The following is a 121896-nucleotide window of genomic DNA, read 5'->3' on the forward strand; positions in this document are numbered from 1 at the left end:
GGTACTGTATATAAATTCGCCATTTTCCTTTAGATATAAATTCTTTGATTTTACGCTTGACAAATCTGCACTCTCGAACTTGTATCCCTACGTGAACGCCCTGCTTTTGAGCCAGCAATCTTCAAGTCGCTTTTTGCTAACGTCTACCACATATTCATTCACATTTCCTACCTTATCTCTAAACCATAGCGCTTCAGGGAAAGTGTCTGCTCCTGTGTGGACATCTTAATGATACTGTGACATCCTAATAACGCATGCTTTATTGTTTCTACTCGAGTACTCGATGAATGCCTAAAGGAAGGGTAACTGCTCGCTATATACGGCGCTCTCCTACAGGTGGAAAACTTTATGGCCGGTAATCCACTGCTACAAACTGACATGTCGCGCAAAATGGGAATACTCTCTGATCCACATAAAGCCGTACATGAGCTCCATAACACATTCTCGACGCACCCAATTGCACAGAAAATTACTTCTATAATCAGAGCCCTCTCAACGCGCAACGGGCGCATCCGCCTCGCGTAGATCCCTGGACACATGGGTGATGACGACGGGAGCCAGTCCGCTCCTCGGCAGAGTATCTCGTTCCTTTCCCCGCTAGCATACCCAGCCGTTACCGACGACCCTACTGATATGTCCAACAATTTGGCTGCACTAACGTGCATACTAGAGTGTGTCAAACAGAGAAGCCGTGCTCGTCTTAAGGTCGTTACCCCACCGGGTTACGTTGCTACCTCAACTGCTCTCACATGACATGAGTCTTCATTAATAAGATCATTGCTGATGCCGCCAACATGTCAAACATCATCCGTAAATGGCTACCGGCCCTCGCTGGCATCATGGGGTGAATGTAGAGGTCATGAAGTGCCCGTACTGCGGCTGTATGTGCCGTGCTGGTCTGTACCATCTAGTGTGGTATTGCTCAGAGTTCCGCATGAGACGCGATTTTGCCAAGAATGGTTTTCCCACCGATTGCGAGGAATTTTGTGCATTGACCAGAGCCGGAACGAACGGCATCTGAGAATATATTGGCAAATATGCTAAGGTAAGTGGCCTGTACAAAGCAGTGTAAAGTGTGGCTCGACCAACCAAGCCGCCCCCCTCCCCCCTATATCATAGGTCCCTGCTTTGCCCTTCCTTAAAGGGAGACTGAAGCACTTTTTCTGAAAATCGGGCTGGCAGCGGCATCCTATAGTTTTTCATGCTGTATACTGGAATATCGCATCCAAATAAGGCAAAAACAAGCGCGAATTGCCTTTTTTAGCCGAAATATGCGGCCTGTGCCGCGGAGCACGCCGCGCGGCGCGCCGCCGCCCGTGATTGGTCAAGAGAGGTCGTGACGTCACTTTGAGGACCGGAGAAGCTGCCGATGCGGATCCGGCGCTGCGTTGAGTGCAGATCGCAGCTTTCCGTGTCGTTGTAAAAGCGAATACGGCGACTATTTTTTTTTACTGACTACCGAAGAAAAGGATACTACAGTTTGCTCATTCCACGTATCGCCTGAAACCAAAAAAGATACAAGCAAAAACATCTATGCCTAGCACAAGCATACGCCAGCGTCAAAGACGCGATGCAGACCATGCGTAAAAGGTGCCAGCACAACCTCGGCTCGTATCCTCGGAAAGGAGGGGGTGCGAACAATACTCAAGTCAATTACACACCACCGGACGCCTCCTGGCTCGCCCGGAAGAGCGTCATCCTAAAGAAAAGGCCCAAAGCACTGTGTACAAAAAAATCCTGTTCTCAGTATCCGGCTTTGCGGGTTGGGGCAAGAAAGTATTTCAAGGAAACGATGAAGGAGCACAAAGTTAGTGTCAAAATTAGCGAAGCGCAGTGACCAAGCACTGCGAGGCATGTGACCACAAGATAGTGACGCAATCATGGTGCGCTGGAAACCAAGCCAAATACGCGCACAAATACGCTTCACTCCTGGCGCGTTCAGCAGATGCCAGAAAATATTAATCGAAGCCTCGGAAACGTTCGCCCTTCCTAGATTTGCAGTTTAGGTTCAGTGAAGTAGTTGCCAACTATATGTGTGTTTAAAAGCCAAGCTAGCTGCAACTCGCCCCCTGCCACAACTTGATGAAGAAACCGAGTAAGGTTGCGGTGTTTTTTTGCAAAAACTCGGTTGGCATTCATTTCTCTCATAAATTTGCATCCGAAATCAACGTCGAACGCTTTCATTTTAATTGCTTAGCTAGGATTAAACGAGATGCCGCATATGAAGAGCTTCGATGCTTGCTTGCTTTGCTTTATTGTGCTTTGCTCTGCTGCTTGCTTGCTTGCTTGCTTGCTTGCTTGCTTGCTTGCTTGCTTGCTTGCTTGCTTGCTTGCTTGCTTGCTTGCTTGCTTGCTTGCTTGCTTGCTTGCTTGCTTGCTTGCTTGCTTGCTTGCTTGCTTGCTTGCTTGCTTGCTTGCTTGCTTGCTTGCTTGCTTGCTTGCTTGCTTGCTTGCTTGCTTGCTTGCTTGCTTGCTTGCTTGCTTGCTTGCTTGCTTGCTTGCTTGCTTGCTTGCTTGCTTGCTTGCTTGCTTGCTTGCTTGCTTGCTTGCTTGCTTGCTTGCTTGCTTGCTTGCTTGCTTGCTTGCTTGCTTGCTTGCTTGCTTGCTTGCTTGCTTGCTTGCTTGCTTGCTTGCTTGCTTGCTTGCTTGCTTGCTTGCTTGCTTGCTTGCTTGCTTGCTTGCTTGCTTGCTTGCTTGCTTGCTTGCTTGCTTGCTTGCTTGCTTGCTTGCTTGCTTGCTTGCTTGCTTGCTTGCTTGCTTGCTTGCTTGCTTGCTTGCTTGCTTGCTTGCTTGCTTGCTTGCTTGCTTGCTTGCTTGCTTGCTTGCTTGCTTGCTTGCTTGCTTGCTTGCTTGCTTGCTTGCTTGCTTGCTTGCTTGCTTGCTTGCTTGCTTGCTTGCTTGCTTGCTTGCTTGCTTGCTTGCTTGCTTGCTTGCTTGCTTGCTTGCTTGCTTGCTTGCTTGCTTGCTTGCTTGCTTGCTTGCTTGCTTGCTTGCTTGCTTGCTTGCTTGCTTGCTTGCTTGCTTGCTTGCTTGCTTGCTTGCTTGCTTGCTTGCTTGCTTGCTTGCTTGCTTGCTTGCTTGCTTGCTTGCTTGCTTGCTTGCTTGCTTGCTTGCTTGCTTGCTTGCTTGCTTGCTTGCTTGCTTGCTTGCTTGCTTGCTTGCTTGCTTGCTTGCTTGCTTGCTTGCTTGCTTGCTTGCTTGCTTGCTTGCTTGCTTGCTTGCTTGCTTGCTTGCTTGCTTGCTTGCTTGCTTGCTTGCTTGCTTGCTTGCTTGCTTGCTTGCTTGCTTGCTTGCTTGCTTGCTTGCTTGCTTGCTTGCTTGCTTGCTTGCTTGCTTGCTTGCTTGCTTGCTTGCTTGCTTGCTTGCTTGCTTGCTTGCTTGCTTGCTTGCTTGCTTGCTTGCTTGCTTGCTTGCTTGCTTGCTTGCTTGCTTGCTTGCTTGCTTGCTTGCTTGCTTGCTTGCTTGCTTGCTTGCTTGCTTGCTTGCTTGCTTGCTTGCTTGCTTGCTTGCTTGCTTGCTTGCTTGCTTGCTTGCTTGCTTGCTTGCTTGCTTGCTTGCTTGCTTGCTTGCTTGCTTGCTTGCTTGCTTGCTTGCTTGCTTGCTTGCTTGTACACGTCGAACCGAGTATAAAATCACTAACCGAGCCTTGCTGAGCACGTCTCAGGTGGTCTGGCCGCACCTAAGCTGAGGAGAGTGACACATGCTTAAGCCTCTATAAGGTTTCTTCAGGGGCTAAGTGAGCATGGTTCTACTTTTAAAAGAGGCGCTTCTTCGGAATGGTGACACGCCTCTTATGCGCGAGGAAATCGATGGAACTGTGTCATGGTTCAGCCGCGCCTTTTCGACAAAAATATCCAGAGATCACACTAGGACAAGCTCTGCCTGTAGCCGCTCTTACGAAAGTGTTTCGAGCAGAGTAAGCTTGCTTTAGTCGGCTTTAATTCTTCGTCACAGCAGCGAGCGGTTGCGCTGCGAGCTTGTGATCTTGCGGAAAACAGTGGAAGACGACACAGTCTCGGCCGTAGTTTTCGTGGACACGAACGCAGAGTAGTACCTGTTGAATCTGATTCTCAAGGTCGGCTGACACGCTTTGTACGTCACAACGCACGCAGTACGAGGAACAACGCATGCAGCATGAGAAACAACGCGCGCTGAAAGCGCGCTCGGGTGCGCCGAAGCATCCCCGGCTCCTCAACATGACGTCACGCTGGCCGACATGGACGAGGTTTCCCTCTCCGCTGTTCCCCTCTCCTGCGCTCGCGCGGGGCGCGGGAAATTTAAACATCGCGTTTTTAATAGGTGATTGCGCCCCTATTTTAGCCAAAATCGAAAAAATAATTTCACAGACGTGATCAGCAATGACACTACTTCAAAACCCTAGAAGGTTAGCTGATTCAAAAACCGCCTCAGTATCCCTTTAACAACCCAGTTCCCCAACAAACAGCATCGAGCCTCCCTTCCTAAATAAACAGCTCATTCATTCATTCATTCATTCATTCATTCATTCATTCATTCATTCATTCATTCATTCATTCATTCATTCATTCATTGTTTCTACGGATTTACCACACAGTGCACATGTCTCATCCTCATGGTTAAATTTCTTTTTGCGCTGCCTCTTGAGCTATTGTCGGCCCATTCTTTCCTTATTTGCGTTTTTGATTTTCGATATAGATTTAGAGTCTGCTTTTTCTTCCTCGAATTAATCCAGTTCTCAACCTCTGCGTTTGTTATCTGTTGTTTAAAGCTCTTTATTTCTCCGTCCTGGTTTCCTGCATGCTTACTATTTGTTTTGTCCTTTTCTCCGCGACTGTGAGTCGACGATCTTTCTGTATAAGTTTTTAAACGCCATAGCCGCCCCCCTGTTATTGACCTGTATTGTTTCCTCAGGCGTTCTTCATATAACATTTTACCCTGAGCTTCCCGTGCTCGGACGACGCACAGCCTATGTCTCCCTGAGCCGCCTCATTTGTGGTTTTGCAGTGGGCGCTTAGTGCTAATCTGCCAATAGCTCTCTGACAGCACCGGCTGAACTTCAGACGTAAGGTACAAAACCGCGCTCCATAAAGTAAGCCCCAGCACCATTATTCCTTTCCAAACCGTGTCCAATAATCTTGGACAAAAATTTTGAATGTTGGAGAACTGTTAAATACTGGTATGAAAATATTGAAGGAAATGGTCCATTCTTCGGATATGTGGCAAAATCTTTCTTTTATAGCGTTTCCATCGCTCGCATCGCGCAGTTACGACTGCCATAGAAAACCATTTGGGAACGCATTTGACGACAGCAAAATCGTTAATAGCAAAAAAAAAAAAAACTGAAAGCCTGCCGACGGGAGACCTGTGAATAGATTTGTTGTCATAGTGAAATCTTTCAATATATGAAAAAATTGCTCTCATGAACTTTTTCCCGTTCAGAAATGTCTTTGTCCAGAATTGTTCGGTATCACCTATCAGTACTGCATACCTGTTGCACCCCCCTAATGAGCTATGCTTCATTATCGCGGCATCTCTTAGCCCCTTTTCCCTAGCAACTTTTCGCGGTTTTCCATGTATGTCTGTCCTTCATTTACTCATACCTCGAGATATTTGTACTCTGCCAGTATGGGTATCTCATTTCCTTGTACTGTAAGCACCTGATCGGTGCAATCGTTAAATGTCATCAAACCTGACTTGACTCCCTTAAAAGTAAAGCCTAGAACGCCTCCTTCTTATCCACAAGTCTTAACCAGCGTGTAAATCTCCCTGATTTGAAGAAAAGCTGAGCCCATCCTAGAACAGAATGTGAAAGTACGAAACTCATTCCAAATGGGATGTATTTTTAAAGCACCGCGATACGTGCTTGCTGGACCCACCCCCGGCTTGATGTACAGGGCGGAAACGCGGCCCATAGAAACGTAAATAAAACTTTCTGAATTTTTTTTTTTTACGATTTCACACAGTACCCAAGGAGGCGGCTGTTCATTAGAAGTTGGCAGGTACTTTGAAGAAGAGTTTGACAACGCATGCTGCATAATTTTGATGTTATCTTTTTAAACTACATCGATAAATGAGCGTTGTGAAGCCAGACATGCTCCAAAGAGGCGCTCTATCCGCTCGGTGTTCCCCCGAATCGCACAACCTTCTCATGGAGTCCGTCATGCTGCCACGTGCGCTACATTTGCTCACTAGTACAGTCGCTCAAACTAGACATCCCAGACAGCTCTACGTGGAAAGCAGTTTTAAAAAGGCCTGATAAGCGAACCGCCCACCGTTGCAGACGACGGCGCGGTTGGGGGTATCGTCTGCGCTGTCGTCTGCAGCGGAGCGCGGTTCGCTTATCAGTACGTTTGAAAAATGTTTTCCACGTTGAGCTGTCTAGAGTGTATAGTTTGAGCGACTGTATTACTTAGCAAATGTAGCGCACGTGGCAGCGTGACGGACTCCATGAGGAGTTTGTGCGATTCGGAAAAACACTAAGCATAGAGCGCCTGTTGGGGGTATGTCCGGCTTCATAACTCTCATTCATCGTGGCCTTCAAAAAAAGGATAGCTTCGAAATGACATTGCGTACTTTGTCACACTCTTCTTCAAAGCACTCGCCAGCTGCTAACGAACGGCCGCCTCCATGGTATATTCATACTCTGCAGAAGCGCATTTTTTCAACGAGAAGTTGTCAATGAACGCAGTTTTTTGCATATCTTAATATTGCACCATAAGAATCATTATACCCGCATATCTCTCCTCGGGACGCTTGTAGTTTACTGCCATTTATTGTCAAAACCGCGCTCCGCTGGTTTTTTATGGCAGTCATAACTACTCGGTGCGAGAGCCGGACAAATTTTAAAAGAAAGATTTTGCTTCGCATTCTAAGATTAGACCACTCCCATCGATATATTCATAACAATATCTTACAATATTCTACTGTTACCTCACAATTAAAAGTGGTGTCCCAGAAAGACGAACCTGTTAAAGGGGTACAGACACAAAATTTCGAACGCTAACAAAGTATGGGATTTGTTCCATGGGCGTAAGGAGCAAGTTTCAGTCGCGGGCGTTGAGTATAACATAATTTAAAGCTTTACAGACACGAAATTTTCAGGCGTCCCTTTCTTTGCCTTGAAGGAGATCTATGGGCGTATTTATTACGAATATGAACTCAGAACACCAGTGTGTAGCGTTAATAATTCCTTTAAATAATATGTTTTTGAATGCCGTCCGAGGGGCCGCTCGGCATTTCCACCCGCATCGAGTGATGTCAAGGTGCACTTGCTTCAATTTTTGCGGCGTCATCGAACCCAGTGGTTGTTCACAAGAACAACCAGCGCTTGCTGCGACGCCGACGTCATCAGGACTGTGGTAGTCCAGGTTGGCCGGTCGACCGTGACGTCAAAGTGCACCTCAGAGCTGGCGCCGATCGAGACCGAAAATGCCGGTACGAAATCCTTTGTAATTGATAATTACCGCTGCACACTGGTGTTTCGAGTTAATATTGATGATCCTAGGCCCGTAGGCCTCGTTCAAGAAAAAAAAAAACGAGCGCCCAAGAACTTTGCGTCTTTTGCCCCTTTAAACGAGAGAAATATTTCGGAAAGTTTTGTTTACATGTGTTTCTAAGGGGCACGCACCGCCCAGTACCCCAAGCCAGGGATGACTCCCACGCGCACGTATCGCGGCTTTTAAAAATACACCGCCTTCGAAATGATTCGAAATGATTCGAATACACCGCCTTCGAAATGAAACACCGCGCTGGTGTTTCCCAATCATGCTTTCCGTGTACACACAGTCAAGGCCGGATATATCGAACCTGGAGATTTCAAATTATTGGCTATATTGAACACACAGATTATCCCCTTGAAATTAAAAGTGCAGGAAAATCGCGCGGTGTATAGAACTCAATTTCGCGGGTCGTTCGATATATCGAACAGCGCGCCGCGATTGACGTGTCTGCTAACGGCGCTTTTCGATCACTTTTCGCGCAGAGGTGGCTAGGACGCGTGGCCCTGGGCACCTACTGGCAGCGCGTACTAGCGCTGGGAAACCGCGTGACGAGATGAACGCGGGACGGGCTTGAAGGTGGCCTTCGGTCTCTTGTACTCATTTTCCACGCCACATCTCTGTCATGCGGTGAAGCCAACCTAGCTAGCTAAAGCCTAGCGGCGACCCTCGCCAGGCATGCTTCGCTGCCGAAGGCGTTGCGGAAACCACGTGCACCTTAATATAAATTAGTCATTATTCTATTCATAGTGTACTCATAACAGGATTCGACATCTCGTACAGCCAGTGGCTAGTTGCAAAGCCCCGTCTACTGCGGCTTTGATGCGAAGCAGGCTAAGCGTTTATACTGCAAATTCTTATATATCGTATTATCGATATATAGAACTATTTCACAACCTCCTTCGAGTTCGGTATATCCGGGTTGGACTGCAATGTTTTTTGCCTCTTCCGAGAAACATCCGATGACGCTAGGAACCTTAACCAACACAGGGGCTGACTAGGTGGGAACGGGAGCACCGTTGGCTCCTAAGTGGTGACCAATGTGACTTCAGTGTGCTTCCACGCAATTTTTGTGTATTCTTTCTTATTGTGTCGACGCACCGCATTCTGAGACTTTAGTGGACTAAAGGAGCGCATGCGTAGTTGGTTCTGAATAGGTTATGTGCTCTCTGCGGTCCCTTTTCGTGAAGCTTATCGCGCTTCATGAAATTGATTCGAGAGAGCCGTTTTATGGAGAAAGATTGAGCTTAATCTACAATAGAAAAACTGGGCCATCCCTGTGTTCTTAAGTTCTTGCCATGCTAAGCGTACAACCTCTCGTGGTAGTTTGCCGTTCGTGCACGTGTCTTTGTCAAGCGTCCAAAGTGGTGAAGTTGCCACTTTTGATATTTATTACGATTATTTTTACGTTGACAGTGACGCCTTTTATTGTCGAGGCAGTGTGATTCCTTTGAACAGTTTATAAAAATGAGTTTGCCTTTCGGTTGGAAACAGCTTGATTAAGTCTTGTTTCTTTTGCAGAGCAGCTGAATTGTGATTGCATGGTGTCAAGTGGCTTCTATCCCTACACTCTCCGCAAGTTCTACGACTGCGGTTTTTGGCTTTATTTTACAACCACTTTTACTCATGAGAGATTGGCATGCAGACAAAAGATATACCTTTTGTCTATCTGTAATGTTGTGCACAAATTCCAAAACGAACTATAGACGCTGTAAATTTCCCTGTCTTTAATCTAAACACTGCAATAAAAGAGTGGAATCGAAATTTACTTTTCTTTGTGTGCTTATAATTAGCTGGCTTTTCGTGCTCAACTATGGATAGCCATAAAGTAAATGCCATTTCCTGGAGTCTAAATAAAAAATAAGGTTATTCTTCGATCACTTGAAAGTAATGAGCGGTTGCCTATCCTGTCGTTTTTCCTCCTCCCTTGTGTCGTCGTGTTGCGCTTTTATTCTTTCCAGCCATTATTATTTTTCGTAAGGAATTCGTCATATACAGACTAGCACACAAATTTTGTAGGTTCACATCTTGTAACACGTTCGCTGCGTCGGGGGGGTCAACGTGGGTCACACCGTTCATTCATGCTGTATGGCCACGAATACTGGGTCAGACGATGAAGTTGTGGGATAGCTGAGACTTTTCACAGGGCCCTGTTGCCATTGTTGCGTATAGGTCGCTATCGTCATCTGTACGCGACTCGAAGCAGCTGGCTTCGCTTGTAGCTAACTGGTGGTTCAAGCCGCACCCAGAAAGTTTAAACCGATGGACCACCAAGCACAGGGATTAGGGCACCTAAAATCTCTTCCGCAGTGAACGGGTTAAGGTATAGGAAAGTAGCATTACATGAGGTGTCTGTGCCTGCTACTGCCTGAAGTTTTACGCAGATGCGTGATGGTAAACCGTGACTCTGAGCCGGCAATCTTGCGAGAAATGGCCAACAGATAGAGCCGAGATCGTTTGCGCCATGTGTTTAGGCACGTTTCTCAAATGTAGGAGCCTTTACTTAGCCCAAGGTTTCATAGCCCAGCATCGCTGTTTAGAAGGCACGCGGGACTCGAGTGGTTCAGTGTCACGCCACGTTAATGCCATGTCCTAGGTGCTGATGCCGCGACATCTTCAACTTGGCCACGCACGCAGGCACACAGATAATGACACGCTGCTGTGCCCAGTTTTTCCGTTTTTTCGTGGTCAATAATGCCTAAGTGTATTAGAGGGGTGAGAAAATGATTCGATTGAAAATTTAAATGAGATTTTAGGTGTTTATAACCGCTTCGACTTGTACACGTTATGGTTTTGACATCCGTGGGAAGAAGCGGGTTTAACAAAGGCTTTTTGTGCTTTTTTTCGTCGCAGGACGGCGTCGCTATTTTTAATAGTGGACGACGGTCCAAGAGACCTGCCTATGTTTCGTAATATCTGAATTTACCAAAGCCTCAGAAAACTTTTTTACGCGGTTAATTGCGGCGTCAGTGAGCCTAATGACACTGAAACCTCTCCAGTGGTGTTTTTTTCTTCAAAGTTCAACTAGGTTTACTGCGTTGCGTACTGTGGTCAAGAATATGATGTCAGCAAATCGCTTGGAGCGCTCCCAAAGGCATGCAGTAATGTCCCTTCTTACGTTAGTGTTAACAGTAATGAAACGTCGTGTCTACGTAGAATTGACAACGCAGACAGCCCGCGTACACAATGTGTATGCGGCCATGACGATGAGGATGCAGCCCATCTTTTATTGGAATGCCCAGGACACGACAATTACAGGACGCGACTGAAGAGGGACCTCACAGCTCTTGACAAAAGGTATTTTAGTCCCAAAGCTATTATGACCATATGGCCGACGCGTGAGCTAAAAAGGCTAACAAATATGGCGCTGGAATCATTCAAGAACAACGGCGTATTACTGGAATTGCCAGATGTTACAGGCATTACCTCTCTTTGCTCGTATCTCGCGAATGCCTTCTTTGTCTTTACGGTGTAGCTTTCCTGTGCTAACACTGCCAGTTCATAAGTGCAATGGTTGTCTGGCAACCAGTTTTGAGTTCAAACTTCATGTGTCTGTTATTGTGACCTTACTCTACTATTCTCATCCTGCCTGCGCATCGATCCCACAACATGAGGCGGCTTAACAGGCAAGCTGTCTCAATGCAACTTGAGGCCCTTGTGCCGAACGAAATTAAAGACGTTCGCGTGAACTCGCGCAAAAACGTTGTTGCTGTTGACGTCCATCATGCGCCAGCACTCGAATCACTGCGGGCCATCACTGAACTCGGAGGCATGTCGGTCCGTACAGTTATCCCGCTCAGCGAGGACGTTTCTTCTGGCGTCATCTATGACGTCGATGAGACGATCACGCAAGAAGATCTGCCCATACTTGTGAAGCCAGGAAACGAAGGCACCGTGATTCTCCGAGTCTCACGTCTTGGGAAATCTCGCTGTGTCAAGATTGTCTTCAAAGGTGACAGCCTTCCGTCACATGTAAAGGTAGGCCTTTTTCGTCACGCTGTACGGCCATTCATACCAAAGCCCCTACAATGCACCAATTGTATGAAACTGGGCCATGTTAGCGGAGTCTGCGGCAACGCGAGTGTGTGTTCCCGGTGTGCCGAGCCTCATGATTCTGAGACATGCACAGCACAAATTCTCAGGTGTTCAAACTGGAACGGTCCCCATGACGCCTCATCTAGAGACTGCCCGCGGCTAAAAGAAGAGCGTGCTGTTCTAAGACAAATGGTCCGAGACAACTCGACGCACCGCGAAGCCGCCGCGATCGTTCGCAAGAGACGTGCCCGACGCAAGAGGAAATCCAGACAGGCTACTGCCAATGACAGCCGCAACGACGCGCTGTTGGCGCCTCCTGCTCACCCTCCTCCACCTCCTGTTCCTCCTCGCCCCAGTGTGCTCCGTCCGCCCTCTGTGGACAAGGGTGGCCAGATGTCATCAGGTTCCGATCCTTGGCCAGCGCTTCCGCCATTATGTCCTCCTGAGGCCCCTCCACGTAAGCTCCCATCGCTGAGCACGTCGGCCGCTGCAGACGGGCTCCCGGAGCAAGACCGCCAAACCCTTGTGATTTTAAAGACCGTGGTCAACGCAATTCGGCCTCTCCTACAGGCTCTGCAATCCCCAACTGCTCGAAGCGTTTTACTAGTGCTGGACTCCCTGGGTTCAGCACTTCAAGGACTTTAATCCATAATGGCTGGCCACCTCCCCACCTTTCGTGAGGAAGTCAGAGGCGCCACGATCTTCCAATGGAACGCAAGAGGTCTGAGGTCGCGAATGTCAAGTCTTCGTCCTTACGTATTCACTAACTACTTCCCGATATTGGTAATCTGCGAGCCCAAATTATCAGAAGCAATCAGGCTCTCCGGGTACGAATCTTTTTTCGCCCCTACATGCGGGGAGCGCAGCCAAGTCTTGGTATACCTCCGCACTGACATGACGTATGTTTGCTCCCCAGTTCCACCTCACAATGACAATCAATACGCGTGTTTCTTAATCAAGACAAAAACGCTAGAATTCACACTGATTGCAGCATATGTGTCACCCTCCTCTCAATTAGACTGCGAAAGGCTGAAGGCCATCATGGAAGACACCCGTGCTCCTTGGATCATTACTGGCGATTTTAACGCCCACCATTTGCTATGGGGAAGCACCAGGATTAACGCCAAAGGAAGGCATCTGGCGTTATTTGCTTCCGACAATGATCTGTATGTTATGAATGACGGCAGTCCTACATACCTGCGCGGCTGTCACTACAGCAGCTGCCTGGACCTGACATTAGTTTCAAGGTCGTTGCACCGGAGTGTTCGCTGGTTTTGTGATGTGGAGACCCATGGAAGTGACCACATTCCTACCTACCTCAAAATAAACGGCCTTGGTGCGTCCACCCCAGCCCAACTCGCGCGAATCGACTGGGCAGTATTTCGAAAACATATGGAGGAGACGAGCAAAGAAGCCCTCACTGGCAGGCTGGAGCACACTATAGCTAATGCTATGAACGTTGCGAGAAGTCACATCACGTCCTCAAGAATACGCAGTGATTTCGATATTGAACTAGAACGTCTGCGTGCTCTTCGGCGGCGAGCAGAAAAGCGATACAGACGAACCAAGTCCTTAAATGATCTACGGGAGGCGAGACGTACGCAGAAAAAAATCAAACGAAGATTGGATCAGCTGGCGAACAAGCGCTGGAGGTCCTTTTGTCAGCACTTGGATCCTCGCAAGCCCATGTCCCTCATATGGCGTACTGTGCGGGGCCTCCGTACGCTTCCGCAACAAAGACAACCATTCAATGCGTTGGCTGTCTATCAAGATCGACAGCAGTCTGAGGTAGCAACGGACTACTGCAGGAAAATTGCTGGTGTACCAACTGCTTCGAGTTCCCGGCGTGTTCCTCCTGCCTCACGGGTCTCAGCCATGGATGTCCTTTTTTCTCGCGAGGAACTCGACGCTGCTCTTGCAGGATGTCGGCGTTCGTCTTCACCAGGGCCAGATGGAATCACATATGCTGCGCTGTCCCACCTTGGCCACGACGCGCGAGAAGAGCTCCTCAAACGTTACAACGACTCTTGGCTCGACGGTGCTGTTCCTCAAGAATGGAAATCGAGTCGATTGATACCCCTACTAAAACCAGGGAAATCTCCACTCGAGCTCTCATCGTATAGGCCAATAGCTTTGGCCAGTTGCGTAGGAAAGGTCATGGAGAAAATGATTTTGTCGCGCCTTGAGTGGTACCTCGAACACTACAAAATATACCCCGACGCTATGGCCGGCTTCAGGCGGGGTCGCTCTTCTATTGACAACGTCGTTGACCTCGTATCCACGCTTCAACAACAGAAGCACTTGAAACGTTTGTCAGTGGCACTCTTTCTGGATGTAAAAAGTGCCTACGACAACGTGACCCATGAGGCCATCCTTGATGCGCTGGAAACTGTGGGCATCGGTGGTCGGATGTTTGCATGGATAGAGAGCTATCTGTCCAAAAGATCATTTTTTATCCAATGTGATGATGGCCCGACGCCTGCGCATTACACCTACCGTGGCGTGCCCCAGGGCGGTGTCCTTAGACCTACATTGTTTAATCTGACTCTCATCGCCCTCCCTGAGAACCTCCCCAACACCGTCCAGGTGTGTATGTACGCCGATGATATCTGCATTTGGGCCTCCTCTGTGACGCGTCCCCAGGTGCGGGCAAGACTTCAGCGGGCAGCATCAATCACTTCTTCCTATCTCCAGAAGAAAGGACTCAGCGTTTCACCGGAAAAGTGCGCGCTAGTGGCATTTACACGTAAATGTATGACTCCATATCCGGTACGCATAGACGGTCAAGTCATTTCTTACAGCAAATCTCATCGTTTCCTAGGAATCCTGATCGACCGCAATTTATCATGGAGCCCGCATTGCACTCTACTGAAAAAAAAGCTAACATCTATCGCTCATTTACTTCGATTTCTGGGAGGAAAATCATGGGGCTCGTCGGTCCAGTCAATGCTGGAGTTGTACAGAGCTCTATTTGTGGGATGCTTGCGGTACAGTACACCTGTACTCTCAAACACGTGCAAAACTAACATGCGCGCCCTCCAGTCAGTGCAGGGTCAGGCCCTTCGCACATGCCTAGGTCTCCCTCGGAGCGCATCAACACTGGGTAGCATTGCACTCGCCAAAGACCATCCGATCTCTACCTATATTGTCCTAGACTGCTTGCGAATGCACATACGTCATATCTCAAGGATTCCACAGCATCACCTTGCGCCCTTGCCACTGCAGAGACCACATTCTGCATTTGCGAAGGTGATAACGACGCAACAGTCGTCGATCCCACAACAGTTCACCCCGGCAGCACTACCTCCCTCTCCTCTGTGGTGTACGCGGCTCCCATGTGTGCGCCTTGCTATTCCGGGGATAGCGAAGAAGTCAAATTTATCGACGCCAGCCATTAAGCAACTGACACTGTCCATGCTCCACTTCGAATACTGGGACCGTACTCACGTCTATACGGATGGATCAGTAACCTCTACTAGTTCTGCTTGCGCTGTGGTCGTTCCTGCGCGACAGACTCAAATTCACCAACAAATTTCGCATCGGACTACCTCTACTGGAGCAGAGTTGGCCGCACTTCTTGCGGCGATACAGTATATCTCACAACAATCACCTCAAAAATGGGCTGTTTTCTGTGATTCAAAAGCTGCCCTACAATGTCTTCAATCTGCCTTGAGACATAGCGACCATGAGCAACTTATAGCGGAGATACGATATCTGCATCACCAGGCAATCGAACAAGACCATGAAATCATCTTCCAGTGGGTACCAGGCCATAGCGGCATTGTTGGTAACGCCTTAGCTGACGATGCTGCTCGATCGGCTCACGAGACAACCAACACTGTCCGCATACCACTGACAAGAGCTGACGCAGCAAGGCACCTTCAACTGCTCGCCCGAAACCTGACTGTAACATCGTGGTCTGCCCCTGGAGGTTGGACACCCCGCTCGCATCACTTCAACCTCTTGCTCCAACATCATATACCATTCGGCCTCCCCCGCAGTGATACTACGCTGTTGTGCCGCCTGTGGCTGGGAGTGGCGTTCACAAACGCCTATTCCCATCTCATCTCAATGGCTGACTCTCCTGCGTGTGGCCAGTGTGGTTGTGACGAGACGATCAGCCACCTCCTCTGTGACTGCCCTCGTTTTGAGCGAGAGCGCGGTTGCCTAGTTGCTTCTCTGCTCCGCTTGGACTCGCGTCCTTTAACAGAGTCTAACGTTCTGGGGCCTTGGACGCAACCTTCCAGACAACGGAAAGCGGTGAAAGCGCTCCTGAATTTCCTAAGGGACTCAGGGTTGCATTCCCGCCTATAATCTAAGTTTTCTGTGCGCGCCCTCTGTCCCTGTGACATAGTGGTCGATGGACACTTGACAGACTCATTTCTTTGCCGCTCTTTTTCCTTTTTTCCCCTTTGTTCCCCTCCCCAAGTGTAGGGTAGCCAACTGGGCATCGCCTGGTTAACCTCCCTGCCTTTCCGTCCTTTTCTCTCTCTCTACTCTTAGGTCCTTAGGTCCTTAAGTCCTTTCTTATTGCACCGCTCTAATGTCCTTGCTTTTGTTACGTTCTAATGTTCCTGCGTAATTATTAATTTACTGCGTTGATGGGTTACTCAGCCCTCATTGTAATTATGCGTTCTCATTGTTTCGTGCTCCTTTGACACTTTCCATTGCTGTTAGCATTCCTGACGTACGCATTTTGTTCTCTATGTTGTGTATTGTGTGGTGAAGTTGTGTTTTTTTTAGTTTTTTTTAGCCGTGAGTAGTTAGTTCTGGGGATTTCTTCCTTTGTGTGAAAACGAGCAGCCGGCGACGCTGTCAGTATGAGCCTGTCCTTTTATCTCTATGTAAATAAAAATAATAAAATGCTGTTGTTTAAAGTGTCAGAGCAGTCTTTCGCGAAGGAAGAGAGAATCTACCTTCGTCTTTCCCGCTCCTCCGAAATATACAGATATGTAAACGCTACCGGGTTCCGAGTTTGGAGATTGAGTTCAGAGTGGTAACCAATGTTTTAACAGCTGCTTACCACTTCCCACAAGTGTTACAAATGGGGTCTGGGTTTTTGAGGTTATGTTAGTTTATTTCCCAATCTACATTTTTCGTTGAAACACTGTCAACCAATGCTTCCCATGCCTGTAGGCCAGTTTTATTCTGATTAACTTAGCTCATATTGTGTTTCTCCGTTTTATGGTTCTTAGCAGTGGATTAAGAGCAGTACAAATGTAATTCTGGCTTCCAAGTGTTATTCGTATATACAGTATGTTTGCCGTACAGAATGCCAATCATATATATTGTCATGCATATGCACAGTTATTCCATAGCCTCTTCAGACAGGATTCTGACGAACTCTTGACTACTGAGATTTTATGCCAGAAGATACCATCGGGTTTTAACACCGGGTTTGCCAACACTATAATTTGACCGAGGAAGCGTCATTTGACGGACAGAGTTGCTGTAACTTATTTGAGCCGTTCCCAAGAGTGTTGGAATAATAGAGCCCAGAACGTCGCAAACATGATATATATACTGTAATCCGCGAGAGTGGTACGGCATGCCCTCCGAGCAGCGACGCAGGGCAGTTCTTTTTTGAAAGGCCTGCTTACAGGCTCAACCCCTGCAAGCTGGCCCTACCTGGGACGCGGTTACACATAATCTTCAGAATATAATTGCACGATTGCTCCAGATGTGCGCATATAAAACACTGTTCCACCGAAAAATTCTTAGTTTAACTGAAATCTTGTTTCACGTATTTAATTATTCTTTACTCCATCTAAAACACGGTTCCATTTATTTAAGTTGAACTTTTTCAAGCAGTTTCGCTTACTAGCTGAAACTTAGACGAAACCAGATTAAGATTGTACCTTCACTCGGCTTTTAACCGTCTTCATTTTAATGCAGAAATGCATTCTAGGCCTTCGCCCCGCAATTCTCAGGCACGCAAAAGTCCTGATATCAACCAGAGCTGTAGCTCTGACTGATAACGCTGGCACCGGTTGGAAACACAGTGAGCTATCAATCAAGCGATACAACAGGTTCCAAAAACTTTTAAAGCACAAAGTTATGTGATTTCTCTCACTATGAGTCAATTTGATAGGGGTTACGGAAAGACAGGGGAGGTTCTGCATTCTATCTTTCCGCTTTTGATAGGTGCTATGGACGATGTTCCGCGTCCGGTTTACTCTGACGTGACAGCTTGCCGTCACTCAGTCGCTCGTCAACGCAACAGAAAAGGCTGGTCGCCTGAAAGTCAGATGGACGTCGCGAATGTCTCCGTGACTGCGAGCGCAGGCGATGTCTATGTGAAGATCCGGAATTGAGTATCTTTGAAGCGAAGCGAAAGCGTCAACGGTGAGAGGATCCTGACGTACGAGCTCGCGACGACGAGTCGATAAAGCAACGGCGCCACAGGATCAGGAAGTGCGCATCCGTTTAGCTGAAGCCGCCAGACGCAAGAGACAGGCGAACCACGACGGTGCTACTCGAACCTTTGAGCGTCAGTTCAACGCCAGCCCGTTGGGCACTGCGTGTTTTGTTTGCAACAGATTCTCGAAGGTGCCCCGAATTTAATATGGAATGTGGGATTTGACGGTGCAAAGCTGCACATGGCCTATGAGAGACGCCGTAGCGGAGGGCTCCGGATTGATTTGTACCGGCTGTCACTCACATCGCACAGCACACGGGCGTCCTTTGCATTTCGCCTCCGTTGAAAAGCGGCCGCCGCCTCCGAGACTCGATCCTGTGGCCTCGTCCTCTCCAAGCCCAACGCCGTAGTCACTCGAGCCACCATAGCGGGTGATGCTGCGAAATTCAGTGGATCGAGCAACCTGCTGGCGCTGAAATTCACATCATATTTGATGGCTGCGCCAATATAATTCTTTTCACTCACTTTTTCACCCGCCCATCACGGCCGTACTTTTGTCTGCACTGCAGGGCTCACCTGAATAACTGTCCAGGTTCAAGCTCACCTAAGTAAGAACAAAGAGCGCCCACGCCTTTAAAAGTGGGCAGGTACAGCGTACACTCCACGCTGGGTGCAGCGTGAGTAGGATGATAGATTCTCCATGTAAGTTTCGAAGAATAGCAAAATGAAGAAAAACTGAAGGGGACACTTAAGCTCTGCCTAGCGTGCATGCGTTGATGCCCATATATACCGAATTGGTCATTCTCTACTTTACATTCACAGATCCCCGGGAGTCCTCATACCACTCCTGGCGCAGTGACGCAGCGGTTAAGCGATGCACCACTGCCCTGCGATGGCATGTGCTGTCACCGGTGGGGCTTGTGAGACTCAGGTTGCTCTTCCCAAGCAACCTCTGGCTACCATTCATTAATTGGACTGTCACGTACGGTGGAGAGGTTGTGATTCTCTGGAGATTTTTCGTTTAAAATGAGGCCAACTTTAGGCATAGCTGTTGTTTGCAACATGTTTCGACCACACTCTGCGTTTCAATTCACTTGGGACGTTCATGTTCAACGAGCTCCGGGAACATGCTTTTCAAGCGCTGCTCAGAGTAACGGGAACTTTTTCAAGGCTTAGGAAACATTGCCCAGCGCGTGGGTTGCTGAGCCCTAATCAACGTGATTGTTGTGTGGGCACCTGCGCAGCCTCCCGATGCTAGCAGACCTCCCGTTGCAGTTGATTCTACTTACTACATGAGTAAAATGGCTGAGCGAAGGTTGCCATCATTTGTAACGGTTAAATTATTCACCCTAAAGAGAAGGACAAGCTTTGTAAACCTCGGACAGTCCCTCTTCCTTATGATTGTGTTTTTATATGCGACGTCTGTGAAACTTTTTTATTGCTTTATCCTCGTGTCGCGTCAACAGTGCAAGACAAGGAAGCAAAATTTTATGTATTAGTAAAACAGTACCCTCGGCGAACGAGTTCGTAAAAACTGGGCCAGTCGACATCCGGTTATAGCCCTTGGCGAAAAGAAAGAAATGAATGAACGTTTCTGCGGGAGCCCATACCGACTGAGGCAAAAATAATGGTTTTCCTTAACGAATCATGAGCAGCTTTCGACTAGATACCGCGAAAGAGTTATCTTGCGACCAGACAGCGAAAAAAGTGTACAGATAATTTGGTTAAATATTGTGAGCAGTGCAACAAATGCGTATTACATCTATGTGGTCGTCCAGTACGTAGTGACGGAGGAGAATTAATTAAAGTTGGGTGGAGGACAGAGAGAGGAAGATAATGAAAACTGAAAACGGATGATGTCGTAATCCAATGCGCTCAGCCCACTGTGACGCTGTCCAAGAGCATAATACACGTGGCACATGCGAATTTCCCACCCAGCCTTCCTACACGCTTCATAGATGGGAGTTCTGGCTGACTACCGCACACACTACTCTGCCCGATGCCATGTGCGCCCCGTTCGTGCTCGACGTAGCAGCTGTAGTGGCAGCGCTACACACTGGGTCTAGTCACATACATATCGCAGACCTGCTTTATCGACCCCGTTTCAAGGTGAGCAAAAGAAAAACTTCTTAAACAGCTGTGTTTTCGCTGCAGCACGTTTCGCCCAGCCGAGCCACTTGAACAGGGATCGGACTCACTCTGTCTTAGTTCACATCCCATGCGTTCGCGCTGGCGCTTTGATCTAAGCTTTTTTTTCTTCTTTATTGTCATGCAATAGGTAGGCAAGAAACGACCCTCTCTTTCCGTCAACCTCTTCTTTTCTTAGTTAGCTTTACATAAACCAGCGTCCATATGCTGAGTATAGGAACAGTGCGATAGGGATTTTGAGCGCCGTATTGCGTCCGTCACTTATGAACGAGAGTAGCGCTGGTGAACACTCTCATGGTGAGGTCACACGTAAACCTAAATACCCCCGAAATCAAATGATTTGACAGCCGTCGCCGTAGCTCAGAGCAATAAAGAAAAAAAGTTGCCGTAGCTCAGTTGGGAGAGCACCGGACGCGTAATTCGGAGGTCGTAGGTTCGGTTTCCACCGGCGGCATGGGGTTGTTTTTTCCCTGCCTTTCTAATCAATAATAGCGCTCGTGAACGTCTCTGTGTCTCTTACCTCGTCCCTTGTCTGTTTTTTGAGCTGAATTCTATTTAACTATAATCAATTACATTTAAGCGATAAAATATTCACTACTAATCTGCATTGAACAACACCACAAATGTAAAAAAAGCTCTTATGTTCCTTGGTTTCTGTGGCTGCTGGCTTCTCTAAAGCAGGGTGTTCCACCTAAGACTTTACACAGTTTTTAAAAGTAGGCTTTTTGAGCTAGAAGAGCGCTTTTTTCGACATAGCACTGTCAGCGGCGTAGTACATCAGAATACATCCAAGACATGCTAACTAGCATGATGGTTAACTAATACTGAATAGTTAATTTCTTAACTATTACTGATAGGCTCCTTAATTACCGATAGGCGTGTAACCCACCGTAAGCAATATCCATAACAGTTTTTAGAATTTCGAAAATGAGGTTACCCTAGGCGCTATTTCGATGAGTTACGTGCACTGGAGTGGTTGCTTTGCCTGCAGGCTCCTCGATAGCGCATGTATTTTAGCGCTATGTAGCCAAAATTTGCTGGGCCACAGCGCCAAGCGTAACCGAATTTTCGAAATTCTAAAAGCTGATACGGATATTAATTACGGTGGGCAACGCGCTTCTCAATAATTAATGAACTTAACAGTAATAATTCAGAAGTTAAATATTCAATATTGGTTAACCAACCGTCTAGTTAGCACATCTTAGCTCTCTCTGTATATATATATATATATATATATATATATATATATATATATATATATATATATATATATATATATATATATATATATATATATATATATATATATACAAGGGAAAGGGAATGAGGAGCTCGTTATAAATATGAGAGAAGCCAACAGCCACAGAAACCAAGGGAACAGGGGATTTTTAATTAATTTATTTATTTTGTGCTGTTCGGTTTAGAATATTACTGAATACGTAATCACTTAAAGATAATTGATTAGAAAAGCAGAAGAAAACACAACCACATGCCGCCGGTGGGATCCGAACCCACGACCTCCGAATTACGCGTCCGGTGCTCTACCGCTGAGCTACGGCGACGGCTGTCAAATCTTCTGCTTTCGGGGGTATTTATGTTTACAAATAACCTAACTTTGAGAGTGTTCATGAGCGCCACCCACGTTCTTAAGCGGCGGACGTAGCACGCCCTGAGTTACCGCTGATGTGACGTAGAACGTCATCGAACGGCGAGGGTGGAAGCTGTGTGAGAACCCTCTTATGCTTCCTATGGCATCAAGGCTGCCAGAACCGAGGCCCTCGCTAAGCAATTAAGCAAACAAGGGAAGGGGAATGAGGGGCTCGTTATAAATATGAGAGAAGCCAACAGCCACAGAAACCAAGGGAAACAGGGGATTTTTAATTTATTGATAAAATAAATTTGATAAATTAAAGGCTACATGGAATCAGGATTTAGATCACACCACGACCGAGAAATCAAGGAATCGTTCCTAATTCATAAATTTAAAGCTGCCTCGTCAGGCATTAATGAAACCGTTGGAAAATTAACCTGCCTGTCGTAATTCGTCCCGTTAGATGACGTTGCAAATGTCAATGGTGTCGTGACTAGTGTCCTATTTTTAAACCACGTAAACGTGCAAACATGTGATACGCGCGTTTTTATTTGTATTGATTAATTTCCCAGTAATATCATAATTTGTAACAGTAACATAATTTGTTCCCAGTAACATCATTCTCGTACACGCATTTTTTGCCTTTTATATAAGCACCGCGTACTCTGTATCGCATTCTGCTATGTTCGCATTTCGCCACATGCGTTTCGCCTTCACTAATTACTTTCTTTAAGCGCCCCTGACCTGGAATCACGATATGTAATCACAGGAGGCCCTATTTGCAGTTTCGACTTTTGGACCTCCTGATGTATATATAGCCCATAACCATGTACTGTAGTGTAACTATGAAATAAACTTGATTTGATCTTGTTTACGCCATTACAGTTTCATGTTACTGCTTCGCCACGTGCCTTTTTCGGACTACATATTTCTGTTTTTTTTTTTTTCATTTTATTTAGTTTTCTTATCGTCCTTTTTCTCTTTTGCGCCTCTACCATTCAAACCTCTCTCCTTTTTTCTTTCCCTTTTTTCAATCTTTTAACACGTGCGCGTCGCCTGCACTCGTCGGTTTTGGGGAAGGCCAGCTTCTGGCCGAAACACAATTTCTCTGCTTACGTTAGAAGGGGGACACGACAGAACAGCAAACGACATAAGAGCATGTACGTGAGCCCTCATCCCGCTAACTTTTGTCCATGACTGTACGGTTCTGTTGGCATCTGTGTGTGTGTGTGTGCGTGTGTGCGTGTGTGTGTGTGCGTGTGTGTGTGTGTGCGTGTGCGCGTGTGCGCGCGTGCGTGTGTGTGTGTGCGCGTGTGTGTGTGCGTGTGCGTGCGTGTGCGTGCGTGTGCGTGTGCGTGTGTGTGTGTGTGTGTGTGTGCGTGTGCGTGCGTGCGTGCGTGCGTGCGTGCGTGCGTGCGTGCGTGCGTGCGTGCGTGCGTGCGTGCGCGCGCGCGCGTGCAGGCGTGTGCTAGTGAAAGTAATGACAACACTGTACTTCTAAGAGCGAGCACTGTGGAGCTCAGAAAGCGGCTGAGAGGTCGTTTATTTATAGCTATTCCGCGCATTCGAATTCGTCGGCGCCCACTCACCATGCTACTAACTTCGCAATAGGTAATACGCCTGAACGCGTCGGTGCCCGCCGCTTCAGCGCATCTCTATCTTCTGGTGACGTTAGGAGAAGCGTTCCTAAGTTGCTTCTTCCCACTGGCATGACCACTGTCTGCAGCAACCTTGCTAGATTACTAATTTGCTGATTTGTCGCTACTTCTAATCTTGGAGTCACATCTAGCCCTTCTTTGAAAAGCGGCGCCGAAAAGACAATGGGAAAAGACAACAAAACTTTTAAGTGTTCGCATCAGGCACGTGCTGCAGAGTAGCGAGGTCGAACGACCTATTTATGCGCTGAAGGCGCGTGACGGAGGTCCATTCGTGCGTAGCGCATACTCTCCACCTCAGAATGCAGTCCAAGCGAGCGTCCTGCGCTCGATGCGAATCGATGCGCGACACCGAAACTTAAAGTATATCATTTAATTTATTTTAATTTCATTTTACTTATTATTCCATCAGCTTTTTTAGATTTTTTTTTTAAGATGGAAACGTTCTCGCGTAAGCTAACTCTACGGCGATGATCGCCCACTGAGCACCACTGATAATACGTAAAAACTGCCTCACGATGTGAGGTCCTGACATATCTGGAAAGGCTCGCGTTTGTTCTCTTTAATTTGTTTCACGCATACTGTACTTTCTATTTCGGCGTAATAATTAACATTCCCGAAGGTATTTAGCAGATATTTATGCTATGTCAGATTTTTTCTTGCTTGAAACATTAGTGAAAATTTCACGTTCTTGTAACGCTAACAGCGGCTCTGTCAGGTCCAGTATACCAGCGAAGAGTTCGCTATCATTGCCTCATCTTTTTCGCGCGATGCCAGAAAGCAAATCCACAGCTGTTGATGCATGCACGCGAGAGAGGTGGTCCAGCAAGTCAGTTTCCAAGGCACTCCCGGGAAGAAGGCAAGAGCTGAAGCGAAAAAAACGAAGAGAAAACTAAAAAAAGGAGGCTCAGAAGTGAACATGCGGTGAGTCGCGTTAGTGCAAGATACGGATCCTTACCACGAATAGCCAGAGTGGTTCGTGGCTGCCGAAATGGCGCTTTGCCAGAGTAGATCGAATCGCATAGCAGGCGGAGCTGCAAGCGGTAGTAAGGGAGCAAACATTTTCGTTCATTATTTTCTTTCTTTCTTTCTTTCGAGAGAAGCAATTTTCCTTTTGGGCACATGTGCGTATCTCTACTTTCTGAGAAAACGCAGACGCACATGCATGCAATGCACACGCGTTGTACGAGGCTCATCGAGGGGCTCATTTTGAGTTGTGCGTTGTCGATGCAGACTTTCTATCCCTGGCTATTATGTAACAGAGTGTAACTTCACCTGTACTCACAGAATGCCCATTGCGAGCACAGCGAGATTTGATATGAGAGTTCTGATGAGTTGGTTTTTATGGCGCATAAGCGGCAAAGGCTATCATACGCCGTACACAGGGATGGGATGTGAAAGAAGAGCGCAGGCAGTTGAAAAAGAAAAAAGAAAAGATTTGTTGCACAGAATAAACTTCCATCGTCTTGCCCATAACAACATTTTATTTCGCCTGTGGATGGCAGTGGGAGTTTCCGGTCATGACATACTGCACCGATGGCGCAGTCGTTCGCGAGGGTTCCGCTGCGGGCTAGTTGGTGTAACATGACAAAAAGATCAACAGCGTATATACAGGATGAGGAGGAGACGAACGACACTGGCGATATCCAGAGAAACGCACACGAGAGATTCATGAAACATGCCTGATCCTAAACCGCGACGCCACGTGTGTCAGCAGTCCGTCCATTGATCTACTAACCAAAGAGACAGCCTATCTAAAAAAGAAGTAATCTTTCAATGTGTAGGCACTATTCACTATCAGATTTGGTTTGCGGCAGGAAGCTCCTGCGTGGAAACCCTTTGCCCTGTGCTCAGGGTGGCCTGTTTTCTGATTTTACCACGTCTGGTATGCCAAAAGAGCAAATATTTTCCGCAGCTGTGGTAGAACTTGCGTAGAGGATGTTGACTAGATCTGCAATACTGTAAATCGTGGGTGCTCATCGGTGACAGCGAGCATATACTTTCCTGACTAAAGGGCGCCATGGAGGCCAACAGCTACTTCTGACCAGGGTGATGTTATAGGACAGGGGTCATAATTAGTGGCTTTTGACGTGTATTTTCTTAACATGACAGAGGTGGTCCATTTGTGGAGACCATAATTTTGTGCAGACAAGTTGCCTGGTCTTCACTAGGACTTGGTATCAGGATTCTTGAGCCTCGTAGGATGATGTTGTCTTGCTTGCACAGTTCCTCTTTAACCTTTGAAGCTGCATTGATTTCGTCTTTGTCATTGACGAACTCAACTTTGTAGTTGATGCCAGGTGTCGCCGGTGATGGCCTCAGAAACAGCTTTGCATAATCCATCTGCACAGGTCTCAATTTCCATCAGAGAAAGTGCTTTGGGCTTGGCTGGCTACACAATAAAACAGACGAACTCTTCGGTGGAGTGCTCAAGGTCTTCTCTTGGGGCCACAACCGGGTGTCGGGAGAAGTAGACTGCAGGGTTCAGGGTTCCAGGTTGATAATGTACCTCAGAGTCATACAGCTGGACACGAAGGCACCATATGGCTTTTAATTCTTGGAGCGTGTTGGCCGCTTTAGCAGAGAATATGGAGGAATTAGCGGTCGTGATTTGTGGTCTGTCACCACCACAAATGATGCTTCGTCAGCATACAGATGAAAGTGTTCACATGCCCACACATGCCCACACTTCACGCTCAGTTTGCATCTTTGCTCGTTTGGAGAGAGAGAGAAAGGAATTTTAATGAGGGAAAGGTGGAGAGGTCGGCCGGTGGTAACATGGCCCTGGCCCGCTACTCCACACAGGGGAAAGGGAAGAGGAGGAAAAGGAAAGTGCGAATGAAGGCTGATGATGGCATAATACAATGAGTTTCACGGGTGATGTCCACACACACACACACACCACACTGGCTGGCACTCGCATCGCGGTTAGTAGACGCACATAAAACTCATAAAACTGGTGTCTGCAACACAAACACCGACACATGTCATTAACCATGTAGGTTGTGCACAGGCGGTCACAGACGAGTATCCAGGCCTGTTTCACACAAAAAGTTGAGCAGGGCCTTTATCACACGCCACCAATCAGAACATCTCGTCCTGGCGCTCAAAAGAGTTTCCTCAGAGAGAGGGCGAGAGTCCAGTTGTTTCACGGTCGCCTCCAATGTTCTTCTTTCAGCAGTATAGTTCGGGCACTCACAAAGAAGGTGTCCAATAGACTCTGGAGTGTGGCACTGTGCGCAATTTGGGTTACTTTCGATGCCGATCTTGTGAACATAGTGTTTGGTGTAGGCAACGCCAAGCCGTAACCGGTGGAGTAAAGTCCCATGACGTCGCACAACCATAGATGGCAAATATAATCGTGAGCCAGCGTCAAGCTTACAGACGCGGTCCTGTTGATGACTCGAATCATGCCAGTGCGACTGCATTGCCGCTTGCATTAAATGCGCCAACAAGGCTCCAATGTCTGATCTAGAAAAGGCTATCTCAATGAAAGCACCATCACTATGTGCCATCCGAGCCTCGGCGTCAGCACGCTTGTGTCCCGCTATGCCGCAATGGCTCGGTATCCATTGAAACTTTATGATATGGCCGCGGTGGAAAGCTTCGGCTAACAAAAGCACAATCTGTTGAACCAGCTGCTCGCATGCCCTTGGTTTTAGATAAGTTTGTACGACCTGCAATGCCGATCTCGAGTCGCAGAATATAGTCCATTGCTGCGCTGGCTGGTGACCAATATAAAGGACGGCTTCTCGTATGGCTGCCAATTCGGTTGCTGTAGAGGACGTTTTGTGCATGAGCCTGAAACGGTGACATGAGGCATTTCCTGGCACTATCACCGCTGCAGCTGAAGAAGTGGTCGTCACGGATCCGTCCACTAAAACATGCTGGGTGTTAGTATACATAGATGTAATGTATGACAGCGCCAGCTGTTTCAGTCCGATTGTTGGAATGTGCGTCTTCTTTGGTATCCCTGGGATTGTTGTCCGTATAGATGGTTTTGGTACTGCCCAAAGTGGCACCTCCGCAATCTGGTGTGGCGCGTAGTTCGAAGGCACCGCATTGCGCTGCATCCAAAGGGCTCTGGAAAAGGCTGCATCTGGACGCACCGCACTAATGTTGGTCAGGGGGTGATGACGATGCCTGGTCAGATGCCGCAAATGCACACGAAGTGGCTCCAGTTGAAAATAAATTCGTGCTGGGCAGGCGCGGGCCTCATAAAATGTGCCCCATGTAGAAGTTTTACATGGCAAACCCAAGCATACTCTTAAAGCACGAGCCTGCGCGCTTTCAAGCACATGCAGGCCTGATAGTCTGACTCCCGAGAGAACGGGTGCACTGTATCTGAGAAGACCGACTACCAGCGCCTGGTACACGTGTAGTAAAGATCGCTCAGAGGGACCCCAACATTTTCCTGCCATACACCGCACAATGCTTGCAAAGCTGTCGAGCTTTTTCTTGAGCACATAAATGTGCTTCGTCCAGGACAGGTCACGGTCTATCGTAACACCTAAGAATTTGTGATGAGTTACGTATGGAACAATTTGCCCGTCGATTGTGACCGGATACCACGCCATTAACTTGCGTGTGAAAGCCAATGTTACGCTTTTTGTTGGCGAAAGTTCAAGCCCCTGACGGCGCAAGTACGCAGACGTAATGGAAACCGAACGCTGCAATCTTGCTTGCACTTGGGGACGCGTGACACTTGATGTCCATATGCAAATGTCGTCTGCGTAGGCGGTTATCGAAACAGTCTTCGGTAGTTGTTTGAAAAGGCCAATGAGCACGAGATTGAACAACGTTGGACTAAGCACTCCTCCCTGAGGAACACCATTGCTCGTTTGGGGTGAGTAAGCGGTTGGCGTGCCACATGGTGAGCGGTCATGTTCAGTGTGCTGGGTCAGAACTGCACCCAGGCCAATTGAACTTGCTTCCACTGTGAGGGTAGTTTGTGCGGCTGGGTTAAAGTGCGCAAGTGTTGTTACCTGTACAACAGCTTCCTTGATACGGTTGAAGGTATGTTTCTCATCTGGACCCCAGTTCCACTCGACATTCTCCCTAAGCAGTTGCCGAAGAGTTACTGAGATAGAACTGAAATTGGGAATGAAAGTGGAGCAGCAGGTAGCAAAGTCAAGGAAACTTGAGTTCCTTCGCAGAATTAGGGGCGGGTGCCAACTGGAGGGCTGTGTTAAGAGTGGACAACGTGGTCCTGGGAGCCGGGTGTGACTCATCGCAAAGCAAGGGATATGACGAGGCCTGGCGCCGGCGGCAGAAGCATAGACGACGACGGCCGGGGCTGTTGCACTCCAAATCACCGAACCTCCGAACCGATCGAAGGAGGCTGTCTCCCACGGGCCTGAGAGAAATTACTGTCAGACGAGTGTCGTCGTTAGGCAAAGATGCGGCGAGAGCTTGCGACAGCAGCAGCACGGCGGAAGCAGCGGTATACGTTGGCCGAGTCGGCCTTCGGGTCACCGGACTGGATGATGCTACGCAAGGTCACGCTGAGCGAGGCTGCTAATTGAAAGACGCTGTGTCGAAGGGGTCTCGTGCTTCGGCCATCCGGCGGGGGAGTTCGAGGAGGTTCAACCACCTGCGAGAAGACTGCGGGATTCTGCTTTCCCACGGAGGCAACGCACAGAAAACTTGCGGCAGTGGTCAAGGTGACGCATCTGTGTTTGATGACTTTCTTCCCCTTCTCATCCCCCGAGCTGTGAGAGAGCGAGAGGGCATCAGCACCGCCCTGCCGTGGGTGGTACCGCCAGCATCATCAACTGACCATCCGATTGGACAACATTCTTCAAACTAAATTCCCCAGTCAGGGATCTGGGGAATACGAACCGTATATAACGGGACGTTGTTTGTGATCGGAGCATTCGATTCCATTCTCCTCTGTAAATATGTAGAATAAACCCTCTTGTACAGTTTCCTCGATAGCGCAGTCCGACAACGTCATTCGGAGCCGGTACCTGTGGGGCTAAACGAGTTAGTCATCTCCAGGACCCCTCCGTCTTCAACAGCTGTCACATTGCTCGGGGATACTATAAGTTCCACTTCGACGAAAGTAAAGCCGAAGAACTCAAGCTTGGTTTGATGAAAGCAGCATTTGCAGGATTCACAGTTAAGCTACTATTTATTTATTTATTTATTTACATATACTGCAGCCCCGATGGGGCTATTGCAGGAGTGGGGGGAAGAAAAAAAAAAGGCAGAGAGGGACAACATATTCAGAAGTGAACACCATTAAAATACAGAACAGAAATAGAACAGACTAATCACAGATTTGCAACAACATTGAAAAATAGGTTTGGTTCCAGGGAGCGTATATCACCGGGTAAAGAATTCCATCGTTCGATAACACGAGGAAAAAAACTAAATTTGTACATATCAGTGCGCGCGTGAATGGGTGTTACATTCAAAGGGTGGTAGCTCCTTGTAGATGAAGATGCTGAAAAATGCAAATACTCAGACAGTGAAGCAAAGCGGGATGAATTAACAATACCATGAAAATATTTTAAACACTCATTGTCGCGGCGGGTACAAAGGAGGGAAAGGCCTATGGCAGGAAGAGTGGATGAAGGTGAAAAATGTCTGTCATACCGTCGGCAAATAAACCGTACTGCTTTCCTTTGGACGGATTCCAGCTTACTGATATCGGACTGTTTATGAGGATTCCAGATTATTGACCCATACTCCAAAAGTGGACGAATTAAAGCTTTGTATGTTACCAGTTTAGTTTCTTGTGGGGCAACACTTAGTGTACGTTTTAGATAACCGAGCCTCCGCATTGCATTATTGGATATTGTGTTAATATGCTTTGACCAGGACAAGTTAGAAGAAAAAAGAAGACCTAAATATTTGTACTCGGACACTTGATTCAGAGAGTTATCTTTGAATGAGTAGGTGTAAGAAGATGGTATTGTGCGATTACAGAATGACATGTATACAGATTTACGAAAGTTTATTTGCATTTGCCATGTTTCACACCATGAGCAGAATGACACGAATGACTGATTTAGTTGCGCGTGATCCTCAGGGGTGTTAATTGAACTGTATATGACACAATCCTCTGCGTACAACCGAATTTTAGAAATAATATTTTCTGGCAAATCATTAATGTATAATAAGAACAACAGTGGCCCGAGCACGGATCCTTGCGGTACACCGGATGATACATTAACAGTTTCAGATGAACAGGAGTTGAAAGAAACATACTGTGTACGATTAGAAAGAAAGCTTGATATCCAGTCTACCAGTAACGGGTTTTTGAGTATTGCATTAAGTTTACAAAGAAGCTTGCTGTGGAGAACGGTGTCGAAAGCTTTAGAAAGGTCTTGAGTCGTTCAAATATGGCGTGCAGTGCTCAGTCATGCTCTTCTCTGGTAGCACAGTGGATAAGAATGCCGTCACTTGTGTTGATGGTGCCAGGTATGTCGGCTATGACATGCGAAATAGCTCGTTGGAACACTTTAGTTGTTCAGCATATGCCAAAAAAGGCGTTTGTACACGTAATAGGCCAGAGGGCGTTGTGGAGATAGGGATCACACGACAATCTTTATCTAGTTCAGGTGCTGGTAGCCATGTCTTGAATAAATCTTGAAAAATACTCTGGAGTGTGTCAATTCTGCAGCTATCTCATGGAGGGCGAGTGCTGGGTGTAGTTCTCTCTCAGTAGCCATGTTGGCTTCGCGCATGTCGACACATATGCAAATATGACTTGGATCAGAGGATTTCGGAACCAGTACGATTAGAGTGATTCATGGTGTCGGCCCTTCAACAGACTCGATAATGTCAGCAGCCAAGGGAGCTTTGATTTCAGCTTCGACCTTCGGCTAGATATGGAAAGGCACTCGGCGAGGTTTCTGGGCTACAGGGGGCACATCAGGCTTGATGTGTAGATAATGCACTAGGGTTCCTTTGAGTTTTCCAATTATCTTTGTCATCTGTGGATACATGCTGAAGAGTTCAGCTATGCTGAGCAAGTATGTTATGTGCAGCAGTCCATGGGCAGTAGCTGCTCCGCGGCTTAGCAATGTCGCTAGCGGGCAGCTGTACGTACTCCTTAATGGCATGCTGGGTGACGTGCTGTTGGCTTCGTGTGTCATATTTACTGGGAATTCATCAAGGATGCACAGTGATTGTACAGATCCATATGAATATATCTGATCTGACGAGTAATACAAGTCAGGTTTCTTTGCCAGAGAGTTGTATGCATGTTCTCTCATTATTTTGACTATCGCTCCAGAATCGATGATAGCGCTTGCAGAGTCATAGGGACCGTAAGTGATCATGGCTTGGAGTAGCTTCTTGCCTTGGCCGGTAGTGTGTAACACTGAAACTGAAGACGCACTTCGTACGGTGGCATTGGTCTGGTCTTTTTGCCGCTTAGATTGTCGCTGGGATTTACACACACGTGTGAAATAGTTCGGCTTTTCACACTTGTGGCAGGTTCGCCCTCGCGCGGGGCATAGTGAGGACTGGTGCTTGTATGGACCACCACAAGGTCAACCTACACGGTCTTTCTGCTGGCTGGATGAACGGACGCAATTTTCGTGCGTTTGTCCTTTGAACGCGGCGGTCGGTGCGTGTCGATGTGAAGGGTGTCAGGCTGCAGGCACGAATGTGCGTGCGGATGTGCACGAATGTTCAGGAGGCAAAGAAACGAAAACGAACCACGGGCGCGCCACGGGGTATTGGTTTCTTTACCTACTGTCGTCGTCCTTTTGCGCAGTTTCTAACCATCCTGAAAATGAACTAGCTTGCCCGTAAGACCGTCTTACTAAAGATGTCCTTAAGTCTTGTGCTTGGTTTGGTTTGGTTTATTGAAGTTTAACGTCCCGAAGCAACTCAGGCTATGAGGGACGCCGTAGTGAAGGGCTCCGGAAATTTCGACCACCTGGGGTTCTTTAACGTGCACTGACATCGCACAGCACACGGGCCTCTATAATTTCGCCTTCATCGAAATTCAGCCGCTGCGGCCGGGATTGAACCCGCGTCTTTCGGGTCAGCAGCCGAGCACCGTAACCATTGAGCCACCGCGGCGGGGCCAAGTCTTGTGCTTCCAAGAATCAACCACTAATCAAAACCGAAACTACAGCCCATACAGAACGCTACACAGGGAGCTGCCTACCCCGCTTCTCTAGTAGGTGTTTAGAAGAGCGCTGATAAAAGTCTCCTTCACCACGCCTTGATAATTTGCCGGACAGCAGGATTGTCTCGCTCATGTGGCCGCGACGCGATGCGATCGCCCTCTCGTTGCACGGCATGGTTGCCTGCATATGCGCGCCGTGCAATTGATGTCGCATAAATAAGCTCGACGACGGCGTCGGCAGTAGGTGGATTGTCCGCAGCTGTCGCTGACGCACCGATCAGCCATAGTGGCAACGACACCAGCACGACTAACAGCCGCATATCATTGTAGTGCGACATGTTTTTCAGGGCAACGACACCGACAAATCCCGTCGGCGGATAGTCGCCTGACCTGTTCTCTGAAGATCGATTGGCTGAGGGGACGGCGTCAATAGCTGCGCTGGTCTCTACATTATCCGTGGTCTCTACATTATCCGTGGTCTCTACATTATCATTAGAAATTAGCGAAACGAGCGGCTACATTTCACATGGGTACTATTTAACACTCACCAGCGATAAACGCTTGCGGAGTTCTCAAATTTTAAAAGACGACAGCCTGCTACCGCGTCGAGAAGACCTAGCGAGTCCGCGGGCTTCGAGTGTACGATTTTGGTGATTGCGGAGAGCGAATTCACAGATACTAGCGAATGCAAATCGCCATTTGAATGTAATGTTGACAACAGTGACCTGAAATCGGCGATAGATTACATCGCAGGACGCGTACATAAAAGCGGGAGGCGCCAGTGTGACACTGCGGAGCAAAAGAGCAATGCTTTAGCAGCCAGCAGAAGTCGTCACCGTCGCTTGTGGATAATAAATTAGGCCATTTCAGTTAATGCGAGCGGTCACGGAGCATACTTATAAAATTATTTAAAATCCAGTATTCGTCAAACTGTAGAAATCAGAAACAATTGGGGAGAAACGTTGGTCATACGCGGTGTCAGCAACCCAGTTATCAAGTGTTTACCGGGCGGGTGATCGCATAAGCGCTTCCTACATAGTCGTCACACTGGGCAAACAAATACGTATACAACCTGTGCAAAACAGGGGAGATTATTTAACATAGGTAAAACCCATATAGTATTTGTACAGAGATGCAAACAAGTGTACTGGTGTGCAGACGTCGTCATCGGCACATTATTGGAGAAATGTCGCTCTCACGCGGTAAATGCTCAGTGCTGTACTATTACCTTCAAGCACTCACTTAGCAAGTATACGAGCTATTTGCTAAACAAGCAACAAACGTCGAAATCAACAGCCACAGAGCTGAAGCAATCACGTGACGCGACTGTGGGCGGGACGGGCGGTGTTCGCGTTTCGAAGGCACTCGAAAATCTCGAATGTCTCTGCCGTGCTCTGCTGACTCGACTAGCACCTTAACCGGATGCCATTTGAAAACACCGAGCCGTAGCCCAAGTTTGGCAGTCGTGTCGAATCACATTTGAAGCGCCCAAGTATAGCAAGGGTATAGAGTACGACGGATCATAGTGTTTCAATAACAGTTGTGAAGCACTATTTCACTCGCTTCAATGGTCAAATCCGATAAAGACCATTTGATAAGTTACAGTTAGCTGGCAGGAATTAATTTAATTTTGTATCGTAAGAGAGCTGATACGAGAAGATACGAACGGGTCCTGTACAGTACTCAGTGGCATCTTTCTTCGCTTTTTCGAGCTTCTCATTCCAAGAAATAACTGAAACTGGCTCAGGACACTGAGTACAGATTTTTTTTTTTTTCTGAAAGACATGCCATGACGTCATGAAGCTGGGGAATTTCTGCTGTTAGCCGTGTACCGTGAATGGAGATTGGAGTGGAAAGATCAACTCACTTTATAGAGAATGAAGAACTTGGCGTGCTGGTGTGCGTTTATGGTTCATAGTACAAATAACAACAGAAAGATAAGAAGCACACAAGGGAAGGGAAAAGAGGGGCTCATTACGACTTAAATGACGTAAGCCAACAGTCACCGAAACCAAGGAGCATAGGGGATGTTTTTTCTAAATAATTTGTGGTGCTCATCAATGGGATATTAAAAGGGTAATTATTTTTTACGGATAACTGACCAGAAAGCAGAAGAAAGGCAACAAAATGCCGCCTGTGGCATCCGAATCCACGACCTTCGAATTTCGCGTCCGATGTTCTACCAACTGAGCAACGCGACGTCAGTCCAATCTTCTGCTTTCTGTGTAGTGTAAGCGAACCTTGAGAGTGTTCATCAGCGCCACCCACGTTCATAAGCGGCGGACGTAGTACGTCCTGAGTCCCCGCTGGCGTGACGTGGAACGTCATCGAACGACGAGGGTGGAAGATGTGCGAGAACCCTATTATGCTACCTATGGCATCAAGGCTGCCAGATTCGAGGCCCTCATTAGCAAACGAGGGCCTGGCTCAGGCTTTGGGCGGGCGTGAGCCCATTCAGTGCACTAATCCTCATCTTTGCATCTTTTTTATGCATCCCACAGGAATTCCTAACAGTACCTCGTTACTAAATAAAATAAATGAAACATAATTTGACGCCGACATTAAAATAGTAGTTCATATCATAAATTGCTTTTCCTTGGCATACTCTGGTGTGAACTGGTTAGCGAGAAGGCGCGCAGAGAGGATTGTGCGGTTTGCGGGATTCTCCTTCAGCGGATTCGGGAAGAAAAAGCTGACCACTAATTTTTTTTTGTTCCTTCAAAGCAAGACGGTATGTTTTTAAGTATGCCCGCGAAGATTCGTGCTGCTTTCTCAGGCTGCTTTTCCAAACAACACGTCTCTGTTAAGGGGACCCTGAATAGCCAAATATTCCATCCCCCATCCATTTTTTTTTTACCATACTGCAAAGAAGCCCATTTGTTGTGTGCTGTCAGCGCACATTAAAGTACCTTAGGCGGTCGAAATTAATCCGCAACCCTACACTACAGCGCCTCCTTCTTTGTTTTCACCTCTTGCGTCACGGCGCAGTTTAGCTGTCCACCTAGAATGCGACTACGACGCATTTCGGAAATATTTCCATTTTTGAGCAACATCTAGACTTTGCCGTTTCCCTCAGCTCAATTTCTCTCCTCCTCTCTCCCTCAGCTTGCACCTCTCACATCACCAATCGCGATCTAAGCTGTTCGTACAATGCTTTCCGTCCAGCAGCCAGCTCTCGCGTCTTTCCCTTCTATCTTTTATCCCAGCCTAACGCAGTTGCGCAGATACCAACTTGGCTCGGCGAACAGTTACATGCCCCACGCAGCTTTTCTTTTCCTCAAGAACCGCATTGGCTGTTTTTCACTAACCAAGGGCAGAGGGTGTCGTTGCCCATAGCAACACGACCCCCCACTACGACAGACGCGACGCAAAATCCCGCACGCATAACAGCGCTGAGGGCACTGCGCTGAACCCCCACAACGCCCGCTGCAGTACTACGTCATGATGAAGACATTATGCGCTTTTTGTTGTGGGCGCAAGGCGTTGCATAGGACGTCGTAACTAGTCTATGATGTCCACGGCGCCGAGCAGTGTACCAGTTGCATGTGATAACTCTGTGGGGGTTGCGGTGCTCGTGGGGGAGTTCAGGACACTTTTTCAAGTCAAACAAGGTCAAGGTCTAGAAAGAGCGTGTTTATTTTGTCAGCTGCCGACATGATCACTAACTCTGGCGCTTCTTTGTGTGTCATAGCCGTGGGCGGCAACGAATTTGAAGCCTGTATGAAGACCTTGCTAGCTGCCGACTGTTGGTGGAAAGTGCGCGAGAGTGATGGTGGACTAATGTGGGACCGCGAAGGCAATGCTCTAGCGCCGGCGGACGCGCCCTTCCGACCGTCGCTGCGTGTCGTGCGGCGAAAAGTGACGGTGTCCACGGGCTTTCCCTTCGTCAACATGGTTGAGAGCGCCGTCTTCTACGGTGTTTCCCCTTGTACATAGAAAATATGTAAATATAGCAGTAGCGCTGTTGGCACTTAGTCTTGCAAAGAATCGAGCCTAAAGGAACAAGAATTAAACATTGAAAAATCTAAGAAAACACAAAAATTCCTGCTTTCATGCTGTTCAGAGTAACCAAGCAGGAAATGGAGGCAAGAAACGGGCGGGTCCATGCACAACGCTGCTCAGTGAGTCACGTAGAGGAGAGAAAGAGAAGTGAAGGTCGACTCTGGCGCTACTACGGGTGCTAACGAGCATTGAGGCGCTTTTAAAATGCGTCGAGTCATTTAGTGGGTGATCAAGTGCTCAAGAAGTAGCAGGCAGAGGGAGCAGAGAAATGCGTTTTCTGAGCAGGTTTGGTGACGCCGGTGTCGCAACACTTATCTCGCCGGCATTCCATCCACTCGAAAAGTTTTTGTTGCCTGTTGGGAAAAGGCGAACTTCATTGATGGAACCCAGTCACATCGACAGCTTCGCCATGCCCGTACCTCGTGACATTGAAGTGATAACATTTACCGAAAAATACCCCTGTCACAACGGAATATTTACTGTCATTCTATGAATGACATTACAATCTAATGTCATTAACCCACTGATACAGAAAATATTTAATGTCATTAGGTTTGGATGACATTCGCCATCGAATGAGGTTGGGGAGCTCATTCGAATTCAGCCTTGAACCGAGTGTACATTCTTGACACAAGGTAAGCAGCAGAAACAATGAACGAGAAAAAATGACCTGTGCATCACCTGAGTTAAAGGTTTTATTTCTAGAGTTCTGAAAAAAAAAAAAGTGTTGATTTTCTCGCGAAACTATTTGCGCGCATGCTGAGGTGGGCAGCTATTACTCTTTGCCTCAGCTGCGCCCGAGCGTGCAGCACCGCTCTGGGCGAGGCCGTCGTTCATTTTGGGTTTGTTTCTTGTTGATTGGAGTTCCACGTGCGTTTAGCTCGAAAGTATTTGAAGCTGAAACTGATCGCTTCACGCTTTGGATGTCATTTCCACGCTTCACAGTTCTCCACGCTCCATCGTGTCAGCCATATAGTTCGTTTACATTTATCATATTTGTGGTTGACTTTATACTTGACTTGGCTTTTAATGACCTAAGTGCTGCAACATGGCGGCAAACAATATTTGACGCTTATAATATAGCGCATAAACGCTTTCAACCGCTTTACAAGTATACACAACAATTTCAAACACCTTTTGGGCGCACTGATGCCCCTTAATTGTACTAATTTTTTTCTTTTTCACTGATCGTCACCGCTATTATTTGTGAATGGCATTATTTTTTTCTGTGCAGCACCGAAAGAGAACGAATGATCGTGTATGCATTGAATTCCGTTCGAATGGAATGGCATTAAAACTTCCAGTGCGATAGGGGTAACAGTCTGCGTCAAAGTTTTGAAGCAAGTGAGACAGCGAGCAAACCTCGAATCTCAATAGATAAGAACACAACCTAAAAATTTGCAGTGGAGACCTCTAGCACATGGAGGTGAAGGTCAGTTCATTTCGACGCGGAAATTAATAACATGTGGTGTCTATCTCTTTCGCCAAGGTATGATTATCGTTGGAAACGAAGGCGGTCTTTTATTTTTTTCTTAAGTAACCGAGAGAGATCAACGGTGCATCGGGACGAGGTATAGAAGCTTAGGAAGAAGGTGGCGCAAAGCATGACCGCCGGTACCATAGCTAGAGAAGGTGTTTTTATTATATTATATGATAAAATTCGCTCTATACTTTAGCACAGCTTTATTGACAACCTCAGGTATGAACATGATTCGCTGTAGAATCAATTTTTTTTTTCTGAAGCTTCTCTCAGATTTTTTCTTTAAAATATAGCAAAAATCGTAATTAATGCATTTTGAACGAGGGAGCATGTAGGCAAGCGGGAATGTTACCTTTTTCAAGAAATCTGAGGCACAACATTTCGCGAAAAGCTAGCCTTTCTGGAGCTTCAGGGGAATTTAACAGCCGAAATTTGCTTTCCAGCAGCATGCGGGCAAAGCAACCCCTCCAGTGAACGTAATTAGTCAAAATAGACCAATTTTGTCGAGCCACAGCGCCGAAGGTGATCGCGTTTTTGCAATTCTAAAAACTGATATGGTAATTACTAACGGCCGGCTACCAATCTCTAATTGCGAAAAGGTGCCTATGGGTAATAGTTGAAAAGTTAAGTATTAGAATTTAGTTAATCACTTTGTTAACACTATTTACCTGTTTTTATAACGTTCGCCAATACTTGTATTACTATGCCGCAAAAAGTTTCTCTTTGCCTCAGAAACCCTCTTTTTTAAAAATTAGTGATTAGGTTCCCTGAAATACCTGATATAATTTCCTGCGGCATCGCACGAGACCTCTAGAACTCATGTGTTCAATCCCCTGCGATCCCTTGCTGTGTTGCTTTCTGTATCAAGTGACGAGCTGTATTTGCGCCTGCGCTCTCGATATTGGTCTCGTAACGTTATATAGAGCTGTCCTTGAGTTTCGCTCCAGCTGTGATCAAATAATTCTTTTGCACTTTTCTAGGAGTCAGTGATTGTTCCTCTTTTCTGTTTATGTACCAAAACAACGGAAACCCGAAGGGCGTATCGCGGCTTTGGAAAGCTTGTAAAAAAAGAGCAAGATAAAAAGATCTTGCATATAGAACGACTCGGCGCCCAGTCACCGAGAGCAACGAGAGAGGGAGTGCGCATTTGAGCAGTGTCTGTCCTTTCCATGAGAGCACTGCTACGGGAGGCCCAAGCGGACGCAGAAAAGAAATGAACAGCACGCTAGCAATCGGAACATCTCGAAAGGCGCAAGGCCGCGAACGGCAAGACTGCCCATATCGTAGAGGCAAATCGACAAATCAAGGCTGTGCCCTCCTGCTCCTCTCCGGAACACCTTCACGCGGAAGCCGTATCGCTGCCCAGATTTTAGCCTCGAGATTAGCGGCTATTTCTGAAATCGCACGCCGGCTTTATTAACAGACTTATGGGACTCCGGCTCGGTCTTGCGCGTTCTTAGGCAGAGCAAAAGCAATCTGCCTAAGTACCCGGTTTTGCAACGCGGCCTCCACGGCGGCAATCTGTACCGCTCTCTCGAAAAAGGTGACCAGCCCGACATTCCCGCGTGAACGTGCTTCGCCACGGCGGTCGGTTCGCGCAACGTTGTGTCATCATGTACAGAAGAAAAAAAATGCTCCCTGATTTTATGCTACACAATGCGAAGAGGTGACAGGAATTGCTCCTCCGCCACGCAGGACGCCATGCGATGAATACACGCATTGAAATGCACGCTTTCCAAGCTTTCTTTTTCGTGAAACGCACATGCATTCAGATATTCGTGTTTCGTGAGAAGTATAGCTTGAGGCAGCAGGGTATCCAGTTGGCTACAAACGCCGAATGGCTGGAGAGAAACGTATTGTCATTGGTGAAAAGCTGGTCACGTGATGTCAAGACCTCATAAGTTTTTGGGTGAGTAGCAATGACGACTCCCCAGAAAACGTCCCTTTATAGTTATCGTTGCGAATGCAATGAGAAAAAGCAGCATGCTTAGATTCATATTGTACTGCATGAGAATACGATTGCAGTACAAGAAGCCTTTGCGCACTGTCCGGCAAGTCCTTCGCTGCAACTCGTAAATTAGAACCATTACTGTTCGGTCAGAAGGCCGATTAAGCATGTGACAGTGCGGGGCTTGATTTGTATGATATCAATAATTTCTGAAGTACTATGCCAGTGCGGCCCAAGTTTATGAAGATAGCAGCCACTCAGAAGGCCCAGAAGGGTTCAGGTAAAAAATCACGTGATTCTGACATACAATCCCCGCACGTTACATTCTATCTTGACGGAGCAGGCGCGACCTTTTGCAGGTTTCACTGACGAACAGTAATGTTCCATTCAGGGAATTTCACGGGGAAGTCGGGGAAAGTCACGCTTGCATAACTAGCGTGAAGTCACGATGCGGTCTACTGCTGCAGTGCCACGTGTCTGCCACAAGGTTTTCAGCGCTAACGCATGCAGCCCACATCTCTCTCTCACCACCGCCACGTACCCCCTTTCGGCAAAAGTAACCGAGCAACAGGTTTTTGCTTCTCAACCGTATAATGGACCCTGTACGGCACCCCTAGAGACCGAAAGGTGCCAGAACGTCAGGACAAGGGTTCGCCTTACTTTGCACAGATTCGGAGATTAAAGGGAAACTGCATAGGTTTTAGAAATCAACGAGCTTAAGAGGGTCGAATGCGTGAAACTTGCAGGTAAAGCATGCGAAGTCTTTTTGGGCTAGCACTTGAAATAGTGAAGAAATCGCCGATTAAAATGCGGACGCCCTTCAAGCTTCTCCGTAGCGCACAACGACAAGTGTGTGTGTGTGTGGGGGGGGGGGGGGGGGGGCATGATGACGTTATCGAAGGTATCGGTACATTTCCAACGCACAAACGCCTGCTTTGAAGGAAAAAAAAACCACGCCACCGAAGGCGACCCCTGCCGAGAGTTGTTTGGCAGCTTCTAAAGAGTCAGGGTGGGGTGTGGCTGACGACAGCGGTAATTTGAAATCATACCTTCTGTGACGTCACGCTGAATTTCCCTGCACTCCTCTAGTGCATTGAGGAGAAGCGCAAAATTCAATCGTCGATTACGTCACTATTTGAAATGCTAGTGCAAAAACACTTGGCATGCTTCACTTATAGCCTATATAGATTTGAATTCTTGAATATCGCGAAATTCTCAAAAAAGTGCTGCAGTTGCCCTTTAAGGGCTGCCATAGGTGCTTCGCTACGACGCTTAGAAACAAACCATAGTTGCCGGGGTACTTCTGGCAAAGACTGTACCTCAAAGCGCGATTGAGGTGTCCACTGACCCAGGGAGCCAGTTATGCGCCCTTCCTTTCCTCAAAATCATTGAAGTCCAGAACGGTTTCAATGTCAACGCCAATGAAAACAATCAACACCGACGACCTATAGCTTCAGTGCCGCGTTTATGCCACAACCTTGCCAATGCCAACGCATGCAGCGCACATCTGTCACTACCGCCAAGTAGCTTAAAGCGCGACTGAGGTGTCCACTGTTCCATGGGGCCAGTTATGCGCCTTTCCTTTGCTTTCGAAGCTGCCGCTCTTCATCGGTTTCGGCTGCCCGTTTAGCGCGTTTACGCTCCCTGTCGATTGCTAAATTCCTCGCACGGCTGCCAATTTCGACTGGATGACCAGACTCGGTCCGACGTCTGCGAGTACCCACTCTCGAGGACGTCTGCTCCGGCTGACGTGCTTCGTCCATAGAGAGACTGGATAGGCAGCGCGCAGAGGCCGCGGCGACGGCGGAGTGCGCGGCTGCAGCTGCTGCGAGTCACGTGGTATGTCACGTGGTTACTTTCGTAGCTCCGCTCCTCCTGTTCAAGGTCATTCGTGCAGACAGAGCGAAATGGCGCCGCTAGACTAGCAAAGCTTTCGCTTTAATATGAAGAGCGCAGTCAACCGTGTAGCAGGGCCAAGCTGCTGGTTTGCAAGTTTACACAGTTGTACTCCAGCAAATGCCAACAACACCCAAGGTAACAGCAGCTACTAGCCTATTTCCTTTTTATTAGGCAACAATCACCGCCGTGCCGCGGTTCAAGTTTCATTCCTACAGACAAGTTTCCACAGTGTACAAAGCTCAGTCTAATATCAAACAACAAAAAAACAATACTCGATTTGAGCACCTAAGTAACATCTCCTTGATCAAAATCAGGCTTATTTGCAAGCCAGCAGCGTGGCGAACGCCGTCATCCCCCTTTTCCCACTTCCTATATCATCGCCTAAATGTAAACGAGATAATGCGTTTAAAGCATGCATTAGATGGTTTGTAGCAGAGACCAAACAAAGTAGCAGAAACTTACCTGTTCCTTGTATGTTTATTCCGAAAATTGTTTTATGCAAAGACACATAGCGCAAGCGTCGTATCCAAGGGCGTCCGCAGAATTTTTTGCAGGGGGGGGCCCCGTTGGTGCCCCGGGGGGGGGGGGGGGGGGGGGGGGGGAGGTATGTTCGTAGCAAAAAGGCGCTATTTGCGGAGTAAATTTATTTATTTATATATAAATAAAAATTAAACAAAATGCACACATGAAAGAAAAATTACAAACAGCAAATTAAAGCGCGGCTAGGAGAGGTACATTGGAGTTTATCAACGAAGAAACAACTAAAATTAATAAAAAATGCAAAAAGATGCTATATCACTTCGTGGAGAAGAGTGCTCAGTCTTCCTGCATACGGGTTCTCGTCTCACCCGGATTGATGACCAGCACACAGCACAATATGTTCGCAAACACGCAACTACAGTCACTCAGTCAGTCTTCCTTGAACAGCAACTGTAGGCGCCTCGGATTTTTCTGGGCGAATTGCGTAATTACACGTGTGATAAATTCACTTCTGTGCTTCATTACACGCTCTCGGTGCACACTCATCATACACATTGATTGGAAAAACTGTTGAACGCGTACGTTGAAAACAAAAGATGACTATATATACAACGAAAACTTATTTACAAGATAAATGCACGCTCGCAGCTCGCTCCATCTTGCTTGCGCATCCGCACAGTCGAGCAACCCCACACACACTGCTCGCCGCTCGTCGTTTTCTCGTCCGCTGTCTTGGTTGTTCTCAGCTTCGCTGACAACCGGCCACTAAAAACACCCAAGCACAAACACAGAGGCGCGCACACGTGCGAGGGCTTACTTGCCGCAGTATCCCCGAATGCGCACTTTGGGGGTGAAAGGAACGCCGCGCAACTTCCGAGGGGAAGGGACACTCGCCACTCTGGTCGGAAAATTTGTTTTTGTGTTTTTATGGGGTTCAGAGCCCCAAAACGACTCAGGCTATGAGGGATGGAGTAGTACAGAGTTCCGGGTAATGTCGACCACCTGGGTCTCTTTACCATGCACTGACACGCACAGTACATGGGCGCTGTTGTGATTTGAGGCCCAGCCAGAGGTGACAGGCGAGCCAGGCAGGCGCCATCGGGCTGCGTTGACCAAAGGCGCTGGTTTTCACAGAAGACGCAAAGAACGCTGGTGTGGGGGCGCCTCGGGAGACTGCGTCGCCGTGAACAAAAGCAGCTAATCCCCTTTGCCGGAGATTCTGAAAGCGGCGCTTCTACCGAACTGCGCTACACGTGGATCGGAGGAGACAGCGAGCGGCGGCGGCGCCAACTCATCGCCCGCTTGCCCCTGAGCAGCCCGACAAAGCGGGGGTGGACACGGCTGATTTGTCCTTCCCTCCTTAAGAATTCATCGGTGACCGGCGTAACGACATAGGCGAAAACAAGATGCCCCGTGCACTGTCTGCCTCCGTGTCGCTATCTCTCTAGAGATCAAAGAAACAGACACCCATCTCAAGGCGGCTCGAAACACATGCTCGCCGGTGCCGCTGTATGTCTGGAACAGGTCGCCCTTCAGTAGAGCTAACGATGGCGTGGTTTGAAAACGGCGGAACGACGCACGCCCGGACGCGGCATTTCGCAGATGTGACCATGCGGGGCTGCTTTTACCCTTTTGACTGAGCGCACCACCGCCCCTGGTGTGCGGCCATCACTCACGGTTCGAGTGAGTGATTTTCCAGGGGGGTGCAACCGCCCCCCCTTGCCCCCCCCCCCCCCCCTCCGGACGCCCATGGTCGTATCTGCATGAAGCGGATGATTCGTGAAATCATGTGCCTAGACACTTTCGAGTTTGCAGTCTGCGCGAAAATTGAGGCATTTATATACACGCTGCTTCGAGACAGCACCGGAATGTTACCCTTTTCCACCTAGAAGATGCAAGTTGTAACAGCGCAAACTCATTGCCAAAACACTGTTCATCTGTAAACTCATCGCGCTACAGAGATACATATTTAGTCGGCACATTCGACATCTCCTTTCAGTGTCACCGCTTACCTCAAGAATCGCGTAGCTATCCAGACTAATTGTCCAGGAAGTTAGTCTCCAGAACTACGCGAAGGCCGCAGTATAGTTGTGTAACCCGCGGTGCAGCAGCGATCCACTCGCTGCAGCAAACGAGGCGTGTAAGCCTTCCGCAGAATGGAGGCCAAAACCTGCCGCATCTTTCAACGCTGATATATGAGCAGTGCCGCACGTACACCCCCTCCCCCCTCCCCCTTCCCGCCATTTGCAGCCGCCGAAACGCTTCAGCATTATCGTTATACGTACAAGCCGGCCGATACATTGCACGTGCAAGGAATTAAGGATGGCATTCAAAGGTCAGCACGAACCGACAGCTCGCATAGGTTACACTCGAGCCTAGGCCTCAAGGACATCCAGCAATGTTTTTACATGCATGAAAGTTGTTTTCTATGAGTTCATGTGTTTGCGCACTGGTTGCGCACCAGACCGCAACCTATGGTCGCTACACGGCGCAGAAGTTGGTCAAGTTTGCATGTCGTGGACGCAAGACGCAGACACACGCACACACGCGCGTATGACACCACCGGAACGCCGTACCACGCACGGTTGCGTCACAATTTTGCTACAGAAGTCTGGGAAGACGTAAAACTGAAGGTGCATATGTTGTCGTTCGAATTCCTGTCGCAAGCCAGCCTCCGATTTGACCAGCACATTCAGCAGACAAGGGAATAGAAATAGGTCCTCGTTATGACATAAATGACGGAATCCAACAGACACCGAAACCAAGGAGCATAGGGGACGTGTTTTTTTAATATTAATTATGTAGTTTTTATCAATGGAGATTATTAAAAGCTGAAGAAAAAACAACCATATGCCGCTGGTGCGATCGACCCCCCCCCCCCCCCCCCCCCCCCTTTTCGCTATGTACAAAAGTTGTACCATCACGACGGAAAGAACGCGAACAGCGCAGCGCCTACGCACTCCCGCTGTTCGAATTTCTTTTGATGGCACTTTTACCTGGGTGGTAAGAAAAAGACGTTAGAGTTGCCCTAGAATGCAACATGGAAAACTCTAGCATCGTTTTGCTACCACCGAAGTTAAAGCGTGTTTATAAGAAACGCGAACAGCAGAGCGCCTAGGCTCCCGCTGTGTTCGCACTTCTTTCCATCGTGATAGTACATGTAAGCTGTGCATGCAATTTCGCTAGCACATGTAAGCTATATGCAACGAGAAATCGTGTGACACCACCCTGAACGCTGTACGACAAAAGGTCGCGTCGCAGTTTTGGTACGAATGTCGGAAAAACTGGCGTCACGTGGAGGTCGGCCAGTGGGGAGTATACTATATACACGAACTACATGTATATGATTGTCTGAAGTGGCGGTGCTCGGGCTGCTGTGTTTGTCATATGGCCGCTTGACGACGTCACCCTATTTTTCTTGCCATCGCTGGGATTTTCTGTACCATCTGTGAGTACACACAGGCAAACATACGCACGCCGCCGTGTTTTCTCGTGATGGGACTAGCGATGTTTTCACATCAAAATAGAAAGGGAATATGTTTCTGCGGAACGTTATTTGGGACATCGTGAGCCTTCATTTTGAAGGCGACTGAAGATCATTTTTTGTGCATCTGAATTTCAAAACAAACCTTCCGTAAGCTGCATACATGGCTGAATTTACACGCGAAGTGCACTTGTCAGTGAATAAAAATTAGCATGCATATTGAACAGAAGCCAGTAAACAAACAAAAAATGGAAAAGAACATTGAGCCTCGTACAGGTTTTTCTCGTTCGAAGCAAAGAAACTCCAAACTCCGGCAATTATTCATAAATTCTCATGTTTTCGATCTTTTTAGGAGAAAACTGATGCTAGCAGCAAGCCTACATATATTTCCGCTTGTGGCTGCACAGAAAAGTTTCTGTACAAAAAGCATCGGACTATTGGATATGATATTTCGAATTTCAGAACGGTATAAAGATGCAGTTTCGCTCAAATCACATGCGTCTCGGTGACAAAGGTATTTTTTTGCGAGGTGGTGAAGCAGTTTTATTTGATATCAAAAAAGGACCTTATCTATTCAGTGCGCGCGAGCAACATTAAGGCTTTTGTCAAAATAAGATTATTTACAGGACAGGCGTTCTCGCCCTTTAGAAACAACCTAATTATCCAACTTAATTATGAATCAGTGGCTCAGTCGACATTCATTCCCTTACCCAGCAATCAGTCTGTGAAAGAGCGCTTCAGGCAGCACAGCATTTATATATGTGTGTGTGCGTGTATGCCTGCGCGTGTGTGTGCATGGGCATGGGCATGCTTGAAAAATTGGTTTTTCAGGAAAGGAAAGTGCGTGTGTCTGTATGCGCGTGAGGGAGAGAGACTTGCCAGTGCTTTCCGCCAATACACAGCAGGATACATTGTAGACGCAATCTTAGCGTGAGCGCCACCGCGGCTCTGTTTCCGGCATTTTTCAAATTTATACGTTCCTGTTCCGTATGATGGATGCTACACGTGCTTACAACCTCAATACTCGCTGGGTCTCATTGATTTGACAGTGCGGGAAATAAGTTCGCTTTTTTTTTCGGCAGCTTATTTCGTTACTTTAGTGTATGTGGGTAACAAAGCCGAAGGCACCGTGCTTTTTCTTTCCTTCTGGCGAATCTTCCTTCTGGTCAAGAAAACAAACTATATTGTAAATAAGCGAGAACCTTCCTGGACACAGGCACATGTCAAGGGACTGTCCAGCGAAAAAACGCACGGTAAGCCGCCAAAGGTCCTCAGTTCGATTCAAGAGGGCATTGAACTTTCTTCATATGAAATACCCTCTGCGCAGCTGGATAAAACGATTGCTGTTCAATGTTCGAGTCCTTTTATGATTTGTATCACAGAGTGAGTTGAAAAAAATATCGACTGAATAGCTACTTTATGCTGGTCAGAAATTCTTAGGCTATTGATGGGCCAAAAGAGCAAGTACTGGGGCTAGATGGAAATACGCTAGTTGGAAAAGCGCTTCGTCCTGTGTGTTCGTCCCTTTTCCGTATTTTGATAGCGCTCACCAATATCTTCAAGGATCTATTGATGGGAATTAAATTAATTCATGCGAAAGATGGAGTCAAAAACTCGAAAAATTACAAACAGGTTATCTTACTGTCCCTTGCTCACAGGGCACAGGGCTCACAAAGCACAAGGCTCACAGGCAATCGCCTATACAACCGGAGCCACGTTAGACTTCACTCACACAAGCTAAGGAACGAGCTAGTTTTTCTGGAAGGGTACTCGACAACAAACCACATACAAGCGATTAGTAAGGTTGCAAAGAAATGCGCATAACATAGCCAGCTCCCATATACAGTCTGCATGGACTGCAAGGACTACACAGCGACCATGCATAGTCATCCACAGAATATGTGACTTAATACCAATCAGAAAAAGTGCCTGGTAAGGTGACGCAATCTTTCCGTCGCTATTACAAGAGATATCCAGAGAACTGGATTGGGAAGAGTTGGGAAATAGAGGGATAACTTCTCATTTGCTGATGACCACTGCTCAGCGAAGTAACCCAAGGTAGAAATTGCAGTGCATGATTATGAACCTCAACTCCCTTAACACATCGGTAGAATTAAAAATTATGAATAAAACTAATGTTTAGCAGTTTGGGAGGGCAATTACAGAGCTGCGATTGGCAATGAGGTATGGAGTGACAAGGGAGTACATGTATATATGTATTGACCGGCAGATTCGGGCAATGCGACTGGAACAGGTCGGAGAATAAGAATAGGGTGCGTTGCATCTGGTATTTAACAAAACGAGCTCTATAAAGAAAAACCCTAAGGGTAGTTAAAAGAAGAGAACCGCGTGATTTAGGAAACAAATGCATGTTTATGATATCCTAGCCGAAATCAAGAGAACGAAATGGAAATGGGTGAGACAACCTACGGTTGGTTAGGGTAATGGAGTTTAAGGCACTTGCGGTTTCTCCGAATGTATTTTCGGTACTCATTCGATTGATTTTGGAGCTCATTTGGAGTTGTCCCTTATTACCGTAGAACAACTTCTTTAATACTACCGCTGCATCGTTCCGTCTTAGCCGCTGAGTTCGAGCTTGATATGCTTATCAAATAATTGCATTGTTGATTTATGAAGAATACCTATACGCAGGATTTAAAGCTAATAAGGTCCAGGAGAGTGAGGGTAGGGGAAAGGTGTCCGTGAAGTCATGCCATGTCTTTCTTGTTTTAAGTATGGTTCCTGTCTAGGCACCTCATTTTCGGCATCTCAACTTACTGCTTCAAAGATTGTCTGGGAATGCCACAAAAGCTAGCGACTAACACTCACTAAGCTGCCGAATATCATAAGCCGTATAAAATCTGCTATTGGCAGAAAGATCCTTTGGCCATTTGTTTTGCAACTTTATTAAAAAGACGTTGCATTTTTACGAACTGAAACGGCCCTCTGGCGACAGTTTCAAACGCGGTCTCTTCCTACGCCGGTCCAGTATGCCGCCATGTTTCCCGGTAGCGATAGCCTCGACTGCGCCCTCTGCGGTCAACGCGCCGGTAGAGCCCGCATCTTATGCCCGCTTGCTCCGCTGATCTCCTCCATACCAGAGCTGCAACTCAGTACTGCTGAGCAGTGGAAGGCCGCGCTGCTCAGCTCGGGCCTGGCTGTTCATCGCCGGGCCCTCAAGCGAGCCACCGAGGTCATCACGAAGTAAGGTCTTCGGATCACTTAGTGTCTACCTCAATCTACGTTTTTCTTTCTTTTTTTTTTTACTAATAAATTTTTCCCTTCTACTCCTTACGAACCCAACATTGTTATCTGCATTTGCGTCTGGCCCCAACGTTGCTTATTTCTAGTACAATTGCCTGAGCAGAAATGAAGCTAACCGTCGCAGCCCTTCCCGTGCGTTGATATAAAGTTTAGTGGGGCAGGTATCGGCTGGACATGACAGCAGAAAAAAGACGGGTGCCATGAGCCTCCACCTTCATGTCAGTTCGTTAGAACACAGTTTCCCTGCGGCGGGCTTTTCTTGGTAACAAGAAGAAAAGCGAGGCTTGTCGCGAGCGTTTGAGCAATTATGAAAATTGACTCCGTTAGTTAAACTATATAGCAAATTTAAATACAATCCCCCAGCCAAATAGTTTCATTCATTGTAAGTTTTTAACAAGGTTGATTAACTAGCCCAAATTTATGGGCTTATTGACGTTTTAACTCTTTGTCTGAATGCATTGAATAACAGCTGGAGGCGCGGCACTTTGCCGCGAACGTCACGTGACTGCAACCACCTTCCCGCAGAAGTTGCTGGCATTGAAAATTATGAGCAGCGCTGTGCAGCACTGGCAACATTGTATATTCAGGTGCTATTTAACATTCATATAACACACTGTAATTTTCTCTCCGTTTTTGTATCTTACCACTCCCCCTCTGTAATGGCACTGGCCCGGAGGGGTAATGCAAATAAATAAATAACGAAAAATGGGCATGAACTGTATCGTACGAGTGGAAAGCCGTGGCTTCCATTCAGTGTATAGCAGCTAATACTGACCTCGCTGCACAGAGGAAAAAGCACAACGAGAGAGCCAAGAAGCGCAGCATAAATCGCTGCAGCAGGGCACTGACCTCACGGCAGTCAGGACCGAAGGCACAAGCGGGAAACTCAGGCACAGTGAATGATGGCATACAGCAAAGGCGCTCCCACCTGAGCCACCGCGTCAGTTCATTCGTCCGTCGCACACGCAGCCAGCCCGATCTTCTGCCGCAGCAAATATGGAGGCAGACAATCAACTCGAGTTCAGACAGAAGCGGGAAAGTAGTGCGTTTCAAAGCAAGGTACGGACTACAGATTACAGTCGATTGTTGTTGACGTAAAGTTGTGTAAGAGGAGCAATTCATAAAGGGTCTGTAAATGTGGCTCCACTTACACATTGTCTTATAATATGCAGTACTAACTTGCACCGTCATCACTGCACCGTCTCAAAGCATCATCCCTGCAGCATCTATATACTGCGTGCGGCAAAGGAGCCTCGACAATGCGAATTAAGCAAAAGGCAGTCGGATGACGGGCTAATGTGATACGTGACCTTTTCATTGCGTTTTCCTTGCGTCCCAGGTGTGGGGAAGTTATTTGCTCCCTACTTTCAGCGCCCTTATTTTCACTTCGTTTATGACGCACACAAGGTCAGCTGAAGCTTCAGGGAATCCTGAAAGGGATGTCGTCGAATACTAGAAACGTTCTCCTATCTGTCGAATGACAACGCCTGCAAGCGTTCTCGTTCTTCAAGTAACAGGGCAGCCTGCATAACCACTGTTCTAGCATGCTATCGCGTGAGTTACTGCGTTTCCTTTTGGTGTCGACCAGTTCGCGCCGAAATCTCCTTATAGTTTTTTCAGCGGAATCTTCGAGTGGAGCGCCTTTCTCTCAAGCACGACGCTCCAAGTCATATACTGCTTTCCCCTTCTCAGTTCAGTTGAGAGTCACTGGCCGCAGTGGCGACAGTGTGCCGCGTTCGAGGGGATCAGGAGGCCGCCGTACATCGTAATACCTAGACCAGTGCCGAGGTGGCGTTGACTCTTCGCTCAGCTTACATAATGAGGCGGGCCGAGCCACCGGGGCAAGGGTTATGCTGCGACAGCAGTGACGCTGTACAGCTGAGCGGCAGCTGCGATCAGTGGAACAGGTCTGCGTTGCCCCTTCCCCAGCGACCGCCGGCGGCACGTCCCTGGGGCTTTCGCCGGCCGCCCTTTCCTGATCGGCGCGCGACTAGCCTCTCGTCCAAGGGCAATCAGAGGCAGTTCCGATGCGTTTGTCTTTCCCTTTTACTCGTGCTCCCGGTGAACGCCGCCTAAGTCGCCTTTCGCGATCGGTCGCGCTTGGACGGGTGTTCCGCTCATTCTCCGGCGTCGTACGCAGGGCCCCACGTCGGCCCGCAGCCTGACGCAGCAGACAGCCATGCGGCCCTCCGCGATGCTCGCCGCCCTCTTGATGCTGGTGCTCTGCACGGCGGCCGCTTCCCCGGCCGAGAGCGACACGCGACCCAGCGTACCGGCCCCAACGACGACACCCAGAACCGTGAGCTCCAGGGCGCCCGTCAGGACCACCACCAAGGACCCCGGGCCCGATCCGCGCAACCCGTACAAGTACTACGCGCGCAAGCAGGAGAAACTCGTCAAGACTCTCATGAAGACCATCACTGAGCACGTGACGCCCCAGTTCCTGGGAGACATCTCGCAGCTCAACCTCACCGGCGACTGCACCTACGGATTATTCAAGATGATCTTCGGCGTCAAGCAGCTCAAGCCGTGGGCCATCAAAAGTGAGTGGCATGGCGGGCGCTCATTTCTGAGGGGGCCTGGTGCCATTTATTCGCCTACTGGGCTGGCAGTTCTGTGCCAGAGATGATGAGGCAACAAATCGATCCCGTAACTACAAACGTACGGTGCTGCTAAAAAAAAAAAAAAGACAGAGAGACGATGGTGCCTGTATCACACGCTTCTCCTGATCCGGGTTTTGAACTGATAACTAACCTGGCGGGACGTGCTGTTTTTTTTACGTAATGTCAGGGTGAAACAAGCCCACAGCCTGAAATAGATATTAAGAGAAACGTGATTTTTTTATCTGAAAAAAAAAAAATACAGAAGGTAGACCCAGTTTCCACAGAACTTTCAACTACTGCAGCTATACAAACTAATTTAAAAAGAGTGACAGTGACAATGGCGGGAACTGGGAGTACGGCTTCATTGGAAACCTGCGCCCGTACTAAAAAGCCTTCTTTTTTAGTACGAGCACATGTTGTTCATTTTAAAAACACGATGCCAGCGGCAACAGCTGGTAGGCTTGATTGGTTACTACAACATGATTGAGAGCGCAAATGAACAGGAAGTACGATAAGGACAAAAGACTGTTGCGTACCCAAACTGCAACTTGTAAAAAAAAAAAGTGCCCAGCAAATGCAACTCTATGGCATTAAATATAATGCGAAACAGGATGAGGAGATGCACAGACCTTAAATTCAGTTTTTTAGCATGTACACTGAGTGCTTTTTAAAGAAAATTCCCTTATGAGCCAGCTATGGTCTTGTGCCTTTTATTAGTTCAGATTCATTGCGCTGTCTGTCACAAACAGCCTCCATGCTTTCTTCGTTTCGACCCGTTTCTGTGCTCGACGTACCTGCGTGAAGCGCTGCAATGAGAAATAATGAAAACAAGACTATGTAACTTGTCTTTCTTTGGAATCCCCTATTACTATACACGTGTGGCAGAACGACTAACAGGTGATGCGCTTCTACAGCACTTTATGACAGTGAGGCTGTTGTCATCAACAAATGCGCCTAAACCGCCGAACTCGGTTCAAATCTCGAGTGAAACTCGGACCATGTCACTGTCAATTGCAAAACATTGTTTGTTTTTTACTTTCGCGTGGATTCGAGTTTGCACTCAAGTATTGCAACGCGTTAGCAAGAGAGCGGACTGATCATTGTGCCAAGTCTGTCGTCATATAGATCGCCAGAAGTTGATAATCCTCATAAAACACTGTTCTTTTCACACCTGGATGATGCAACGTCATTCGCGATATCTGGGACAGCCTAATATATTGCCACCATTTCAAAGGTGTCACGCGTAAGAGAGCTCGCTCATCACGGGCACTTCTTTCAGCATGTAACAAAAGAATGCCATATATGCCGAAGCTGGTGTAAGCGTCTGGCACCCAGCTTCATCGAGGCAGTGACGTGCGAGCTCTAACAGCTGAAGCGAGCGCAGCGGAAGCTATAATTGTGGCAGAGCAGAAAGGATATCCCGAAATCAGCAAGTAGAAAAGCGGATCGCGACGCTTACGGACGCAGGTGCTTTCACGGGTCTGCGCTCTTTAATTACGCGCAGACGGGAACACTTGAAATAAGAAATGGCACTGCAGTTAAAGTGCACACTTGCCACCGCTCAATACCGCGTGTTTGCATTCTAACGCACTCTCACTGACCTCTCTAGGTTCTGTAGGAGCGCAGACACATTCGAGGCGCTCGTGACATATGCCGTTGGCACCTGGCTTCTATATATCGGCCTCTGAAACGCCGTGTGTGAGCCGCTGTTCGCATAGCAGAAGTGCATGCCCCGTTGTAGTAAGTTTAGAGCATAGGGCCACCTGTAAACGCGGCCTCCGAACTCCGAAGTGCACCGTTCACGCGCTTCCCCACAAGTACGAGACGCGGGCTGTGCAGTGCCACGAAGTTCCTCGCAGATGGTCGGGGACCGTTGTGCTCGTGCCTCGTGGAACGCAGAGCTGGGTGCTGTCGCAAACACGAATTTAATTACCGGCACATGCAATTTTTAACCCACGAACAGAATGTTGAACTTACTTGAATTGAGCGATAAAGGCACATCCTCAGCGCCTTCTCCTCACAGAAGGCGCTTCCATAAAAAGAGAAAACCGATAACGCAGTAAACTAAAACAAATCGCGGAGTGAGATGAAATACCGAGAGGTCGGAAGGAATGAATATGTAACAGCTAGGGTGCATATATCTTCGCGGCTAATTTTCTTTTTATTTTGTATCTGGGGAGGAGGACAGGCAGGAAAAAGGGGTCCATTCGCGGGATCATCCTCATTAGCATGCGGAGAATGTTGGCAGTGGCCTTGCATGCAAGGTTTGTTTCTTACAGATTCTAGTGCATAAACGTCTCACCGCCTCAAAAGTTGAACTTACCGAAAGAAGCTCCGGGCTAACTCTCTCTCTCCCCGTGAATCCGAGTCCCTGCACTGGCCACGGGCCACGGCTAGCGCAGGCCAGTTCTGAGTGATTCCATTCGTCACCGCTTGTCTTCGTTATTGGCTTCCTTCCGCTCGTTAATGGGATGACGCCCGACGAACATTTTACTTTTTTTTTCTTTTCTTGTATATCTGTCCTCACCTAATTCAACGGCCCGTTATAATTTCATCCTAATCTCGGTACAGAAATAAAGGCAAACAAAATTTTTCGTGGATTAGTTGAACCGTATACAATGGCGATTACTCGAATAGAACCGGATTGAGCACACATGCGCGAGAAGAATTATTTATTTATTTATTTATTTACAATACTGCCAGTCCCAGCAGGGACCATAGCAGGTGGGCGAACAAAAATGACAAACATGATACAAATTTGAGCAGTGCACTCTGGAATTAAAAAAAAAGTGAATACAAATCAAACACAGGTGAACAGTAAGGAACAAGCAAAATTAAAGAAAAGGTAAACATTAGCAAGGAAAAAGAAAAATACATGTCTAGGAGTCGGGTGGAGCATTGCCATAAGGAATTCAATTAGAGCACATGGGAACACAGCAGCGGAAAAAATAAGAGAGACTTTCTTCACGATTAATTAACAATCTAATGAAGTGATGAAAGACGGTTGAGTATGTCAGTGAAACTGCTTTATTCGGTAATTGATAAGGATTCTATCCGTGACGTGAACTGAGATAATGTGGTTGCAGTTATGATTGAGGGATCAAGGCGATTCCATTCTCTGATCACGAGGGGAAAGTACGAATACATGAACGTGTCGTTATGGCATGAGTATTCTGTTATCGCGCGTGCGTGTTTATGCCTCGACGGGCGTGATTGCGAGAGAGATATGTATTTTGATACGTCTATCTTGTAGTAGTTGTGCATCAGGTGAAATAAAAATTTTAGTCGTGCTTGTTGCGCTCTTGATGATAGCGTCGCTAAACCCGAAATAGCCGCGAGGTTAGTTGGTGAATCTGTGCGCTTATATTTGTTGTGTATAAACCGCAATGCTTTACGCTGTACTTTTTCTAGTTTTGTTACATTAGTCACTGAATGGGGGAACCAAACTGTGTTAGCGTATTCTAAAACTGGTCGAACGAAAGGATTAGGATTGGAAAAGGAAATGACATGTAGCTGTGGCAATGCTCTCTGAAAAAAACAGTTGACCTGGTTCATAAAAAAGGGGAAGAAAATTATAATTTTACCCAAATGCAAGCTGCTTCGATAGCAAAAATCACGGAAGGAACCAGCAGACAGCTGCTCATTGTGAACGAAAAGTGCGTAATTACGTTTTCTCTTTTTTTTTAATTCAAGTGCTTTCACTCAATGACTCTCTTTTTCATGTTGATTCTATCAAAGCCACTCAGTCAGCGTTGCCGAGCTGCTGCGTTAGCACGTTATGCCCCGAAGAACCAGCCCATGTTAGGGTAATAATAAGAAACAAAACAGATCAAACCCCGCCGATTTTATCAATGTAGTGAGCTCATGTGCTGCTTTCTTCTTTTTGCAACTAGCACCTTCTTAATAATCGTTACTTTTAGTTATTTAATAGACTTATGCGTGCCAAACACTGCTGTAGGCCCTGAGGAACGCCATATAGTGGAGTGCTCCGGATCAATTCCGAGCACCCGGGGGATTCTTTACCAAGCAATGATATCTCAGCGTACAGAAGCTTCCGCATTTCGTATTGTTCCAAATGCGACTGTCGTTGTCGGAATAGAACCTGCGAACACAAGCTCTTAGTGATGCGTAAACTTCCGTCTCGGTGGTCGCCTGTTCATAGAACAGAAGACCGAAGATCGCACCGCCGCTCTTAGTACCGTGCCAAGCGAGCAACAGCAGTTCTCGCGATAAAAAAAAAAAAATAGAATGACCGAATAAACTGCGTAGCCCCGAATTAAGCCCTGAGGAGTGCAGCTCCTAGGAATTAAGCTCAAATGACTACAAAGGACGTGCTCGTCGGCCTGCACAGGGGCATTCTGGAAAAGAGAGAGAGAGGGGAAACTTTATTGAGAGGTATCACTGGTGGATTTTGAAGCGCCATATGCTGTCGTCTCTTAACAGGTTGGCCCGTAAGCTGAGGCCCGTGCAGCAACGAGACGTGCGCACAGGGGGCGCCTCGGGCGAGATTTTATCGCATTCCGTACAGAGCCGAGTTGGCGCGCTCTGCGCCAGGCCTGCGCAGAGCGCCGCGCGTCCAAAGATGTGGCAACGCGACCGACAGAACCTGCCCTCATGCAGTGTCGAAACCATTCACGCGTGCGCAGCCGAGCGACCAAGCACCAGTCTCACTTTCCGTCGACGTACCACGTTTGGATCCCACTGTGAGCTGGGCTGCATGCCGTCGTGGCAGCAGTAAAATCGCATACGAGCCATGTAGGACTCATTTTCGGGGCGTCGAGAGAAGCTGGCATTTTGCGATCGATCCTCCGATTTACAAAATCTTTGTCGGAATGATTCTTCAAGTTTAAGTTCTTCGTATGTGCGAATTCACCTCTACGAGCTCATTGGATTACTACTTTCAGTCGTGAGTAACTGGAGGAGCGTTCGCTGCGAGAGAGAGAGAGAGAGAGAGAGAGAAGCAGAAGGACGGAAAGGAAATGAGGTTAACCAGGCGATGCCCAGTAGGCTGGCAAAACGAAAAATACGAGAAAAAAAAACGAACAATAAAACTATTATGCATGAGACGCAGAGGATTGACTTGCGGATTTGTATTTGGCTTCCGTTATTCCTCAGTGGTTATGACGCTCGACTGCTGACCGACGCAGGTTCGATCTCGGTCGCGGCGGTCGAATTTCGATGGAGGCGAAATTCTAGAGGCCCGTGTACTGTGCGATGTCAGTGCACGTTAAAGAACCCCCGGTGGTCGAAATTTCCGGAGCCCTTCACTACGGCGTCTCTCATAGTCTGAGTTGCTTTGGGACGTTAAGCCCTCCCTCATAAACCATATTCATTGTCAGAACCGTACTAGTGCACGTGTACACGACGGGCGTTTAAGACATAACACGGACAAAGGGCCAATGTGCCATAAATTAAACCGTAAGAAATAAGGTGACTTCCCTAATTACTTTATTGCGCCCTTGCCACATTAATGCGATTCCACGCGGTAGCATGCATCCTGTCTTCGAAGGACAGACTGAAACTCGTCGCTTCGGTTGAAAGGACGTATGGTTTGAGAAGCACCACATGCATTGTTCGACGTCTTGCGTACGTTAACATTACTTATATTTCGCAACAACTCCTGATCTCTTTAAAATTAGCTGAACGGTACAACAAAATCAGGTCGGTGTCGGCCGCGTCATAATTGTGCAAAGCACGCAGACAGCGTGGAAGTGCGTTCATGACAGTCACCGGCATCTGCTGGGCTCGAGACTGGTTTTTTAATATAATGTAATGAACTGCTGTATGTGCAACTGCTCGAGCCCGGCAGGCTCGAGCCCGGCTCAAGCATTAGAGAAAAGTGCAACGCCTGTCTTGCGTCCCGGTTGATATATATATATATATATATATATATATATATATATATATATATATATATATATATATATATATATATATATATAGAGAGAGAGAGAGAGAGAGAGAGAGTGAGAGAGAGAGCGAAACAGAGAGAGCGAAACTGCCAACCTAAAACGCCACAGAAATAGGGGGGGGGGGGGGGGGGGGGGAATGCGCGCTGCACCAAACTGTCAGTACTGAAGCGCTTCGTGCACTCACGGTCAGCCTTGCGATAGCGGCTTTCAATAGCGAGCAATGCAGAGGTCGGTAGCATTTTTTTTTGCCATCAGTGCACAAGCCGTGGCGAGAGATCTATGGGGGCGCAGAGGCGATACCGATCTGTACCGGGCTCTCACGCTAGGGGGCCAAGAAGCAGAGGGACAGCCACACAGATTTTGCCCTGGGTACCTGATACCGAACGACTGCGCGAAGCCTTGCCCCGAGCTGTGTCCTCGTGTTAGTAGTCTGACTGCCCCCACCTCCGAGGGTCTATCAGAAGGCGTATACAAAAGGATTGCTCCGGAGTGACGCGAGTCAAGCTGTAAAGCAAGGGCACGAATTGCGCTTGAATGAGACAGATTTGTGCTACCTGACACATAAATCACTGTTTGCGCATGGCTCATGTATTCCTTAGTTTGTCTGCGTTAATTAGCACTGCAGCAGAATTTTCCGATACGTGTAGGCCTTTTACGGAGACAGCTATATCGGCGAAGCTTTGCAGGGCTTACGGAGTCACCGTCGTCATCGTAGAAGCAGAAGTGTGTCGTTACAGGAAACTTACGCTGCCCCCACTTGGGGGTCACGTGATGGCCTTCTGGCCAGCCAACCATGCCATGTTAGCATCCTAGCCAATGGTACTGCGCTGTCGACGGTGACGTGTTCTGGGAGGGACTGAATCTTGTCGGTTATCGGGGAACTCAGCCCTTGGCTTGGGCGGCGCAAGGGAGGGGCGGGGCTAACAGCCATTGAAGTCACTTGGCCCTGGGGGAGAATGAAATATTTACTGACTGCCGTTAAACAGCAAAAAAAAAAAAAAAACACTTGCAAATGCGTAGCGGCAAAAATGTTCTATTTTTTTTAAGACCCCTCTTCGATAACGCACGTGTGTCGAATAACAAGAGGTAGCGAATGGCTGCACGTCTTCGTCTACGCGAGGCGATGGAAGGATCGCGAGTGATGTGCGGCGCGCTTAACATCCGGCGCAGATGGCCGTTCGAGTTCCGCGTGCTGGCTAGTACTGTACGGCACCAGCCTTTGCGCGCTGCTGCTTTGAGAAGCTATAGAAGGCGAGAACAAGATTATCTCTGTCAAAATGGCAGCTTTAAACGTTTTTCGCAATGAAGTGCGAGACTCTTTTGGTGAGTTCAGTTATTTTAAACAAGTATCTTGTTCTAGGAAGAAAAATAAAAACACTCTATTCCATTTGTAGAAATAAGCACGAAATGGCTCTCAATTACAGCGGGGTTGGCATACATTTGTTCCCATCGAACGGGTACTCTCTTTGATCGTTGTCATCGTCCTCCACGACAATGTCCGAGACAGGACATGGCGCGTCTCGTGCGTAGTGTTCGTGTGTGCTTTAGTTGTGCATAACACGTTACAGTACCGACTCCGACTAACCAGTCTCTAATTTTCACCAAGGTACGCATGTAGTTCAGGCTGGCATCCGTTGATCCTCGTTTCAATCTGCAGAGCAGGGATGGACATCTCCTGGATTAGGCATTACTAGAACTGAGAGAATTTGCCTGAGACCCGGCCGGAAAAGGCTTACAAGCATTTTGTGCTTATTACCGATTGTCTATCCTTAGCTATGATCGTTACGTTTACACATAAAATATTTAAAGATAAAATAAATCCTACGCTACTGTTATGCTAGAAAAACATTTCGTGCTCGTAGCGTCCCTGACGGTCCTCGGAATAATGCGCAGATAAGATCATTCGTTCCTTTTTTATTTTCTACATGCACGTGTTTCTTTATTTTTTCTCCTGCACACGGACTCACGGCCATTCCATTGTGGTTTCTTCAGAAAAGCAAATCACGTCCATTTGGACAGCTTGCTGTTTCTTTCTTGCTTTAAAAAGAGAAATAAGGTAAGGCCGCGACACAAATTCCAACCCCTTCACGCTGCGGAGGTGATGACTGGAGTTCGCATCGTGAGCGTTGGCGACGAAAAAGATCGCAGAAGCTGTGCATTGCGTGCACACATACATTATTCGCGCCCTCAGCCAAGTCGCCAGGCCTTTGCCGTTCCAAATGGCGGCATTCCGAGACGTTTTTTTCAAGGCGGGGAAATTTGCGGGTAACAAAGGGGAGCACGACACGAGTAGCATTGGCGTTGCAGCCACCTTGAGCCAGAAAACTACGTCCCGCAGAAAAACGGCGGTGACTCTCGTTAATGAAATAAGGGAACCATAAATGTTTTCGCACTTCAGCAGTGAGCTCTGTCGATCTACCTGCGTGCATGAAAACGGGCGAAGACTCTGGCTAGCATAAACGTTAGCAGGGATTCATCCCTGCACCATCTCTAGGCTGAGCTTGTTTTTCTATTTCCCGAAGGCTCTGCCTTGTTTTAAACCCAGCACAAAACAGATGCGAATACAGCGCGCGGAATTTCTAGAGGGCTGCTTATGAAAAAAAACTGTCGTAAAATGTAGACGACTGAGCGCTCCGGGCTACGCGCTTTCCTCTCACGTTTTGTTACGGGACAAGGCGCTATTTACGAGACATCGCAGAATCTGATCTGGAATCTGCTCTGACGCAGCACGGCAGCAAAGTATATGCGCTCAGTTTTTACGACATGACCATAGAGGAGCAGCAAACTCATCTCCAAGCCCCGCCGGATATTTAAAGGAGCTTGACACTTTCGCCGAAAGCCGACTTTCCTGGGCCTTCTGTTCTCAGTAATTACGACAATTCACGCGACACGTTTAAAAGTCTAAAGTCGCACCCTCCCTTCTATTCCACCTTACACTACCAACATCACCTTGTTTCGACAGGAAAACAATATTTTTCGTTTGAGACTGCACCGTACCGTTTGGCACACCGGTGGAGGTCCCTCCTATCACTTTCGCTTCAACAGAGCACATTGCTGTCGGCCGGTCCCAAAAGAGCTGTCGCAGCGATTCATTTCGTAGTAGAGATACGTTCTCATTGCGTCTTAAAACGCATTCAACGCCGCAATCGCAGTTCTATTTGGAGCGGCGAGCGCCTCAAAGGCACCATTTGCTCTTTTGGTAGCGTTGTACATTAGGCAAGGGCAGAAACTCATCGTCTCCGCTTCCTGAGTCACAGGCGGAAAGGCGAAGTAATGAACTCGCGATAGTTACGTACTTCCTCGGCGTTTCGCGCAGTCTTCGTGTCCGCAACCGAAGGGTTTGTCGCAGAGGTCAGGTGGCGATCGAAAGGGTGTTGGAGGCGAAGAAAAGAGGTCTCTTGCAATGATAGGGCTGCGGCGTGCAAGACTGCACTTTTGCACCCCCCCCCCCCCCCCCTTAATGTTTTTATGGGGCCTTTATTCTCGTTCTCTTTTTAATGGGCGATGGCTTTTCCTCAAATGTCTCCGCCGCAGGGATCGGATTCCTGCCCCTTTCGCTTACTTTCGATTCCAGCTAGCCCGCCGTAGCTTGACTAGAGAAGGTTTTGTCCCCCGCCTCTTCTTGTTTTCATTTTTTTCCTTCTCAAAAACACGTTTCGTTTATTTATCCTTTTTCTTACTTGAAGGTTGAATGCAAACAGAAATAGGCCAGTCTTTGCCACGATGCCGTCGTCTGCTATGAAAGTCCCAAAACAAGATTTCTGATGAGCTGGTTCGGATACGACGCAAATATGCCATAATTTATGCTCCTCTGTTTCACTCTTAATCTCACCTCTCGGGCTGTATAGGATTTCCCGAGACAGTGAGTGAATCGGAGATCAGTGAATCGAAATCTCAACAGTCCTAAAGAAGCTTGCAGACTGTGGGAGTGTCACCTTGTTCGAGAAGAATTTAAAATAAATATCCTGAAAATTAAAGCAGGGCGCAAATGCAAAAGCAGTGCCAAAGTTGTGGCTCAAACAAGCAGCCAGCAAATGTCCCATTACTTCGTGGCTATACTGGGTTATTCAAAATATTTGATCGGGTTTAAATACGTGTATATCGGGAGCAGTTCCACAAAGGACAGAAGACGATGCTCACAAACAAAAAAAAAAGAAAATTTAAGTCACTCCACTTTTAGGTTTTAGCCATCGCAGTACACACGTCTGGTTTATTCCTGTTTCCTTCAGATTAGCATCTAAAAAGATATCAAGCTGTACCTAAAAATGTCGAAGCGTCTCTCCATTGGCGTTCATCCAAGCAATAGCGATGAGGTTCCTCGATGCTTCCAAACTAACCGGCAGTGGCTTGACCTAAAGGGGGACCTTAACATCCTACAGAACCAAAAAAGAAAATCGCTCCTTGTAAAGAAGGAAGACCTGGACGGCTATGTCAACAAACATAAAGCTTCATCCCCACCACATCGTCCGATCCAGCGCTGTGAAAGCCAAAAACCACTCGCGTTATTGAGGCGACGCCTCAATCGTGTTGGAAGGTCGCAACATAGTTGCAGCATGTCAAAACACCAGTCAAGAGCTTCCCGGTGAATATGGTTCATATCCAAAACACAAGATGCTCTATGGCGCACATCCAAATATTTATTTGAAAAAACGTTCGTGCTACAAGCTGGTTTGTTGCAAAGACATGTGAAAGGTGTCGACGGCAAAACTTCTGCCGCTAGCTTCCATTAAGCGTTTGGCACTATAGTGTCCCAGAGCTTATAACTCGTGAAGTTTGGGACCCGTTAATTATAATGAACTCCATCGAAATAGACAGTCTCTTGAAAGCGAGAAAAGGATTCGCGAAACGGATAGGATACAACTTTAAAAAAAAAAATAAAGCAGTTGGTAGCAAGGGGTTATGATCCGCAGCATCCTGTATTACTACGCTGACCAATCACAACAGTAAACGAGATCAGCTTTTTAATGTTTGACTATATCAAACAAGCAAGAAGCATCGGAATGCTTGACGTTATTATTTCGTCTAGCGATTAGCTTCTTACTTGACTAACAAGGAGAAGGGATACGTTTAGTCACAAAGGAATTCTGTCTGGCGATCACTGCAGATTTAAGCTGTATTCGACTATACTGCGTTTATTTGCATAAAAAGAAAGGGATTTGAAAACAGGACCTAGTAGATAAACTTAAAGGAAATATAGAAACAACCCTTTCACAGGCAAATCGCTAAATTCTTTTTAAATTTCGTCCTGAACACAAGCGCACCTTTCTCCAAGTTATCACGAATACATACAGAACTTCCGATAATAAAAGTTTGTGGTGTAAGAGTCATTTTACTGCAACGTTAGTAACACATGTCGAAATTCTAATGAGAAGTTATTCTTCTATATTCCTCCTTGCTGTGTTCTGTCTGCACGGACGATAAAGGACAGCGGACACTGCGCTTTTCCTGCATCCGTTCTTGTCTGTGTCGTCTTGCACAGTACTAGAATACGGTTGCACGCTGCTCAGGTCATCCATTCCGCGTGCTGCATGCCGATGTTGCCGTGCATGGTGCTCCGGTCCTAATCAAGTTGCTCTGGGAGCAGCATTTTTCTTATCTTTACCCAGGAGCCTTTCCCTCATTTCAGAAATGGGCAGTCTTTACAATCTGAAATACTACGTGTTCACTTAACGGGGCTGTCTCGTTCGCTGTCCTGCTCACTTCATTTACAAACAACGTGTTCAGAACGTGGCCGGAGTTATATTAGATGCACTTCGCTTCATTGAATTTAAGGCGTGAGGTCAATATGAACATTATCAGACTGAAAAATTTAAGGGCAGCCACCCTTCGTAGCGACCTGCACACTGCTCGAGTTCTACTCGTTCTGACCGCGGAAAAGCTTCGTTATACACTCCCGCAGAATGCCCAGTGCCTCCAGGGACTCCCGTCCAGGGACCCCCGTCATTGTACGGCCAAGTCTCCCCCCTGCTTGGCAGGCAGCCATAGCCGCGGCTGCTTCTTAGAAGGAAGCAGGATTCTCAAGCGCATGTCGACACCTGCAATATGGAGCAGGTGCTCAGAATCGCCCGAGCTTACGTGGCGAGAGGAAAGCACGTGAAAGCGTGTCTACATTCCGAACCAGCTGGTTACTCAAACGCAACGCTTCAGCATCCACGACATCTGAATTATGGGTGGAGGAAAAGCAGCCAGTAAACAAGGAATTTATTGCAGGGGGGGGGGGGGGGGAAATGAGCGAGGCAATCGTTTAAATGGCTGTCTCTACGTCGCTCGGAGGCATGAACAGAGTAGTCCTCCAAATGCTTCCATGGCCTTGGACTGATTTAATTCAGAACACAGCGCAATTTTCAGTTGCGATGTTGGCTGCTCTTCCCTAGCTTCCAAGTCTTCATTTATTTTTTCTAGCTTTATGCTTCAGCGTTGCTGATTTCGGTTCAGCCAAACCAGCAAGCATTTTACCTTCTATTACTTGCCATTCTTTCCGGCATTTCGGTACGGCAGGCGAATAAGTTCCCTCTGTGAGTCATGCTTCACAACACGCTTCGTTGGTCACGGGTGAAAACCTTCGAAGGGTGAACCGCGGAGAAGCGTGACGTGCTTCGTGTCGGCGGTACGAAGAAGCGCCATATTTCAGCTATGCAATGGCCACTCGTAAAAAGGATGCCGAGAATCGGCCAAAAGAATACAAAGTGTAAGCCAGTAAGTTATTTATACCGCAGCTTCAGCTGGAACATCGTGATTAAGTGTCGCTCGAGGCTCCTTTCGTGCAAGATGGTGCCACCTGCCCGCTCCTCAGTATGGCCTCGGCAGCGAGAACTGGCAAAGGAAAATGTTTAGAAGAACGCAGCCGCCAAATGCCTGTTGCGCCACGCAGTATCATTATGCTCGGGGCTAGTATTACACACTGCCGAACCGAAGGACAAGTGAGCAAACAGCTTCGAGTGGTCTTTTGCCGGCTGATGCTGACGAGACCGAAAAACCATTAAAGATGCTAGACCGATGTAGAAACCAGCATTTTCCTCTTATAGGTAACGTATATAGTCGTTATAAAGGGAAAGCGTGCGTGTGCGTGCAGTCGACGCTACTCAACTTGAAAACCAAGATGCACCACTTGGCGGCCGACGAGCATTGTGCGCACAGACCGCGTGATACTTATACTAATACCGAATAAGCCCGACGCGTAAACAAATTATGAGCGACCGCTTGGCGGTAATAGGACGCGTATAGACGGGAAATTACTCTTTTAAAGACACGTGGTTGCGATAAAGTGGCGATGTGGGCTAGTTTGTACATGACTGGAATGCGAAACAGGGCAAGAATTCAGGACTAAGGTGAAGGCAACACAGAGCGCTAGCTAACAACTGTCTATTTAAACGCACCAAACAGAACAGCTCTTCCTGCAAACGCTTATTGGTGACATCCTGGCCCGGCTGTCCTCTTGTGAAGGGTCAAAACTTGAACTACTTCTCTGAAACGTCGGTTTCTGTACGTTAAAGAGACCAACTGTCGAGCAGTGCAGAGAGCTTATATCAGACAAGGAAGTATTATCACATTAGCGGGGTCCTACGTGCATTGAATACCCGTATATGCTTTTCTTCAGCATGTAAATATAATACTTGCCGCTGTCCTCGCTTTGTACTGTTGTCTCCATAATGCCAGGTTTTTCCCCTGTTTCGCATCCCGAGCACACAGCTGATGAAGAGCAGAACGTTTTTCGTGTCGCGTATTGTTGTTGCTGCTGCTTCATTTAAAAAGCACATTTTTACCGACATCTACTCTAAAATATTCATTTACCAAAACGAGCGCTCAATATCCGACAGCGACAAGCCATGTTTTTTTTTCTTTTTTTTTGTTACCTATAGGCTGAAGTAGATAGATCACCATGCCTTCATCATCAGTGTGCGGGCTGGTTAGGATGTTTTCGTACCCTTTCCATCAATAGGTTTCCATCGATGGCGATACGAACCAAAGGGAGAAAGGCAAAATCAAACAAAGTTGTTTATTCTCGCAAATAGTGCTTAAAATTACCTCAAACAGCAAAGAGGGGCTTTCGGTGGCCTCCAAGAAAGCAAGTGTGCTGAGCGGTATCTACAGACTCGCACACGTGGCATTCGTTTATGACGCCAAGCAATGTATACGTGTCAACACACGTATTGGCATCCTCCGGACATACACGCGTCCGTGAGAACGCTGCAATAGAAGGACAAAAATAAAAGGAAAGCTAGAGGCAGTATAGCCACTGCTCCCCAATATGCTCGATTTACGGCGGTTTCTTTGCCCTCGCGGGCGCAGCCAGCACAGCGCGTGGCCGCAGTCGATGCGACCCTGACGCATGACGAGCGTCGTTCAGTATGCGAGGGAGCCCCCTCGATGGCGCAGCGCCAGACACGGAGGTCACTTCAGCGAAGGGAGCCAATCGTCGCTTCGTAGCACGCTCATGGCGCTCTTCCAGGGTCCGTTGACGCCCCCGAGAGCGAAGCTGACCAGCGACACGCGCTGAGGTTGCACGCGCCCACATCCGCGACTGCTTGCTTGCTTCGGCGCAAAGGTCGACTGGCATTCGCTCGCGGGCAGAGTTTTAACGACGGGGGAGTGTAACCTTCGTCGGATACATTGACGAAAATAACACGCCTTGGAGAGCACTAAGCGCGCTTGTCTTCCAACGTAAGCATGAAGCCATTAAGTGGTGATTGTCTATACAGCTTTTCGACTGGGCTGTTTCACGGAACCACCGCATTCCCTCATGCAACGCTGCCGGGATCCTGGAGCGTGAATAAGTGAGAAGGAGAGGGAAAAGAAAGGCTTTTGCTTATGACAAGGCAACTGTGCGAGCTAGCGCAGAGGATTTGCAGATTTACTTGATCGAATAAGCTTTTTTTTTCTTTTTCATAAAATATACTTACACACGCGTGAGCTGCTCAGCCTTTACCAGTGCTACGCATATTCACTCTCGGAAGGCGTGATGCCTCTGAATCTTTTCTGAGAAGGAGCCCTGTTGGCGCGTGGCAGACGTTTGTTTTATTCGAAGCGCACTGACGGGACATTGCCGTCAAATCTGTTTTCTTGATTTATTCCTTTGCCTCGCTGTCACTGGTTGCAGCGTGTGACTTCCGGGCTCACAGTCAGCGAGCAATGCCCCTTTCAAGCTCCTGCAGTAAAGATGACGCTGACATGCGACAAAGAGGAAAAAGAACGATTCTGTAAGAGAGTCGTTACAATATGAGGCTCGGTGATAGTTTCGTGAAACAGCATTTTGGATCTTCGAGAAAACCTCAACTCTATACTTTCACACCCAGAAGTATTTACGGGAGAACAGGAGTCTTAATGCATGACGCTTGATAAAAGTGATGAAGCTAGCGACCTGGCTGAGATTGTTACTGCGGCATACACCTAGGCCTGTATAGAATAACCTTTTTTTTTTTTTTTCACTTGATTCTATTCCATTCTTATCATTCGCAGCGTAGACTTGATTATCAGGACGATCACGAGGGTGTGTCGGTGCCTCAGACAATGCAGAAATAGCATTAGAATAGAATACTGATGTTTTGCAGGCACGCAGCATCATTTAAAAACTTCATTTCCACCAGTTCCCAAACACGATTCGTCCGTTCCAATGCTGCAGTACCCTATCGAGGCTACCCAATTCGTTAAAGGCGACTTTACTGCAGCGCGCATGAAGGCAAAGCCGAACCGGCGCGGCCTTGCAGTGGCACGAAAATGCGCGGAACTGGAGCGCTTTGTTCGTGTTTCTTCCCTGCCAAGGTTCGAGACGAGCGTGCGGGCTGCGTACTCGCGCGCCGCTATTCGGCCGCCCGCGCGCGCAGAACGCGAGCAAAGGCGTCACTAGCGACGGGACGGGGCGAAAGAAAAAGCCCAATTGCGAGCGGCGCGAGATATCCATCAATCTGGCCAAGGTAGAGCCGAACCAGTTCAGCGGCTCCTGAAAGCGCGCTCCGTCACGCGGGAGGCGCCGGCAGCGAGCGCGCTATCCGGCGGCCAAGTGCCCCGGTCGCGGTGGGGGGGAATCGGTGCGCGTAGCGTTCGCGTTGCGCGAGCGGCACTTGGCGGCCGGCAGATTACATAGGCACCTCCGTTCGCTGACACCAGTGGCGTTCCCTAATTGGGAAGGAGATCGAACACCGCGCTGCACAGGGTAGGAAACAGCCAGGAACATCGCGAGCTAATTTACATACCTAGGTTTTTCGTTCGTAGTCGAGCCGAAGGAAAGCTTAAGAGGCAGGCGGCTTACGGCTTGAACGAGATCCGGTTATTAAATACCCGCCACTTATAATTACGGGAAATCCGCTTTCATTTATCTGCAGTGGCGTAAACATTTCGCCTTCTTTGGGCGCATAAGCCGCTCTAGGCGCCATTCACAGCATATGCAAGGTATCCCGGCTAACTTGAGCCAAAGTTAATAGGTGAACGCAACTTCAACCATATTGGTGACCAATGTGTGCGTATAGAGAGTATTTTCATATTTTGTTAGTTTTGAAAATAAATTCAGAGAATTAACTTTCTGGCTATTGCATTTCGGGCAGATATTCTAGTACCAAATAGTATAGTCGCCGGTCGGGCGTTTCGTTTGTCGGGCCGCAGGGAAAACACCAACATCAGGAGCAAAGCATGTCATCGAGGCGCAAAGGCGCCAGATTCGAAACGCCAGGCGTGAAATGCCGGTGGATAGCTAGGAACGCTGCTTAGTGTCTCGTCGTGCATGTCGCTTCCACCCACTACTGCGTTCGCTGTTTTCCGTTCAGAACGCGGCCACTTTACAGCTTTGCTGCCAGCGCCCACTTCATTGGTTTTGATCTGCCACAATCACGGCACCACCTAACGCGGCTATGTCCACGAGCTCCACATTTCAGAGCACTGTGGTCGCTACGTACAAGAGGATTGTCGCGAGGTTTGTTTGTTTTAAGGCGAAGGCCTTTATTTCCTTATACTGTCGTTAGCAGCCGTGTCGGCAGCCGTGTCGGAAGATTTGTCAGCGTTTCGGCGTCGCTACTTAAAAAGAAACTGCGTCGAGGCTGGGATGAACCACCGACTAGCCCATACAAAAATTTTGATCGAGGCTGGGAATCGAACCAGGGCCTCCGGCATTTGAAGCGGAGACGCCACCACTCCGCCACGAAGACTCAAGGGTTGAGCGTGAATAAAGGCGCATCTAGTGAATACATGGATGTTTTGGTTTTGGCTTTGGTTTTGGCGTTTATTTCTTCCAAAAATGAAAGGGGAAGCCAAAGCAAAAGGCGGCAGGCCTGACTAGGCCTTGGCTCCCTGATGCAGGCGGCAGCACGCACCTTTAGCGCCTATGCAGGACAAACAAAGAAACTAAATAATATAACAACAATATGACACAAACAAGCATAAATTGAGTAAATCAATGACACCAAATAAAATAATAATATGAATAAACAAGCATGAATTAAATACATCAATGAAAACAAATAATATAACAACAATATGACACAAACAAGCATGAATTGACAAATTTTATGCCGCAGGATGTTTTCATGGAAACAGACTAGTCAAAAACATATATTATAGCGAGTATAGGCCACAAAACTAAACAGGATTCTCTTCCAAATATTCTTTTATACATTTTTTTAAATACCTTAATTGATGACGAGAATTCCCGTTCTAGTGAAGTTTGGTTAATGACAGATGGTACCTGGAAAGTTAATTTCTGTTTTCCGTAGTTAGTGCGAGTGATGGGCACAAGTTTTTTTCGTGTTCTCAGATGGTACATTATGGCAGGCCTGTCAGGTAGAGTGGCATACAATCTGTTATTGTGAATATACTGCAGTAAACGAAAATAATAAATTTGTTGTACTGGTAGAATAGCATGTCATAAATAAAATAAAAGGAATAAGAAAATAAGAAATAAGAAACGAAAAATAAAAACAACAAAGATAAGAAAAGAAACCAAAATAAAAAATAAAATGAAAAATAAAATATGAAAATAAAGCAGTAAAAATAGGAAAAGTAACAAAAATAAAAAAATAAATAAAAAGTAAAATATGGAAAATAAAAAACTGCGCCAGGAAACGCTTTCGCCTTGCCGCACTTTAGAGAGCCTAAGCGCCCCCTGAGTTTATTTTGTACTTTTCGAGAGCTTGCCTTACAACGCTGAAAAAAAATTAATCAGTGCACATATCAAAATAAAAACTGATGAATAAGAGGCTTTGTGGGACGCTCTACAATTTGGCACTGTAATTCGCGTCCGAAACGCAAACGCTCAGAAGTTAATTTTCTCAATTCATTTAATTACCATATTAATCAAAATATAAAAATTATCTGACCTTACTATATACACTGGTCAGCAACACGGTTGAAGTTGTGTTCATCTATTGTGCCCTGTTATATTTTTAAACATTTGCTAAACTGAGCAGGGACACGTGGTATACGCACTTCGACGACCACGAGAGGCGAGGGCGAAACAGGTGGTAGTTTCTTTGGCCGCGTTCCGTTTAAATTAAACGACGATGCGACCGCGAATGATGCCGCGATAGCGCGGTCAAAGCCCACGGCGGCGTTCCGCAGTTGCTCTTCAGTCGGCGCCAGGAAACACGGAACAGGCTTTGTTTTGCTTCCCACGCCGCTTTTTTTTCTCACGCGCTACATGCTGCTTTCCACTCTAGTTCCCCTGAGCCTACGTCGCTGCCGTATACAGCCAGAAAAAGCGTGCGGTAATGCGGCAGCATGTGCAGACTCGAATCCTCTGGCAGAAACATTTTTTTTTTAAGCCGTCCTCTTGTAAAGAACGCACTTCATTACCACTCGTAACACACGCGGCTCGTCCAACGATACGGATCGCATTTAACGGTTAAGAAGCTACCCCGATGCGAATAGCTCCGTGTTCACAGCGGAACATCGGCAGTTTGTCCCACATTCCGGGGACGGCTACATGTCAATGCTTGCAAGTAAGCCGAGAGCAGCAGTTTCGAAAACAGCGCCGTCGGATAGAGGTCCGGGCCGGGATGACAAAACGATTCTGAAACCGATGTCATTCCATTTTCACTCTTCACGCCTTTGGTGAGTGGATGAAGTGATGCCGCGCCCAGCGTTCGCACTTGGTTACTGGCTTGTGGATAACGATGGCGGGGGTGAGGCATCAAATTCATTTTTAGAATCTTTATATTATACCGGCTGTGGTTACATTTTTTGCACATGTGTTCTTAGCAAATGGCAGGTCTTTCCCTGCCCCTCAAACTGGACTTTTTTTTTTTCCAGAATGTAGTACAGAAAAATATCGCCTTCACAACTCCTTGTCTGGATTCTATGCTTAAAAACAACAACAGAAGCGTGCTATCGGCGCTGAAAGTTTGCGGGCTGCCATATCTGTGGAATCTACGGATTCTGCCACATCCTTAGCAAGGGCATTGAACGCACCGCTGGAGTGTGAACGCACTTGCATGTGTGCCTCGGGCAGAGCACCTTCGAGTTCCACGATGCCTGACCATGGAGCGTGGCAAAGCGCACTCCACGCGATCCGATACCATACGAATCGAGCTGATGATGCTAAGTGTTGGCTCTGGTAGTGCGTTACCTTCTGCGCCTCTCCTGGTGACCGACGTGAGTGAACTTCGGCTGGAACAACGATATAGGCGAGAGCAGAATAACGCTTGTGGCGTTAGCTACATGAAATATTCGTTTTCCTAGCAGCATTTGTATTTTAAACAGCATGACTTGCATACAGATAAGGCCACTGATATTGCCCATACGACATGCCGACCGCATCAAAGAATTAAAGCAAAATTACTAGGTCTCAATTATCGAGCCAGTATACACCTCCCAACTTTTTTCTCGTTGCCGCTACTCCCATAAATGACGTCATGAAGGTAGATCTAAGCTAGCTTAACCTTCACATCAAAAACTGAAGGCGCCACCTGACGCAGACTGGCGACTTATCGACACTAACGGATTTATGCAGTTACGACTGCTGCTTGACTGAAAACAGTGGGGATCTTTTCTAATGTTGCTGTAATATTTACATTAAGAGAATTCCTCAGAGAACTGCATAATTAACGTGCATCCGCCCGTAACCCTCTCCGCGTGGCTATCAAAAATGCATCGAAGATTATCAGCGAAAAATGGTTTCTGAAACGATGCTCGCCCCATATTTGGAAAGCAGCCGAAGTATGTTGCATCGGCGCCACTTTCTGGTAGTCCGTCGTGTCTTATGGGATGAGGCGGTGTGCCTTGAACAACGGTCGACGGAAACCGATATTTCGTTTTATGGAGGCTGCACAGCCAACGCCAAGAACTTTGTGACGCAGGAGCCCCACTGACTGTTTCGAACGCTTCTACATCGAACTGGTAACGCGTGATGGCACCGCATCATGTTCGTTTCGTTACCTTGTTTTCGTCGCGCGTCTCCACGGCCCCTACAGCCATGTGTGCCATGGCACGGAAGTCTTTTGGGGGAAAGGGAAGGAGCAAATCGAACAGCACCCATCAGTGGCCGTGAAAACACGCTACGAACAAAGCAAGAAAGCAAGGACAAATAACCAATGACCAAGAGCGGTATACAACTCTCCGATCACTCAAGTGAAGCGCTCGCTGCTGCGATAAGCGCTTTAGCAATAACGCAAGTAATGGACCGAGGAAACTTTTCCGCGGAGATCATTTTGCATACATTACGCGGGGAGGTCTGTCCGCGCGCTTCAACCGCCGATCAGAACGGTGGCTCTCGCTGATGGTATTGATGAAGGAAAAGTACGTCTCGCCGAGCCCGAAGACAATCAGAAAAACGCGCGCGTCGTCCGCGGATGAGTGATTAATGCCTCGTTGCTCAACGGATGCGCGATCAGTGGATTGTCTTGCTTGCGTGATGGCTAATTCCGGACAGACGCACGTCCGCGCAGCGGGAAGGGACGCCTACGCGCGCGCACGGCCGCTCCACGCAGCCGCGACCACCAGAGCCTGCGGCGTAGTCGCCATCCCCGAGCTATGGCGCATCATTATAGAGGCCCGGACGATGCCTCCCGCGCTCATGGCGGTGCGGCACAAAGTGTGAGTGAAAAGCAAAACGGGTGTGGGCGACACTCAGAGCCGTGTTCGCAAAACGCCGAAAGCGGCAGTGACCAAGTTTTATGCGTGAATAAACAATCTGTAGACTTTTGAATGTTAACTATTAACAGAATGACTGAATCTCTGCCTACGAGGATTTTTTTTGTTTACCCCATTTGCTTCGCTAACAGTGATTCCTAGCTGTCTTCTAGAGAAAATATCCTGACAGAAATCTCACAGGACGAATAACCTGTAATGCGTTAATACAACACAACTGCAGTGGGCGATTTCTGCTCTTACATAAAAAAAAGCTTTAGTTGTTTCTTATGCTAAGTAAAGTACTCGAGACATTTTTTTTCTGCCATAAATTGTGCAGATTTTCATCGTTCATGCTTTTATTAATTTTTTTTAAGTTTGTAGCTTGTCTTCTTTTCGATGAATATTCTTTAGAAGGACGAAGGGTACCGTATGGTCAGTGAAATGAACGCCTCAGTACTCTGTCCTACATTGTTAAAACACAACCCTCCCAATCTGAGCAATACTCGTAATGGCTGGACTTGGGTGTCATATTGTGTATATGCCTGTTGTCCCACCGTACCGTTAACTAAGCCACCAGCCACGCCCACATTCACGGTAAACATGTGTGGCTTTCCTGTTCACAGCGTTATGAGCGCCCTCTGCTCGAGTCGCTAAGCCAGCGAAGCGGCCACAAGCTCGTGAGGAACGCTCGGCCTATAGCCAAGTAGTACTCTTACAACACCAAAAGCGACGGTTAACCGGCAAACTATCCTTTAAAGCCTAGTCCTGCGCGACCTCCGCTCCGAGCCGAAAATATGAAGTGAACATGGGCGCGTGAGAAGCCCTCGGGCTAGTCACGTGATCTTGCTACAGCATCGCCAACACGAAAGCTCAACCGTCAAACGAGCCATTCAAAGGTGCGTTAGGAGCTATCGTGGACAGGACAAAGCATTGTGCTGCGCGTGTTGATTCTAACGCTGTGGATATAATGTCCAGCATAAATCAAACTCTAGATTATGCGCTGCAAGCGTTTTAAGAGTCCATGCTGCAACGAGTCTCAGCGTTCTGCACCCGGGCAGGGCCTTTCAGAATTCATATATTCTACGCGTCTTCTGTGATATTTATTAACTAGACAAGAATGTGGAAGATCTGAGACCTAGAGTGCTGGACACTAATAGACACTCCAGTCCCTGCGCGCTACGCCGCTCCCCTCCAAGTATTTTATGACGCTGAAGGGCAACACGTTCTTGCGGGGACTTCGGCCGCTTGTAAAAACGTGCACTGCGTATGAAATGAAACAAATCCACACAGGAGCTGAATAAACATGTCCCGAGTGCACCAACGCAGCGCAAAACAAAAGTGCCCAGAGGGCGCACGCGGATGCGTCCGGAGCCGGATACAGGTTGTCCTTGCTCGAGCTCACTCAACGTAAGCTACCCTGGCGAGATTTTTGTCTAGGTCGGCCCGCAGACGATATGATGAGCACGCACACTGGGCTCTCAACGAAGAAGGATGGCCTTGAAGTGGTACTGAGGCGAGACACGAAACCAGCCGAGAGGCGCAGAAAGCGACTGCTAGCTCTAAGGAGTTCCGCAAACTACCGAAAGACAGCAAAACGTTAAGAGCGGTCCTGCGGCCCGTGGTGGAGTCTCAGTAGCTGCAGGCCCACGGCTGCCCCCCTGCGCAAGGAGAGCGTTAAGCAGTTGGAGCGTGACAGAAAGCACGGGGAAAGAACACAGTGTCTGCAGTGTATCTGTACGTTCGTGAGTCTTGCCTCCCGCACCACCGCGTTGTGCGGCGATCAGAAGGCAGGTCTGCAAGCGCTGCCTTTTCATATTTCATCATCAGCCGCTTACACCTCACAGGCGGCTCGTGTTTGCTGGTCACGCGAGCGTTCCGTGCTTCGAGAGCTGCCGAGGTATATTGTCGCCTTCTGACAGGCCGCCGGACACAAGGCCAAAACTTCATGCCTGGCGCTGCGTCAAGGCCTCAGAGGGCGCCGCAGAATTTCAGTTCTCCAGCGCACAATAAGTCATTTCGTTCGTATTGATGTACGTGCGCATGTCATTCTCATTTACTCCACGCTCGCTCCCTTGGTATGCCTGCGGGCCTGCTTTAGCGTCACGGCGTCCTCCGATTTCCGCCGAGCCTCCTGAAGCGTTCGGGAATGAATGGACACGGGCTTCGGCCGCCCATTGCGCGGAGTGCCGCGCTGTCTCGCGTAGCGACGGCGGCGCGGAGTGCTCGGGCCGGCGGGAAGAGCTGACCTTGCCGGTGCGGCTGATGGGGAACAGGTCGCCCATCGCTCGGGGGCGTCCAAAAGTCGAGGCCGGTTTTCCTTGTCCGCAATCCCAGGACGACAACGGCGGGAGGAGCCGGCCGACCGACGCGGTCGCACGCCTTCCACCGTGCCGCCGCAGGGGCACGTGCCGGCACGCGCCAGACGCCGTCGGTAGCCGTCGGGTCGGCACAACGCCGCCGTCACCGCTGTGCGGCTCACTGACGGCGGAGCTTGCACCGCCTACTGCAGACGGAAAGGAGCGATCGGCCACACCCATCCGCTGCACCGTCTCGGCGCGCAACTTCTCACCACGAGGCTTCTTTTCGTAAACAACGCTCTACCGCGGAACTTGTTCCGCTTCCATTCTTCCGTCAAGTTTTTCTTACCAATACAGGCTGACATAACAGGAAAGACAACAGTCAATTTTCACATAAGAACGAATTGTGTTGTAATTATAATACTAGTAATGTATTGTAAAGAAGTTGATCAGCAGTAGCGACGGCAGTTCTAGGGGTCCTCGCGTTGAAACTGCTTTTAAGGAACATGGCCTCTTCCGTCATTTGCATGCTGCTTATGGCGCAGCGCAGACGCCAAACCGCCAGCTCGGGACGCCGTTTTCTAGGGCACCCTGGGAAAAGGCATGCCATTTTTCGGAACTTTAATTCCGAGGCACATGTTCTCGGGGGCCGGCCAGGTGGCGGAGGGTGCCTTGGTCTTGATCTTCCTCATGGCTGTGATGGGCTGCTTCCGAGCGGTTGCGCCTCGGTCTCGCAGTGTCAAATTGACTAAATCCGTTAGGATAGACGTCTCGGGGCTTTCTCCTCTGGTGTTTGCATGCTCACCCTTCTGGCGTCTCTCGAAGCGTTCCTTTGGGGATCGTGTGCAGGGAGGCGAGTAGGTCGCTGCGTCACCGGGGCGACCCATTGCAGCGGTGGTCGCCTTGCTGGTGGTCCTCATGGCGCCGTCAGATGTAGCGGCGTTTCCAGTCCCTGTCAGAGCATTCGCCTGCCGGATCTTGTGGCTCTTGATCGTCTTCACGACGCCAGATATCAGGCAGCGCTTCAGCAGTGTCGAAAGCCCCAGAGGAACCTTGGTCTTGATCTTCCTCACGGCTGCGACGGGCTGCTTCCGAGCGGTTGCGCCTCGGTTTCGCAGTGTCAAATTGACTAAATCCGTTAGGATAGACGTCTCGGGGCTTTCTCCTCTGGTGTTTGCATGCTCACTCTTCTGGCGTCTCTCGAAGCGTTCCTTTGGGGATCGTGTGCAGGGAGGCGAGTAGGTCGCTGCGTCACCGGGGCGACCCATAGCAGCGGTGGTCGCCTTGCTGTCGGATGTCGCGGCGTTGGCAGGCGTAGCGGCTTTCGCGGTTCCCATCAGGGTATTTGCCTGCCGGGTCTTGGTGTTCTTGCCCATCTTTACGACTCCAAGCGTCAAGCAGCGCTTCATCAATACCAAAATCTTCCGTAGAATAGCTCGTGAACGTGCTACGGGTCTCGCGCCATACGATGGCGGTGCGGGTGCCGCTGCTGCCAGTCTTCCTCTTTACAATATTCCTTTATTTAAAGGCGAAAGCCTTTAATGCCTCATCGTTGTCGACAGAAGGCTGTCAGCAGAGGTGTCACGCTTTTTACGGGTGTCCACCGAGATATGTGAGACAGTTACTGCGTAATTTCCTTTCCTCAAATGCAATTTTAATTTTCTTCATTACGGCCCTTTTTCTCTTTCTTCTTTCACTCCCACTTCCTCCCTTCCTGTACGGTGCGGTTCGGGTGTCCACCGAGATGACAGAGAATTACTGCGCCATTTCCTTTCCTCAAAAAGCGTTGCGTTGAAAGGGCAAGGCATCGCGCCGAACGGGTGGTGGTGTTCCGTGGACTCCCTGGCAGCGCTACAACACGCTGCCGCGTTCCACTCCTAAAGGCGAAGCTTAAGCGCAGTTAATTAGCAGTTAATTAGTATTTAGTCAATAATCAATAATTACCATTAATTGGTGATTTTAATTAGTTAGTGATTAGTCATTAATTGTGTGTGGCATCATTCAGTGGCGACGTCACCCAGTGCCACAGAGGCCGTCAATGTTATGCGGAGAATGCTTTCGCCTCTACGCACTTTAGACAGTCAAAGTGCCCCTGAATTTTTTGTCATATAAATATACCCGCCATTGGAGGCCAGCGGTACAAGTTGTCACCAGTGGCATCCGACAGACCCTTTCTCGGTCGCTTTCTGCGTTGATGTAAAACGCGCAGGTATTATTCGTGTAGAGGAATACTATTTACACCAAAAGGGAAAGCGTGTCCTCTCATCTTACTGATCTAGTAGAGTGCTCATATTAGGTTAGCTTTTACAGTGCGTTACTCTCACGTGAAAAACCTTGACACTTTTCGCGTGTGGACCTTTTTTAGGTGCGAAGCTGGACTTGCAGTGCGCTGCGTGTGCACAGATATTCTGTCGCCTGTATATGCCGTGTTTAGTTTTGTGAGACTGGCGGTTGTCCACCGGCCGACCCCTCCTCCTTTTCCTCTAATTAAAATTCCTTTCTCTATCTCTCTCTGGCGGTTGCAGATTCACCTCTATGAGTTAGAACATAGGAAAAAAATTTTAACGCGCAAGAATTCAACTCGTTACAGAGCTGTAGCTTGTGCACCTGTCAAATTTCAACACTTTTGAATCGAACCTTTACAAGGTATGTATACGTATTGTTGCATGCATTTACGTATTCCCTTAAGCGACGTCGTCGGCGCGGCAGACGGGAAAGTGGAGAGAGGCCTATAGTGCCTAGTGGCTTGGGCGTCCGCCTCAGCTGCGGGCGGTGCAATTGGTCTGCGACCCACTGCCGGACAAGTATGGGTACAAGCGTCCCTCGGACCGGCGCCCGGCTTCATTCTTTGCTGTCACACTGCAACTAACGCTCAAACATTCGCGTTAAAAAGTAGTAACCACCGTGTGATTTTTTTGTGAATCCGTTACCTGAAAAATTGTGGGTACTGGATAAGAGAAAAAAAAATCAATCCGAGGGATAGATCATATGGAATTCGTCGACAAGTACAGTACATTATCTTAGCTTAAAAAATTCGGTACCTAGAGAGAAAGATTTCCGGAGCAGTCATATACTGTATTTCATGCAAATATAGCGCAGGGAATTGTAATAATGGCAGTTGGTTTGTTAAGGATGATAATGGCAGTTGATTTTGTTAAGGTTGATGAATTTTACGTGCGAAAACACAACGTAGGGAACAACTCCAGATTACTTTCGACCTGAAAGTTCGTCGAAGCCTCAGTACATGGGCGTTTTAGCTTTCCGCCATCGTCGAACTGTGGCCGCCGCGGCCTGAAGCAAAGCGGGGAACGCGGGCTCTGAGGCCGATCCCCATACCCAGTTTGACAACCCAGCAAAGTTCGAACGATATGCATCGACTGGCTCTGCAAATTTTGTGACATATAATCACATATAATATATAGCTTTATTTCCCATCAGCTTAGTTCGGCAAATCGCTCCGAGAGCCGACGCACCCAGTCGTGCCCGAGCTATCGGAGCCTGGAGGCGGCTGCTTTTCGAGGAGCGTTAGACGCGACTCTAGGGTATACCAGCGGTTTCATGTAGGTTAATGGGATTCGGGTGCGAAACTTTCCAGGTCTTAGAAAGTTGCCGCGAGTACAGACACACGCCGCGCTCCTAAGGCCGGCCGCTTGCCTCGGCTTCTTTCCCGCTAGCAACGGTTACGTTACAGCGCGCCTGCGGGCACGCACGCCTCTCAAGGCCGCCGCGGTTGGTGATCACTTTCGAGGCGGGATCGATCTCAACGTGCCGACAGCGTGACGTTCGCTCATAGTTGTTCTCGTCGAATGCTGTCAACATGAGCCGCAGGCTGCTACGTGCAGCGGCCAGGATATCCTTTTGGATGGCTGTTGTCATGGCTACGTCGGCCGACGCACAATTTCCGTCAGTTTGGTGGCACGGTGCCTATTTAGCCTAGTTCCGGGCTCCGCTTCGGTCTGTTGCAGCGCGCATATTATGTGCGCTTGAATGCAGAGTGTTTTCCCCCGGAGAATATTTCTCGCATCTAGCGATCGTCACAAGAGCGCTTAACGCTGTTCCTTCTGCACGGACTTCTGCTAACTATACTAAGAAGCGGCTGCTTATAGTCAGGGGGAAAGAATGGAGCAGTAATGATTTCAGTAAATGTTATTGCGTTATGATGGGGACCCGTTGTTCGGGAGGCGAGCGGACAAATAGAACAGAACAAGTACCCGAGGAAAAAAATTTTCTCTCATTACGTGACCTCTTAATTGGTTATGCCCGCTACTCACCCTGAGCCTGTAGTAAAGTATATGAAGTAGTAATTTTTTCTCGATTATATGCACAGCAAACCATTCCAATTTTTTTACGCTTCTTTGGCAATATATGTAGTTGTACAGGGGGTTACATATGCATCGCAAAACGAGCGCATGCGCATCGACCCATCTGGAAGTGTATTCTATATACCGCAAAGCAGGCGTGTATTCTGCAAAGCAGGCGCAGGTGCCGTGCTCCATGTAAGTGACTTCTGTTTTTGTACGTGCCATGAATTAGCGCCGGCAGTCAAACGCTTGCCTTGCGCGGATCGACACATCCGATTCTGCACTGACTGCAGTACCACAGCGGCCTCACCTTCGACGCAGCATGAGAGGAAGAAAAAAGGTTGCTCAGTTTAACACAAGCCTTCTGTTAAAAAAAAGTACGCAGATCTTTTGAAATACGACCTCGTTTAAAAAAAAGCGCAATGTTTCAGTGACGCTTCTAGGTGTAAAAAAAAAAGGAAGCAGTGATGTGGATCTCCGTACGAAACATTAACTGTTTGATTTAAAGACGGCCAAGACACCAGAAAGGCTGCTGCAAACATCTGCCTGTTTGTAGACGCCGTTTTCACGAATACCTTAATTTCGTGCTTCAGAATGTCCAGCTTTAACAGGGATAAAGCAAGCCAAATTTAGGACGGTTATGCTGTACTGATCGAAGAGTCATGGATCTGATTAGCGTCGTTTTCGTTGAGAAGTGAATATCTAAGCCACACCAAGGCGCACGCGGTTTTCAAGTTCAGGTTTTTGCCTCTTTTTTTTCCTTGTGTTCATTATTACAAGCAGCCTTCGGCTCTCGTGTGAGTGCGGCTCAAGCTACAAAACAAGCAAACGCTGCCTGATCGCATCCAGCTGCGAATGAAATGCATGATACCAACGGATTGAATAAAATTCTCGATTCAAGTGACAAACGACGATGGGATTCGTGAAGGAATAACAGACTCAAGACCGAGTGTCCAAAACGTATTCACACAAACGACAGGAAAAAAAAAGCGAAGCGAAATTTGCTGTGAGACACGTGCTGCTCATAAATACTTTCACTATCGGCGAGACCAAAGCAAAAGCAGCTGGCAGCGTTCTTTCGTTTCGCTTGCGACGAGCACCGCCTCAAGAGACAGTTAACAGGTAGTTAGCAAGTACTGGTTGGCTTTCAGTGAAACGCATTTCGTTCGGCCGCGCCGTAGACGCCGGCGGCAGCCCTGTCGCAAGCTTGGCGTTGGTATTAAAAAAGGATAGCGACAATAACTACGCCGAGTCATTCGAAGTAACCTCGCAGAAGCATGACTGCCTATTTCCTCTTGCATTCCGTTGCGTCCAGACATTGAAGGAACATCGAAACACGTCGGGAAAACGGTCACTCTGCATCGTTCCAGCGATGCCGGGATCCTTCGGAAAGAAGAAAAACATAAATTCCCTCTCACCTCATTCTCAGAAAAGCTACTAGGCGAACAAGAAAGAAATAAACAGGTGCGGATTTTCCCGCTTGTTAAGCGCAAAAGGGAGCCAACAACAAGTCATCACTACAAGAACGAAGCGTCGATGTAATAAGGCGCGTCAGCACGCGCTTGTGAAGAAGGGCACGCCGCGGTCAAGTGGCGGCCGGAGAGGCCCGTCGCCTCGGGCTGCGCTGCGCTATAAGCCGCTAGGGCTGTAATCAGCCATGATGGCAGACCTTTGCCGGCTACAAAGCTTCTATCACGCCAGCGCTGATGGCTGGTTGCGGTCATGTCGCGCGCGCTAGTAATGAAGCTAAAGAAATGAAAACGCTAGCGTCTTCTTTCGGGAATGCGGCGTTTCCGCTATTATTATATCCACGATTCCTCCATCATCTTTACAGCTTATTGTACGAAGGTAGCTCGGCACTTGTTGCACCTTTCGATTCAAAGATTAGTCGCATGAGAGGCGTTCGAAGACCGGAGTAAGCCGGCCACTTTCGCCTTGTCTTCATGGTCGTGCTAATGAGGGTGAGGTTCCCTGTAAATGTAACCGTTATGAGCAAATAACTTCCTCAATCGCCACAAAGTAATGTGCGGCCATTCGCTGAGGGTGTTTCGACGAACCGAAACGTCGAGCCGCATCAACACAAAGGCGAACTTTGGTGACGCCGACCTTATTTGTATCTACGAAGTAGGCTGGGGGGATCTTAACCGCAAAGCGCGCAAAATAGACAGTGAAAGAGTTGAACGCACGCACGTTCTCTTATCTTCCCCTGTGACGAGCGATTGCCAGAGAGCTTATCGCACGATTCGCCATGTACAGCTAAATCCGGCTCTAACCAAGCTGAAGGTGCGCAGAAATAACCTCGCTGTAATCATCGCTTCGTTACGTCCATAGCGGACCTTGATTGCAATCTACGCTCGAGTGGAGGGGGGGGGGGGGGGGGGGGGGGGCGTGTGTGTACTATAGCTACAGGAGTAAAACCGAGGTTGACAGCTGCCTGGATAACGGTCGTGCAGGAACGTCCGTGGTGGCTCTTTTACGACGATCCTTCCTGAAACGAAACAATGCCTCCGCGGCAGAAGCCGTTTTGTCGACACCGTCTCCGTGGCTAGCTACTGCTCCGAAGTAGAGCCGCAGCTAGCCCACCACGTCCAGGGTCTGTGGTACAGCGTTTGTAAACAAGGCCACTTGCCAGACTGCGCCTATACAGGACGCAAAAGTTTCGAACTGAAGTATTAAATGAGTGTCAACAGCCGCATCAATTCAAACGCGCTAAGCGAAGCGGATATGTTTTCTTTGACAGCTCACGCAATGTGAATGCGTGACAGCTCAACAATTTTTTTTCGTTTAATTGAGTGGGAATGTCAAAACTTGTATGGGGTGTTTTTCGCGAGGCACAAAATCCATCAAAAAAAAAGGGGGGGGGGGGGGGGGGGGCAGCCGCGCTTACTATCAATTCTCTTGCGTCTGGAACAACAAAAATGTCGTCGCAACGGACGAGGCGTTAGACTCTAACGTCTCGTCTCTAACGTTAGACTCTAACGTTGCGACGACATTTTTGTGCTCTCGTGAGTAACACGTTGCAGCAAAACCGAACCGGTTAACTGGTATGTAGGAGATGAGGGCCGCGAACATTTTTTTTATGTGATAACATTGAAAGCCCTATCGGAGCAAAAAGTCGCCTCCGGTGTCTGTTATAAAATTCTATCATTGGTCGACGGGGTGTGTGACCTCATAAGACCACGAGAGGAAATGGTAGTGAACAGAAAGGTGCCTCTAGCAGGATTCGAACCCGCAGCGGTGTGGACACGTCAGCTTTCGCTGAACACTGCATCAAACCACTACGCCGTCGTCACAGCGTAACTAACCGAGTGTTGTGAGCTTTTTTTTTTAATGCGATGTTGATTGCCTCAGGGCATAAAACTGTACGGGATGATAGATAAGGATGCCTAAATAAATGAGAAAAGGTGAACTTTTCTTTCGAAGTACTGTATATAGTGGATCATAATAGTGATTCACGTTTGCGTCAGGGTAAATGCCCTCGTTTCGTTGTAAAAAAACCGTCATGTACAGATAACGGTTTTCAGTGCAGAACGTGAGGCTACTGAACAGCACAGCACAGTACAAAATACTTTAGTAGTTTTGCGAACTAGTGTTCTTCATGTCACAACCGCAGAGGAAAGGCTAATGCATACGAGCGTGAAAATATTTTTCCCCCAAGTCAGGTGTCCACGTCACAGCCAACATTAAAGCCTGATAATTTTCGGCGATAGATGCCGGGGGAGGGGAAGGGGGGGGGGGGTTGTAGGAAGGATATTAAGGGTGAATCTGCTCCTTGTTTCAATGTATGGGCTGGCACCGTCGCAACGGACTGCCTCGTTGCTGCATCCCTACAGGACGGAAAAGTGTCGCTGTCGCGTCGCCCATTCTTTACACGATGCTCGATCGAGACGACGTAAGGGCCAAACGAGGAAAAATGCATGTCGAGCAATAATGCTAAGGCGTTTTCCTCGCCACCGCTAGCGCGTCACATGCCTATACGGTGCGAAGCTTCCTATACAATGACAGCGCGCGAGATTTATTTTTGCCGCTAGTTCACACTTCGCGCACGCTCCTGACACTCAAGCCCCGTCTGTCGGAGGAACCTTCCTCCGCTGCTTACCCCGTTGTTATGCGTCAGTGAGACGCCGACGTTCTGATTGTGGATGCCGGCCCGTAGGCGTTTCATGTCCGCCGATGACTTCGTATCTGTAGCAAAATCTTCGATTGCGGAGAACTTTCAAGAATACTACGGTTGCATCTGAGTCTGCGCACGACTTATAATTTTAGGCTACGCATTTTGGTTTATTCGCTGAGCGAGTCTATTTCTAGGAGCTTGATCGTGATTTCACACGTCGGTGCGCTCGCTATAACCCACCCTCTGTGAGGCAACGCTTGCGCTTTTTGTTTTTCGACTGATAAACGGCAGAAGGGGGCGCTCGCGACAGGCCCCCGCTCGGTGAAACATATTTTACTCCCCGGAGCATATCAACAGGAAAAAATGAGGCTGGCTCGCTGGCAAGTTCTGAGAAAGGACGCAACACATACCTAGCCACCGTCATTTTCTTTTCTCCATTTCCCAGTCACCGTCGCCACTCTCCTGCTTCTACAAATGCTAGTCACGTTATGTTTAAATGACTGCACTTTTGACATCTAGTTTTGCTCCTCAAAGAACTTTCAAGGAAAGTGGAAAAAAATACAAAAACAGCTTTTTTTTTTTATTCGCTTTTTACGACGTTTGATTTCGCCACTTTCGCATTATGGCAATATTTTTTCCCTGCGGCAACGAAAGAAGCTTCACATCTGCCCACGAGCTCTTTCGAGAGCAGCAGGGCGTTAAATTTCGTTTCCCACGCATCAGTGTGAAATGTGTGAATAAATTACATAAGTTATGAATGCCCAACTATTTGTTTGGCTTTAGAGTTCGGGATGGGAAACAGCATAAACAAATGAAACATAGTTGTCCCTTTTTCGCAAAAAAAAAAAGAAGAAATTTCCTGTAACTGATGACAGTTAAGAGCATCAATTTTGTGTGTTTACACAAACGTTACTGAGACCTTGAACAATTATAATCTTCAAATCAGTGCAGTAAAGCATATAACCTTGTAGCAAATGCACTTGCTTGCTTGTAATTTCTTGATAATTTTCAAATCAGTGCAGCGGAGTATATAAACTTGCAGCAGATGAACTTGTGTGCTCGTAACTTCTTGAATCATGAGTAGGTTTTGTCCGTATCGCTTTCTTTGTATCGTTAAATAGTGCCTTCGAATATTTCATCCAGCCTACTCTATCGTCAAAGTTAGGGGTGTCAGGATATGAACATTTCTGAAAACGAATCGAACGTGAACAGTTAGCTTCAAGCCTCAAATCTAATATCGAATAGTGAAGCGCCGATGCATTTATTTTAAAAAATATCTTTTTTTTTTATTTTCACGTGCTCGAACGCTTACCTTTGTTAATGAATAAATCAGTGAGCCTTGAAGCTAACGGCGTTATTCAGATCAGTGCGATCACATATTGAACATTTCTTGTTAACGGGAATAGCAAGACTATCTTTTCATGATTGCAAAAAAAAACGGATGCAGTGGTGAAAAAGTTTTCTAGGTTGGAGCACCATAATTATGTTTACAATAACAAGGAATCCTGACGTATCCTGCGGAGAAGGGGTGGTATCACATGCTGTCATGTAAAGATGCCGTCTCGTGCAAGAATAAAGCACGTAAAAGTCATGTAAACAAAGGTTAGAAGTAAGAAGCCAAGCCTTACTAACCAACTCTCGTACAAAGAGAAGTGGCAGGAAGAATGAAAACTTATCTTTTTTCTAAATAGAGGTTATGGAAGAAAAAATAGAAAAATATGGTTCGGCTTCGCTTCCTCTTGAGGATTTTAAATGTCTATTTGCCCGAATTTAAATAGGCGCATCAAAGCGGGGGCAAATTCCAAGGGCACCAGTTCTTCGAAAGCGATAAGAATCGCGTGTCCCTGAAGTGGGTACCCATTCTGACGTCTTAATTTCTAAACTGCGTCGTGTCCTTGCAAGTGTAAGTCCAATGAAGCAGCAAAGAGTGGCGTCATAAAAAACAGTCGCGAGTGGTGATATTGCCTGGCCTTTAATTCAGTGCTTTGCAATAGACTTTGCAAGTGGATCCTGAAAAGCAGCCCCTCGGACCAGTTTTCATTGCTTTCATTTCGACAGCATACGCCATACTATCTCGCTTAATCACGATTCCTCCAAGCTATGTGGCTATGCTACGTGACCAGGTTGAGCTAAGTAACGACGCTGAACGATTAATTTTCGGGGCACCGTATTAGTCCTCCGTATTTAGTCCTTTCTTACCGAATGCATTAAGACGACGCATTCTATTCATCAACTGGGCGAAAATTTTATAATTACGCATATGAACAACAGGGGGGCATTTACGGGCCGTACTCGGACTGAGGGTAACAAGGGATAGTGGTCTCATGTACGGCAGCACGTAGTAAGGCGCTAAAAATGGCGTGGCTTGTAGCTTTCCCACCTTTTCAAAGGCGAGTTGAGCCCTGTCGATTACGTTTAATCGTCCGCGATACATGGTGAGTAGCAGTTAATTTTTTGCGCGGTAGCTCTGTCAGTAGTAATTTTAATGACGCTGGCCTTAACACTTTTTAAATCGTATAACAAAAATATGTAATGTATGTTGCCCCATTCTGCTCAAAGCAGAGACTATGCCCGCATATATCCCTTTCTGTTATATTTCTGAACGCCTGTTTGTTCGGCGTAGCATACGAGAGAACTCTCGCTGTATAAAATAAAAAAAATGCGCTTTTAGGTACTAAGTAACTAAAAAGTGTTTCTTATACAAAATGGTAGTGTAGAGACAATGAAACATTGTCAGGCAATAATTGCAGTTAACATCTACCTGAGCGCCACCATACGGCTACAAAAGACCAAACACCATCGAGTTATGGATCAATGCGGCCCCGCCCTGACATATGTTAGCCGTCTTGGTTAACTTAGTCCGTAGAGTGAATACCCTGCACAGGCGATGACACTGGGCTCGACCCCCGAAGCAGAGGAAATTTCTCTTTGATGAGAAAGGTCCTTATAGAGAACTCTATAGCTTTATTTCTTTTTTGCAGCCGCATGGCTGCGATCACGTGTATGTTAACAGCAAATACTCCTTTGTTCGAAATTTACTGCACTTCGAGGTTACCCCCAAGACAATCAGACTAGCATTATCAGGTACAAGGTGAGCTACGGAAGGCAAAATTCCTCAAAAACCTACAGTTAATTCCGAATTACTTATTTTCTCTGAATCTTATACCGGAGCTCTAATCACATATCTCGTCTCATTAGTCAATGGAATATTATTTTTTTACCTCAAAGTTCAGCTTGCTATCCACTAACAGCAGCAGCAGCAGCAGCAGCAGCAGCAGTTTATAGATGAGGATGCTTGTGCGTCTCAAACAATTTAAAAAACAGCGCAATGCTAAAGCTTCTTTGTGAGCATACCGTTTTGCTCAATGCGGGCCAAGTATGTGAAAATACTTATATCTATACGACATGTGTAGAGCATACACCCATTCATTTAAAAAGAAGGGGGTTCGATGGAGGAGGTTCCCCGTGGTGCCGGGCCAACACAAACCGCTTTATGAGGCGTACGCAATGCGTCATCGCTGCAGTGCTTACAAGTAAGTAAACGTAGTCCGCCTCATGCGTTGTACCTTCTCTCATGCGTTGCCTCGACGAAACTAGAAAGCATGGAGAGCGCATGCACAACAGTGTGGTCTAAACAGCAAGCTATGTCGCCGGGCTAGTCGGTGCTGCACGTTTAATCGAAATAAGGCACAACATCGATGAAACTTAGAACGAAACAAAGAACATAGGCGCCTGTGTCTGTCGTTTCGTTCTTTGTGCCGCCCACGCTTCGCCCTTTTTCTGCTAACCACGACTGATACGGTCTCGCATGTATACACATCATGACTTCTAATTTCCAGGAACGGCTGAGCGTGCTCTGTCGACTTCGATCCGCGTACGTATTTTTCCTGCGACCTGGGCCTATTGCGCAGCGTGCCATCCTTCGGGGCACGTAATAAACGCCGTGGCAGGGCAGGCGGGCTTATTGAGTCGGTGATGAAACTCATTACGAGTGCGCAAGTGCGAGATACGGGAGACAATTCTTTCTTTCCGGAAACCGACATTTCGCCACAATTGTCTGCTTCGCCTTGGATCTGGCTTCGCAATTGGTTTCGACACAGCGCACATCTTGACAGATAATAAACAAGCAATGATAATCGTCAATCCGAAGGACAAGTTAACTTTTGTCCTATCAGCGTCAGCAACTTAGACAGCGCGGCAAACTAACGCATTTTTAAGCAGACAGAGAATCTCCAATGTTTAAAAATCAATTCTGCGGTCAAATAAACATAGATTCAGCCCACTGAGTTGTACAGCGGCTGGATTCAAGCATCGTCTGAATTGCGCACGCTAAAAGTCATGACGGCGTGGATTCCAGCCGTTCGCGCCTCGCAAACAGAATAGACGAAACGGGCTAAAGGAGCAAATACGTATACAGGTACTCCTGGGTGCAGCACACAGTGTAGCGCTTTCAACTTGGCGTCGCGTGGTAACGACAGGCTTTGTTTCTGGCCTTGACGATATCGATCAGTCGGCGAAGCCACGACAATTACGGTGTTACGTGCTGAAAAGCACGGTAAAAAACAGTGACGGACTATTCACCGTGGTTAGGCCAAATGCAAATTAAGTGGTTCGAGGCTCGGTGTCATGGTCAAGCTGGCTTCAGATAAAGATCGGTAAAACCACTGAAAGGGAAGAAGCCTTTGTGCCAGGGCACTAAAACTCGACGGGAAGCTTCGTCTTAAGGGTGTGACGCAAAAGCGTTAAGGGATAATGCCAATATATGTGGAACTCGTCATTTGCTACTTTACATTCATTGATCCCTGGGAGTCCTCATACTACTCCTGGCACAATGGTAGAGCCGTTAAGCGATGCTCCACTGCCCTGCGATGGCAGGTGCTGCCACCAATGGGGCTTTTGAGATCCAGGTTGCCCTTCCCGAGTAACCCGCGTCGCCATACAGACAGTGACGAAATGAGTTAGTGGGGTCTAACTGCTAGCTCACTAAAACTTAAAGAGCAGATTCTCCCTGGCCTCGAGGACAACCTGATTTCGCGCTGTAGTAACGAACTATAGAGCATTAAAGCTTAAAGAGTCTTTTTGGAGGGAATTTCAGTGAACAAAACCTTGAGTGTATTTTAGATGCGCTATTTGCGTGTAAGAATTTGGCTTTGCGAAATCAAAAATAAGGCATTATCAAAGCAAAAAATAAGTCATTAACTAAAAGACATTATGTGGCCACAAACCGTGACAAGACTACGCTATTACTTACCCTAAAGGCTGCCCCCGTTGCATGTTGCCTCAGTTAGCGTTGCGTAGTTCCAGCTGCGCAATGTATCCTAATGCGCTTGAGAAAGCGTGCACCGAGTCTCTGAAGGTCGCACGTTGGCTGAGAACAGGTTTATTCTGTGCGCTAGCATCAGTAATGGCACTAAGTATTTTTACCAAGACGGGAAGCCTTAGCAGTAACGAATTATACTTAACACTGTTACGTTGAAGCCTGCCGACCGGTTCATTTTTTTTCGGACACATATACTTATACAGGTTTTATGAGCAAGCGGCTGCAACCTGCAGTCACGTAGCGATTGCAAATCGTGATGCCATATGGGACGTTGGAGTATATCTGTACACTTCACGCCAGCCTTCCGAGTCGAACAGGCTCAGGCTGTGCTACGTCAGCCTACAGCCTCAACTTTCCTCTCCTTTGTTGTTGTTGTTTTTTTAGTGACATTTTACGAGGCGTATTACTGCTTACTATCGAGGACGAAATGCTTCAGAACACGCGAAAAGCGATATAGGCGCATGCGTACCACATCTGCAAATAATAACCATTTGATCGCCACAATTATAACGCGTAAGTCTGACTTCCACCTCCACAAGCGTGGCCTCGAGCCACAGGCTGATAGCGAAGCTGCCGGCTTCAGTTGCCCCTCACGCGTATGAAGACTTTTTTTTTCTTTTTTTCCTCAATAGTACATGCCGCATACGGTTGCCCTATTGCATATCGCAAGTCGGCTTTCAGAAGACGGCGCCCTGCTGTTGCTGCCTAGACTTCGGGAATAAAAACAAGTGCTTAAGCTTATACGAAAGAATTTCTACCCAAGCTAAGACGCTCGTACAGCCTTTGTCAAAACTTTAAAGCCTAATGGGGTGCGCTATTGGATCATACAGTGTGGCTCGTTATGCATCTCCAGTGTTCCAAGTATCTTAAAGGCGAGAGGAACTTCCGTCCTCACCCCTCCGAAGATAGCGCTTTCGTGGGTGCTGCAAGAACCCTACTACACGGCTCTGACCGAATCCCTCTGTACTCTAAACTTTTGACAAAGGCTGTACATGCAAACAATCTCACGATGACGCCTGCAACAATGATAAAAGAAAATGACGGTTTAACCAACAGTTAGGACAGTGCAGAAATCTGTATTTGCTTCTGGTTTCTTTCTTTTTGCTCCGCTTTGAACTGTCAGCTTTGAACTTTGAATTTCAAACTCAATGAACTTCTGAGGAGTAAACTCAATGGTAAACCGGCAGCGAACCCAGTTCTCTACTTTTTTTCCAATTGCGCCTAGCAAAAGCAAGCAAGAAAAGTACTTTTATTGTACCGAACGGAGTATACAACAACACAGGCACTGCAAAGGGCAGAATTCTCATCCAGCCCTGCCGGAAGCGACGAGGTTAATACTGAAACGTAAAACAACCGTATTTGTCTCGCCGCAGTTAAACTCCACGTTCATACGACGTGCTTGCGGAGCTTTTTCGTTTCACTCGCCCAAACGAAAACTTGCGTGGTCCAAGCAAGCAGCGCCTAAACTGCGCCCTCGGTTTCAGCGTGCCACTGAAGGTTCACGGCGAACAAGGCTGCTGGGGCTGATCCCATGACGCATCGCGGGTGCGCCTGGCGTGTCGAAGGCGCGATGGTGAGGCAAAAGCCCTGGCAAGGTCGCCAGTCAGAGGCTCTTGGAGGCTCGGAAAGACGACGGACGTTGCAATAGGGAGGAATAAATAAAACAGCGGGAAAACAAGAGAGAAATGCGAACAAAAGTCATCTTCGCGAGGAAATTTTGATCGGCGCGAGGTGCGGACGAACAATAAAACCCTTTCCCCCGTCGCAATCTGAGGACGGCTTCGATGGCCTCGAGCGATTACCCGGAAACGTGTGCGCAGACGGCACGAGCCAGGTTTCCCCTCGAGCGATGCGGCCGCCTTCTAGGTGACCGCACGTGCGTGAACATTTTTTTCCTGCTGTCTCGTTATGGCACAAGTCCCACGCCTCCGGCGCTTCTGCCCGCTAAGCCTCCTTAGTTGTTCGCGCACACTTTTTTTTCCCAGTCTGACGCGCACCATCACCGAAGAAACAGGAGACACGTTGCGCGTGCTGCAATAAAATTAATACCGATCCCAGGGCGCACGGCACAAACAATGCTCAGTGGCCGGCGCGCGCTGTGCAGCCGCCGCCAGTCACGCGAACCTTCGCAGCTCTATACGCTCAGCTATTGGTGGAAGCAAAGAGCTGGAGAGGACAATACAAAACACGCACGTCGGATACTTGAAATGGCCGATTGCCAACTCCGGTGGCTTTCTCTCCAAATGGCGTTGGAGGAAGACCGGCGGCACGCTAAGCACGCGAACGACGGACGCTGAATTATCATTAACCTCACAAGGAAAAGCGAGCCCCAGTGTTTCCAGCCTCGTGCGCGGTCTTGAATCGGGAAAACTGAGTGGAAGAATTAAAACCATATCTAGCGGATCCGCTGAAGTCTGCACTGTTCTTCAACACTCCTCGCGAGCTTGGCCTAACGTCGACCGCAAGGAAGTGCGGCGTTCTTCATAGGCAAAGGTGTATTTGCTTAAGACCTGCGCTTGGGGATGTGCTCGATAAGAGACAGACCAGTCTCTGGCTGGGAAGCGTGCCAGTGTGCTTGCGCAACGAGTCTACACGCACCCAAGCCGACTGTCGTTTGCGTGGGAGCAATGTAGTGACGTCAAGTAACAACGTAGAATGAATATAGAATTAATAAATGTGAGCTGTTTTACCGATCAGTTACTGGAGCAAGCTTCCTGCTGCCGACTTGAAACCCCTACTAAAACCGTGATAGTCTCCCTTCATAAGCGTGCACGGTAGCCTCCCTTCCTATCTGAATATTTAGCAAGCAGTGCACGCGTTTTCTTTTCCTTCAGACCACTGTCGCCTGTTATTCATTACCAATGAGATTAAAGATGCCACGCATTTCTTCACGTTCTATCAGAGCTGGAGAAAAGGGTACGTCATGCGGGCTGGGCACCAGAAATAAAAAAAAAATGGCAAGTAAACATCTCTCTGGGACTTTACATAGGACATATATCATACAGAGGGGCTGAACATCGCGTGCAAAGTTAGCTGCCGCCTATTTTGGGTGCCATTTCCTTTCGTGAATGCAGTCGAAAAGGAATTAGGCAATAAGGAAACCTTTATTTGTGAGTTCACGTGGCTGCAAGCCCAACATGACAGTCTTCACTGCTATACGGATCGCTTGACTATCATGCCTACACGAACTTATGCGACGCACGTGCGAGTGGCATGCCGGGCTTTTCTTTTCTTTTTCACATTTTGAGGGCTCTCTTCTGAAAGTAGGAAGATTGAACCAGTTTTTGTGTGATTTTTCATCCCATCTGCGAGAAGAAGAAACCGGTTCTACAGTCGGAAAGTAAAGTAGAACAAAAAAGAGCACATTGCTGAATCATGCGCTTTCTAGGACGCTGCGCAACTCTCTCATTCACACATTTACCCTAATTTCAATACTTCAGACATAAATTAAAAACGGATCTAATTTGGTAATTAGAGGGCATACAAAAAGCAGTTGCAGTTCTCCTAGTGAGTAGCAAACAACGTAGTTTTAACAACGTCCTCGTAAGTGCACCGGCATATTTTTAAACCTTGGCTCAAGTTGCGTGACACACCCTGTCAGGCACGAGTCCAAAGGGTGCCCCGAGGGGGCCCGGATCCCCCTCTTCGAAATCGAGCTTACCAGCCAAGCTTACCAAAACCAATCAAAAAAGCAAGGTTACCAAAATAAAGAATGAACTACCCCCCCCCCCCCCACTTCCTTCCCCCGCTCCTAGTACAGGAATCTACTTTAGCCCCCCCCTCCCCCCCCCCCCCGGAAAAAAAATCTGGCTATGAACAGCACCCTGTATGTACTGTTGGGAGAAATTGTGGTGCATACCACGCGAGGTTCGGTTAAATTGCACTAACGTGCAACTTCCTGTCGGTGCCTGCTGTCGAGATGGGCGAAGAGGCCGAAAGGCGCCACAACGGCAGTGAGCCACGCAACGGCTTTTGTTTTCACCGATTTTGTATATGTCTATATCTGTATATATGCGTGCATGTGTATGTCAGAGTAATAGGAAAAGAGACTGAAATGAAAGCTTCCCGCAAGAAAAGAAAAACTGAATCGACGGACAATATACAACTAAAACGTGCAGGAAAATAAATAAACGCTGATGCAAATAAACCGACGAAAACTGACAGAGCTTAGTCGCTACAAAATTTATGTTAGCGGCGATGGGTATTTTGTTTTTGATGCATAAATGACCACGATAGTACGCTAGAAATGGCTGTGTCGCGTCAACGATGGCTTCCTGATTTCTCTGCGCGCCTTCCCTGCTTGGCCATTTTCAGGGGCAGCACGCAAATCTTGTTTTTCAGTAAAGTGTGTTGTCCACTCGTAAGCAGCAGAAACGCGACGCTGTGGCGAGATCTTCACGTGAGTGGTGCTCCATCTTTAACGCCCGCTGGGACTGCGTTTCTGATCAGCTGACGGCAATGTCAGCCTCCACAGAGCGGTATAGCGGCTGGTACACTTTGCAGTAAACGCTGATAAACGTCTCCAGTACTTGTGATAGAACTGTAGCGCCCGGCGACGCTATAAAGCGCCGGCGCTGAGATCGGCGTTACAGCGCGCGCTAGAGGAAAATAAAGACGGACAGCGCGTGCTCGTGGCGCACGCCCGGCACGGGCAGTTCGGAACTAGAAGCCTGCCACGCTGGTCGTCTCTCTCTGGTGCTCCGCTGCGACCCCGCTAATACCTCAACAGTGGTGACCTGGCGAACCGTGCCTTCTATCGCAGCGGCGTTCCAGCACTGGCAGCACCCAAGTTTCGACCCGCCGCTCCCGGCGTTCCGGCCTGCAGGCGTCGGCGGGTGGTTCGCCCAACTGGAGGCTGCGATGTACCTGAACGGCATCACCATCCAGCCGTTCAAACACGAAGTCCTTTGTGACATCCTCCCGGCCGACCTCCTGCGTCGGCTCACCTACTCTGCTTTCGGCGGCCGGCCATACGATGAGCTGCGTGCGGCCGTCTTGGCGTACTTCGGCGCCTACTACGTTCCGCCGCCGCTCTACGACGCAGCGGACCCGTTTTCGCCGCCGCCAGCCTCTGGCCCTGCACCGGCCTCGCTCGCGCCCACGCAGCCTTCATCAGAACCCGGCCCGCCTCAGCAGCCCCTCGCCGCCTCGCCGCCACTCCCGTCCAGCGTCTCCAGCCCGGCTGTCTCTCTCGACGCCACACCAGGTGGGATCCGCACGAGCTCCGCCTCGCGTCCTGCTCCCACTACTATCCGACCCGCGTCTCTGGCTCTGCCTCCTTGCGCTTCAGTGGCGTTGTCGCCAGAGCCTCCTGCAGCCAAAGACGACTCTGCGGCAGCAGCCGTGCCGAGGCTTCCGGCATCTCCATCTACCTCGTCACTACCGCCAACAGCTCTGCAGGTCTCTTCTGTGAGGTTGAAGCCGTCGCCCGCTGATGCTAAAGAGCCCTCGACAACGACCAAGCCTGCTTGTCACACTCCCAGCCCCTCAGAAGGTCCGCAGAGCACTACTCGTCATCAGGAGCAGGATGAGAAAGCCAACCCGATGACAGCAGTAACAAGCACGGCGGTCGCCTCCAGCCCCACTTTGCCTGAACCAGTTCCTGACCCAGTGTCAGCGCTTGCTCTCAAGCCCGACCATGCCCACACGCGCATCAGCACTGGCCAGTCGCTCCGGACGGCCACTCCCGCTTTACCCCAGCACCTGGAATTGAACCCAGCAACTTCCTCCGTCATCACCACAGCTGTCACCGTTGTCTCGTCGGTCACACCTGTGCCAACCCTAGTGGCCGGACCGCACTGCTCGCGCCCTACATCAGGGGCACCTGAGCCATGTAAGCCAGCCATTTCCACCTATTTGGACGACTTGAAGCTGGCGCTACAGCAGCGACACGACACCACAATAAAGACCACATCTGTCCACGGAGCCGTTTCGACCGCTCCCTTGCTTGTGACGGCGTACTCTGTGTGCCAGCTTCCCGCCGACATCAGCTGCAACGGTCCAGCACCAATGACACTTGTGCCAGCGGGCAGCACTACAGTCGGTGACGGCCCCACCATGGCCTCCATTGCCCTAATATGCTTTGTCAGCTCGGCACCCTGCCTCATTCGCCCATTGCGCAGCAGCCAGGCTCGTCCACCTGAATCCGCGCCCTCCACCCGACGGCTCTTCCCGGACCCTGACATGAACTTACCGGACCCTCCCTCCATCGCGTGACCTCCATCTGTAACCCGTCGGCGCGTCCATTTCGCCGTTCCGTCTAGGCGGGGGGCCCTGTAGCGCCCGGCGACGCTATAAAGCGCCGGCGCTGAGATCGGCGTTACAGCGCGCGCTAGAGGAAAATAAAGACGGACAGCGCGTGCTCGTGGCGCACGCCCGGCACGGGCAGTTCGGAACTAGAAGCCTGCCACGCTGGTCGTCTCTCTCTGGTGCTCCGCTGCGACCCCGCTAATACCTCAACAGAACCTCTACCTTGAGATCGAGGTCGAGCCAAGGTCGAGCCCCTGGCGACCGTTGTGTTCGGATAGCCTCCATGCAAAAGATACTGAAGCGTGTTGGGTTTTTTAACTTGCGGAAGAGGTTGCACTAAGGCGTGCTGCATATAGCAACGCTCCAAACACGCAACCAGTGGTCGTTTTGAGTACTCTATAACTAGGAGTGTGCAGCCGAATATCCCTGCAAAGGATGACGTCGTATCGTCATATCATTACGAAGAGAGTGAAGCAGGCGAGATCCGTAATCTGGCATAGAGCTTGAAGGCAAGGTGATTGAAACGAGGTTATTTCTGCTCAGGGAGACTCACCTTGTTTTTCCTGTTGAAACATGCAACTACGGGTAGTGAATTCCCAGTACTCAACCACAGAAATTAAACTTAAACGAATTTTAATTTGAAGTTTCTCGTAATGCATTGTCTATTCTCCACGTTCGCGATCGGGGATGCCGTCAGGAGTGCGAAAATTATTTTTCGATCTCTCGCTTCCAAGTAAAAAAGATTCGTTTTGAAGGCTAACATGAATAGTCTTTTAGCTCTGATATATGCTGAACCATAAACCAACGATAGCATTTGAAGAGGTTGACAACGCAGTGGGTACAACGCAAAAGCGTAGAGCGCATATATAGAGTTAAGAATCATTACAGCATGCCTACTGTCAGTGTTCTCTAAAGAGACTGTGCATATGTCACGAGCCTGCGAGTGGGCAGAAGCATTTTACGTGGTGTTGACTGACAGCAAAGAACACGGAGAAAGACCGCCGAGCTCGAATTTCGAACAAGTTTGCGCAGAACTCGTTTGTCAAGGTATCTGTGCGCTGAAAACAGATGCGGTGAGTGCAATTTATCAGAAACAAGGAAACGCCTGTGTAAAGCAACTATGCATGGTTAGAGTTCATGCCTGCCCAAATATGAAAACAAGAAGGATGGAAATAAGTTGGAGCATGGAACAGTGGGTAAATGTCAAGAAGAGTCAAGAAGGATAGCATGCAGATGATGCCGAGGTAGCTGAGTTGGTAAACACCATGCCGAATGGAACGCATAGCAGATGCTCTTCTTATCCCCATTTATTTGCTAAAAATTGCCCAGAAAATCCCGAGATAATAATACGTTTAAAGCAACGCTAGCAACTGCGCTTTCGTCGCTAAGGTTCCGACTTCCACTTTGCCGATCACAGCTTCTTGCTTCTGTAACCACGAGCTTTCGACGACCTATGCATCATTTTTTTTTTTGCTTTCTTCAAGCTGTGTGGCTCGAGTTTAGGTAGTTAAAGGGTGCGGTAGTACGTTTCGGTGTTGGAAGCGAGCCAGAGCGTTAAGCCTCTCAGGAGGCACGAGAAATGGCCTTATTCACGTGACAGAAAACGCGGCTTACCAGGAAATCACTCCGGGTGTTCAGGCTTCGGTGAAAGAGGCATCAAGTTGACTCCTGTTTCCTTGCTTCCTCTATAGTTAGCTCGACCGCGATGCACAGAGCATGACTAACGGTGCGGCATACTCGCAAACATCGCTGCACGCTGTAGACGCCAGCACGGCAACTCCCGCATGCATCTGCGCTGCGCCGAAATGGCTCAAGGAATCGACTGCACCCAGAGGCATAACATTGTGCACGAAGGTCACTCCTGGAGCTGTGCAGGTTCACTCAGTTCTGTAGCTCTAGCGCAGATGTGTACGCCATGATTATAAAGAGCGCGGAAGTAGTGTTTGCGTACATTCTATGCGGAGCTCGCACTAATATGTGTTATTCGCGCGAAGTATTGCTAATCTCGACTTCTGCGAAGTGGACGCCCGTTACGCATCCGCTCCGTCCCTTCACCCGTTCACATCATACCGGTAGTTTGTCTATGCTGTTCTCGTGACGTATTCGGGCTCTGCTCGACAGACGATGGAAAAATTACGTAGGCATAATCTGCGGCACGCTGCCCCTCCGTGACTGCAGTCGGCACAAATACCGACTTGTTATTTTTGCTGCTTATGTATGAACGATTCTGACCGCCCTTCGGGTTTGTTGAGCATGAGTAGTATATAAGCATTATGGGTGACTACGAGAACTCTGTTTTGTTTTGTGAAATACCACTCGTTCATGCCTCACGAAGAATACAGCTTGGTGCGGTCGAAGGACCGCTGCATGACCGCGTACACCGCACTGCTTGTGAGCCATGTATCTTTTTTTTTTAATCTGACCGTTGGCGTTGTGGTTTATTGAAAACGAAAGTTAGGTAAGTGTTTAAACAGAGAGAATTTTAATAAGACGTAGAATGTTTAAATGTAAATGTACAGTGACAACACTGATACGTGCGCGCACATCCATTGCTTAAATTAAATTCCTGTAGCCAGTTGTCCTGTCCTTGTGCCCGTCGCGGTAACTTATTGGCTGGCTAAGACTTTCGGCTGCTGAGCACGAGTTCGCGGGTATGATCCCGGCCGCGGCGGCATCGTTATGACGGGAAGCAGTGCAAAACGCCTGTGTACTGGGATTTCAGAGCATGCTTACAATCTCAGAAAGAATTTAATCCGGAGCTCTCCGCTACGACGTGTCTGATAACCTAAAGTGTGGTTGTCTCTTAAAAATCCACCAATTAATTATTACTTCTTGTTATGCTTGCTTCTCTTCATTCCGGCAGTCCGTGGAGCTGCGAGTCCAGAACGAGGGCATTTAAGATACATTTACCATGGTCAAAGAAGCAATAAAGAGAGAGAGTAAAGATGCCAAATAGTGTCGAGGTTCAGATAAGCTAACTTCATCAGGTTCCTGCTGCAACGCGTACTGTGCAAACATTGAGGAATGCAAGGCTTGAGAAGGCCAGTCAGAAGATACGCGACTCGAGCAGAAACACTTACACATCGCACGGCCTGTATCGAGCAGCAGCGTGAAAAGCAAGTCGACAAACGATTGCGACGAGTTTTACCGTTCGGCGTCTCCAGACGAATGCCATTGACAAATGAAAACCTCGTAAGCGTGGTGCTCAGAACGACCCTGTCACGATCTTAGTTCTTGGCCGGCATTATTGGCACGACGGACGTTGGCACAACTCTTGCCGGCCGCCTCGGTGCACACTTCCGTAAGCCGCAACAAATCATTTCGCCAAACCGCAAACGCAAGTTATAGAAACAACATTTTTAGGTGCTTTCGGAGTGCCAGTTCTGCTCATAATGACGTTTCCACGTTTCCTTGAGGCTGAACACAATTACGTGCATGACCCATCGAAATGCCATGCTACCCACAGCAATATCACGGTTCAGCCCTATTCTTTCTTCAGGTGTTTCACAGCTGGTTGATGCATGCTTGTGTCCCCGCAGCGAAAGTGCGGGAATTATTTTGCAACGTTTTTTTTTTTTTTTTTAAGGCTAAGCGAACTCTTTTTTTAATTTTCCTTGGCCTCTGAAGGACAATAGACTGTGCGTTCTTCTACACGTAATAGAGCGTGTATTTCGTGACTCCGTGCTAAGCAGCAATCTGATACACTCCAAAAGTTTCGTTTCCTCCACGCTCCACTGCTCACTGTCCTCAGTCGGATGGCGTCGATTCCTGGTGCACATACCTACTCAGCGAGCGCTCTGTCCACGGTTTTTCCACGACTAGACTATTACTGACATCCGGTGACCCCTTGGCTAACTCCTAGACGTGATTGTATCGCTGGTGAACAGCCCCGTCAATGGCCTTGCATCGGGTGCCTGAGACTGCGAGCTCGCCTGTGCGAGCACATCGGCATGCAGATCTATTCTTGTTTGGTGGGGGCCTCTCCTTAGAGAGTTGCTTGCCTGCGCTGTAGCATGCCGCTCTTTCTCGTGCAGTGCTGGACGCGAGCGGCAAGATGCCCGAGGGCCTGTTCTTCGGGTCGCTGACCGCCTTCGGAGATATGGGCGAGTGCCTGCAAGTGCGCGCCATCAACCGGCGCCTCAACGGCAAGCTGGAGGAGTACTTCCAGGGCCAGTACTGCGCACTCAACATCCGCTTCAAGCTGCCGCCAAAGCCGGCCCGCTATAGCCCCAAGACGTTCCTCAAGAACCTCACCGACCAGGTGCCCCTGTACAAGGTATATTCGTCCTTATGCTCACTCTTCGATGCGCAGGTGTCGCAGTGGCCGGTGCTAGACGAGGTCCTGCACACGGTTCAAACTTAGGATGTTTATCTAAAGTCAGTGCCATTCGTCGAACTCTGCGCCATCGACTTTTATCGACAACACTAAGCGCTATTTTGGCCATTATTTTCTTGGCTGTGCAGTTCGGACACTTTCCCGAAGAGCACTTTAAAGCGCGGGAACAAAAACATTGAGCAGGTTACGCATAGTCCACATTTGGATTTTATTTTCGTAGCCAGTGTAACGGGGCGTCGCGATCGCTGCATTGAGCGGTTTTGAAGAGTATCTTTCTGAAAGGGGAATAACAATTTTTCACCGCCTCGCTGTCGTCGTTAGAGCATTCACATTAGAGCTTTGACACGAAAGATGAAGATGAAATTTCTGAAAAGCGATGCGATCCTCTATATGGCGGTGGATCACGCGCCTTCATCGGGTCTGTGGTTTCACTCAAATCACAACAACTCCGAAACGACAAAGCCAGGCTATGGTCAGATCAAGCCGCTAATGCTGCGCATTTCTGATACGTCATATGAATTTTTGTAGCGCAAAGTTTGTCAAGTTTCCTATGTTGAATTTTGACTCTATACTGCTTGAAAGTGGAGTGCTGTTGACTAACTGATATGATTCGTTGACTGCCGTCATTCATTCATTCATTCATTCATTCATTCATTCATTCATTCATTCATTCATTCATTCATTCATTCATTCATTCATTCATTTGTTGACACAAAAACATTATTTTGAGCTTCCAACCACATGCAAAAGAGCTGCCACCTCTACAGCTTCTCTCGCGCTGTAAAGGCACAAAAGTGGTACAAAAGCTCTGCTCAGAATAACTGGTTGCATCCACAATTCTGAAAGCAAGAGAGGTAAAACAGCATGCTATCTAACAAGTTCACACCTTTGGTATACATGAATGGTACCTGCTAACGTTAACATCAGTTTCGCATCTTTTAAGAGCGGTAAGACAGCAATGAAGACACTAAGCGCTTCTTTATGATATCAATGGATGGACACTAACGCCCATAGCCCATTATGGAAATGATGAGTTCACGGACCACAAGACAGGCGAAAAAGCACGATTTCTGTCGGCCTTAGCACGTAGGCTCGGATTAGATGAATGCACTGCGTTAGCCGCACACATAGGCCGCATTGCCTCGGCTATGAAGTAATTGTTTGTTTGTTTGTTTGTTTGTTTGTTTGTTTGTTTGTTTGTTTGTTTGTTTGTTTGTTTGTTTGTTTGTTTGTTTGTTTGTTTGTTTGTTTGTTTGTTTTACTATTAGCATGCGTGACCTGCATGATTAGTTTGTTTTTTTATACTGAGAGCTTGAACACCAGGCCTTTAGCAGAAGTGAGTACACGTAATCAAAATTAGAATGAGACAAGTGTGTAGAATCACAGTAGAAGCAGCGTGAATTGCTCAAATCAAGCCCGTAAAATGCACTACGTAAAACAACAGATGTGCAAGAACCACTTTTATTGTTCAACGTACGCTAACACAAGGCACGCAAAGCGTTATAGCACCTTCGTGAGGCGTTTAGAAATGGCGGCAGAGTCAAGGGTTCCAACAGCTTCAGAAGACAAGAAACTGAATTTGAAAAACTTCAGGAGGAAAAAAAAACTAAAACGTGTCAGTGTGGCTTCTGAAATCAGTGACAATCATTGAAAAGGTGAGCGCATCGGGCGTGGAAACGTAACTGCGAAATATAATACTTTCATTTCCCCAATAATGAGTTCACTTTATTTAACACTTTGCAATTCAACAACCATTTCTATTGCTTTCTGCAGCACCTCCTTGGGGACGTGTCAGTCGGCTACTTCTACTTCACACCCATCCGGATGGCATTATGCGTGCCTTCGACATGCAGCCAGAATGACATACAGACGCTGGGAAGCGCCGGTAAGGGCTGCCCTGCGATGCGAGGTTCCCTGGTATCTTCAGCGCGAGGTTCTCATTCGCTTTCAAAGACGAAGTGTTGCAACAAGCGCCATGGCAGTCGTAGTGACGAAAGATTATTTTTACTGCAGAACTGTGAGAGGTTGTTAATCGTTACACGGGTTTTTCTTACAGGCACCGAAATTCATGCTTTTACGTGCCCTATAAAAGGTTAATGCCACGAGAAAATAAAAGATCACATTGCATTTCTTTTCATACGCGAAAGAAACTAGAAAGGCAACCTGTTTCAATATTCTACCACACAAAAAAAAATGACTTCCTATAGTGCTCGAATGACCTACCTTCGTTTTCTTTTTTATTCGACTCGCCACTTGGTCGTGTATTCAGGTGACGAAAAAGCCTGAATAATGCGCATTACCTCAAAATACCTCAAAATGCTTTTGCTGGGAAGTACTTGAGGCTGTTCGTGCCATAAAAGAGAAGTTTCCTAGCTTGAAGAAGAAAAGGAAAACGCTTTATGCAAAACAGAGGTCAGTCGCTCTCTACGTTATCAGAGTTTTGAAGAGCATGGTCATTTTAGGGAGCAAATAATTACAATTAACATCCACCTTATTGTAATCATGAGGTTACAGTTTCATCTTGGTACGTGCCACGACTTTGAGACCTTAAAACGTGTTTCAACTCCGGACCAAGGCATTTTTGTCTTGTATACGACTAGACGTGAGAGGAGCGAAAAGATACACTAAATGTCGGAAAGAACGAAACATGAAAAGCTTGAAAAACCGGCTACACTAGGCTAGTGGCTTCGATAAACATATGTATTAAGCGGTAATAATTTGCATTCCTCCATTTTCTACCCATTCTTCCTCTCTCCGTCTTCTTCTCCCTCTTTCTCTTCCTTCTTTTTCTTGCCTCTCTCTTGCTTCTTCTTCTTTCTCTTCTACTACTTTCTCTTCTACTACTTTCTCTTCTCTCTCACTGGGATTGGTTCTTGGTTTGACTTGCCTAGGCTTAGCGCCAATCCGCTTGGGCGTCGAGCCAAGGCAAGCCAACCCATGGAAGAAGAGAAACTGCAGCGGGCTTCAGTTACCCACAGACTGTGGGTGGGCTCCTGTTAAAGGTTCTCGCCTTAAACGTGTTTATCGCTAGGTGGACCAGTACTGCCATAGGAATTCGGCTTTTACGCGCGCGTAGCGCGATTCCCTCTGATCTCCTTCCGATTGAAAAGTCCTTGCTGACTGAAGTTTCAGCAGGGGCTCTCAGGCAAGAAGGCCGGAGTAGTCCCTGTCTTGGCTTAAGTGTCTGGAAGACCGGAGTATGGAGAAAGAAGAGATTAACGCCTTAAAGCTGAACGTCACAATCAGCCAGCGTTGTCGAAAGCCAAGCATCGTTGATTTTGTCTGAATTTCAGAGCACTTCGTCGTGCTGCGAAGTTTTTGACGTTGCGCAAGAAGGCGAACATTAGTCAGCATGTTGCTCTTGCGTTGTGGTGTCACTGCCCTCGAACGGATGTTTTGAATGGTCGAGCCAAACTTTAGTGTTTTGCTGATACCCTGATTCACCTATTTCAAATTGAAGGAAAAGGGCAGAACAACACCGTGAGTGACAAAGGCAACCAACGCGAAGTATCTGGTCTCCTGCTTGGCTATCTGACAGAGAGCGAGTGCGAAACGAAACCAGCGAATGTGCATAAGCACAAGAGGCGTTGTGCAAGTGTCCTGACTCTTTTGCAATCATTAAGGAGCGGAGGAGGCGAGAGTAATTTTCGCATCAAAATGCTCTCTTCGCAGTGGGAGATCTGGCCCAACTTGATGTGTCTGTACCCTTCTGCGAGAAGCTGCAGCCGACGAAGTACACGACATTGCAGCTCATTTCCATGTAAGTCACCTCCGTAACGAGTCGGTCCAAGTGTCAAGCAGTTTCCTTTCCTTTTACAGCTATGCATAATGCTAGAAACCCCACAGGATGTCGCAAGTGTGTCCACTTCGTGAAACCGGGAACACTTTTATAACAATTCAAAGGGTTGGCTTCTTACTGGTTATTCCAAATCGAACGAAGAAAAAAAATAAAGACGTACTTACTGGTAATGCCTCTGACCGCTGTAAAAATAAACTTGCATTCGGAACACGATGCCAGACATGCACGCAAAAGATGCTGCTTCGGCGCTGTTCCCCATTATCTCGTTGTCCTCACCGCCAACAGACCAAAAATATTAAAACCATGGGACCGAGGAATGGTGAAGAATTGTGTACTGCACACTAACGTGTACTCCGTGTTTTTACTGGTGATAAGAAAATTATCTGGGAACGTTTGCTTCTTAGTTTTTCACGTTATATATTTAAACATGCGTTTGAGAGAGCAACCTTTAATCAGACAGGCTTACTTCTACGTAAATTCTGTCACACTGAACATGTCGAAATAAAATCTTGAACAATTAATTAACTCCAAGAATCCTGCTCCTGCTAAAGCTGGCCGGGCAGAGGAGCAAAGAATAGTGCCGAAGCAAATACCGGGCCGCAAATTGTGCTGTTATGCGACATCGGCTCTTCCCGAGGAATGCTGCCTACGTGGTTATGGTATACATACGAGCCCAAAATCTTCCCGGTGATTTCTATTAGCATCAGCATACACATATAAACCATATGCTTCTTGCTTCTTTTGCCGCTTGTCGTGAGCATTGTGTCGGGTGCTTGGGCCCCGTCAGGCAGAGTGCATCTGCCTTTTGCCCCTGCATCCGAGACCTTGTTGTCTAAATAAAGATCTATCTATCTATCTATCTATATGCCCACGCAGGTAGCCCTTGCGGATGAGCCGCATCACTTCCTATCACAGCAGATACACTACCGCATGTACCAGTGCCGTCGAATACAATCGTGACAAATAGAGAAAACTGGTCGATTCCATTCTCGTTCCTCGCCTTCGTCTGGCGAACGCCTTCTGTGTTATAGATGCCTGACAGGTCATCCTATTCCCCGCTTTTTCACGATCTGGTGCGATCCGGCTGGAACCCCGCGTTACGTCACCCGGGATGCGGTGCCGCGCTCCCTATGGCCTCCGTGACGCGGTACAGTCCGACGGGGCCCTACGTGACGAGCGGGAGCAGGAATACTGTAGGCATGAAAACTACTGAGCCGGGAAAGGTAGGAGAGAGGTACAGGGAAGGACTTGATTCGCCATTTCCGGCAGATATGGCAGGCATTTATTATACAGGAGGCATTCGTTTGGCCTCATTCCGATGCTTCCTTTTGTGACGTCAGCCTCTGGTTACGCGTTATTCTAGCGTTGAAAAAAGCCATGGGACGGCATTCGCTGCTTTGGTTCCAAGCGAATTCATCGAAAGCGGCTGTGTCGCGCACCATAGAACATGGGACGGATAAATACAACAGGAATTTTCTCTGCCTTGTTAACAGTATTGGTAAGCAACAGTGCTGGCCCCGGCAAGAATGTACGACGGGACGGCCCAGCTTTCCGGCATAACGGCGCACGATGTGACGTGGACGTTGCTTGACGGCATGCGCAGGGCCATCCTTGCGTTCTTCTTCTGCCTGGTGCTGCTGGGCACGTTCATGGACGTGGCGCCGAGGGTGCTGCACAGCTGGATCTCCCACGAAGACGTCACCTCGTACGCCGAGAAGGACAGCGAGACGAATAGAAGTGAGCGAAGTTTCTATTTGTTGATCCAATATTGACTGGTGCAAGGAGCAGAGAAAACATCACTAACACGACAAAAAGTTGGTTGTTAAGAACTCAGGATATATCTGCAATGTGCCCAAGCAGAGAGAGAGGAAAAATATTGCTTGAAAACAAGAAAATTTGTGCGGAGTCTATGGTAGAGATTTCTAGATTTTCTCACGCTTTCCTTAATTTATTTGTTACGCATTCTATACCATTTTTTTACAACGCAGCAGTGTATGAAACCAATAGTTAAGGCCCTGTCATCTTGAACTGTCCCCTGAATATAAAATCACTTTTCTTTCGTGTATTCTTACGTCGGGATTTGTTTCGTAAAACATTCTCTGCAAAAATTTACTCAGACTCAAAGAAGCGCTTCTTTAGTTCGGAGCAAAATCTTCCCCGTTGACCCGGTGTGGCAGAGTAGGTATCTACAAGGCAGCAAGACAAGCGAGTAGTTTCACATTTCCGGCCCGCTCCTCGCAGACGTGGTGCTGGACGTGCTACTGTCGTTCTCGGCCTTCACGAACGGCAAGCGGCTGCTGAGTACGCGCACCGCCATCGGCGTGCTGGAGCCGTTGCACGGCATGCGCGTCATCACCATGGCCTGGATCATCCTGGGGCACACTTTCTTCTACAAGAGCTACGTCCTCTCCGGTGGGCCACTTTCGCTTGTCCAGGGCACTTGTCGCGCGCCGGCCGAGAACCGCGGCAATACGAGCTCCTTAAAGACACGGATTGTTCATATACTGCACGCAGCTTTAATTGCGCACTTCATGCATGTGCTGCTGCAGACGTTTTTGTTGGAGTAACCGCAGCACTTGTCTGAACGTTCAAGCCTATAGCCAGCTGCTTGAACCAGTTTGCTTAACACTGTTCCGTGGGACTCGCACAAAGCGACCGCTGTCGCGAGTAGCAGGCATCCCCAGCATCCCGCGTAAAAATGAAACGTGACCGTGAGCATGTACTCGCGGGTACAGCAGTCAAACTGTGGCCTTGTAGCCGGTTGCCCTAGAACGGCCACCTGATCCTGGCCCCGAGCTAATCATTCATCGCAATCTCAAGGTGGGCGCACCTTAAAGACATGTGGAAGCCCGGTAACAGGGTGACCTGGCCCGGGGCACCCCGGCGTAAGCGGGGATCTTCCGGCGCCCAATGCGCCCAGGAGGACGCACGCGAGTCAGAGCCGCCCATTAGAGCTTGCCCTCGCCACAGCTTGCCGCAGCCGTGACGCCCAGCGCTCGTCAGCCGTGCATTGAGGCGCGCATCTTGACACAGATTTAATTACCTCCTGCTCGGCGCATTGAATAATTCAATGCCTGAGCCCTTTACGCCGAGACACCCATTTAATGACACGCCGATTGTTTGCGTCACTGCTGCAATATCCTGCTTCGTTGGTTTGTTTTCTTTTTTTCTTTTTTTATCAGCGCCTTAAACGCATGTACATAAATATGGCGAGGGCAACGCACGCCGGCGCGTCGCTGTCTGCCGATCAAGGCCCTCCCAAGAGCGGTCGTAAACGGGGGCGCCGTTTTGGGCGCCGGCAAGGATGCAACCTCGCCTCATGCGCGCGTGTCCTTTCTGCAGGCGGCCTTTTCGAAGCGCTCGAGTACGGCAAGTCGTTCCCCTTCCAGATTGTCCTCAACGTGTTTCCGGCCGTCGAGACCTTCGTCACCATGTCGTGAGTGCAGGGGGAACGAGGACAAGGGTGGTCCTCTCGATACTCAATACCAAAACACTCACTCAGTCTGCTGGGCGGTTTCAATTTGCATTACGGGAAATTATTCCCGAGTCGAATGTACTACCGGGGACAAAAGTGGTACACTCCACGCGGCGGGAGCCGGAGCAACGGAAAACTGCGGCATTTTGGCGAACTAAAGCACGAACCATTGAAACAAGCCAAGCGACATGCCTGCTGATAATAAAGGTCACGCATTGGCTGTATCGATCCCAGATGCCGCCTGTAGATGGCGTTGCAACGCAGTTTTCCGTTACTCCGCTCCCGCCGCGTGGGGTATATCACTTTTGTCCCCGATAGTACGTGCAAAGAGAAAAAGTAAACAATGGCTATGCGGCCCGGCTCAATAGATAACCTAGGAGAAAGATATGGATGAGCGAAAATGCGAATAAAGGCAACCATTAATGTAGCACTGATAACCTTGAAGCCACTAAGGTATACTTGCATTGACTTCGAGAGCAAGGTCAAATCTATAGAAATGTGAAAGCTCAGAGTTAAATTAAAAAGCTACACTCCCATCGTCTCTCCTTTCAGTTTCCTTACTGTGTATGTGTGATTTTTTTTGTTGTACCTGTTCCTGTACGCAGTGGCATCCTGGTGGCGTATAACAGCCTGCACAAGCTTGAAAAGTGCCAGGGTTCTTTCAATCCATTCAGCTATTTCCTCCATCGGTACTTGCGGTGAGTTCACCTAGAAAAGCCTATGACGACGCGTCCACGTGCAACGTGTTACATGGACTGAAATAAATGACACGCCTTCCACTAGCAGATAAAGAAAAACTGAATGAAGAAAAAAATATGTAAGGCCGGGTTGAGCCGCGCGCAATAAATGCGGTCCTCATTTCCCTATTGTATGACCTCCGTTAGTAACTTTTTACTTAAAAGAGGAAAGTGGGAGCGCTCCGCGGGTGGGAGCGCTCCGCGATCTAAAGTTATAATTATGGCACTGAATACGTTCCTTTAGCGTCCGGCAGTAATCTGCCCCCCATCGCCCGTCGTATAAGGACGTTGTTTTCTCTGTGACAGTTTCGCCGCAAGTCCTGTGGTCGCATAGTGAGCTCCTGACGGCCAGAAAAGACGCGTGTCCGCGAATGCCGTCGACCTCTGTACGTGAACAGTGCGAAATGCTGACCTACGCCAATGTGTGCTACTGAATCAGTTAAACTGGTGTACCCATGACTGCAGCAGTTCGCTCTCACAGAACTGAAGTTTGTATGCAGGAGTTTGATGCATGCAGGTAAGCTTGTCCGTCTTCTTGTGCGCTTACACTTTCGTGAAATTTTTGAGCAACCGACTAGCCCCAGAAACAGCCTCGTTGTACGTCTTCTTTGCTCACGTAGGCCACCAAGCGTTCATCACTCCTCGCATGCCGCAAAGCTCACGCCGAGTTATCTTAAACGAACATTCATAAGTGCCTATCAGCAGGAGGTTGCAGCCCCGTTCCAAGCATCACGCAGAATGATACTTAAACAGAAAAACCCATCAACGCGAAAGGACGTGATTAATGTGATTTCAGCGTATTTCCTTATAGTTTTCGGCCTTTCCGCGCTGCCCGGAAAGGAGCTGCAAGAGTGAAAAGCTTCCTTTAGTTTGTTTGCAAGTGCGAAGCGGAACCTGACAATTATCGGGAGTAATGCAAGGAAAACATTCTGCACACCGAATACCACACCGACGCCACGGAAAAGAGCCTATGATGAAAACAACAATAGCAAGAGTAAATGTACAAAATGCGCGCGCCACGCTTGGCTTCATGCGGCGGCGGCGGCGACCTGTTTAAGCTACAGCCATGATGCCCCGTAAGTGAGCGGCCGTGGACGAGGGCTCGAATGAAACGCTTGGCGAAGCCGTCACCTTGGCCGCTATAACGAAGTTTGCGAAAGCTAACACGAGGGCTGCACAGCCGTGCGTGACTTCATGCGTGCAGAGAAAGGAAGGATGAAGAAAAAAAAAGGCAACGTCTGACGAGAGTCAGGGCATCGATTTGAAGGTAATCGCGATTATTTGAATAAACTCGGCTCTAAAGGACATCGAATCGACACGCAAATCGCAGGGTTTTCTCAGCTTAGCCTTGTTTCAGTCTGCGCGCAGTCTGCGTCTCGCGAAGCGATTTCCTGTTGTGTGGCGCCGAAGCGTTCTTAGCAATCACGTGACTTGTGTACAGAGAGACGCCGAACTCGGCCTGGCGTGTCCACGCAGGGAGAGGCACAGAAGTAGTGGCGACGCGCGATTGGAGCAACTTTGCCAGTAGCACGCAAAGCCCTGACCGAATACTGAGAGTATTCGTTGCCCGTGCAGTTTTACTTAGTTTATGAGCACACGTATACTCATCACTAATACTTTATAAAGGTGCGTATTATCTTTGTAAAAATAAAAAGAATCGCACTACGTATGATATTGATGCATAAATTTCAAATGCTGATGTAAGTTCATTTGGTAGTTGTGTACGGTAAGCAGTCGAAAGTGCCGTTATCACGTCTTTTACTATACGACTGCGTTTTGACAGTAAGTGACTGCTTCTGCATTGTGCCCTATGGGCTGATCATTGGGCATGTGGTATAGCCAGCAGGCGCAACTAAGCAAGGAAGCATTGCAAAGGAGCAAACTGCTTTTCAAAGGTAATCACTCTCCATTTTTAGGATCACACACTGCACTTAAAGTGCTGCGTTAAGCAGTATTGATCGTGTGGTGATATCTGGCATGTTGTTATTGACATTCGTTGTTTCCCAGTCGCATGCGGAGGGCTAATATATTTCTTCGAGCAAATAAAATAAAGCGGTGCTTGATGCTGCTCAGATTTATACGCACATATTTTTTGACGAAAAACTCAGAGGTAGGCCACATTAATGACGGCATGGCCTGCCACTGAGCATTCATGCATGTATGGATGAAGATATGCAGGAGCCTTCGGTTGGAAGCAATGTTTTTTAAGTCTTGAAAAAGATGAGCCCAGAGTAAAGCTGCCCTGGCGGGCTATGCACTGGCCTGTGTTTTTCATCTTCCTTTCTTTTTTTCTTGGTTGCAGGTTAACGCCGGCCTTCATACTGGTGTCTCTTCTGATGATCCTGTTGCCGCTTACCGGGAGCGGGCCCGTTTGGAACGAAACCCTGCAGCCATTCGCAAAAGCCTGCGAGAAGAGATGGTGGACCAATATTCTGTACATTGGTTCGTGGTTCAAAAGAGAGGACATGGTGAGATTTCGCTTTTTTTGTAGCACCTTCCTCGTAGCGACAAGAAGTGCACTTATGTAAAATTTGCCTTTCCTGATACTTTTTAACAAGCGCGCTACGAAAGGCACACTAAAGTTGAATCATATGGTCAGCCTAATTGCTGATTTTGGTAAGCGGCTAAGAGTTCTTATCTGCGTTCGAGTGCCTCATTTAAAAGCGTAACTTTCCGGATCTCTGCGTGTATAGTGATGAAAACATGCCCATCCCCATAAACACTGGCCGCCGCGGTGGCTCAGCGGCTATGGTGCTCGGCTGCTGACCCGAAAGACGCGGGTTCGATCCCGGCCGCGGCGGCTAGAATTTCTTTGGAGGAGAAATTCTAGAGGCCCGTGTACTGTGCGATGTCAGTGCACGTTAAAGAACCCCAGGTGGTCGAAATTTCCGGAGCCCTTCACTACGGCGTCTCTCATAGCCTTAGTCGCTTTGGGACGTTAAACCACATAAACCAAACCAACCATAAACACTGGTGCTGGATACGATGAGTTGCTGATGGCCAAAAGGTAACGTCGTCAGCCGTTTCGTAAACAGCACTAAATGCTGGTGTGTGGCAGTGTACACCTGAATCAACTACTGTGACGTACGCACGACTATCTTTCGCTTTCATTTAAGTACGGTTCTCTCCCGTTATTTCAGTCCGTACATGCGTAATTGTCCGTGTTTTTTGCTCACGTCGGGCCCACTAGCGCTCATTACACCTCGCCTGCAGCGAGGCTCTGATGACTTAGCACAAATTAAAGTTAGGGGCGAATCGGTACCAGACCATTCATGTAGGAGGGGGCGATACTTGTTTCTTTTTTTTTTTGCAGCGCACCGGCAAAGAGTCTCAGCAGAAAACAAAATTATTGATAACCATTTTTTTTTTACTCTATGCAGTGCTTGCCTCACGGGTGGTACCTGTCCTGTGACATGCACTATTATATCATCGCTCCCATCATATTCATCTTGATGTTCAAGTAAGTTACCGCTGCAGCTTTCAAGGATGTGGTCTCACGATACGTTATGTTGTCTTCTACTTTAACGTTGTCCATGCGCAAAGCACATGTGGATGGTCGACAACGCAATGTTGATTATAATTTGTATGACCATTCAAACAAGCGTTCTTTTCGTTATGGTGATGATAATGGGTCACGATGGGATTGCAAAGATCAGGAATCAGCGACAGAACGACGTCCCGCGCGGACTCGCTAGCAAGTGTCTGTAGGTTTTGTGCGGCCCCCGGAATGAGCGAGGGTGAACAGCGCACTCAGTGAGTGCCGCCGTAAAAGCAACTAGTGGGTCGCCATATATGTTTTCACCCCAGATGGTGTCGCCCTTAGCACATGTGACCTGACGCCGAGCTGTTACACTCTAATTATTATTCGCTGTTATTCGTCCCGACTGTCACAGTCAGACTAAAAAAGCCCGCGAGTTCTCGCTCCATCGTGCAAAGTAGCAGATGCACGTTCACCACGTGCGGTTCGAATGCGGTTTTGCTGGACAGAGATGCGTTGTCAGTGGTCAGGATGCGGTCACCTATTGCTATCACGCCACAGGCAAAGCGCTGAGTGGGTTTAAAAACACCTGCCATGTGTGGTCAGAAGTTGGCCATGTGGTGTTATTACGCCTACGAATATGCAGTTCCCGACGCCAGCTACCCTGTAAACCTCAAAAGATCGTCCTCATATAGCTATATGTCTAGTGATACTGCATGAGGAAGTTTTTTTTATAGGTTTGCGGTTAATGCACATGTTCATGTAACTGTGCTCAGTTCGCACATAGATTGCGTCCTACTACAAACACTTATCAGGAACGTTCTACTCACGCTTAATTCGCGCGTTGCAGCAAACTTCAGTGTTTTGTTGTCTAGCTTTCCGATGGCGAAGAAAGAGCTCTGGCACTTCAACGCATCGCACTCAACTGTACTTGCAGGAGGCCCTCGGTGAGCTTCACGTTGCTGGCCATCCTGGGAGTAGCGTCTATAGCCTCTGTGGCGGTGCTCACGTACATCTGGCAGTTCCCGCCCATCCCCATTTTCGTGGATCCTGATCCAGAGTGAGTAAGCCGAGGCTCGTGTAGACAAGCAACCTCTTCCTGGGGTGGCCCACTTGCAGGGTTCAGTTGTTTCCACAAGAACCAACTAAAGGTGGTCAGGGGCCGGATTTACAGAGCTGTTTGCGCGTTATTTCGTTTCTCCAAGGACCGGCTCCTATGAGCTGGCGTGGCTGAAAAAAACAAAAAAAAACAAGAGGTAACGGCAATGGCGTCGGCCAATAACAAATTTGCGCAGCGTACAAAACCTTAACGTACTAAACCTTCAGACGTCGACAACGGTAGAAAAGTGTAAAAGACACAAATGCACACACAGTGTTGTGCGTGCACATGTGTGTGTATGTTTTTGTCCTAGTGTATTTGTGCTGCTTCTTTAAGTCTTTAGACGACAGCAGGACAGACAAACATATTTTTATTTAATAAAATGGCATACCGCCCGAGAACAGTCACTTTTGTTTTCGAGGACTAGCGCCTTGAAGGTTACACAAAAGGTTACACTGTTACCGGCAAACTGAAACGTTCCTAAAACACCACTCCTAAAATTCGGCCGCCGCAGTTTGCTATTTTATGAGCGAGCATTACAGGGACCCATCGAGAAATGAAGGCTAATTGCATATACTTGTACACTAATTAACGAAGGCTAAATATATAAGCACAAATAAGTAGTCATACTTACCCCTGTAATAACACGAATTCAAGTACTCTTTCCGCTTCATTTTTTTTTTCGCATAGTCGATCCTCACAACTAGGAGACGGTGCTCTGGTTGGGCTTTTCTTTTTCTGAAACACGAATGTCGGAACAAGGAGCAGAGGGTTGAACAAGAGGTCCTTGAATCCCCACGAACAGCTAATAGTTATTTATCACCAACTACTAATATAACCTTGCGCAGCGAGATTTGTGCGGTGCACCCATGCCGTAACGCTAAAGCCATGCAGTCCGGAATGAAGGTAAAGATGTCCGTCTGTCTTCGACTGAATAAGTAATTTCCTTTACGCAGAGGACGCATTGCCTATCACCCTTTATTTTCAGTAGGACCGTACGGGCTACGCCACGTTTGATATTATATTGAGTGTAAGAACGGGAGCAATTCCTTGCACCACCTTAAGTTGCTGCACTATACGACACGCTGCCCCACGATAAAGAAAGCACTGAAGACAAATTTAATGGAGGGTGCGGTTCTTGAGATAGCAAAAAAAAACGCGAAAAAAAACCAATTTTGAAAAAGCAGTTTTTCGTAATAATAAAATGCAGCGCACAGAGCCTACGAGGCAGCGCACAGAGACGACGAACAAGAAAAGACACACAGCAAGGCGCTTGTTCGTCGTCTCTGTGCGCTGCCTCGTAGCAATGAATCTATACCAATTAGCCCAAGTAGCCGTTTTCGTAATAAATATACTTCAAAGTGTCGAACCTCGTTATAGCGAAACAGGTTATAACGAAATAATGGATATAACGAAGGAATGACTATTCCCCTTGGAAGCTCGGTCAGCACGGGCTATAACGAAACTACAGCTATAACGAAGTAATCGGCGGACCCCTTCAGTTTTGTTATAATGAGGTTCAACTGTATATCTCCGCAAAATACCCATGCTTAAAACGGTCTCAAAGTGCAAAAAAAAAAAAATACTTAAGAGAGTCGCGCGGCTGAATAACGAAGCGCGAGCTTCAAAATGACGTTCGACTTCGCGCGATCGCAATTCCTAAACCTCTCTCTGATCGCCGCCATTTTCCTATTGTTTGAAAGCTCGCTTCGCGCCCTTTCGTTTGGCACTTCTCAAGATGGCACCGCATCAGTGAAGCCAAACCTATGTGCGTTTTACCGCGACTCGATTTCCTGCGACTCGATAAGTGCACAGACTCCAAGCCTCTTTATCTCCGTTCGTGTTTTTAAAAATAGTCTCTGCCTTAGGGGCTTCTTCTCTGGTTTGTCTCGGGCAACTGAAATGAGCTTGGGATCAATTTATTCGGCAAGAGTAGAGTTGTGCGGTGATGGTATTTTCCCTGGCTTTTTACATTATGCATTAAATTTAATTAGTTTCTTTACTAAATTACCGTCAAACCACTTTGTACGTTTATTCAGAACGAGGCAAGTCTAAAAACAACACCATCGCACAAAGTGCATCTTCGGTGATTCAGTTCTGCCAATATTTCAAGTAATTTATAAACATTTTTGGCTAATGGCCTGTAAAGAACAGCCATATAAAATACCAAAACTGCTTATAACTCAAATTCTAAATGTGATATTTAAAGTCTTTGCATATTTGAACCCTACATAAAAACACACATGCATAGATATTTTAATAAGAATTGTGCTATAAATAAAAAAAAATAGTTTTAAGACCCGCATCTCTTCTTAAGTGTGCCCCAACGTCGAGATGGCTAGGTACAATTCTACGAAATTCGAATTTTTTTTACTTCAACGTGTGCTCAACTAACGCGATTTTTCTGGCATTCCTTATCTCCGCTCTTAACAGCCACTTCAACGAGTTCATGAGCTTCATCGGATACCGGCCCTACACACACCTGACAGCCTTCTGCATCGGCATGGCCACAGGGTACTTCCTCTACAAGAACAAAACGCTGCACATCAACAGGGTAAGGACAGCAGTGGCAAGCAGCACGAACGAAAACTGAGGAAACGGGGCAAGCGGAACTAGACAGTGCTGGATTTTTCTATCGGGCTACGGGCGGAGGAAACACGAAGGATCCATTCGGATCATCGTGTTTTTTTGTTGTTTTTTTTTCACGATATCCAGCCACCCACAATTTAAAACAGCTGAGACATCGGTGTAGTACAGAGAAACCAACGGCAGAAGGGAACGGGCTGACAAGGCGCCTGATAGAAAACGTTACTGGTTTCATGAACGAAGAGCGAAGGAACACACGAACACGACACTTTTTTCGGCCTGCTGTGTGTGTCTCAGGTAGCGCTCGTTACTGGTTTCACATTTCGCAAGAGCCCAATCAATCAGCCATACAGCGCGAAGGTCAAAGCCAAGTGCATACAAAGTTATAGTTATATCTCTAACAATACCGAAACTTTAAAAGTGACAGTGACACTAAAGGCATGCCTGCTGTTACGCTTCGTGAGAGCTCACTAGCGCGCCCTCTGCAGGTGGCCCGCCTGCTGGGCTGGCTGGCGGCGGCGCTGGTGAACATGACGGTGGTGTTCGGCGTGTACAACTGGAACGCGTACGAGGCGCCGTCGCTGCCCGTGGCCGTGGCCTACGCGGCGCTCAGCCGCACTGCCTGGGCGCTCGGCATCGCCTGGATGGTGGTCGCCTGCGCCACCGGAAACGGAGGTGCCACAGGGGCCGCCGCCTCCTCTTTCTTTTTCTAAAACATGTTTGCTCAGATGTAGACTTCAAACTTCTTGCTATGCTCTCGGTCGAGTACCTTTGCTGTTCCTTGAAACACACTGCACGATAAGACCGGGTGTTGCTTTTCGCGGCAAATTAAGAAAGAAATGTAACGGGCTATCTTAGCTTTCTCAGCTGTCTTAATGGTGTCTGTGGCCATTCAAACAGCTGTGCAGTGCAGTATTTTCACTGAGATATTTTCGTAGTTTCTGAAATACCGCATCACAGCGTGATTATGAACAGAAAAAAACAACGTCCCTGTCCTCACAAATTGATTCTATATAGCTCAAAACACGGGATATTCGTGTTGAGTTCATTTAAAGATGTTTTTCAGTACAGTCCTTATAGTTTCGTAATGCAATCGCCCCATCAGCTCTGCTAGAGCGCTTGGGACGTGCCGAAGGGAGAACAGAGCAGGTTATGCACATATTCGCGAGTCACGTACGCCGAAACATGGACGCAGGCGAGCGTATAACCTCAGAACCTTTGCCGAGGGCACGACCGTAACAAAGCGCCCATTACAGTCGGTGCGCTACTTTTGTGATCTTGTTTTTCTCAGCCAAACTTTGTGTATTGTGATGCGTTTGTATCTCAGCAAGATAGCACACCAAGCTTGAAGTCAGAGTAAAAACCAACCAGACTTCGCAGCGACTGTCCAGTTGCCTGACGGAGGAGCAATTAAAGTAGAGAAAGAAATTAAAGCCACAGCAACAGTGGCGGATCATGTCAGGAAATATAGTCGTACCTTCACTGAACGTGTTCCTGACAGAGTTGCGCGAATGCATTTCGCAGGCTTCATCAACAAGGTGCTGTCGTGGAGGGCCTTCGTGCCGCTGAGCCGGCTCACCTACTTGGTGTACCTGGTGCACCCATTGCTCATCCTGTGGCACACCGCTTACCTCAAGAAGCCCTTCTACACCACGCAGTTCTTCGTGGTAGGTTCTCGCATTATTATACGCGCACCCACTGAGCTGCGCGGGACGTCATGGAAAATGTGGTTGGCGCACTGAACACTTCTACGCCGCTGTGCAGTTTTACTGGGGCGGGCTGAGGCGTCAAACGTTGCTCCGTTTCTGGGTTTGTCCGCGGCCACTTCACTGCGGTGCACGTTATTACGCTCTTCGGCGCAGGCAACATTCATTACCCCTGAATGCTCTGTCGGTTGCACTGAGCTGCGAAGGCGTGACAGCAGCGATGACATTGCACTCACTGTTCGCCGTGATAAAATTCGTTCTTCACTGGTCACCGCCGACACCCGCGCGCCTAGAATCCCGCTCGATCGCCGTATCGCGTTCCTTAGAACCACGGCGCAAGCAGCGCAAGTGTGAGGTACCGGGAGTACCTGTGCACAGAGCCAAGGTGAACCCACGTGAAGGAAGCACACTACACCGCATCGAAGACTTCCGCTGCCTCAGGCGTGCAGCTTGCATTCTTTTGGCACAAGCCTCTGCTCGCGGTCACGTAGAATGTAGAAGCTTTAATGATAGGAAGTTTGTGTCATGCTTCGCGATTTGCATCTGCAAGGAGCCGACGGCGCATGCGCAGTTCGTTGCTCCTTCTGGAGGCGGGTCACTGAACATATGGCAATTAAGTTATTACAGTACTAATATGCATCGCGCACGCAAATGTGCAAGATACGCTCATAAAAGAAACAGGGAAGAGAGAGCGGGACGTATATAGCTGTAGTTTCTTCCACAAATCGGGACACGGGTACTAGCATCTATGCACTGTAGTGCGAGCGCTGCGCTGACTGTGCGCAAGTGCCAGCATATATCACACTGCAGTCTGTTCTGTGCTGCCAGACTAGACTTCCGGACAAGTGGAACGAAACGTTGGCGGTCTGCTCCGACTCCCGCCGCAACACGCGAAAGCGCTGCTGGTAGGTACAGTGTAACCTGCTTTGTCTGCGCAAATGCCGACGTATTTGCATGCACCTGTCGTTTAACTTGCGACAGGTAACATTTGTTCTCTGAATAGTATCTAAGGTGGTATGGCATGAAACTTTCTCGGCAGTATATAGCAAGAGAGAATTTTAGCGCAGCGGAGAAGTATACCGGATGAGCCGCGGATGCCTGCGGCACATGTGCACTTGCACGTATGCATCGCTTCCAGCCGCGCATTCGCGCAGCAGGGCCTCGGCTGGTTCAGCATTTCTACGCTAGTAAGTGCTTGCTGTGCTGGAGCTGTCTAATGTGACTGAGCAGAGTTAATAGGAAGTATGGCAAAGCGTGAACCCTCTAGAGTGTTTCCTTGGAAAAAAAACACCCTGACAGTGCAATTCACTTGCTCGCAGGGCTACGTCTACCTGGGCCACCTGTTCTCGGCCTACTGTCTGTCCTTCTCACTCAGTTTGACCTTCGAGTCGCCGTTCATTCTGCTCGAGAGGATACTGTTGGGCAAGTCGGTTCGCCAGAACGGCTACCACATCGAACACGAAAAGCCAGACAAGATACTGGCGCGGGACTTCTCGAAGACCCCGGACGCGCACACCAAGTCCTTCGAGAATGGCACCAGTAGCTGTGGCGTTTAAGTGCAACTTCCGCGCGTCCCACCTGAAAGTGTCTTCCTTCGCGAGGACGCCAGACGCCTCCCACATATGCTCAAGGGACGTCCGTCCCTCAAGTGAAGCAGGGCTAAAGACTTTTGGTGGATGCTCGTTTTCCTATGCAGGGTGCGTGCGTGTGTGACCTTGTTATTTGTTATTTAGTTGCGCCATCTTTTTTTGTTGTTGTTGTTCAGACTTACCTGTAATCGGTAGGCTTGTCTTCGTTACTGTGGGGCTTCTAACGATATAGCTGGCAACCACTAAAAGAAATGCCAATGATGCTACATGCGTAGCAGAGGCTATGATACTCGTGCGATTTCTTTTCTATTTTTTTTCCTAGAAGTATGAGAATAAGCAATGTGCGCTGACGAGATCTGCACCCAAAGCCTCTTGATTCTCAAAGTGATGCTTGACCCATCGAGCTAAGAGCGCCTCGCTGTCGTTTCAAGAAACACGTGCGGACTGCATCGTACCGTCAAACAGCCGAAAAAGCTGCCGCAACCTGCAGGTAAACCTAACATCACTTGGCCGTGACGTCACTCAGTGAGCACGTAGGTTAGTAGATTGCGTTTCCGAATTATGTGGCACGCTGCCACCGCGAAAGACTCCCCCAGCCTAGGCGGAGCAGTCCGACTGAATGAAGCAGCAGAGCGTGGGCGGTGGCAGCAGCACGCTAGTCAGCCGAAGAGGACCGCTCCACGGCTGCGGGAACTCAACGGCAGAATGATGAGAGCTGCCGAAGCCAAGCGGCAGCAGTGAGCTTGACGATGCGATGGAAGAGGGACCTGCAGTCCACCGTTTGCAAATTCACGAGAGATTTCTCACAAAGACATAAAATCTCTCGGAGCGCATAGGACTTTCAGCAGTTCTCTGACAGGGTCTGCCCTCCGACAAAAGCACACGCATATGCATGTGTGGAGTCGTTGCCTTCGGACAAAAAAAAAAAAAGAAAAGAAAGAACTTGAGAGGCGGGGTACTGAATGATGACGTACTTATTTAATGCGGCGTTTAGTGCATCATAGGTCAAAATAAGGCACTAGGCTCTCATGGAATGTGGCCGGCAAAGATCTGTCAGGATTTTTGCTTTGTGTTGAGGCCCCCAAACACATTTTATCAAAGTTGCAAAGTGTCTGCAGTATGAAAGACCAAACCTTATGGGTTTACCTACGGCAAGCATTTTTCTGAAGCAATCAGTATCGGAGTTAATAATGATCAAAAACTGCCTCTCACCTCCTCCTAACCTTTCCCTATATTCTCGTCAGCCCTATTAAGCCTGGCACTGCTTGTCGGTACTGCGACGTGCTCGCGATGCTCTACCGAGTGAGGGTGTTTTATACACATTTTTCCTCGTGCGTTTAATTTCGTTAGTACTGGCTTAGATGCGATTCGCCAGGCTTGCTCGTCCTGCGTTATGTGCCTTCCGCACCGATTGGCATCAGCCGTCCGTGACGCTGAACGAATGCATCTGGCTAACAGTTGCCACCTCTCTGCTGTGATATGTAAACAGTAAATATTAAGCACATGTCAGTACAAAAAAAAAGGCGAAAATTTGAAAAGGCGCAGGAAATAGAGAATGATTCCCGGAGCGAGGTTAGAGGGTTTTAGCATAGCCGAGCCGAACTATAGCGTAGACATTACCGGATTACCGATGTCAGCTGCTTACGCACAGTGGCAGGTGTGCGGCCCCGTTGGTCATATTCAGAAACTGAGCGTGCGCAGCTGGCCTACGCTAATTCGATATACGTCTATGTTAATTCGTCTTCGACGTGCTAAATCTCTCCATCGTAAGTTTTCCGCTGTACATAGAGCCGCTTTATTTCAGATTCAGAGCCGCGAGATTTCCAATCGTTCACATAGACACGTAATGTAAATGTTGTGAGGATTAACTTACTGTGATAAAGAAGCATTTCAGGGTCCTTTTAACAGGGGTCATTTTGTCTTTTCTGACATTTTAACTTGGCATCTAAATCAACAATTAAGTTTACTCATGTCGCCAGCGTCTTTTGCGCTTTCTCCATTGGCCGTTACCCCGAGTCGCGCAGTTGCGAAGACAAGCCTAATTGAACATGCCTTTATGTATTTTTTTTGCAACTAAATAGCACTAAGCATACAATTTTGGGACTGCATAGCGCCGGGCCGTGTTGATGTCTTCTTTTTTCTTTGTTGTTGTTATTGTTGTTATGATCGCTACCTTTGTATATAGACGCGCAGAAGGTAGACGCCTTCCCTTACAGAACTGTGCCAGCAGTACACAGTTCTCTAAGGGAGCAGTTCTTTAAGACGTAGTAGACGTCTTTCGTAAACAATGCATATTGTTAGTTTGTACACCGAAGTAGATCTGTTACAGCCAGCAGAACTGCTAGGCAGGAACATGGCTGCATGGCCAACAGAATCTCTAGATGAACTGTGCTCTTTTGTTATCACCCAGAGTGGCTTGACGAGGTGAACTAGTGGTTGCTGAGTCTTCGACACTGCAAAACCGTAGCTGCCTTCACTTGAGCAAGTGGCGTTATCTCACTTGCGTGTTCGGTGCGTACCGCGTTAGCTGATACAGCTGCGGGTGCGTCCCTCCGCTGTGTCAGCCTGCCGGAAACGTCCATGTATCTCTACTGGATGCCCAGACGACGTCACCGATAGACAACCCATGCAGCAATGTGTGCTTTTACACAGAAGCTACGCAAGCATCAGGCACTTCACAGGCATTTTTTCACGTTCCTAAGGTGTTGAGGCGGTAAATAATTCGCGTTGATTTACGCCACGCCAATCTGCGTTTGCAGTTTTTCTTTTCACTTTTCCGTTTATTGGTTACAGTGAAACGAAAAAAATGCAGTTTTTGTCGCCTTAGAAATTTGAAGAAAAATTTTAAAAAAACATGGTTCGGCTGCAGTGAAGCATAATGAGACTGTAAACCAACGAATACGTAAGCCCTATGTGTGTGTTTTGAAAGAGGACAACTCCATGGTTGCGGCGCCCTCACTCGCTAACGGCGGGAAGCCTTATTCCTGGAGACAAAAGGAGACGGCAACACGTGTAAACTCCAACGACATCTATTTGGACAGTGTAACCAGCGCCCACAGTGCGCCTAGGAATCGTTGATGTTAAAATGTGCTACGGAATGAAGGATATCCGACTCACTATAGGCCGGAACACGGACGGCGGCCGCTAGCGTTCATTCACTCGCGCCAGCATAAGCGGAAATGCTCGTCGGGATTTCTTCGAGAGCTTCCCTGGAACCAAAAAGACTACCGGCGAGTTCCTCGGGACTACATTCAGCTCTTCAAGGGCACCCGCAAGTACCAACCGCATTTCGACCGCAAGAAAGATGGTGCCGTACCTCTCAGGCCGTCACCTGACATCTGCATCCGGAATTATCTCAAGAGCACCCACAAATGGAGCTGAAATCAAATTTGTCAAGCCACAACGTACACACAAAGGAGCTTTTGCGAAGAGCGGCAATCCACTGGCCCTGCTGGCCCAATGAAAACAGTTTTCCTCACGTGTCATATATGCAAACAAGTCGGCATAAGCCATTGTTGTCTCATTATATAGTGTGATGGACAATTTTTCGTCCAACGGTATGAACATCCACAACAGTATCCAATGGCCAGACGCAAAATATACTCTGTGCTGCGCCAGCGGTATGTGCCTTATGGACCAGCAGTTAATTCGTTTTCTAGCGGGCTAAGCAATGCATCTGTTGAATATGTCATTTTATCAAGCGTATCAATTTGTGATAGATTACGCGGTAAGTCGTATTTTGCGACATCAGTTGCTTTATTGGATTACAGAATGCACAGATGCATACAGCTACAGCTGTATATACATCTACAGTGTGTTTGTGTGTATGCTCGTATTATGTGCCCCCCTTGCACATTTAGTGCGCAAATAAACAGTGTCAAAACATGAGCTGTTCGCTTGGCGGCGTTTCGATTATTAATGCAGTTCTGATTCCTCAGTCAGTGCCTTTCTGCGTATTTGCGCCGGCTGCTTCCTTGTAGCAAAATACAGGGACATCAACGAGGCATCCACCACTTGTAAGAAGGGCCACATCCTTTCTTAACTCGCCTCCCTGGACTGTGGCTCCCGCATGTACTTTTATATCCGCTCATTCCTCTCTCAACGTGTGGCTCGCTTTCGAGTAGGCACCCATCTGTCCGACCCCCACCACCCCACCCGTGGCACTACTCAAGGTGCTGTTCTCTCTCCTACCCTTTTCAATCTCGCTATGGCCCCTCTCGACTCCCAGCTTGCTGAAATTCCCGACCTGCATCATGTATTTTACGTCGATGACATCAGTATCTGGTGTTCGCTGGCTCTCCCGGTCACGTACAGGACACCCTGCAACGTGGCCT

The 121896-nt window shown here is 48.0% G+C and overlaps 1 protein-coding gene across 1 annotated transcript; it reads left to right on the forward strand.

The window, feature by feature from the left end:
• The first annotated feature begins 50928 nt into the window (after window positions 1-50928).
• On the forward strand, window positions 50929-121450 carry LOC149352804 (nose resistant to fluoxetine protein 6-like). The gene is made up of 15 exons (XM_089582006.1): window positions 50929-51453; window positions 98792-99033; window positions 100867-100978; window positions 102766-102853; window positions 104496-104629; window positions 105134-105304; window positions 106235-106328; window positions 106973-107065; window positions 109407-109572; window positions 110485-110564; window positions 111520-111642; window positions 114115-114235; window positions 114756-114942; window positions 115792-115934; window positions 117293-121450. Exons 1-15 carry the CDS (start codon window positions 51090-51092, stop codon window positions 117527-117529), a joined length of 2355 nt encoding a protein of 784 aa, XP_089438132.1. The 5' UTR covers window positions 50929-51089; the 3' UTR covers window positions 117530-121450.
• The last annotated feature ends 446 nt before the right edge of the window (window positions 121451-121896 follow it).

The sequence above is a fragment of the Amblyomma mixtum genome, chromosome 3 (assembly GCF_055824585.1).
Source record: "Amblyomma mixtum isolate Tamu chromosome 3, ASM5582458v1, whole genome shotgun sequence".
In the NCBI taxonomy this organism is placed as follows: Eukaryota; Metazoa; Arthropoda; class Arachnida; order Ixodida; family Ixodidae; genus Amblyomma; species Amblyomma mixtum.

Bases quoted from the DNA above. Each gene is read 5' to 3' on its own strand.
- LOC149352804 (XM_089582006.1), top strand. From the start codon at position 51,090: ATGCGGCCCTCCGCGATGCTCGCCGCCCTCTTGATGCTGGTGCTCTGC. The intron at 102,854-104,495 runs GTAAGTCACCTC...CGGCATGCGCAG, and splicing joins ACATTGCAGCTCATTTCCAT to GGCCATCCTTGCGTTCTTCT. The intron at 109,573-110,484 runs GTGAGATTTCGC...TACTCTATGCAG, and splicing joins GGTTCAAAAGAGAGGACATG to TGCTTGCCTCACGGGTGGTA.